The sequence below is a fragment of the Ictidomys tridecemlineatus genome, unplaced genomic scaffold (assembly GCF_052094955.1).
Source record: "Ictidomys tridecemlineatus isolate mIctTri1 unplaced genomic scaffold, mIctTri1.hap1 Scaffold_1016, whole genome shotgun sequence".
In the NCBI taxonomy this organism is placed as follows: domain Eukaryota; kingdom Metazoa; phylum Chordata; class Mammalia; order Rodentia; family Sciuridae; genus Ictidomys; species Ictidomys tridecemlineatus.
The window spans coordinates 13194-150902 of NW_027520981.1; the positions used below are offsets into that span (position 1 = coordinate 13194).

A 137709-nucleotide genomic window follows, 5' to 3' on the forward strand; every position below is an offset into this window, starting at 1 on the left:
CCAGATCCAGTTGTTGAGAAGACTATCATTTTCCCAGTTAAATTGTGTTGGCCTGCTTGTTAAAATCAATTGAGCATAAGAGCTTGCTTCTGGGCTCTAATTCTGTTCTGTTGGTCTATGTATCTACTTTGTGCCAGTACAGCACAAATGTGGTCATTTGGATCTGAATTGCCTCCCAAAGCTCACATGTCAATGGAGCATGTTCAGAGGTGGGCCTTAGGGAAGTGATTGGATCCTGAGGTTCAAACTTAATCAGTGGATTAACCCATTGATGGAGCCACAATTTAGTGGACTATTGGGAGGTAGGGGAAATTTAGGAGGTTGGCCTGGTTGGAGGGAGTGGTCCTTGGCAGCATGCCTTTAGGGCCTATATTTTGTAGGGACACCTTCCTTTCTCTCTTGCTTTTTCTGCTTCCCAGCCACCATGAGGAGAGAAGCTTTGCTCCACCACGTGTTCCACTCCAGAAGATTCTGACTCACTAAGGCCCAGAAACAATGGAGTCAAATAACCAGGGACTGAAACCTATGAAACAGGGAGTCATAATAAACCTTCCTGCCTCTAAAATTGTTCACCTCATGTATTTTGTCATAGTAATGGAAAGCTGAGCACCGCTGTAGCTCTTTGAAGTAAGATTTGAAATCAGGATATGAGTCCTCCAACTTTGTTCCTTCAAATTATTATTATTATTTTTTGCTACCCGTGAGTTTCTTACATTTCCATAGGAACCCAAGATTGTCTTACCAATTTTTGTTAAAAATAAAAGTAAAAAAGCAGCTGGTATTTTTTCAGAAATTACACTGAAGTTGTAGATTACTTTGGATAGTATTGCCGTCTTCATGGCATTGTCTTCTAATCCATAAAACATGGGATGTCTTTCACTGATGGAACTTCTTTCCGCCATGTTTTGTGGTTTTTAACTTAAAAGTCTTACATTTCTTTTGTTGAACTTATCTCTAAATATTTTATTGATTTGGATGCTATCCAACATGGAATGACATAAGCAGTTTTAAATGGAGTGATACTGCTAGGCATACATGGGAAACAGAATTAAAGTTTTAAAAGAAAACAAATAATTCCCTTAGGGTGAAAATCACTAAATCTTCCTCACGAACTTTTCCTGTGGGCTTTCCATCGCTTTGTCCTCCTTTCCCTTTCCTTTCTGTGCACAGCTTTGCCTGGACAGACTTACTTAAGCTTGTATGAACAAGCTCTATCAGCCTCTCCAAGGGGAAAAAAAGAAAAGGGAAGCTGAGTCAAGAAGCAAGGAGACCAACTGTTCTGTTTGTTGAAGGCTGGCTGGAAAGGCCTTTTCCCCTGGAGTTCGTGTATTTGAACCACCTAATATGTTATAACCCAAGCGTCTTCCTTGAAAAAGGAGGAAAAATGCTTAAATAGAAAAACCAACCAACAGAAAGGGTGTCCTGGGATTTGCCTTCATGCTAGATTATCCTGGTGCTTATTATGTCCAAGACTGACCTCAGGCATAAGCAGAAAAGGCTGCCAGCTATGCAGCCTGCTTTCATGGATTTATGGGAACCTCCCAGCTCAGTAATTACCTGAGAGAACTTGCTAACTACAGACCCCAACTTCTGGACTTAAAGGTTGATTCCTTTAGCTTGAGGAATAGCACTAAGAAGCACTTGCCTCTGGGATGGTCTGTGCAGGAAGGCTTGGAAGTCCTTTGTACCTGAGTGAATTTTCCTCTCTGATCAGGTCTCTAGAGCATTATTTCACGGAGAAAAAGACAGGAGGGTATCCGGCCAGGTGAGGGCACAAAGTGAGCCAGATAGAGCAAACTCCCCCATTGTACCCGAAGGCCCTGCTCATCAGATTGTAACTCCTGTGTCAGGAACAGGCTTGGGGAACAGAGCACAGGGTAAAGGATTGTTTTAAGGTATTAGACCCAACTTCCTCCTCCTCATATTCTCCTATGGATGAGTCACACTTCTAGCCTGAACTGACTTTCCACAATCCTGCCCTTCCTGGCCTCTGCATATGTTACATACAAAGAAACTACACACCAAACAAGAGAAAGAAGGGGAAAAAAGTTAGGAAAAAACTGTAACCTGGGCAACCTGTCTCCTGGTACATGAAGTCTAGCTGCTTGAAGAGTCAGGACTGTGTTGTATTGGAGTTTTCTCTTGGAATCCAAGTGTGTGGTGTTATCAACAGAGCCACTTCTTAATCATATGTTAAACTTTTCAGGATCACAAGCCCCTAACTAATTTGCAATTTGGCATTAGTATCTAGACTTAACCCAGGCTGTCCCAAAGTGTCCTTCTTCTATTACCAAAATTCCAATACCTCAAATCGAGCTCCAACCTGTAATAGAATTTTGGGGAAAGACCAAACACTTGTAAGTAAGGGAAATGCAAAAACTCCCTTAAAAATTACTGCAGGCTTGAATATTCAAGACTTCTTCTAGCATTGCACAGATGAGCTGTACATGAGACTAAGATGGCTGAGGCTGAACGCGATCTAGAATATTCCTGACACTCTCTTGGGACAAGCATATTTGAAGTTTTCATTATCACCAGGTTGGGCTATGTCTTCTTTGACAGACACATAAATAACATTTCTGTATGGCTGGTGGGAAAGCTATTTCTGTACTGCACTTTCTTTAACTGAACTATCCCAGTTGATCCTGATGCCATCAAAGAAGAACTTGGCTTTAAAATTAGATGCACAGAGGCTCATACTTGATCCAAGGAAATAACCTCTCATATGCCTCACAGCTTGTGATTCACAGCTCCAGATTCCCTCCCTGGGGCCTGGGGGTGGAGCAGACCCCAGAGTGAAAGGCTGCCCTCTAAGGGATTGGGGAATTCCAAACAGCTCTGGACATGTGGGGACTGAGATGAACTATGAGGTCTAGTTTTCCTCTTCAGATGTCCCCATTTTGACTGAAGCCATTAGGACAGACTGCTGGCTGTCCATCAGGGGCTGGGCCTTCTCCCTCTCTGCACTCAAGGTTAAAGCACATTTGCCAGCCTCCCTTGGAGCCTGGAGTGGCCATAAGATCAAATGCTCAGTGGAAGGAAGAAAACATGATAGTGCCCTTAGCAGTCCTGGGCTGTGAAGCCTCCTGGGAGCTCTTTTCTATGTCCTTGACCTCCTTCCTGACACCTAGGGTGGCCCCAAGTAGAGACTTTTGGGATGCCAGAGATGGGACACAGCCAACTGCCATGAGACTGGACCCCTGAGTGGGTGTGTGGAGCAGAGACCTGCTGACCTGGAACCCCCACATGGGACTGTTACACATAGGTGTCTGTCCAGAACTGTCACTTGTTAAGGTCTCCTTGTTATAGTGTTTGACTTGAGCACCTGTCCCTGGGTTTTTGTCCCATTAAGTTATTTATCCTCCTTGGTATTTCTTAACCTGCTCCCCTCTAACTCTCCATTGCCCCTGTTATTCAAGCCATTCACCATCTCAACAGCCCCCTAACTGGATGGCAGAGCCTGACCCCTTGGCATGGTGAGTAGGGCCACCCCCAGTACAACCTGCCCACCCCTACAGCCTTATCTTCCCATGCTCCCCCATCCTGGCTTTGTGTCACACTGAGAGACAGAGACCCACAGGCAATTCCCGGGCCCTCTCCGACTTTGTCACCTTCACAAAGCAATTCCTCTCTCCCCAAACCTTTTCCTTCTCTACACCTGCTAAACTCCTACTCAGCTTCATGGGAAGATGCACCTGATATCCTCAACTGGACCATGTGGCTGACTCTGTCCTGGGAGCCCTGCCCCTTCTGGTTTCCTCTCCAATGAAACAAGTTTCTTCTGTCAGCTTAAGTGCACAAACATGCAAGGGACAAAATGATAGATACACATTAGCAGCTTCAAATGTAGAGTTACGAAGTCACTCAAGTTCCCCTAGTCAGAGTGACCTTTACTTCCCCTGTCTCGTCTCAGTTCCTGTGGCCGGGCCAAAAGGTCAGTGGGTCCTCACAGAAGGTCTAAAACTCTGTCTCTGGCACAGGTGGTGCCTCCCACACTGAGCAGCATCAACCCTCAGGCGCAGCTCCCCACAGCAGGGCTGTGCTGAGCGGCCAGGTTGTGTGGCATAGGGACTCCGTCAGCTGAGGGACTTGCCAAGGTGACCCACAGGCTTGGGGTAAACAGAGAGTGAAACTGAGGCCTGACCTCCAGCTGTCCTCATCCCCACACATGAGGCCCTTTCATGCCATAAAAGGGAAGAGGCCATGCTGCCGCGTGACGTGGGGATTGGGATAGAACAGCCTCATTCTGTCTTATTGAATGGGGACATTCCTGGCCACTGGAGCTCTTCCAGCATGGGCTCATCTGGTAGAGGAGCTGTACGCAGTCCAAGCTGCCCAAATACAGAACTGAAGAGAAACAAGGAAATAGACGTGTCCTATGGCAATGACCTATACCTTGCAGCACCCCCTTCCCATGAGGAGGGCTTCTGTCTGAGTTCACACACCCTTTTTCCTATTTAACCATAACAAGATATTTTTCTGATTTTTGCCTCAGGTTCGGTGATTATATGGATGGAGAGTGGGTCATGACAAATAACCAGAAAGAAGTTCAACAAACAAAACTCACTGAGCATAAACCCTACCTTTATAGAAATACAACAAAATTTAAGCACTATATTTTAAAATTATTAGTGTTAACAAATAATTTAGAAATATTATCCACAACTTCAAGTCCTCATGTTCTATAGCACAGTAGGGTGACTGTAGTTTACAACTATTTATTACATGTTTTAAAAAGAGACACCCCAAACAAAGGAAGGATAAATGTTTAAGGAGATGAAAAGGATAATTATTCTGATTTAATCGATACATATTATATACATGTATCAAATTATCACACTGTACCCGAGAAGTATGTATGTTTATTAGGTGCTGATTAAAATTTATAAAAATAAAATTCAAAAAAATTTTTAAAGAAATATTATTCAGAATTTTAAAATGACTTCTAGTTTTCCCCAATGAGTCAACTTCCATCTATGCAGTGGGTGGCCAGGGCAATGCTTACCCTTGGACTGGAGATCAGGAAACAGGGGCTCCAGCTCAGCCCTATTGCTAATTTGGACTTGAAGGAGTTCACAACCTCACTCAGGTTATTTATGTGTATCTGGGGCCTTTTGCAATTCTGTAGCTTGTATTTCTCCCCCAAGGGAGGCTGGGGGCCTTCTCATAGAAGATGCTGGACACTATCCCAGTCCAGGCTAAATACACATAAGAGGATGCCTGACCCACAGTGATGTCGTCCAATGTCATAAAATATCAAAGACCAAAGAGGGAGATCAGTTAAATTCTTTGGGGGAAAAATAATGCTAGATCCCAGTCTTCTGTACACTTTCTGATTTATTCTGAATGTAATCCTTGATCTCTTTTCCCCATCTCCTGACCTTGAAATATTTCCATGGTTACTGGAGCTCTCCCTTCCTCCAGAATGTCTCTTGAAATTCTTAAAAGTTGAATTTCATGGTCAGTCTAAGGTTAAGTGTGGGATTATCTTACTGCCCTTCTTTCCCTACCTCCTCATTCCATTTCAGAGGAAAACTACACTTCCCTGCTTCCCCCACCATCCACAGCTCAGAGGACAAAAAGATACTTGCAGAATCATCAACTTTTAATGATTCTGCTGAAATTGGCCTCCTTGGAGGTCACTAATGGAGAATGTGTGTCTGCTTTGAGATTCATGGCCTGTCCCCAAGGCAGCTCAGGTTCTTACCTGGCCCCTTTATCAGATATGGTCATCAGATCCCATCATTGGATTGATTTCAACTGGGGCTCTTTGGCAGAGGAAACAATCAGAACCGGTTAGCTGAGGTTTCAGGGTGCTGAGCTCTGGAATCCGGGAGAGAGGCTGGTTCAAAATTGATAGCAACACTGGATGTTACAAGCAAATGTTTGAGTCCACAAAAGAAATGTCATTGGCTCCAAAATAAAGAAGAGAAAAAAATGGCAAAAAGCAAATCAAGTTAATACTTATTTCTAATGTCAAATTATAAATTTATTATTATTATTGGTACCAGAGATTGAACCCAGTGCTCAACCACTGAGCCATATCCCTAGCCCCTTTTATTTTTTATTTTGAGACAGGGTCTCACTAAGTTGCTTAGGGCCTCATTAAGTTGCTGAGGCTCGCCTTGAACTCATGATTCTCCTGCCTCAGCCTCAGCCTCCTGAACAGCTAGGATTATAGGCATACACCACTGTGCCCAGCAAAATCTTTTTAACTTTTTAAAAAAATTGTGAAAAGTGTTTTGTGAGGACCATCAGCTACTTGAGTGTGCCCCATGTGCTCTGGTAGAGAGGGCTCTGGACCAGGAAGAGGGGAGAACTCCAGATCCTACAGAGGTGCCCAGGCTACATTCAGCCTCTCGTGGAGGCCTCAGCAGGCTGGATTAAGATGTGGCTGGTGATACCCAGAACAGGTATGGCCCTTCCCTTGCTCAAATATGTAGTGCCTTTTGCCAGAGTGCACCCCGGGCATACCCATCTCCAATCTGGGTCCAGCTTTGAGCTCTATGACATACCCATGGGACCCCTTAATCCTCTCACTTTGCTTAATCCAGATTGAATTAGTTTTGTTACTTGTAAATAAAACTCTTAGGAAAGAATCCAGCACTCTTTATCACCTCCCTTCCTGTTTCTATTACTGGTCAATCAGTTAGTTGGCTGAAATAAGAAGTAAAATATTGAAAGCATTCAAATCAACCTCCATAGTTGTAGATTGGTTTGGGGTATCTGGATAGGTACTTCTTTTGGAATTATCCAAATAAATAATTTGTTGCTTATTATATGTTTGCTTTTATTATGTTTATCATCTAGGGTTTTCCTCTTTCTGCTAGGTATGAGTTCTCGGCAAGGTGGGGATGTTTGCTTTTTCACTGCTTTATCAAAGGCTTTATAAGGTAGGTGCTTTATAAATGTGACTTAGAAGAATGATAAGCAGTCTTGCCAGAAACACTCAAGCCTAATATTATTAATGTTATTACAGCAGTGCTCCATTAACTATAGTTTCACTTTCCATGGTTTTAGTTACCCAAGGTCCAAAAATATTCAATGGAAAACTCCAGAAGTAAATAACTCATTATTATTATTATTATTATTATTATTATTATTATTATTATTATTATTATTATGGTGCTGGGGATTGAACCCAGGGCCTTATCCATGCAAGGCAAGCACTCTACCAATGGAGCTATATCCCCAGCCCAACAACTCATAAATTTTTTAAAAATATATTTTGTAGTTGTTAATAGATCATTATTTTATTCATTTATTTATATGCAGAGCCGAGAATTGAACCTAGTGCCTCACACAAGCTAGGCAAGTGCTCTACCACTGAGCCACAACTTCAGCCCAACAACTCATAAATTTAAAGTAAATTTATTATAGTATGTTGTTATAATGATTTCATTTTCTTACTAATAATTGCAGTTAGTCTCTTTACTGTGGCTAATTCACAAACTTTATCATAGGTATGAATACAAATTAAACTTTATCATAGGTATGAATACATGTATACAAAAGGATAGTATGTATAGAACAGGTTGTTCTACCTGTAGTTTCAAGCATCATGGGGGTGTGTGGATTGTAATGTGTCCCCCAAGATAAGGGGGGGACTACTGTATTAGAAATAACCCTGTTAGGTTATTATCAAACTTTTTGTATCACTTTCAAAGAAATTGAGGAACAAAAGATTTTAAAAGAGGTAAATTTGATCTATTCCCTTTATTTATATATTTGATACTGCGGATTGAAGTCAGAGCCTTTACCACTGAATTACATCCCCGGTCCTTTTTATTTTTTATTTTGAGACAGGTTTTTGCTAAGTTGCTGAGGCTGACTTTGAACTTGTGATCCTCTTGCCTCAGCCTCCCCATTGCTGAGATTACAAGTATGTATCACCACACCTGGTTGGTCCCTTTATTTTATAGATGAAGAAAAACAGTCTCAAAGAAGGGAAATGACTTGTCCAGCATCTCCCAGCCCTGAAGTGACAGTTGAGGACTATAGCTTACCTCTCCCACTCACATATCTTCCTGTAATACCACACAATCTCTTATTCCTATTACTTATAGGAGAGTCATTGGGCAGGTTTTTTTTTTTTCCTTCTGCTACGAGGTGACAATACACACCACAACAAGCTTGTAATTACTAGATGGTAGAGGATTTGGCTTTCCTGTCACCAAAGCACCAACAAAGCAGGAACATCCACCTGCAGGCTGTGGCAATAATATACTTTCTACTCTGGCCAATAGACCGGTGTTATTTCACTGGCCTGAAATTGTTCTGTACCTACGAACAGCAGGGATCCCAGGCAATGTCCAAAATGATCACACCTTTTTCTTAGCCCTGACTTTCCAGATTCTTCCATGAAGCAACCCATCTCCCAATCACTTTGTCCCAGGCCAGGACCAATTTGGATCCCCTGCAGACAGGTAATAGAAGAAATTCCCATATATGGGCAATATTGTCCACTTTTGTATTCCTGAAACCCCCATGGTTCAGGATGGGGGATATAAGATGATTCCAGAAAATCCTGAGAGTTGAGCCCCTGAGCTTCCCCTAGATTACTAAGGTATCCAGGAATTGATAGAAATATCCAAATGATTGAATGATGTACTCCATTAGCAAGTAAGAGTGCATCTATCCAAAATGTCCCTGCTGAGAAAGTTCAATGTGCTGTTAAATTGCGATCATTGTAGAGGATTTTCATTTTATTTGCCATCTACGATTTGTTAGATCAAAGAATAGTAATGTGTATATAATGATCATGTCATAAAATGAAGTTAGAAATAAGATGTAGCAATAATGTGACAAATCTGATAATGTGGCATGAAACTAGTTCTATACATTAATTTCCCCCTCTTAATACATTTAGAAAAGAAACTAGACAAAGCTAGATACTCGGCATTTGGAGACCTCTGGGAATGGAAACCTGATCCTAGGCATTGGAATATGAACTATAACTCTAGAAATTAATTTATTCTTCATTTGGAGAGGTTTTGCCTGAAAAAAAATCCTGATTTGTCACCATAAGAGAGTAAATTTTCCAAGGCGAGGGTTGTGGTTCAGTGGCAGAGAGCTTGCCTCACACATGTGAGGTACTGGGTTCCATCCTCCGTACCACATAAAAATAAATAAACAAAATAAAGATATTATATCCATATATGACTAAAAAAATAATTTTAAAAGGAGGGTGAATTTTCCTTCAAAGGAGTCAGTTCCAGCTGGATGTGGTAGTGCACTCCTGTAATTCAGCAGCTTGGGAGGCCGAGGCAGGTGGATCATGAGTTCAGAGCCAGCCTCAGCAATTTAGTGGGACTCTGAGCAACAAAGAGAGACCCTGTCTCTAAATAAAATATAAAAAAGGGCTGGGGAATGTGGCTCAGTGGTTAAGCATCCCTAGGTTCAATCCCTGGTACCAAAAAAAAACAAAAAAACAACACCTCCACAGTCCTTGTCTGAGACAGCTGGTCAAGACAGCTCTAACTGTGGGCCCTGGTGGCTGGTGAATTATTTGGCACCCCTTCAAACTGACATTCTTTAAATATTTTTCAGCATTTTCTTAGTTGGGGTAGAAAGAACAGATTGTCTGCTAATAAAAACTGTATACCTCTTTCTGTACATTAAAAATAAAGGAGTTATTATATGCCTCTGAAATAAAAATGCACTGGAAATTAAGGAGCTGATTATTCAAAATGTTGCAAGAACATTCGTGGATGAGGAACTCCTCAAGGTAAAGGAGGAGGACCATTGTTTATTGAAGCAGGTAGACCAAGAGCCAACCATAAGGCCCGCAGCACTGGGAGAAAAATTGGGTAATAAGTCTCATCTAAGTCACTCAGGAAGGGGGAATATAATCAGTTAGCCTTTTTTCCAGGACACAAAAGTTGGGGCGATTTCAGAAGACAGCAGGATGGTGAACTTCTTCATTATTGCTCTTTTCCATGAGCATGTGGCTCCATTAGATATTGTCAGGACCTATTTGACAACATTCACAATTTTTTCAAAAAAAAATTTTGTGTGTGTGTGTGTGTGTGTGTGTTTTATCAGAGATTGAACCCAGGGGGGCTCTACACTGAACTTCATCTCCAGTCTTTTTTTCTTTTTTGTAACAGGGTTTTGCTAAGTTTTCAAGACTGGCCTTGAACTTGCTATCCTCTTGCCTCAGTCTCCCAAGTAGCTGGGATTAGAAGAGTGTGCCATCATGACTGGCCATTTGCATATTTTAAGGGAGGTTTTGAGTGTGTGTGTGTGAACCAGGTCCTTGTGAATGCTAAGCATGTGCTCTACCACTAAGCTACATCCCCCCCGACATTTAAATTTTTCTTTCATTTCACCATTTTTCTGCCATTTGTTGCTGAACAGCGTACATGGCATACACTTCCAAGGATATGCTCAAAATCTACATGTTCTTTCTTCTGCTTTGCATATGACAAATATTTCCCTACTTTTCTGAAGTTCTCGTTTTTCAGTTTTCTTCTGTTAGTTTCTGAATTTGGCAATTTCCTGTCAAAAATACTCAAGAGTTTACAGTTTACATAATAAAATAAATCACTCATCTCTATTATTAGTGCTAACCCAGGCAATGCTTTGTCTGACATTATCTTTGGGGGACTGTCAGCTGGTTGGTCTTAGACTCAGGGGTGTGTCCGAGGTTGCTCAGAACACTTGCTTGAATGCATAGAGGAAGTATTGTTGAGGAATTGTACATTTGTTGATTTTTTTCCCTTTGAGGACATTTTGCCAGTTGTGTGAAGATTCTTGTGTGGATGCTGGTGTTAGGGCACCCTACTTCCCATATATTCTAATGATTTTTTAAAAATTAGCATCATCAAGACATAATTCTTATATCATAGAAATCACCCTTTTAAAAATGTACAAGTCAATGTTTTTGGTACATTCATAAAGTTGTCAAAACAACATTTCCTTCTAATTCTGGAATCTGTGATGGTGGGGGGAGGTGGTGCTGGGGATTGAACCCAGAAGTTCTCTAAAACTGAGGTATACTTCTATCCCTTTTTATTTTTTGAGACAGGCTTCCCCTAAGTTGCCCAGGCTGACCTTGAACTTGTGATCCTTCTGAATCCTGCAGCTTCCTGAGTTGCTGGGATCTTAAGCATGAGCCAGCATGCTTGGCTCTATTTCCAGAACACTTTGATCTTCCCACCAAAGAATCCCTGAACCCATTAGCAGCCACTCCCCACTCACCCCTTCCTCAACTCCTGGAAACCGTTAATCTATTTCTGTTTCTATAAATTTGCTGATCCTGAAAATTTCATATATATGGAAACATAACCAATGTGGCTTTCTTTCATTTGTATCTGATTTCTTTCACTTGGCATGTTTCTAAGATTCATCCATGTTGCAGCACAATCAACACTTCATTCCTTTTTATTGCCAAGTAATGTTTCATTGTTTTGCTTTTTTCACATTTTATTCCCTCATCAGTTGATGGACTTTTGGGCTGTTTCCACCTTTTACTTATTCTGAATAATTATGTTGGGAATATTTCTATACAAGTTTTTGTGTAGACATGCTTTCATTATCTTGGTACCTAGGAATAGAATTGTTGAGTCTTAAGGTAATTCTATGTTTTGCTTTTTGAAGAACTGATAACTCTTTCCAAAGGAGCTACCTCAATTTGCATTTTACATAGTGATGTATGAGAGTTCCAATTTCTTCATATCTTGTTCACTTTGCCACTGTCCATCTTTTTTAATATAGAAATCCTCGTGGGTATAAAGTGTATCTCATAGTAGGTTTGATTTAAATTTTCCTAGTGACTAATGCCTTGAGAATATTTTCCGGTTCTTATTGTCACATGTATATCTTTGGAGGATGAAGATTTGGGGTCATATTTCTGAGTTGTAAAAGTACTCTTTATATTCTGGATACTAGTCTCTTATAAGAGGTACAATTAGCAAATATTTCCTCCCATGCCTGGTTTGTCTTTTCACTTTTTTGACAGTGTCCTTTGAATCATAAACATTTCAAATGCTGACAAAGTCCAGTTTTTCTATTTAATTCTATGACTGCTTGTGCTTCCAATGTTTTAGGGCCACATAGAGCTTACGGCCCAGTTAGCCAGTGGCCTGACCCTTTCCTTGGTCTGGTCCATGTGAGGCCCTTGAAAGCTTTGAAAATACTATTACACATGTGTTAAAAGAACAACTTTAGACAAAGTAAATTTATCAGAATTTATTTGAGCCAAGAATGATTCGTGAGCCAGGAAGCACTCAGAACAAGAGAGGCTAGAATGCTCTGCCTGGCAGTGTGAGCAGTGAGCTTCCATAGGCTGAGTGCACAGCAGACTGAGTAGGACATCACCTGATTGGCTAATGCCTGGGCATTTGCCACTTGAGGGGAATAATGTGATCAGTTAGCTGCCTCCATTGGATGAATCCTGGGTGTTTGTGATTGGCTAAAATTGTTATTTGTTGCAAAAAAAAAAAGAAGAAGAAGAAGAAGAAAGAAAGAAACAAGTAAGGGGGGCTGGGGATGTGGCTCAGGTGGTGGCGTGCTTGCCTGGCATGCGTGCGGCTCAGGTTCGATCCTCAGCACCACATACAAACAAAGATGTTGTGGCCGCCAAAAACTAGAAAATAAATATTAAAATTTTCTCTCTCTCTCTCTCTCTCTCTCTCTCTCTCTCTCTCTCTCTCTCTCTCTCTGTCTCTCTCTCTCTCTCTCTCTCTCTCTCTCTCTCTCTCTCTCTCCTCTCTCTCTCTCATTAAAAAAAAAAAAGAAAAGAAACAAGTAAGGTATCCAGGTCAAGTTAGGTTGGGGTCCATTAAGTAGGAACTCAAGTATGGACACAATCTCAGGCTAATGGCTTCCTACTTATTGCATTCAAGAACAGTTTACTGCTGTGACTACACTTTTTCTCCTTCAAGACAGCAATAATGGCAGTGTCCCTGAGCATTGTCTCAGAAATACCAATGATATACTATGGAGCAAAGTGCTGACACCTTTCCTATTCAGAAGAGTTTGAGCATTCTTCAAGCCTTTGATAAAACATTTCCCTCTCCTGCATTCCTTGGAATTTTCTTTCCATGAAAGAACAAAGGCCTTAGGTCAAATTTGAGTCTTCCACATTGCTCTAGAAGATTCACAAATAGATATTATTAATAAGTTCACTGAAAAGTTCTGTAATAAATAAACATGTTTAAACTAAAGTTGCACAAAATATTTCACCTTGAAACTATTCCAATAAGGACTTGATAGTTTTTCAACTAGTTCATGCTTGATTGACGAGAAAGGATGGATGTCTTAGGAAAATCTCAACCACCTGACACAATCACAATTTACTTGATATTCTCATCAGAGTCTATGAGAGATGAATGGGCCTCCCCTCTCTTATAGCCACTCCCTCTGGGATATGTGGATTCTGAGTAATCAGGGAAAGGAGAGAAACAATGGGTGGTCTCAGATGGAGAACTTAAGGACTAGACCTAGACATCACTCTCCATTACCCTCTGCTCATCCCATGCTCCTTTGGCCTGGACAGATGGTCCCCAGTTTTTGATGATCTAACTTGTGAAATTTTTACTGCTCCAGTAAAAAAAAAAAAAAAGTTAATTTTTGGATTTGGGTCTTTTCCTGGACTGGTGATGTGTGGTATGATCCTCTCTTGTTTTGCTGGGCAGCAGCAGCAGCAAGCCACAGCTTACAGTCAGCCCGTCAGTCATGAGGTGAAGCAACTAACACTCTACAGTGTGCTGCATTGCTAAGCTAGGAAGCTCAGTAGGCCAGTGGACTGAATGTATTTTGGACTTAGGATATTTCATACTTAGCGATGGAGGTACATGGATATAACTCCACTATAAGTTGAGGAGGAACAATTGTTATCTCTCTAGATGTAATGTGGTCTACCTGTGTGACTGGGGGAAAAGGGTTTTGACACCTAGTGTTGTATGGGCCACATACTTTTGGAAGCACTACTCATCTGGCTTATGTGCCTACAGAGTAAGTGCATTTATTGACTGATGTTATGGGAAGAAGCTTGGTGTCTTATGTGGCCTCCACTCCTGGATGCCTCTTGATGGTGATGCTCCCTCTGAAACCAGTGAGAACATTGCTTATTCTGACCTTGCACATATCTGTCAATAATGTATATTCTTACAATCAACAGAGAAACATTTGGGAAATTATATGTCAAACACTTTCACATTTTTATTTCATCAGGGGCAAAATTGGAAAGAACAATTGAGTGCAGTACTTTAATTACACCACCAAAAACCAGGTGGGTGTGATTGCTAATGTAAGGATATGTCTCTGTGGACATGAAGACCAGACAGAATTCTGAAAAATGGAAATAGTTGATGCGTTTACATGGCCAGACTTTATCTATTATTATTTAGTGTCTGGAGATGCAGTAAAAAAAGAAAAGAAAACAAATGACTAGTGCTAGTGGTAAATACTTGACATTTTCCCAGAAAGAAAAATAGATCTTTCTGTGGTTGGTACATTGGTAGATACCATATGCTGTGTTCTAGACATCCATAAATAGCCCTGAAAGACACGTTAATATTTTACACAAGAAAATCAATAACCCCCTACTGTATGCATATGATTGCTATTATGCCTCATTAAAGTGTATTTAAAGCCTTTTCCATATCAAGTGGGATTGGAAAAGTAATGAGAGTCCCTGAGCATGTGGTGTTGAAAAGGAAGAAGTGACACAAAGGCTTAGAAAAGGTCCTGTGAGTAGAAGTTGAGGGGCTTTGGAGTGTCCCCAGATCGGGCACAGACCAGAAGAAGCTGGTCCCTGCTGGCCAGCCTACCTGACATTCTCAAGGCTCTCCAGCATTCCTCTGCCTTCCAGTCTGGGCTACTGCTGAGACCAGCCTGTGCCCTTTCCTGCTGAAGGTGGCTGCCAAAGAGGACGCCCCAAGGTGATCTGTGCTCCAAGGTGCTCCAGGGACCAGTTCTCAGCATCTAGACAGAGGCAAATCTTGTTTTGGGTGCAGCCTGGAACAAAGGTAGAGTGCTGCTTCTGTTCAAGTCCCTGACCCTCCCTGCTTCCTCCACTGTTCCCAGGGGCTACCACTATGCCCCTCCCTCTTGGGACTACAGAGAGGCCTCCAAATACCAGTGAGCCCTGATGCCCCCGTAGTTTTCAGGATAGTAGCCATCCCTGTTGCTGTTTGCTGGTATTTCTTTTTTCCGTTTTAGCACCCACACCTGCTTTCTGTACCCCAGAGCTACACCCTAGCCTGCCTTACTGTGATTGCTCCCTTTTACATGTGCTCCCTCCACTGTAATGTTGTCCACCACAAGGACTTAACTACAGTCTAGCTCTTAAGTGTCCCCAAAAGTCATGTGTTAAGGGTTTGTTCCATGTCCTATGGTGCTACTGGGAAGTAGCACCAGACCAAACCAAACCAAACCAATATGAATTCACTCATGTTAAATGCCACATTATACATCTGCAACTTAAAGGAAAAAGATCTCAAACAGACCAGATTTTCCAAAAAAAAAAAAAAAAAAAAAACCAGGAAATTCCAGTTTACCCAAGTCAATCTAACAAGAAAGACTCTATGCTTTAACCATTAACAACAACAACAACAACAACAAAAAAGGTAACCTGAAATAATCTGACACTAACTGATCACCTTTTTTTCCCTCTACTATTTGATTTTCAAAACCCATAGTTTATAAAACCCACTGTTCTACCATTGCCTGGTAGGAGTGCTTATTCTATCCTATAAAATGAAGGCTGCCCATTTCATGAATTGCAAATAACAGCTTCATTATTAGTCCATTTCTCATTGCCATAACAAAATAAATATCTGAGGCTGGATACATTATAAGGAAAACAGGTTTATTTGGTTCACATTGCTGGAGGGTCAAATTCATGGCTGCTGGCATTGGTTTGGCTCTGGTGAAGGCTTATACAGTCAGCTTATGTTAGTCATATAACAAATACCTGCAATAGTCAACTTGTAAGGAGACAAGCTTTATTTTGGTTCATTTAGAAGTTTCAGTCCAAGATCAGAAAGTGCTCTTCTCACAGTCAGGAAGCCAAAAAGAGAGGCTGAGGAAGAGACTTGGGTCCCACAATCCCCTCTGAGGGCACATGCCCAGTGACTTGAAGGTCAAGCACTAGTCCCTACTTCTTAAAGGTTTTACCACCTCCTAGTAGCACCATGGGACATGGAACAAACCATTAACACATGACCTTTGGGGACACTTAAGAGCTAGACTGTAGTTAAGTCCTTGTGGTGGACAGCAACACAGTGGTGGGTGCACTGTAAAAGGGAGCAATCACAGTGAGGAAGGCTGGGGTGTAGCTCTGGGGTACAGCACCTGCCTAATGCAGGCAAGGCCCTGGGTTCCATCCGCAGTCCCACAAAACAAACCAAGCCCACACACTGAGGCATTGAGGCAGAGGCAGCAGGAGGTACTGGACTTGCTCCTTTGTAATAACTCTCTCGAGAACTAAATTAGGGTACCACAAGAACTACCTGAATCCCCTTCCAGGACGACCCCGGTGAGCTAAGTTTTTTAGGTTAGAGTAATATTTCCAGGCTGTATGACTAATTTTCAAGAAAGAAAGGAAGAGAGGCAGGGATGGGAGGGTAGGAGAAGGTCAGATAGATCCTGCTTCTGAGGTCTTTCCTGCTGTTCAAAGTACTCAGCATACTAAAGCAGGATATTTTGGAGATTCATTTTCTGAGCCCTAACACCCTAAATGAGAGACTCTATGGAAACTATTCATAACAGAAAAGAGAAGCGTCAAGAAGGCCCACCTCTTTCCCCACCCGGGGAGTCTCTGCTGCTTCCCCAAACTAACCTAACCACAGGCGTTGCTGGGTTTCCCCATTTAGTCTGTTACCATTGGATCCTACCCTTTTATCCAATCACATTCCAACACAGCTGCCCATGCTCACTGATCCTAAGGATAAAAATGTGTCTTTTGGATTTTTATCAGAAGATTTCTGTGTAATATAAGACTTTAAGTAAATGTATTATGTCTTCCTTTTGTTAACCTGTCTTTTGTTATTGAAGTGTCAGTCATGAACCTATAAACCATCAGGATAGATCACACTTTCCTGGCCCCGTAGAAAACATGTACTTGATTGCCCACTTACTAAAAGTTGAGAGGCCCTTCCAAAAAGTTAAAATAAACAGACACCATTTATAATAATAATAATAATAGCTTCTGAAGTATACTGAGTTTTAACTCTAGTTCTTCTGTTTTTAAGATTTGTGGCTTAATTTTTTAAATTATTGTTTTTTAGTTATAGGTGGACACAATATCTTTATTATATTTTTATGTGGTGCTGAGGATCAAACCTAGTGCCTCACCCATGCTAGGCGAGTGCTCTACCTCTGAGCCACAACCCCAGCCCCAAGATCTGTGACTTTAAACAAGCTATATTACCTCTCTAAATTTAAGTGTCTCATTCTGTAAAAGGAATAGAAAAATTTTTTCTAGTAATTAAACTAAATAAAATAATTAACTTAGAGCTCATAGCACAGTGCCTAGGAAATATTACATGTTAAATTTTTAATCAGATGTAGTGACACACACTTCTAGTCCCAGTAACTCAGAGGAGTCTGAGGATTGCAAGGTCCCAGCCAGCATGGGCAACTAGGTGAAACCCTGTACAAAATAAAAATAAAAATGTGTGGGTATATAATTAAGTAGTAGAGTTCCCATGGTTTCTATTCCTAGGACCACACACAAAAAAAGTCTTTTTTTCCCCATCAAAACCAAGATCTTTTTAGAAGACTTCACTAGTGTCAATAGTATCCATCCTTCCCTTTCTCTATTCTCAACTCCATTTTTGTTTCTTACCTAACCTCAGCTCCGTGGTTTGTCCTTCCAAAGGTACCTCAATTGGCAGGCAAATCAGAATCACTTTTGATAATTCATCTCAAACCCTAAAATTCAGGAGGGCTTAGAATGATGTGTCTCAACCCTGAAAGAAAATAGCTGTTGACCAATATTGCTATGTTCAGCAAAGCTATCCTTCAGATTTAAAGAAGAAATAACAACTTCCAAGATAAGCAGAAACTTAAAGAATTCATGAATGCTAAGTTGGCACTACAAAAATTACTTGAAGAAATAATATGCAAAAGAAATCAAAATATGCAAAAGAAATCAAAACCAAACTCCAGAGCTCACAAATGGACAAATCTCATTGAAGAGTTGCTACACAAATAAGATACAGGACCAAATTAAATATTATGAATAAATCAAAATGGCACAAATTAATAAACACCTCTTTTTAATAATACTGAATATTAATGCCCTCAACTCTCCAATTAAAAGACATAGGCTGCCAAAATGGATTAAAAAATAAGAGCCAACTCTATGTTGTTTGCAAGAAAATCACCTTAGAGGTAAAGACATCTAAAGGCTAAAAGTAAAAAATAAAAATTGATATACCAGTCAAATGGAGCCCCAAACAAGCAGAACTAGCTACTCAAGGAGCCCAGAAACAAGCAGGAATACAGATTCTCATATCCAAAAAAGAGAACTTCAAGCCAAAATTAATTAGAAGAGACAAAAAAAAGTCACATCATACTGATAAAGGGAACAAACCAACAAGAAGATATAACAATAGTAAATATTTATGCTTGAAATGTTGATGCACTTAAACACATAAAGCAGACACTAATCAACTTAAAGAAGGCTTAGACCTCACTACAATACTGGGTGATTTCAACACACCCTGCTTTAATAGATAGGTCGTTCAGAAAGAAAATCAGGAAAGACCCTTCAGACCTAAAAAATTAAATGAAATGGACTTAACAGATATCTACAGAATATTTCATCCAACAATAGCTGAATTCACTTTCTTCTCAGATGCTCATGGAAACGTCTACAAAATCAGGTTACAAAGGAACTCTAGTAAACACAAGAGAATTGATATAATTTCTTGCATCCCATCAGATCATAGTGGGATGAAATTAGAAATCAACACTCCCCCAAAACTACAGAAACTATAAAAACACAGAAGACTGAACAATACACTTTGAATAACAAATGGAAATATTTTTAGAAATTGTAGTATAAAACAGTAATACTGATGCACATTCCAGAGCCTCTAGGACACAGTAAAGGTAGTTCTAACAGTGAAGTTAATATCTATGAGTGACTACAGTAAAAAATCTGAAGATCAAGGCCTTAGAAAAATGATAACAAACCAATTTTAAAAAACAGTAGAAGTAATTAAAATCAGAGCCCCAAATCAATGAAATAGAAAATTTAATAAATTGTAAAAAATCAATGAAATAGTTCTTTTAACAGATGAGCAAGATAGATTAAAAATCTTTAGCCATATTAAGAGAGAGAGAGAGAGAGAGAGAGAGAGAGAGAGAGAGAGAGAGAGAGAAGAGAGAGAGAGAGAGAGAGAGAGAGAGAAATATCACAGTTATAAAAGTAGAGATGAAAAAGATGAAATCATGACCGATATCACAGGAATCCAGAGGATCATTAGGGGCTATTTTGAAGATTTATACTCCAATGAGTTGGAAACCAAGAAGTAAACATGTTTGTAGACATATGTGACCTGCCAAAAGTGAATCAAGAGGACATAGAAAACCTAACCAGACTAATATCTAGCAATGAGATGAAAATACTAATAAAAGCCTAACAAAGAAAAGCCCAGGTCCAGATGGATTTTCTGTTAAATTCTACCAGGACACATCAAGGAAAGAAAACTATAGGTCAATATCCTTGATGAAATTAAATGTGAAAATTCTTAATAAAATAGTAGCAAACCATATTCAATCACATATTAAGAAGACTGACCATCATGACCAAACTGATTTTATTCCAGGGATGTAAGGAAGGTTTATCATATGCAAATCAATAAATATATGACAGAAGATTATTATCCAGATACATAAAAAACTCAAAAAGTTACCATCAAAAATCTAAATAACCAAATCAGTAAATGGGCAAATGAGTTATACAGAATCCTCTCAAAAGAATAAATACAAATGGCCAACAAATATATATATAAAATGTTCAAAATGAGCAATTACATTTGATTTGCAGTTTGCAAACCAAGACTACATTGAGATTTCATCTTCATTTATTTAGAGTGGTAGTAATCACAATTACAAACAATAATAAATGCTGGAGAGGACGTTCAGAGAAAGGAACACTTTTACACTGTTGGTGCAATTGTTAATTAGTACAACTGCTATGGAAATCAGTATGGAAGTTACTCAAAAGACTAGGAATGAAACCACTACGTGACCATTGGTATTCATTCTAAAGAATTAAAATCAGCATACTGTATTATTACATGCATGCTATGTTTACAGCAACACAGTTCCTACTAGCCAAATTATGGAATCTGCCTATGTAGCTATCAATGATAAGTAGATAAAGAAAATGCGGTATATATACCCAGTGGAATTTTATTCAGCCATAAAGAAGAATGAAACAATGTCATTTGCTGGAAAATGAATAGAACTTGAAAGCATTGTTTAGCAAAGTAAGCCAGACTCAGAAAGTAAACAGTCATATGTTCTCTGTCATATATTTCTCGTATATAGAAGCTAGAGAGAATAAAAGGAGAGAAAACATACAGGGGCAGGGGAATCTCATGAAAAAGAAAGGGAGACCAGTGGAGCAGAGGACAGGGACCAGGGGGAGGAACAGGGGAGGGAAAAGGGAAATACTGGGGAACAAAATTGACCAAATTACATTGTTATATAATGTGCACACATGAATATGTAACAATGAACACCACTACTATATACATATCTACTTATACATTTATAACAATATAAGTATATATGAATAATTATATACATAATTGTATATATATGGGTATAATTATAATCCACCAATTAAAATATGGGAAACAAAACAAACAAATCCAAAGATGAAAACAACAGCAAAAAAACACCCAACATAAACAAAGTTGACTCAGTCACCATGCTGGAAACTCATTCCTTTACCATTCTATAGGCCCATTTTGGGAAACTGAAAAACTGCACAGTATCCTCCATGTCCCCTGGCCTTTCAGCTATTAAGACTTAAAAATTATGCTGTTGAGCCTAAGACTGTCTTCTATTTTCAGACAGAAAGTTTCTGCCTCTTTGCAGCCTTTTCATTTTTCATTCATTGACTCCCAAAACCATGATCAGTGGGGACTAGGAAGTCTGATGCAATCTGGTTGTCAAAAGTCAAGATGTGGACCTTTGTGGGATTCACTGGAAATTTCCCTAAGCAATTATATAAAGCTGGAATACAGGGAGAGTGCACCATCCTTTTCCTAAGAGGACCCACTCTTTCCATTGAGAATATGCCCATTTTCTCTTGTTCTATCCCTGCTAAAAAACTTTTTTCTTTTACTAAGTCTCCTGTGTTGCCTGGAATCATCAAGATTAAGCAAGAACCTAAGAATCTGGGACAGAAACATCCTTATCTGGCGTGCTCTGGCGCCAGCTGCTGGTCTCCTCTGCAACACCAATTGTGCATGCATGCAAACTGACTAGATTTTTGCTGCATGGGAATTTTGAAGAAGCCCCAGGATAGGAAGAAAGAAGTACAGCAACACAGGTATAGCAACATGTTATCAGGTTGTTCCTGTGAAGAGAGAGCCAAAGTCTGAGTGATACTGGGGGTTTCATGAGGGGCAGAGAAAATGTAAGGCAGAAGGGATTTGAGTGACATCTGTCAAAAATTGAGGGTTTGAGATTTTTATCCTATTTACAAGTTAAGCAAGCTTGTCATAATCTCATGGATACTGGTAGAAGAGATCAGACTCTGAGACAAAGAATTTTTTAATTCATAAACATAGAAGTAGTCAGGGTAACAGCATTTCCCTAACAGCCAATTCCATGAAAAATGTGAAACTTAATTTTTTTTTTTTTGTAACAGGGATTGAACTCAGGGGAACTTAACCACTGAATCACATCCCCAGCCCTTTTAATATTTTATTTAGAGACATGATCTCACTAAGTTGCTTAGAGTCTTGTCAAATTGCTAATACTGGTCTTTGAACCCTTGATCCTTCTGCCTCAGCCTCCCAAGGCATTAAAGGCATGCACCAGCATACCAGATGTGAAGCTTAATTACAGTTACCTCCTTTTATGAGAGGTAGAACCATAGAGACTCAGAAAAAAACCACCCCATAACAGTATATAGGAAGTACCGTATAAAATTACTAAAACGTGAGTATGTACCCTAACTCCCCTATTTTGCCCTGGCATGAGATTTTATTTCACTTACCTTTGATGCACCCAACACTAATCATAACTTTAATCCATGATGGTGACACTTTACACACACACACACACACACACACACACACACACACACACACCTACCTTCCCTGTTCAAACTTATTTAATCTCAGGCTACACAGAAACAAGAAAGCTAGATGACAGACTCTGGGAAGCCAAGGCCCAGGTCTGTGCTGTATCCCAGAATATTGAACAGTACCTGATACCTAGTAGGACCTCAACATCTCTCTGTTCAGTGTATTTATGACCAGAAATACCTGTCTGACTTCCCTGTAGAGCACTGTGTTCAGTAGGATGCACCATTTAAAAGTGACATTTCCTGGGGCTGGGGCTGGGGCTCAGCGGTAGAGCACTCGCCTAGCACGTAGGAGGCTCTGGGTTCCATCCTCAGCACCAGATAAAAATACATAAATAAAATAAAGCTATTGTGTCCAACTACAACTGAAAGAAGAAATAGTTATTTTAAAAAGTGAGATTTCCAATCCATGAAACTACAAAAGGCCTGAAGGCTGACAGCTCGGGGAAAACGTCCTATAAGAAAGGGTGAGGGACAAAGGTTTGCAGTTTCGCAGATGTGATGGTTTGTTGGTGTCCCTCAAAAGTTCCTGTGTGAGACAGTGCAAGTTAGGAGAGCCTTAACCTAATTAGTGCATTGAACCCCTGGGGGGGACTCACTGGGTGGTAATGTATGCAGTAGGGTGTGATTGGAGGAGGTAGGTCTCTAGGGACTGCCCCTGGGGTTTCTTATTCTGTCCTGGTGAGAGGAGCTCTCTCTCTGCTTCCAGGGTGTCCTGTCCTGAGCTGCTTCCTTACTCCACACTCTTCTGCAGTGATGTTCTCAACCCTGATGAGTTGTTCAAAAATCAACTCAAATAGGCTATTGGTGGCTTCCCTTATCTTTGGTGTGTGCATCTTGCTCAAGCAGTTGGTCACTAAATGCAGCTGTCCCCAAAAAGAGATCATCTCCTCTCAGCTGCATCCTGGGTAATGATCAGGAAGACCAGTTTGGCAGTTTCTTAATAAAATCAAACACATACCCATCACAGAACCCAGCAAATCTCACTCCTAGCTATTTCTCCTACAGAAATAAGAACTTAGGCTCACACAAAAGCCTGTACACGAATGTTTAGATGGCTGTCTTCATAATCACCCCAAACTGAAACGAATTCAAAAGTCCCTAAACTGTTGAATTGTAGGGAGCTACTCTGAATGATTCACACCTTCCATCCTGGAGCAGAAAGACTTTGACCGGTCACTACATCTTGTAGTGATCTGGACATTGCTCCGGTCCAGGAAGTTTGAGGGCGTGTCTTCAGACATAGGCATGTAGCCCCATGGATTGAGCTACATTCACCTATTCCTTTGTAATATTAACGCTTTGCCCTGTTTGGGACAGAATGTTCCATGGAAATGATTCTTTGTGTGTCCCCTTCTCTTGCTGGGCCTTTGGGTGTGGCCTTCCTAGATGTCAGTCAATCTCTGACAACAGACATCATGAAGCTAGACTCGACCTCCTGAAACCTGACCTCTTGCCTCATTTGAATGGCTTCTCCTTAATAAAAGGGTTCAGATCCTGCTCTCTCTCTCTCTCTCTCTCACACGACATTGAATGGATAAACAAATTGTGATGCAGTCATACAATGACTAGTAGGCAGCAATAAAAAAGAACAAATTACTGATAAATGTAACATCTTGGATGAATCAAAAGGCATTATACTGAGTGAAAGAACCCGGCTCAAAAGTTTACATGCTGTTTTCCTTTATAAGATGTCTGTTCAAAAGTATAATGAAGAATAAATCATGTTTTCCAGGGATTAGGCAGGGGACAGGAGTGTGGCTACCATGGCATAGGGTGGAGGAGTTTAGGCAATAACAACTTTCTCAATGTACATTGAAATTCAAAGAACTGTAAGCCAAAAGGAAAGTTCATCTCATGGTAGGTCAACTGAAAAACAAAGGTGAGGAGGACTATAGCTTTCAAAAATGTTAATTTTATAAAAGACCTAGGAAGGCTGTGGAGATGTCCAAATAAAGAAGCCTGAAGAGACATGACTAATGCAATACACAAAACCCACAGTGAAGGGGAAGAAATTACAGAATATCCTATGTATTAATACATAGAAAAATATCCCTGAAGTTTCAGTTCTAACCTTTCTCAAAACCTGATTGGTGCTCTTGATTTCTATTCTTATTATCTTTCATATATATATATATATATATATATATATATATATATATATATTTAGTTGTAGATGGACACATTTCTTTATTTAATTTTTATGTGGTGCTGAGGATCAAACCCAGGGCCTCGAAGGTGCTGAGTGAGCACTCTTCCGCTGAGCCACAAGCCCAGCCCCCTATTATCTTTTTCCACAGTAATTAATTGATTCAATTAAGTGTCCATGTATACATATAATATGTCCTGTTACATAAAAGGCAATGTATTTGTGGACATAAGACAGGAGAAATTCCTCTTTTCCTTTAAGACATTGAATATTGATGCCAAACCATTTATCCACTCTTCTTTAATACTGTTTACTGTCATAAACATATGATAAAATTTTGATATCTCTTAGGAGTTAGTTTTCTAAATAATTGTTTGAGATTATTTTTCTAGCCCCATAAATAAGTGACTTATTGGATGCACCACATAATAGCAAGCCTTATGAACAGTTTTTCAAACTGTCTCACTATTGAGAGATCATTGTTTTCCAACTTGGAAAACTCTTCTTCCCAAAACATTTTGTACATGGAAACAAATAACAGCAAATCCCAATGCTAACTGGCTTACTTACCAAAAGGAATTTATTGACTCACTGATCATAGATGGACCAGGACTGAACCTTCATGCCTCTGTGGTGGCTTGGGCCTACCTTATTTCTCTTAGCAATTTTGTCCTCAGACTGCATTCTACCATAGGGGTAAATGTCTGCCACTGCAATCAGAGCTGCTGTGTTTCTTCAATCATATCCCAAGGGTGGGGACATTATATCTAAATCAAAACATTAACCAAAGTCTTGAATCTCAGTGACTGTACACCTTAGAGCATGTATTATCCCCGAACCAACCACAGCCAAACACTAGGGGTGCTACACACTGAAGAGAAATAACACACAATATTAGGGAGGGCACCATCATATCTGCAGTGACAACTCTTTCACTTACTTGACACTTCCTTTACTTAATACAATCAGCTACCATCTATTTGATCCATACCTGTGCTGCCTCTTTGCATCCTTTTGGCCATTCCAAACAACAGGGAACTGAGTTCTCCTTCCTGGTTACCTTAGTTAACGGGAGTGCATGGGAACAGTAATGGAGGTCAGGGTGACAGCAAATGCTTCAGCAGTTGAGCAGGAAAGCGTCTAGGAGGAAGCACATCAGGGCACAGCCGCCCTGGGGACCCCAAGGCCCAAATCCTGGGCAGCCTGGGAAGCGAGGGTCCTGGGCTTTCTTTTGGTGTGGTTTCTCTCAGGTGCTTAGTCCCAACACCCTGGGAGAGTCTGTTTTCTACCACATGGCTGACTGCACGGAGCCACCACAGGGCAGGGCTATCCTGAGTGTCGTGCCTGCTTGAAGGAAGGTCCCACTTCCAGACCTGAGGCTGGGGCAGACTCACAACATTTGCCCAGGAAAGCCCTCGTCAGCAGCTGCCAGTCCAGGAGGCCCTTGGAGGCGGTCCCTCAAAGCAAGGGGAGTGGCAGGCTCCTTTTCAGGAGCCCTGTCCTCCTGGGCAGCAGTCCCATCCCCCTGGCTGAGGCCCATTTCGCACGGGAAAGCCCAGCATCCAGGGCCGCCTGCACTCGGTCCCACAGTTACGAGGGGCAGGCGCAGGCCTCACTCCTAAGAAGTTGGGGACAGGTGAGGACTCTAGTTAGTTGCTGTCCCACCCTAGCTCATCAGCTGAGGTGACAGCGCAGCTGGCGGGGCGCCAAAGGCCCCGCCCTCAGCACGCAGAGGTTGACGCAGAAGCGAAGTGGGGCCGTCGCCAGGGAGACGGGGGCGGGGCCTATGCCAGGGCGGGAACTTGGAGCCGCGGTCGCGCACAGCTCCGTGTGGGAGGAGCCCGGAAGTAGCGCCCTGGAGGCGGGGCTGCAGGTCCGCGTGTGGTGGGTCCAGCTCCCGGGATCCTGGAGCGGAGAAGGTGAGCTGGCCCGGAGCGGCCCTGGTCTAGACACCCACACGAGGGTGGGACCCCGGGAAGACTCTGCCGCCGCCCTGGAGCCTCGGTCCCGGGCTGCCTGTCCCCTGGAGCCGTCGGGGCGGTCCCCACAGCGCCCACCGCCGGACCCCGCTGTCCCGGTTCTCACCTGAGGGCTCTCCTCAGCGGAGCTGCTGGTCACAGCTGGTGGGTTTTGATTTGCAGGGTCCTGTTCAGGATGCGGTGGCCTCAGCAGTGTGGCCTGCGCTATGGACCTCAGAGGAGAACAGGTGGCCTGACCTGCAGGCCCCCTGGAGAGGGGAGGGCGACGGAGGAGCCCAGGTGACCTGGGGGCAGGAGGCGGTTTAAAAGACAGACCCGCCCAGGTATTTCAGGTCTCACTGACTCTGTGTCCTTTTGTTTTCCTGACGCACCTGTGGATTTTGTTTTAAGTCCTCGCTTTAAAAACCCTCTCCTGTTTCCTTCTGTGTACATGACCCATCAGTTTAAACCATGTTCCAAGGTCACTTTTTGGTGTATGTGTGGTTCTGGGGATTGAACCCAGGTCCTTGAGCCTGTTAGGCAAGTGACCTACCTGAGCTCCACCCTCAGAGACCCGTGTAATTTTCCCCCCTTGGCCACAAGGTCTAATTGCCAAGGCTGACCTCAAAGGTTCCTCTTCCTCAGCCTCCCTGGTGGCTGGCATGACAGGCATGCACCTGGGACTGTCACACTCTAGCCTGTGATGGGAACTCATGTGCATCTGTCCAGGGCTGAGGATGGTTCTGCAGAGCTGTGCTCCAGGCTCCCTGAAGGCCTGTGGAGGCTTCTGCTGCCCAGCAGCCCTGGTGCCATGGCCAGCGCTCCTCCCAGCCTGGGGCAGGCAGCTGCCCATTGCTGTAGGCTGACCGTATTTTCTTCTTATAGCACTCATACATTCACTGGAGTATGTTGGATGGTTTGTCCATTAGGAGTCTAACAGGTCCTCTAGAACCTTCAAATAATTAGTAAAATTCCTAAAGAGTAAGTGAGCATGCACAGAAATTGGGCTAATGGGAAGAATGATGTTGGATGATATTTTCATGACTTGAATATATTATCCAACATGAAGTTACATTTTATTACTTACAAAATAATAAAATAATGAAGCAATACCATGGGCTGAGCCAAAATATATCCTCAGGATCTTAGGCATTCTGTAATAAATGTGCATCATTTGAAGTAGAGAGTTGATCATCTCTGGGTAATGAAATGGAAGTAAAGGTATCAAAGCCAATGATCATCTGTTTCCAATTTTCTGTGATTTGCTTCAAGTGGTAAAGTGGTGATATTTATAAATAATGGATCAAGTAGGTTCATAATTGTTTTAGAGAACAATTAGATGCCTTTACACTTTAGGCTATATGGGCACATTTGAGAACGGTTCCAGCCATTCTCTCATCCTTTGCGTCATTCCACTCAGATGTCCTGTGAGACATTTTCTATGTGAGGCTTTAAGAAGAAGAAGAGAATATTCTGTAAAGAAAACCTTGTGATCTGTGCCTTATAAAATTGAATGGGTTCATTCAGAAATCAGAATTTCTATTGAAAGCTATTTGCATGAGCCAAATAAAACCTATTTCTAGGCGTCCTGGTGAAGACAAGGTTTTATCTTTATATGTCTCATTGTTTCTGCCTTGCGACCAGCTCAAGCTTCATGAAAGAAGGTTCAGTTCATAAGAAATTGTTAGTGAGTTTTAAATTAAAGAGACAAGACTCTCATTACCTTTCACATAGCTCCGAGACGGCTTCTCCTAGCTCCCACTTCTAGCCACCTAATGTGGTGGCAAGGTTTACACAAGAGACTAGGGAGAGAGGGAGAGCATGCAGGGAGTGAGCTTTTATTGGGGAATAAAAAATTCAAGGGAAAATCCCATCCAGTGAAGGTTAAGGGGGGCAGCATCCCAAGGTCAAGGACAACAATTGGGTCTTCAGGTCAGTGGCCAGGCATGCCTCTGCATGGACAATCCCTCGGACCTGGGAAAGGGTGGGGAATGGCTCTGACACAACTGTGTTTGAGCGCCTCTCACCCAGCCAGGGAGGTAAGTCAAATCATGTGCGAGGATGGCCTCCCACAATTGTCTAGTTTTTTTTTCTTGTTGTTGTTGTTGTTAAAATGAAATTCATAAGTTGGTAGACCATTTTTTCAGATGTGTAACTAGATACCATTTAAATTACCCACCTTTAAATGGTAGACATTTTGTACATGAACACTGCCTGTCTGCACCTTTTTTAATAACCAGTCTGGGCTCAGGAGCCCAAATACCACTGTTAGCTGGAACATGTTCTTCAGGTTGGCCTATTTGCCAGTATCCCCTGAGGTCATCTGTTCAATGAGCTTCGTTACTCCTGCTCCCTCACTGGCTTTCATTGAAACCACATACTGTCTATGAATCAGGGACACCAATCCCACAACATTGTGTTCTTTGAGTATCCAAAGTCCCACTTTTCACTTCACCATGCCTGACATAGGCAGTAATATTTATCAGCAAATGTGAGGTTTTCAAAGATCCAATTCTATGTGCTCCTTTCTCAGAGAGCATTAGGCAGGGCTATAGCATACATAAATATTAAGTAAAGGCCATAGTTTTAAAATGTCATCCATTGAATAGTTGACACATGTCTGAGATACTTTTTATTTTGGAGGAGGTATTTTTTAATAGGGAATTCCAACAGCTACGTAATTGTGAAATGAGAAATCTTGCATCCATTTTATTCTTTGTTTCTTATGATTTTTACCAGTAAGGATAAGATACTTCCTTGTTCCAATGCAGATGTTGCCCACTTCTGTAAATGGATGTGGGGTGTCACCTGCTACTTGCATGTCTGCATGTTGTGCTTGACACTAATATCGTACTTGGTAGGTGGCAGAAAGTCAATACTGAAGTTAAGCTCTTGTAGCAGCAGAGATGAAGATCCTTGTTGTGCCACCTTCTGCAATCCATGCTGCTCTGTTTGAGTCCTTTAATGACTTCCTGGTGATGAGCATCATGGTCTCCTGGTCTTTGAGAATAGCCAAGCATTGCTCTGTGAATGTGGAAGATGGGCATGTGGAAGGCTCCAGGCAGGATGGATCATTGAACATGTACTCTAATCCATATGCCTCTTTAATAACCTGTTTTTCTTCTTGGGTTTTAAGGGAGACAGTGCCCTCAGACACTTCTGTGCAGCTAGGAATGCAGGCTTCTGCTTCACCTTGAAGGAAGCATTAATAAATCATTTCCAGAAGACATGAGAAGAGAGAAGTGAGCCTCTGGTATCATGCAGGTTCCTTGCATTGCCCATGGGCTAGAAGAGAGAAGAGTTGCTTCATGAGATTTGATCCCCTTTTTCCTGAAGAGTTTCACACAGAGGTGAGTCCCCAGCATGTTTAGACACCATTTCAGACCCCTTTGTTGACGGAAATGAATTACACCCCCTGATGATGTGGAAGAGCTAAAGATGTGTTTGCTATGAATTTTCTATTTCATTCATCAGGGCCTGAGTCAAGCCAGCCATTGTGCTGTCAGCGCATGAGCTGCTGGTCAAATGTGAGGAAGTGGTCTTGCTTTATGAAAACACCACCCTGATTCAGTGAGCCAGAGGCAGCCTGCAGTCCCTGTTTTCCTGTAAAGGCAGATTGCTGTGGATGGCCTCTGGTCTCGTCATGCAGCCCTGCTCAGAGTAGGGGATTGAGGGTCCAGGCAGATCCCTAGTTCCTTTGGACCTTTATTGCCATTGGGCCACCCCAGGATCCTTGGACTCTACCTGGTCTTCTGCCTTGGGTCAGGGGATGTGAGGTTTGGAATCCCCCTCTGTGGCAGGATCCCAGCCCCCCCAGCCACTTGAAGGCAGGCACAGCCTTCCCTAATTGTGTTAGAGTTAGAGACTTCTCCCACCCATCCTCATCCATGCTCATCCCACATTTTGTAGCTTGACACCTGAGGACCTTTATTCATTGACTTAGTGGTTAGTGATGATGGTTACTAAGACTAAGTGACTCTTTCAAGTCACATCACGTGCATGGTAGGGCTAGAGCATGGATCTTCATAATTGATTTCATGGAACTCTCTCATGGAAACTGTGACTGCTTCCTAAACACACACTCTACATTTGGAGTGTCAAAATTCTTGGCACCGCCTCCTTGGCAAGTGTATCTTATCTTCTATGTGGGAATTTCACAAATATCTTCCTTTGGTGTGTGGAGGTCATGCAGAAGGGATTTCATTTGAAATAGCCCAAACAAGAAATACCAGTTGTCTTTTTCGCACTTGGATGAATGTAGTGAACATCCCTTTCTGTGTGCTTGCATGCGTTGCTCCTTTGAATTTGTTGAAGAATGGTTGGCTGGGGAGCAAGGTAACGAGAGATGTATATCAATGGTTGTCAAGTATTCTGAAGTGAAGAATGTATTGAGGATGTCAAGGCTTTCCTAGCCAGTTCCTATGGCTCAGTCAGGGATCAGTCAGAGGATTGTGTCTGGTAGACTCTTTGGAACAGATGTCAAAGTGGCCTTGTCTTACCCTGTCCAGGACTGAATGCTGAGCTTGAGTGGGAGCTTCTTGTCATTTCAAGCATTTCCATGAGTCTGTCCTCTGTTCTCTAGTATCCAAGTGGTTTCTAACAGGAAAGCAAAACAAAATTGAAAGTATGGTGATTGATTATTTATACCAATGTTATTTCTTTCTTTTTTTTTTAAATATTTATTTTTTTAGTTCTCGGTGGTCACAACATCTTTGTTGGTATGTGGTGCTGGGGATCGAACCCGAGCCGCACGCATGCAAGGCAAGCGCGCTACCGCTTGAGCCACATCCCCAGCCCTACCAATGTTATTTCAATCAATTTTGTATAATACGAAATTAACTTTCTGCTAGTAAGATTTCATATGTGAGGAAATAATGAAAATATTGGGGTTAGGGGATGAGAATATGCAAATCAAACATTTTTGAGCATCAAGACCCGTTTTTTGTTTTTGTTTTTGTTTTCTTAACTTAAATAATAAAGTGCCAGAGGACCACACCTGCCATTCAGCCTCAACAACCTCCAGGTCCAGCCTCCAGGTGGCCCATTTCACCAGGGTTGTGGGACCACACTGTCCTGGGATGAGAGAGCAGTACCCACGGATGTTGTCATCTCACAGAGTAGATATTGCCAGAGACAGTAGAGAGCTAGTGGCACATGAGGAAGGGAAGAGCTCTCAGGATGGGAAGAGGGGGCCGCTTCGAGACTCATTGGGCATGGCACGAGGCTGCTGGGTGTGGTGTTGGCCTGGGCCCACTGAGTGGGGCAGATCTGTGGTCTGTGTCCCTGTACCCTCCTCTGTAGCCTATGTTGGCAGCAGATCAGGGAATTGGGATCAGAAGTGCTCCCTGTAACACAGGCACCAGCCCCCAGAGTATGTGCCTAGCCGTTTCCCCACCTGGCCTGACTTGGTGCTTGTCTTGCCTCAGGGCTGAGACCCTACAGTCTCTGATGAGGGTGTCTGCAGTCCAGATCCAACCTGCATGGCCAACATGCTCAGACCTTCAGCTGGGTCCTAGGCTGCTGCAACCAAACCCTGTTAACTAGGTGGCTGACAACAGAGGAAGTGTCTTCCGTTGAGCTCCAGAGGCTCAACACAGTAGGTGTTGGGCTGTCCCAGTGCCATAACCCCTCCCAGGTTTCAAGGGGACTGTCCCCCCAACTCTTCCAGCCCTTCCCACTCTCCTACTGCTGCCCACGATCTGTGGTTCCTATATGGGCATCCCCTCCTGATTCCATCCTCACTTAGACTGTATCCCCAAGTCTCCCTGGTATCTGGGTCCAGACTCTCCTGTTCCTACAAGAATATCAGATATTGGATTTGGTCCCAGTTGAAGCTGTGTTCCATCATATGAGCTTTCAGCTTCATCCTGTGCAAAGACTCTTTTTCCACACAAGTTCGCACGACTTTTGGCTGGCTAAGAATTTTCAGGGGACACTTTTCTAATGAGTACACTTTCCTTCCTTCAGATCTCCCCCCAGTGAGCATTCCTCGCACCCTTGTCCTAGTTCCTTTATGGCAGATTCCCTCCTTATGGCTGAGAGGACCTAGTGACCCCTGGATTCACACATTCTCCTTAATCACCAACACACTGCAGAATTCTCCATGTGACTGCGGTGTTTTGCATTGGAACCCACCCCCTGACTTCTAAAAGTGGTCTAGACAATTGGGTTGGCTTCCTCCCTCCTGAACCTCTTTGATGTCCTTTAAAGTAAATTATTCTTTTGGATTCCTTCCACAGTAGGCAAGTCCTTGGATCCCCTGGTAGAAAGTCTTCCAGCCTGAAGGTCAGATGTGTCCAGATGTTGAATTGAAGGATATCAGCTCCTAGAAGCCCTCATCCTGGCTGCAGTGTTTCCTCCCCTCAATGCAAAGCAAGAAAGTGCAGTTGGCCCTGCACCCATTCTTCTGCATCCATGATCCCTACCAGCTGGAAATCCAAACTATTAGGAAAGCAGTTGTGTCTCTCTGGACAGATACTTCTCTCCTCATTGTTTCCTGGATCTTACAGTGTTACAGAGAATGACACTGCCCTTTCATTGTATTAGGTGTCAAAAGTCATCTAGAGATAATGGAAGTGCTACAGGAAGAAGATATGCAGCATTTAGATGCAAATACTCTTTTGTAAGAGACTTGAGCCTGTGTGGACTGGTTTTTTGGGCTGACTTTGAACAAATATCCCTTGGATTTCTTGTAACATTTCTGGTTTCTGGGCTTGGGAGTGTTCAGGACTTGTGTGTGAGTCAGCCTCATGGGGATGTGATGGGGGGCAGTCGGAGCTGTTGTGCAGAACCTCAGTGATGGCTTGTAAGGCCACCTGTAACACTGCAAGCAGCAGACGAGAAGGGAGCCTGCTCCCCATGTGTTCAGCTTAACTCTTGTCTTATCCAAAATCATGACTTGTGAAATGTTGCAGAAATGGACTCATGCCAAAAGTTGGGATGTTCTGGGGAGCATGGGCTGTCATTCTATTCTGTCTCTGCATTATGATGTGTTAGTGGGTGGGAACTTGAAGACGTGCTTAGGCCATGGATTCTCCTTCCCTGGGAAAGGGCTTCTCAAATCAGCCCTTGTCCCTCTTTCACCTGCTTCCCCAGGAGGACACAACAAGAACGTTCTTACAAGTTGGCCCCCGGTCTTGGTCTTCCAGCCTCCCAAATTTGAGAAATAAAATCTGTGCTATGAATTACCCAGTGTCTTGTATTCTGCCAATACAACACAAACTATGCTAAGATAAGTCAATCAGCAGTCTCCTAAGTGTTTACATTGTGGTAATTGACACCAAACATCCATTTTGTAATTAAACCATTTTGGAGTACACAGTTGAGTGGCATTAAGCATGTTCATGTTGGTGTATAGGCATCACCACCATGCATCTCCAGAACTCACGTGGACATACTCTTGCCATCAATGCTGAATTCTAGTGCCCTTGAGGCCTAGGAAAAGAACATGGTATTTACTTTTTATGAACCTGATAATTGAGAATCTGAGATAAGTGAAATCCTACAAAATTTGCCTTTCTCTGGACACGATCATTTTCAAGAAATGCAGATCACCCTCACTCGTGGGCATACCAGGTCCACTGCTAACTCTGTGGGTGTTTCAATTGCACTCTCAGTGACAGTGGTGACTGTGTGCACATGACCTGTGTGTCCAGCTCAGATCTCAGGATCTAGGGTCTTTGGTTCCACACAGCCTATAGGTTGCCTGCTCCTCCAGATCTCTGCAGGCCAGTGGCATGAAGGCCCTGGGCCTGGTGGTTTCTTTAGGTGAGTGCAATACGTGTCCACAGTGTCGTGGGACATGATGGACTATAAATAGAAGCAATGCCTGGATACTCCTGGGATCTCAGTAGGCTCAGCCTGTGTGCTGAGAATTGTTGTGACCTCCTAATTAATGGGCCCCCAGAATCCCAGAGAAAAGGGCAAATCCAGAGCCAGTTGAACTTCAGTGTCTCTGAGAGAACTTTTGGGGTGGGGGGCCTGGATACATTGATGTGATGACTCTGATGCAGAGTCACGTGCTTCGAATCCAGGTAGAGGTGCTCAGGAGCAGCCTGGGCTGGCACGTGGGTTCCCCACCTCCACACCTGTGGAACATCTTGGGGCTCTGAGAAGCACAGCAGCCTGACCACGTGAGGGCATCTGCTGTCTCTGCATACAGTGAGCTGGGTTTTCGTCACATCTCTCAACAATTCCACATAACACCAGCTCTGAACCCAGAGTCCTGGGCACTTAGTTGAGGCTCCATCAGCTCCCACCTCTCTACCTGACAGAGCCGTCCTGGCTCCCTCTGTACTCATTACATTGAAGATGAAAACCTGGAGGGTGGGACTTCCCATCATCCAGAAGTTCGCAAACACATTCCACTGTGGCATTTGTTCCTGGAACCCAAATGGTTGGGGGACCACAAGCACCCTGGCATCCATGTGTGGGAACCATGGTAGTATAATCAAGAAACAGGAAGGAGAGGGGTTGGACTGATCAGTACAGATGGCAGGGCATAGTACAGAGTGGAATGGAGAGTTCTCACCCGGGGTGATTGTTGTGATGTGCACAAATGCTCTGCTGGTGCTGGGGTGCCCGCATGGTTTCTGGGGTCTTGAAAGGCTACAGATGCCCACAGAGTGTTCTCAGATGCACAGTGGGAGGCCCGTTGCAATATGTACATGTGGAAGAAGTAGGAGACCCCCTTAGTGTGGAGGTGCCATCTAGAAGGCAGCCTCACTTCTCTGAAAAACTTGATTGGAAAAAAAGGGTCCCTACCTGTGCCCAAAGGGCCATATATGCTCCTGGAAGTTGGTGGTGGAAATAGTTCTCCATCCATTAATCACTCCCTCACTCACTAATGTCCTTGTGTCCTTGAGAAAGGCTCTCCCTTTCCTGGTTTTCCTGAATAGAAATCCTCTTGCCTCTTGGGTGAATAGGGTTATGGGTTGTGCAGAGGGTGTTGGTCCACTGAGCATCTTAGAGACTGTCCTTTATGGAGCCTAATGATCCCAACTGGGGAATGAGGCCAGGGTCCTAACTGTGGTTAGTGTGAGGACACCATGGGTTCAGAGAGGGAAAGAAGGACAAGGGAAACTCAGATGTCCCTTCATGGCCCCTGGAGTTAGAGGACTTACCCCTTTGCACCTGGGATCAGGAGACCTCATTTTTTCGAGGACACGCACACTCAGACATTAATCTTCAGTGTGGATTCCTTTCTGGGGTCTAGGGCTGTTGTTAGCCACCAGGAATGACAGTGCTCTCCATCCTGAGTGGAGGCATATTTGCCAGAAAAGAGCCCGTGGTCACGCCTTGTGCAAAGCATTCCACACCAGGGGCTCCCATCCCTATATTCCAGTCCTGAAAGGAAGCCGCTCAGAGGCAAGGTGGGTCCAACCACCTCCCATGTGTTCACTCAGCACTGTGTTAACAGTCCGGATGGGATTGGACGTGTCTCAGAATGTCACCCTCATGAGCTCTACCCTGCTACAGCTGCAGTTCTGCAGTGGGAGAAACTCAAAACCTCAAAACACATGCACATGAAAGAAAAGAGCAAGAGCCAGAGCCCAAACATGCCAGGTGTGGCAAAGACAGCTGGAGTGCCTAGGTTGGGACTCAGAATTATGTCAGTGGGGTGGCATTGCTGCTGGCACCAGCATGATAACAGAGAGCCAGGCCTGCTCATTTTGGGGAGCAGTGTGTTGGCGAAGGCAGCAGAAATTGAGAGGCAGGATTGAGTTTGGCGCTAGGAGGAGGTTGGGTAAAAGGCCAGTGTGAGTTGGAGGGCTTGGGCAGATAGAGAGGTCAGGGTACACCCCAAAGCCTGGAGACTGCACTTGATGTCCAGGGTTGTGAAACACCACCTCCCCTCTTACTCAAAACTGAGAGCAAGGGGCATTGATGAGTTCAGTCTTTGTGCAGCTGCATCCAAGGTGGCTTGGCTAGGCACCTCTGTTTCCTTGACTCAGGAGGCTGGGAGTCCAGGCTCCACTGAGGCTCAGCTGGGAGGATCGGACTCTGAGTTTATGCCTGTGTTCCTGGTAGGATCCATGTTGGCTGAGCCTCAGTGTTTTTGTAATGAGAGGATGGGTGACTGTCATGTCTTTATCACAGGACACACTTGCTAAATGGATTTGTTTGCTCTGAGGAGGAAAGAGAGAGAGGGGAGTGTTGCTGGAGACAGGGATGCAGACAGGGGTCATAGACTTGGCATAACTCAGTCTTGGAGGTGATATCCCATCACCTGTACCCACTTCAGTTCCCATGAATCCAGAGGCTGAGCCCCCTTGAGGTGAGGGGTGAACCGGTTCTGGGCAGCAGGATGCTGTGGTACCTCGGAGTCTCTGAGACCCCAACACTAGACACACTTGGCCCTTTTGAAATCTTAGGAGAAGCCTTGGGAAGTTGTATGGCAGAGGGGAGCAGCCTCTGCATCTCAATCTTCTCCAACTTGCCATGGTGTAGAGAGGGAACTGCAGCCACGATGGGACGGACATTGGCCACGTCCCTGTGTGGGACACAGGCCTGATTGAGTTGGGGTGCATTCTTTGTCTCTCCCCTTCTTGTGATTGTCCCATCTCTACATTTGTGCTTTAGCCACCTGTGAGTCCCATCTCTGGTTTCAGAGAGAATAGAGGGTGTTATGGGCCAATAGACATAATAAACCCTAGAGATTAGATGCTACCCTACTTTCAAGAAAAGACTGGGCACAGCATGAGTTGCACAATGATGGGACCAGGGTCCAAAAGCTGCTGAGAGGGAAGGACTAGTTGTGAATGCATTTTTGAAGGCTCCAAGCTGGAACTCTAGTGGCACCAAGCAGGGCAGATGCTGGTGGGGGTATTTACGTAGTTGTTGGTGAACACATGCGCACCTGAGATGGGTAGGCATGGAGGAGAAATCAGCAGCTCATAGGGCTTTTAAAAGTGGTCTTATGTGAAAAGAGGCTCAGGTATGGACACAGGAAATGACATCATTGCCTTGACAATGGATCAAACAGAACATGGAACCCTGGTATCCAGGCACCCACTTCACTGACCAAGCCATCCGAGCTCATTTGGTTGGAGAAACTGGAGTGAGAAGGATGTTCTCCTGTGGTTGCAAACAATGCCGAGCCTCAGGCTCCCAGGAATCTCAGGGGGGCCAACTAGCCCTTTTGTGGATACACTGGGTGAGGCTTCATCTTAGAAGCCAGAGCCTCTGGCAATTGTCACAGAGGAGCTCAAGAGTAACAGTGAGTAGCACAGGGCAGGTGAGCCCAGCAGGCCCTCGAGTCTGATCCCTGATGAATGGCCCAGGACTCCTATTCTGACTCTGTGTGTGTGTGTGTGTGTGTGTGTGTGTGTGTGTGTGTGTTTGTACTGATGGGAACTGTCCCATTGTGCTTTGACTCTAGTGTATTGGCACAAGTCATTTTTCTGTTTGTCACCATTTCCATTTTGAACCCACCATTCTTGGTCCCATCCCAGGGTGAAAATGATGAGAACACGGAGGAGCCCTACAGGGTACAGAGCCTTGAACCTTACAGGCAGGACCAGCTTAGGAATGAGCTCCTGCCTGTCACTTGTGGGAGAAACCTACATTTCAGCAGCAACATGGGGTTAATCTTCTTGGATTTCATCCCCACCCAGCAGGTGCTGGATCTCTTGTTCCCAAGGTAAGCACCAGACCACCAAGCCCAAGTGTGTAGCCCCCTCATGCCTGGGTCTTGGGGCTGCCATGTACCTCTCAGGGACCCAAAGGTTTGTGATACCTAATGAGATAGAGGACCACACTCATAGTGGAATGTCAGCCCCAAATGGGACGAGTCCTGGAGGTGCCTGCCACAGCCTTGCAAGGGGAGTGAACTTCCCTCTCAGGCAGAGAAACCATCCTGACTCCAGCTGATCCACAGAGGTCCGTGTAGCAGTCCCCACACACTGGGCACCACAGCTCAATGGTGTGCACTGAGCTCATTCCCAGGTGGACTCAGCAAGGCCAGGTGGTCTTTCTGGTGTGATGTTGGCTTTGTGAAGAACGTAGATCTGTGCCAGAGGCATCTCAAAACTCAGGCCTTGGGAAAAGCACTTTTGGGTTAATAAAGACATGTTAATTTCCATAGTGGGACAGAGCATCCTAGCTGGGACATAGCTGGACAGGGGCTTTGGACTTGGCAGCTCCCACACCCAGAGATATTTGGGAATCAGCAGTTTGGGCTCATTCACTGATGAACATGGAGAACGCACCCACTGTGTGAAGACACGTTTCCAGTCACATTTCATAATTCAGTGAAAAATGGGGTTCAAATGACTGCCATTGTGTCCCTTTTCATGGGGGTCAGCCTCAAACCGCAGGTGCCATGAGTACATATCCTACATGTGACTGCATCCCTGACTCCATGGGGCATAACGGCACGTTGTCCTCTTCAGTGACTATGGTGGACCCCTGGACCAACTTCAACATGGAATGGGCTTGGGGTCAAGAGGGTGGGCTTCTGTTTCCAGAATAGGGACCTGCAAGGTGATTTGACTTGGGAAGGCTGAGGAAAGACTGCTCTCCCCATTGTAGGGTCAGAGGTTTCCTCTGGAGGCTGTGGCGAAGGCAAGGCCAGGGTTTTGCAGGCTCCACACCTTCCTCCCCACAGTGCCTCACCTTCCTTCCTGGGGACCTGGGTGAACTTCTACTCCGAGGCTTCCCATCAGCCTCCAGGCTTTCTGAGTCTGCAGCAGCTGCTATCCCTGTGGCTCCTGCTGGGTGGCTTGTACCTGGAACACCAAGCACACCACCTCCTGGCCCCAATTGAAGATGGCAAATCAAGCCAGGCAAAACCTGAGAGCCAGGCGGACTGTGGTGAGTACCTAAGGGTATATGAGGAAAGGTCCGACTCTTGTCCCACTGCAGGGAGTCTGTATGCCTGGTGTTGGGTGGAAATTAGGATAAGCCTTTGTCCATTCAGGAAGTGACCCCAGTCTGCAAAGAGGTCCTGTGTGGGCTAAGGGCCTGAGTTATTCCTGGCAGCAGGGGTATTGTCTGTCTGTGCGAAGGTCAGGGCAAGGCAGTCATGTTGGCATCTTTTCTCCTCTAGCTACAAGCTCAGTTCCTATCACGGCTCCTAAGCCAACCCCAGAGCCAGAGCCTTCTCCCAGGGAAGGGGCAGAGCCGGAGTCCAGGACATCAGGGGTCTCCACTTGGTACTCCCCATGACCCCAATATAACAAGCGGATGAGAGGCAGGTGCCTCATTCACGTCTACCTGGAAAACGAAAGGACAAAACAGTATAGGAGCATCCTGGTGAGTCTTCGAGCAGGGGAGTTTCCTGGGAGCCCACAGTGGGGAAGACCGAGTCCACAGCAAACACTTTGGACTAGGCCTGTCTTTTTGAACTGGAGCTTCTGGAAGGTCAAGAAGGAGAGCAGAAAGTGAGGAAGAGAGAGGCGGGAGAGCAGCAGCATGCCAGGTCTGGGTGCGAGTGGGCCTGCGTGTTTGGGGATATGCAGGTCAGAAGTGCAGGAGTGAGTGCTGGGTTCAGAGGAGGTCAGAGAAATATCAAGGGTACAGGCCATCCTCTACTGACCTTGGTATTGAGGAGGAGTATATTGAACCGTGGAGGTTGAAGCAGAGGAGTTGGCAGTCATTTTCTTGTGTGTGGGAGGGGATATGTTGCTGGTTGAAGGGAAGGGAGCCATTGTAGAATGATTAGGGTGGGTAGGTGTGGGTCATAGACAACTGGGGGCCTTGGAGGGGCCCATTAGTGTCCTAGTTTGCATGTATGTGAATAGAGATTTAGCAGATCTCTCTGCAGAATTTTCCTGGGTGTGGAGTATCCATCATGAGACTCTGGTGTCCACCTCCAGGGGAGCCATGTTGAACCACTGCACCTGCTGGGTCCAAATCTCCTGACACCCTAGCAAGAACTGACACTCTCGAGCCCAGCAGCTTATATGCCTATCATTAAAGAGTCCTAGTGTGTGTTTTAGCCCTGACTGTCAGGACCAAAGCACCTAGGGTTTGTGCCTGGTGCACACAAAAATGCAGCTGCATCCCAGACAAGACCAGGGATATGGAAGTCCACTGGACCATTCCTCTCATCTTGATGGGAGTAGAGTGTGTCTGTACAAAGCCTTTTGGTCCTTATTCCCTTGTCCCTGTAGGGCATAGCAGGTTGAAGCAAACTCTTGTACCAAGATTGGACTAGAGGCTCATAGGAAGACCCCACATGATCACATGAAGGCCTCAGGTAGCAGGGTATCAAGATGGTGCCCTTGTGTTGAGAGCTCACTTGTCTCTGATTGTCCTTGAGCACTGTCCTCTGGGTAGCTACTCCCAAATTCCCTCTCTGATGAGCTTTCTCCAACTCTGCTCAGGTGACCTGCCAGGACAGGGCTCCAGTCATCATCCACAGGGCCTTAGATGCACACTTGCTCCAGCAGGAGGATCCAGAAAACTACGAGCTTCTGCATATTGTCTGGAACCATCAGAGTAAGTGGAACCATCAGAGGGTAGGGAACAGTGAGTCACAGTGGGCTCAAGATATCTGGGAGCCAAGACACAGTGTGCGTTGACCCAATGCCCAGGATGAGTATGGTAGGACTTGTGCATAAAACAAAGTTTAATGATGGGGCATAAATCTGCAGGTTCTTCATGTTCCCCAGGGGCTGTAAACCTTCCTAACATGTGTTCTTTCCTTTACCTGAGGAGGCATTGCAAAGCTATTATCCACAAGGGGCCAAGAAGAGAGGCTTCTTTGTCTTGTGTCAAAGAAGACAGACAACCAAAGGGTGCCTACTTTGACGGCCTTTCCTGACCTAGATGAGTACATGAGAAAATCAGTTCAATGAAGAATCATTTCTGGCTTCCAATCTTTCTATTCATTGAAAACTGAGTCCACTTAGGACCACAGGCCATTTCTAGAGAGAAGAGTGTGGTAGAATAGAACCATTCACAGCTTGTAAACTCTTCTTGAAGAGAGAGAGAGAGAGAGAGACAGAGAGAGAGAGAGAGAGAGAGAGAGAGAGAAGAAAAAGAAGAAGAAGAAGAAGAAGAAGAAGAAGAAGAAGAAGAAGAAGAAGAAGAAGAAGAAGAAGAAGAAGAAGAAAGAGGAAGAGGAGGAGGAGGACGAGGATGAGGATGAGAAGGACAAGGAGGAGGAGGACAAGGATGAGGAGGAGGAGGAGAAGGAGGACATGGAGGAGGAGAAAGAGGAGTAGAAAAATGAAAATAAGTTGAAGGAGGAGACCATGAATAAGAAGGTCAAGATGACTTAACGAAGAAGCATGAGGAGAAGATGAAGAAGAACAAGAACAAGAAGGAGAAACACAAGCCGAACAAGAAGTATAACAATAAATTGATTAAAAATGTGAATGAGAATTATACTCAGTAGGAGGAAATGCAGAAGTGGGGAACTCAAGAGAAATATATATCTCTGGATGGCACAGCCCTGCTGTGGACATCCTCCACCTACGCTCAACACACCTCCAAACCATACCCCTCAAATTAGTGTAGCCCTGTATGAGTGGATGAATCCACTGGCAAGGTGGAGGCACCCACCATCAAGTGCTTTTCCCCAAACCCACCTGTGATCATTGCTGCAGTGGGGAGAAAATCTTGAACACATGAGTCTTTGGGGACCAATCCAGATACAAAGTCTAACTGTTTCACTTTGGTGGGTCCAACGTGACCTGGGGTACAAGGGGCTATTTCCTTGAAAGGTGTTCCTGTAGTGGACCTCCTGTGCATAGAGGGTCCTCAGGGAGGAATCAGTGGGGAGTCTTTGGTGGAACAGTAGCTGGATTCGGGGGCTCTCAGGTCTGTGTGTGAGACCTGAGCTGGCAGAGGCTCTCAGTTGTGGGGGATGTTGGGTAGTGTATTCCTTGAGTGTCACCTACCACGCCTCTGCCCCTGCCTCTCCAGAGCTGAGGATCCCTGCTGATGGAAACGTATATTACGCCCTGGATGGCAGAGTGGATTATAACTTTCTTCTTCGGGAAACAGCTGCCAGCAAGTTGTTTGAAGTCAAGCCAAAGGAGGTAAACAGTCACCTTCTTCAGTCTTTACTCCTGGTGCCACTCCACATCCTCCAAGGGGACAAGAACCTCAGGTTCTGGATGGATGTTGTAGAATGCCCACAGAGCCAATGCCAGGCTGGGTGGGGTGCAGGTGCTGGGCTTTGCTGATGTTGTCATCCACCACAGTTCTTGGAGCATTCTGTGGCAGTGGCATCCAGGATCCCAGCAGCTGTGAGCAGCAGCTCTGCGGTGGTTGCAGGACCATTGCCCCAGGCCACCCAAAGCAATGAGTGGTGCATGAGAAAAGTCACCAGTAGCAGCTCCTCACTGCTTCACTCCAGCCAGCAGGTGGAAGACAGCCACTTTGTCCACGTCCTCCTAGAGGGACAGAGCCTGAGGGAGACAAAGCGCATCCTGGTAAGCCTGACAGCAGGGCTGCCTCCTGGGTGTCCACACAGTGGAAGGCAGGAGACATAGCCAACCCTGGGGCTGTGGTGGGAAATTAAGAAGAGAGAGGTCAGTCTTAAGGGCTTGACCTGAGGGGGGAGAGCCTCAGCATGCCCAGCTGCAGCGGTGAGTGGGCCTGTGTATTGTGGGTTTGGCAGGCCAGAAGTGCAGATGGACAGATGAAGGCATCTGCTGTGGACAGATGAAGGCAGAGATATGTCCAGGGTGCAGGCTGAAGTGCCTAGAACTTGGTATTCTCAATGAGTGAGGTTGGAGCAGAGAAGCTGGCAGTGACTTGTCACATGTGTAGGAGGGGGTGTGTTCCTGGTGGCAGGAAAGAGAACCTCCTTAGCATGACTAGGTGTGGAAATTTGGGGTTGGGATCACCTGGGGGGTCATGCCAAAGCTTTGGAATGTCAGTCTTTGCATGTATGTAAATACGGAGCTAAAGGGGTTCTTGGCAGAATTTCTATGGATGTGCAGTAGACATGCTAATGCTGCAGGTGTCCAGCTGCAGAGGAGACATGTTCAGTGACTGCCAGTGCTGAGTCAAGTACATCATTAGAACCAGACCCGCACCGAGCTTCCAAAGCCCAGGGCCTCTCCAGGCTATCATGAAGCACTCAAGTGCACACTCTTGTATCTGAGTCTGTTTTGTGTAGTGGCAGTCAGGACCAAAATTTTCAGTGCATCTGCCTCTTCCACCCACAAAGGCAGCCTGCATCCCAGAGCACACTTGGTGCGCAGATCCCTGGCCCATTGCTGTCATCTCAGTGAGATGAGAGTGTGTCTGTGCATAGGCATTTTGGTCCTTTGACGTGAGTGGAATGTGGCTCTCCAGGGGGAGGGGAGATGGCAGGTACAGGCAGATATTTGTACCAGGATTGTTCTAGTAGCACGTTGCAAGAACCCAGGGGGTATATGGAGGCCAAACTTAGGTAGCAGGATAACAAGATTGTGCCCTTGTATATGTAGCTAACATTTCTCCTGAATGTTTTACCACAGTCTTCTGGGTAGCTCCTCTAAAAGCAATTCTCTGATGACATTTGTCCCACCCTGATCTAGGTGACGTGTCAGGAGAGGGTGACAAGCCTCATCCGCAGAACCTTAGACCAATATTTTTTGCAGCATCAGGATGTGGAAAACTTTGAGCTGCTGAGAATGATGTCTCTGCATGAGAGTAAGTAGGACAATCAGACAGTGGGGAGACATGATCCACAGTGGGCTAAGGATAACTCACAGCCAAAAGAAAGTGGGCCTTGGCCCTAAAATAGCCAGAGTGTGGTGGGCCTGGTGCAGGAAACCAAGTGCAGTGATGGGCGTGTCCAATGTGGAGGTGTTCAATGCTGCCCCAGGGGGCTGCTGGACCTTTCTAAATGTGTTCTCCCCTGGAGCTGTTCTGGCAATGCAAAGCTAATATCGATGAGGGCAAGGCAGAGAGAGGCTCAATCCATCATCAGTTTGGTTTATGGCTCACTGATAAGGATGCCTTCAAATGAAGAGGAGCAGAGCATGGGTCCTGATTGGATCAGCATTGCTATGGACGGAAGCAGCACAGGTCCCAATCCATGGCCAGGATATGAGAAGTCCTGCCTACTCAAGAATGTCAGGATTGCAGCAACTGGGAACAGGACTCGGTGAAGAGGAAGTCAAGGCCAGGGGACAGCCTGTTTGGGTTCTTTTTGGAACAATTCAAGTCCTCTGTGCCTGGGTGCCCATCTCCTGAAGATATCAGAATGGCCAGGTTATTATTACTTCCAGCAACAAAGAAGGGCATCTGAAGAACAAAGGCCACAATGCTGAGCTGTCCACAATGCCAGTGCTCTTTCCTTTCTTGTGAGCCCGACACTCCTAGCCTCCACCATCCCAGCCTGTCCACAATAGAACCCACCATCTGTCGGGCACGTAAGTGAGTTTTTCCATTTTCACACACCGCCTCATTTGAGTTGGCTCTGTCTCACACATGAGGAAGACTGAGGTGCAAGGAGCTGGGCAAGGGGCAGTGTCTGCGAATCTCAGGGACTTGGGAGGCAGTGCAGGGAAATGGGGATTTCCAAACAGCCTCAGAAACTTCAGGAGACCCTGTACCCAAGTAAAAAGGCCTGGGAATGGTCTCAGTGCTTAAGTGCCTCTGGTTTTATCCCTAATAAAAAAATAAGACAGTCAAAAGGAATTACCAAACCGAGAATCTACAAAGGTGATTTCAGAAACAGACTTTCAACCCAAGCATCAGTTGAGAGCAGGCTCCAGACGAGGGGAGGTTTGTGTGTAACAGACGTCAAAAGGGAGGACTAGGGGGGGCCTGGAACCCACTAGGTGTGATGGCATCTATGCCTTATGGCAGGAGGGTGGCAGTGATGTGGCCCTCTCCTAGATTTTGGAAACCTTGTTTTCACGGGGGAAGCTTTATGGAGGTGGAATCTATTTTAGCAATCCTGGTCCAGATGAGGTGCTGACTACCACAGGTAGAAGCCTATCCAGAATGCAGTGTCTGTTATTCAGTCTTTCCTGACTGTGACAATGACAAAGGAAGGAAGTCACTTGTCTTTGGTCTTGGTTTCACTCCTGGCCATTGATTGAGAACTGATTTCATCTTGGACTACTGAACAGAGGCTGCATCTGGGCAAAAGAGTGTGATAGATTTGAACTCCTCAGGACGCCCCACCATTGCCAGAGAAAGAAGGAGAAGGAGGAGGAGGAGAAAGAGACACTCCTGAGTGGGAAGAGGATCACACAATGAAGAGCAGGAGGAAGAAGAAGAAAGAGAAGGAGGTGAACAGAAGGAAGGGTGGAGGGAGATACACAAGAAGAAGAACAAGAAGGAATGATGTAAGAACAAGAAAAAGACCCAGAAAGAACTACAAGAAGATGCAGGACAGAAAGAAGAGCCAGAAGTAGAAGAAGAACCAGAATAAAAGTACCAAGCAGACAGCTCATGATGAGAAACAAGGGGAAGGAGAGCGAACCTAGAAAACAATAGAGTTCTCCAGGGCACCACCCTGCTGAAGTCCTCCCATGTCCATGCCCAACACACCTCTGATGGATACCACCTCCCCTCCGCATATTCATCCATAAGTGGATTCATCCAGGGCAAGGGGATGAATTCGCCCACCATCCAACGCTTCCCTGAATGCCCATGTGTGAGCATGACTGCCCTGGGGAGAAAGGCCTAAGCACAGGAGCCTTTGCCAATCCTGATGCAAAGCCTAGCAGTGTCCCTTTGGCAGATCCAACCTGCACTGAGAAGTTCTGGGCCCGAGGTGCTGTTTCCATTGCCAGGTGCTCTTTTGGTTTAGAATCCTGTACATCATCTTCTCCAGGAAAGAATCATTAAGGGAGTCTTGGGTGGCACTGTAGCTGGATAGGAGGGCTCTCAATTCTGGTGCCGGCTCACCCTGGTGGAGACTCTCATGGGTTGTGGGTGTTTTGTGGTATAATCCTTGAGTGCCACCTAACAATTCTCTCCACTTTGCTCTGCAGAAATCAAGGTCCCTGACCACTCACTCCTGTATCTGTCCATGAATCCACAAATAAAATATTATTGCATTGTGAGGAAACGCCGCGAGGTCAAGGGAAAGGAGTTAAACACCTACCTTATTCAAGCTGTACTTGTGCTGCCATTCCACTCCCACCTGGGGAAATAAGAAGCTTGAGCAGCTGGATATATGTGCTAGAAGCCCATAGAGCCAACTGACAGGCTGGGGTGGCTTTCTGTTTATGGGTTTGGTGATGTTCCAATCCCCACAGTTCTCAGAATCAACCTGCAAGTCCTCCAGGCCGCTTTCCCACAAGCAGGTGGGAGACACCTGCTTAATTCGTGTCCACTTAGAAACACAAAGTCCAAAGATGGCCAAGACTGTTTTGGTAAGCCTGGGAGCAGGGGTGTCCCCTGGTGCTTACACCTGGGTGGGGAGCAGACACTGGTCCAATACCATGGACTACTCATGCCCTCTTGAATTTGGAGCTTCTGGATGATTAGGAGGATAGATGGGAATCAAGAAGAAAGAGGTCAGTGTGAAAGGCTGGAGCTGAGATGAGGGAGAGCAGCAGCTTGTCCACCGCCATGTCTGAGGGAGTCTGTCTGTCAGGTGGAAGCATGCAGTCCAGAAGGGCAGAGGCAGGTATGGGTGACAGATGAGAACAGGCCAGGACCTAGGTTGCAGGTTCCCCTGTGTGTGATGCTGGTGTCTATGGAGCAGGACATCAGTATGAGGTTCTGCATGTTCCTTGATCAAGGAGCTGAGAGGATCTCTCTGCAGAGTCAGTATGGATGTGGAGCAAGCACACTAAATGTCCAGGTAACCCAATGACTACCCTTGCTGGATGAGGTGCCCTCTTACACCCCAGCCAGCACTGAGCCTCTGGAGGCCAGGAGCTCTCGTGGCTATCTTTTGTCACTCCTGTGTGTGGTCATGTTTCTGGGTCTGATTTGGGCCCTGGCAATCCAGACCAAAGCCTGTAGGTTTTGTGCCTAGGCCATTCCCAATGCCGCCTGCATCCTCAGGCAGACCTGGAATCTTGGAGGCTATTGTCTCATTCCTCCTAACTTGTGGGATGAGATTGCATCTGTATGCAGGTAGTGGGGTCCTTTCACTTGGAGAGAAGTGCAGCTCCACAAAGAGCAATGGCAGGTCCAGGAAGTCCTATGTACATATTGGGCTAGTAGCCTATGGGAAAAGCCCACGCGATGAGCAGGAGGTCAGCCTCAGGTAGTAGGGTCATGGATGTTGCCCTTGTATTTAGAGTGGAGGTGCCTCCAGAATGCCCCTGCCCACTGTCCTTGAGTAGTCACTTTAAGGCCCATTTTTTGAAGGCCTGTCTTCCATGCTGCTCCAGGTGACCTGCCATGATCGGGCTCCTGTCATGATCCGCAGGGCCCTCGAGCTACACATGCTTACTCAGGAGAAGCCGGAGGAATATGAGCTGGGCCAAATCATCTCTCACCGTCAGAGTAAGTGGGACAATCAGATGACAGAGAGCAAGGGTCAGGATGTGGACTCAGGTCAACTTTTAGCACCAAAGAGTAGTCTCTGACCCCCAAGAACACTCCAACAGGGTGTGTTGGGCTCATGCACAAAGCAAACTGCACTTCTGCTGGTGTAAGCTCTCCAGGTGTTTTGGTATACCCCAGTGGCTAGTGCGGCTCCCCACCAGGTGCCCTGCCCAGGACATGAACAGGCATCCAAAGCTGACATCATTGAGGACTGAGGAGGAAAGCCTCTTTCCAGGAGCAGTATGGTTCTGTAGTCTGAGATAGGAGTGGTTTCAGAGGAACATGGGAATGCATGGGCTAAAGAGGGAACTGGCATTTTGTGGACTGAAGTAGTAGGATTGAAAGCCTTCTGTGTGACCAGAAAACCACTGTCTTGGCAGAGCATTGCCAGGATTCTAGCAAGCAGTAACAGGATGAAATTGGGAAGAAAACAGCCTGGGAGACAGCTTGAATCATCTGTCTTTGCATAAATTCCATGGTCTTCTGTACCTGAGTCTGCTTGCCAAGGAGTGATCACAATAGCCAGGTTATGATCCCTAACTGAAGTCAGATGAGGGCTTCCTGAGCACGTAGCCACAAAGCTCATCTGATAATAATGCCAGCGCTTTTTCGTTGGTTGGTTGGTTGGTTGGTTTTTGTGAGCCAAACACCACAGCAGCCATTATCCCAGCCTATGTATGCTGAAGACCACCATCCCTATGAGTTCTAGAATCACTTGTCTCCTATCTTAACCTACTGTTAGGTTAGTAGAATCAATGGAAGAGGAAGTCTGTCTGGTGCCTTGGTAGCCTTAGAAATTCATAGCAGACATCCCCACATCCAACCCAGAAGGGATGGAGAACAGGCTCTAGGTTAGAGGAGGGCGACAGGAAAGAGATGTTCAGAGGAAGGAGAAGCTGGCTTTTGTATTCCCCCACTCAAGGTCATGGCACCACTGGACCATACACCATGTTGGAGGGAAGCATTCCCTTTGCTGGTCTTTGGAACCATTGTTCTCAGTTGGGCAGCATTTGGAATGTGGCCTCCATTCTCAGAAGCCTGGTTCACATGGAGGCGGGCTCCACCAATGCAGAAGCATGGCTCTAATGTGGTATCCGTGCTGGTCAGCCTGTCCTCACTGTGGCCATACTTGAGGAATCCTAGGCCTTTTCTCTGGGTTTCACAACTTTCTCTTTGGTTGTGCACTGAGGCTGTCCATAAAGCTCTAGTGTGTTGTGGTGGAGAGCTACTCAGCCCTTGCCAAAGAGGCATAGACTGGGAGAGAGAGAACAAGGCTGGGAGAAAGGGAGAGAGAGAAAGATGGAGAGGAGAAGGAGGACCTCTACTTGGAGAATGAGGATTCAGTGGAGCCAACAGGGACAAGGTACTGTTGCCCAGGGCGCACCCCTGTTTAGGTCTTCCTCCAACCATGCTCAACCTTTCTTTCAGTCCCTCCCACCCCCCAGTAGTGTATTCATCTTGAATGAGAATTTCATGTTGACACCAGAGCACTCACCATCCATTGCTTCCCTCCAAACCCACCTGTGAAGATGGCTCATGTGTGGACGAAATCTTTGGCACATGAGCCTTTTGTGGGAGATTTCAGATGCAAACCCTAGTGGTGTGCTTTGGCAGATGCAAGAGGACCTGGAATGTTTTGAAGTCCAAAGCCTTTGGTAGGAACAGACATTAGGTCTGTTGAAGTGCTCTGCCTAGTTCTTCCTCAGGGAGGACTGTGGAGGCTGTCTTGTTGGTATTGGTGCTGAATTGGAGAGCTCTCAGGTGTGTGGCTCTGGCCTTTTCTGGCACAGGCTCTCAGATGTTGGGGTGTCCCAGAGAGCACCTCCTGAGCCACCTTATTTTGTAAACCCCTCTCTCCCCAGAGCTGAGGATTCCAGCGCAGGCCAATGTATTTTACGCAAAGAACCCTCACACAAAACCCAACTTCGTGCTGAGGAAAAGGAGCCTCTCCCAAAAGAATGGTTTGTGGATCCAGCCTCAACCTCCCTCTCATCCTGCAAAGAAGGCTGCAGCCCTCCTGAGGATGCTTGCAAAACCATTCTGCTGCTGTGTGCCTGGGCAGGGCTGAGGCAGCCCAGGAATATTTACATTGATAATTATTTTCTTCAAAGTTTGAATCTATAGTTTGCCATTGTCCTTTACCTTGTTTAGTAACACAGTTGTTACTCTATCCTGTATTTGTTGTTTCCATTAATATATTATTATTTTAAAATATATATGTTTTTGTTACCTGATCTACTGTGATGATTTGAGTATACTAAATGTAGCAGTGATTCCTAAAGGACACATCCAAACCAACAGGAAGGAATGTTTCCTTGTATCAGCAAGAAGTTTGGTTTTTAGGAGTTTGGCAGATGGCATTATCTGAGTCAGTTTTCCAATGGGGGCAATGAAGTATCGGCTATCATGGAACAAACACAAACAAAGACACACAAACACATACTAGAGCACACACACACAAACACACACTAGAGCACACACACACACACACACACGAGCACACACACTCACTGAGCGATAGATACACAGATGAAGTTGGTCTCTTCTGAAATACTTTGGAGATGTGGTTCTGATTTCTCCCATTTTGGAGTATTTTCCATTGCATAAGGTGTCTTGCAAATGAATCCCATGTCTGAAGAAGACATGCATGTGTACTTCACATGCCACTTTCCACATAACCAGAAGGTCATGTCATGTAATATTTTTCATGCAGCTGTGTTTTCACTGTGAACCATCCCATGAGGTCAGCTGTGGAATTTTCCACTGGTAGCATCACAATGGGGATCCACTCTTTGGATTTGGGAATATTTCTGATTTTTTTGATTCAAATTGGAATGATATCTATCTAGCTAGCTAGCCATATGATTTTTAATCAAAATTGTGCATTTGATGATAATGAATGACATGCATATAGGAATCTGTAGACTCTAGACAATGAATGAATGTCTACTGTTGCCTGGACTATTCTGCAAAGTCCTGTAGCATTTGAGCTTATGTGAGGGCTTCATAGGGTTTGCAAAATGTCCAGGTCAGATGGTCCTGCATGAGGCTGAGCTCCTAGTGGTCTCCTCCACAGCATAAGGGCCAAGAAGAAACCCACTTCCACACAGAAGATGAGATGCTACCTTATGAAGGTGATTGTAGGTGTGAGACCCTTTTGCTAGGATCCTTTTTCTATTGGGCCAGTACTGTGCTCTGAATGTGCTTGCTGAGAAGAGCTTGGAATTTCCTGACTGAAGCAGTTCATGCAAGCTGCTTCCACTTGCAGGAACAAAGTTTGTTCTCCTTGAGCACTTTGGGTTGTCCCTGGTTGAACTAGAGTGTGTCAGAAGCACTTGTAATGATTGACATTCAGGGTTTCACATTGAAGCCTCTGTGCCATCATTCAACCACTGATGGCTGCAGGTGAGGCCCCTGCCTTTCAATGAGTTTTATGAAAAAATAGGAGTTTTGGATTTCAATGAACCTTTGGAGAACTGATCTTCTCAGTATTCCCCTTGCCTCCCCAAGTTGGGTGATGTCAATTATACAGGATTTCTTGGGAGCACACATTTTATATTGGGCTGGAATTGGACTCTGGATGTGATTGCTGAAAATAGCTGGGGAGTGGGGGAATGGAAGCCATTTGCTGCAAGCAGTTTCAATTTGCTTTGTTGATTAACTTTTTTGTAAGTGGGCTCTTGCTGTTTTTTTCTGTGTGACCAAGAAGAAAGCAAAACTGCTTCTTACAGGTGACAGGAATGCTTTCACATTGAAGCCTCTGTGCCATTGATCAAAAACAGTTCACTCATGTAGGCACCTGCACTTCAAGTGAATGTTGTAAACAAGTGTGACAAATGGATGTCAGTGAGACTTCGGAGAACTGATCTTCTCAGCTGGTACTCTTTTCCCCTGAAAGTTGGTGATGCTAGATTCAAGAGATCTCTTTCTGGCACCCTTTGTGTTTCATGTCTGAACTGTGCTCTGAAAGGGCTTGAAGAGAACAGCTTAGAAGTGCAGAAGTGAAGCTGTTTGTGGAAGCAGCTTCAAGTGGCACAAGCTAACTTGTCCTCAGTGAGCACATGGGATTTTCCCTGGTTGAAGCAGTGTGAATGAGAACGGCTTCTCAGAGCTGGTAGGCATGTTTGCATTTGGCAAACTTTGCCATCTGTCACCCAGAGTTCCTTGCATGAAACCTGCATTTCCAGTGTTTTCAGAAAGCTCTGATGAGTGGGTTTTCATGGAATTTTGTGGAATTGTTCTTTTCAGCAGTCCTCATTGCCTTCTCAAAATTGGTGATCCTGGGTGCAAGGCCTCTCTTGTCAGCCAACATTGTATTTTGGGCCTAACCTCGGCTCTGAATGTGCTTGCTGAGAGTAGTTTGGGAGTGCAAAAGTAAAGCAGTCTCTCAGCAGCTTCAACATTCAGGAGCTCATTTTGTTCTCAGTGAGCACATTGGGGTTGTCACTACTTAAACTAGCATGAAGAACCACCGCTTCTCAGAGGTGGCAGTTTCCCTCTGAAGCGTCTGTACAATTGGTCAGTGCAAGTTCAATGCAGGCAGGCACTTGGATTTCAAGTGAATTCTGTGACAAGAAATTGAGCAATGGATTTCAATCCACCTTGGGGAATTGCTTTTCCCAGTGGGCCCACAGTTCTCCAAGTTGCTGAACCTAGGTCCAAGGGCTCTCTTGCTAGCACTCTTTGCATATGGGCTGAAACTGTGCTCTGAGTGTGCTTCCTGAGAATATTTTGGAAGTGCAGCACAGAAGAATTTTGTCAAGCAGCTTCCATATTAGGAAATGACATTTTTCTCATCGTGCCCATTGAGCTTTGTACCTGGTTGAAGTAGCCTTAAATCCAATGGCTTCTGAGAGCTAGCAGGCACAGTTTCTATTGGAAACAACTGTGCTCTTGGTCAATGGTAAGTTGCTTGCTGTCAGGCACTTGCAATTTCAATGAGTTTTTAGAAGAAGGAGACCAAGGGAATACAATGAAACCTATGCAATTCATTTCCTAATTAATGTTGGTGATGCTAGACCAGAATGGACTTTTGCAATGATACTTTGTCATGATTTTGCAGGAAATGTGTTCTGAATGTGCATTCTGAGATGCATTTGTAGGGGGAAAACAGAAAAATTTTGTGCACAAAGTAGCTTTGTTCTCAGTGAACACGTGGCGGTTTTTCCCTGGTTGAACATGCAGGAAGCAGAACCTCTTGTCAGAGCTGATGGCACCGTTTCACTTGGAACCATCTTTGCACTCAGTAAAGCACAGATCATTGCAGACAGGCTCATGCAATTTCAAGATAGTTTTCAGAATCTGCTTGAGGAATGGATTCCAAAGAATCTTTGAGGAATTGATCCACCCAGCAGTCCCATGGCTTCCTATCTGAGCAAGTGCTCCGAGGTACAAGGGCTCTCCTGCTAGCACACTTCGGATACTGAGCCTGCACTGCTCTCTGAATGTGCTCCATGAGAAGAGTGTGAAGTGCAGAAGAGAAGCAGGGTGTGCAACAGCTTCAATTGCAGGATGTAAATGTGTTTCTAGAGAGCATATTGGGATTTGGGCTTGGTTGAACTAGTAGGAATTGGAACCCCTTCTCAGAGCCAGCAGTCACGGGCTTTACTTAGAAGTTTCTGCGTCTTGTATAAAGCAGAGTTTGTTCCTCGTGGGCACCTTCATTTCCAGTGAGTTTTCAGAAAAAAATTGAGAAAAATATTTCAATGAAACTCTGGGCCATTTATCTTGTCAACCGTCCAATGTTCCATGTGAATATTGGTGATGTCCCAAGGGATCTCTGGGTAGCACAATTTGCACTTTGGGTGTAAATGTCGCCTGAACTTGCTGGCTGAGAAAAGCTTGGAAGTGCAGAACAGAAACATTTTGTGCGGGCAGCTTCCAACTGAAGGAACAGTCTTGTTCTTTGTAAGCACATTGAGGTTTGTTTCTGGTTGAAGCTGCATGAAGTGGAACCGCTTCTCAGAGCCGGCACTCTCAGTTTCTCTCTGAAGCATCTGTTCCATTGGAAATTCAGATTCCCATGAAGGCTCCTGTGTTTCTATTTTGTTTTCTGAGTAAGGGGAAACCATTGATTTCAGTGAAACATTGGCAAATGGATTTTCTTCAAAGAGCAGCTTTCCTTTTTAACGTTGGTGATCAGAGCTACAAGGGTTCTCTTATAGGTACACTTTCCCTATTGGGCCTGAAGTGGGTTCTGAATGTGCTTGCTCAGGACAGCTTAGAAGTTCAGAAGTGAAGTGGTTCATCCAAGCAGCTTCCACTTGTGGCAGTAAAGTGTGTTCCCAGTGGGGAATTTGTGGCTGTCCCTGTTTGAACTAGAGTGCCGCAGAATGACTTGTAATAACTGGCAGACACAGTTTCACTTTGAAGCCTTTGTGCCATCAGTAAACCTGTTTGTTAAATGCGGGTCCCTCCATGTCATTTACCACTAAACTCATTCAAGTTCCGCACGGTAGTGGTTCTTGGAATAAAAAAAAAAAAAGAATTGTAAAGTGTCTATTGAACACGAAGCTCACACATATTGGCAAGGAAGGCTGTGCTTGAAAACTCCTCAGGCCTGCACGGGTGTCTTCAGCTGAGAGTCTGTAGCATTTCCTCCTGGGGCCTCTTTTCCAGTGATGCTGCTGCCCTGCCCTCCATTTCCCATCTTTCCTCTCTCTGGTCCACTCCTCAGATCCTATCCTCCCTTCAATAGGGCCTCATCCAGGAAGCCTGCCCATGTGCCTCCTACTTGACTTAAACTTCTCCAGTGCACTTATTGTCAAAGCAGGGACTCCCAGGAGAGAGGGCTCTCCATTCTGCACACTGAAATTTCTCAGCAGGGAGGACTCCTCCATGCTTGGATGGCAGGGCTGCAAAAACCTGGAAGGTGGAAATAGGAGGCTTCCAGGGGGCTGGTGGTGTGCCTAGCCAGGGTGCTGGTCACTACAGTGCTTTTAATCTATGGCCCTCAAGGAGCCTTATGCTGCAGATTTGTGTACTTCTGCATCTGTATGCACACAGTTCTTCATGTGGGGAAAAAGCAGTGTTCTGAAAGTTTGCTTTATATTATACTCAACTGGTAATTTACAAACCCCAGTGTCCCATCTTAGCCCAGAGCCATTCCATCAGCCCAGGGCCAGTGGGTGGTCCAGCGGTCAGTACTATGCACAGCTCCCAGGTGGCTCCAGTGTGTAGCTGAATTTGAGAGCCAGTGTACTGTAGGATTTGCCCTTGAGGTTAGAATTCATTGACTTCCTCTTATGTCATTTCACTGGTTCAGGATATTCCTTGTCTCATGAACTATTCTGTGAAATCTTCAAGTTAGCAATCAGGTCATTTCTACCTTCTGATGCCACCTGGCTCAACAGCTTGTTGTTTGGAGGAGTCAGTCATGGGTAGTCCTGGGTCACAGAGAGGAACAGGAAGACCATAATGTGGAATGGTGGTGTAGAGAGTAAAGGATGGGGCCAAAGCCCACACTGTGGAATGGTGGTGTAGAGAGTAAAGGATGGGGCCAAAGCCCACACTGTGGTTAGGGTAGGGAAGGGATCTGAAGAGACTACCTTGAAACTGAGACCTGGCTGCAGATAACCAGGAATCAGGGCCTGGAAATGGAAGCCATGACAGGGCTTGTGACTAGAAAGGACACATCCTTCTGGGCTGAGGTGGAGGTCCAGCCAGACAGAGGAAAACATAAAGGATGCAGGAGAGGGGGATGGTCTAGATCACAGAGCAGCTCCGTCATCATATCTTAGAGAGTGAATTTTTTTCTTCCAGTGTTTTTGGTAAGTTCATTCACGTGCATCTGAAAACACCTTGTTTGTTGGAGAGGCCTGCTCAACCACCACAGGCGATGATATCTTGGTGGATGTGCATTGTAAAAGGAGGTGAGGTTGGTGCCAATAGAGTGTGTGGGCACTCAGGCATTGGCAAGCTTGCTTTGGAGAGAGAATCGTCTAAATGTTATTGGGCTGGCTTTTGCAAGCTCTTGTGGTTTGGCTAGATGTAGAATTCTTCCACACAATTAAGCATGATGTATATTTTAGGCAGCATGGTTGCTTGCGGGGCAGATTGGGGGCAAGTGCTGGGGGTCCATGTAGATCATGCTACTACTGGAGTTGGCTACCTATAATGGCAACAGCGTTTTGCTACTGCTGAGGAATATTGAACAAGTCTCTGGCCAAGTAATCCATTGCTGAACTACATCACCAACAAAAAGACATTGAGTGAGGGTGAGGACCAGAAGAGCCCGGGAACCACCTGACAGCAGCCTTGAAGTCCTAAACTCTGGTACATCATATGCCCCTACTTGGTAAGTTGTGTGAAAGAGACTTGTCCTGAATTCTTTTTACATGCCAAAATACATCTTGTCTTTTCTCCTAAACCTATCAGGGCAGTCAGAGCAGCCAAGGAGAACCAACAACAGGGGTAAAATGGCCAGATAGACTGGGATCACTGCAAACATTTCTAGAACCTTCTTTTGTGCTCTGGCTTCCCTGAGGTTAAAGTGTAGGGAATCTGCGATCCAGATTTGTTAGCAAGTAGTTTTCTTGGGAGGTGATGCTAGAAAACTCCAGGTGGGAACAGGAAGTGATTAGGAACTGGAAGACAGGGTGTACCAGCCAGTTGTTGTCACTGAGCTACTAAGCACAGTCCTGCTAAGGAGTGCTGGGGGTCCATGTAGATCATGCTATTAATAGAAGCCTTCCTACAGAGTGAGAGAGCTGGGGTTCTCCACCCACTCCTGCCAGCCATGACGGGAAGCTGCTGCTGGCCTTCACTGTAGGCAAATGGGCCATGGTGCTGGGGGCTGGAGGTCAGCTGGAGTGTGAAGAAATGGCATAGTGCTAGACAATATCATCCAGCTTTAAATCCCCAGACTGGGATCTTTAGCAGGGCAAGGTCAGAGACTGTACTCAATGCAGCATCTACTTCTCAGCATAGTGCCAGGCACACAGCAGACCTTCATCAATACCCGTGGAATGCGCTGGCTCGCTCCCGCCCTGCTCCAGGTCTCTCAGCTGCACTCTCTGCAAGTCCTGTCTGTGCTAGTGTATTCAGTTCTTGCTTCTACGTCTTGCAATTTCCTGAATCTTGTCCTCTCTCTTCACACTCCTGTGGTCACTCTGCCTTCATCCCAGGTGGCTGTCTGGTGGGGCTGGGGCAGAGAGATCTCATTACTACCAGAGATGGAGTTTTTAAACCAAATAAGACATGTGCTCTGCTGCTTAGGATTGTCTTCAGCATAACATGAGGTAGAAGGTTTGAAAGTAGAATTGTCCTCCCAATCTTAAGGCATATAATCCCTGTGTGCAGACCAGGAAGTGCCCTGGGAAGAAAGGCAGGTGTGGGTTTGGAATCAGAGACCAGCATGAGAAGAACACTTTCACTGCTTACTAGACAATGACCTTGGGCATGTCTGTAACCTCTTGGGGCCTCAGTATTTGCATATCTGAAATGGGGATAGTTGTATGACTGACTTCAGGAGGAGTGTAGAGAGACTCCTAGAAGTAGAGGAAGAAAACACACAGCATCTGTGAAGCACCCCGCCCCCATCATCAGCCTTTCCATGATTTTCTAAGTGTGTGTTGATTGACTGTTGGTTACAGCATGCCTGTAGATCTACCTGAGGTTCCGTCTAATCCACATGGATGGAAAAGCTCAGTTTTGCCCAGTTGCCACATTTGCAAGGCCACCTTCTAATAGAATCAGATCCAGGAAGCTGGGGTCCCTTTGCAGAACATAGAGGATCCATAGCAAAGTTCAAGTCCCTGAGACAGAGGGCTTCTGCTGGTGTCCTCATGTCCTTGGGGGCACTGCAAATTCAGCCGCGCAACCAGCACGCTAGCCTCATACTAGAGGTTCTAAGCATAGAAGTTAACTAGTGAGATCAAAATAAACACACATAAACTCAATTTACCTTTTTCTTTCAACAGGTCTGAGACGGCTCTCCCTCTGGCTCCTGCCTTGAGCCACCGGGTGGGCAGTGAGGTTACACAAGACTATCAGGAGAGACAGGGAGCACGCCAGAGGATGGCCTTTTATTGGGGAACAAGAAATTCAGGGGAAAATTCCATCCAATGAAGGTCGAGGGGGACAGCATTCCAAGGTCAGGGTCAGTGATTGGTCTCAGGGTCAATGGTCAGTCACACCCCCACACGGATGGGCTCTCTCACCTAGAAAGGGTGGGGATTAGTTCTGACACAGTTTAGCCGGAAGGCCTCACACCCAGTCAGGGAGCTGCCCAATCACGTGCGAGAACGACTTCCCACACTGCAATGCCTTTCTCCACTGATGTTCATTGAGAGCCTGATCTAGCCCAGGCCAGGGCTCCCGGCCGAGGATGTGGCAGAGAACGAAGCACCTGCCTGGCTGGCTTGTAAGGGACTTAACAATCCGGGTCAAGACAGGAAAGTGATGGTGAAGATGAGACCGGTAGGTGACGTGTCCGAAGCTCTTGGTACGGAGCACTCTTCTAAGCACCTTAACGTAAAAACTTCCTCATCATTCAATAGTTGCAGGAGGAACAGTGCTTTTGTTGTCCATAGGTGGCAACTGAGGCACTGACAGATCAGGTCACTTGGCCAAGGTCATGGAGATAGCACAGGGGGAAGTGTGGCTGCAAATCCTCCCATGTGGCTCCAGCTTTGGGCTCTTTATCCCCCACGGCCTGCAACCTCTTGGTCATGCTGTGGCCCCTGTGACTTGTCTGTCACCAAACAGTGATTCACTACAGGGCCTTTCCTGAGTCCTCATCTACCTCAGAGTTCCTGTGTCTTGCAGAGAGTTTAATCAGATTCCTGGTCCCTATTGGAGCTCCTGGTTTTGCCAGTCTGGGGTGGGGTCTGAGAATGTGTGTTTGTAACAAGGTCTCAGGTGACCCTGAAGGTCTCAACACAGGTGACTTTCCCCCTCCCCTCGGGTCATTTGACAATGCCTGGAGACCTTTTGAGTTATCACAAGTCAGGGGTGTTGGTGCACAACTCAGGTAGAGGCCATGGGTGCTGCTGAATGTCTACACTGCACGGGGAAGACCTCTACAGACTAAGAAGGATATGGCCTGATGGGCCAAGGGCGCCAAGGTGAGTAACCCAGTGTGGAGTACAAGCACATGAACTTGGGTGTGTGCAGATATAGCCTCGGGGATTCTTTCAAAGTGTCTTCTGTCAGTGCAAAACACCAGCACCTCTGAGTAGCAGTGTTTCTCACAGGCTCTGAGCAGGGATGCTGGTGCTGCTGACCAAGGGACCCCACTTTGAGTAGCAAAAGTGACATGGAGTTCTTAGGACACCATGAACTTCTCAGAAACACAAAGTGGACATCTACTGCATTAATTTAGAAGAAAAGAAACTCTGAGTTGGAATAATCCTCTTTGGACTCACCTAGTTGCAAGTTTGCCCTTAAAGCAGCGCTGAGACAGCGGGGCCAGGTGGGGGACAGAGCTCCACTCCTCTCCTAGCCGCAGTCAGAGGCCTTCTGAAAATGAGGAGGGTGCAGAGGTGGGTGAGAACTGCCTTGCTTCAGTCCCCAAGCATCCAGTCAAGTCTATTGTCACCTGGAGTGGTGGTTTCTTCTCCAGGGCCCATGCTAGCATTGGGGTTTGCATCTCTCTGACTTTCAGTTCTGCGAATGGAAGGTGGGAACTGGCTGCTTGAGACATGGTTGCTCTCTTGGAAGAGGGTATGGGAGAAATGACAAGACGCCCAGCCCTCCAGAGCCCGCACCCCTGCCCCTGTGATAAATGGCAGCTTTAACAAGGTTTGGTTGAGAGGGTCCCCCAGATTTGTGACTTCCCATGTCCGCCAGCAGATGTCACTATGGCTGGCAGAACAGAAGGCCTTTCAAGAGTGAGCTGGGGGGAGCAGAGAGGGGAAAATATTATCAAATAGAAGGCAGAAGCCAAAACTACCCTTGGCCTAGAGGGATATAGTCCATACTATCATTTTAGGAATGGGGGACATTCTCCAATAAACCCACTATCTGGTCATGTCATTGAGGTCCAGCTTCTGAGATTTAGGCAGAAATTCTCCAATGAAACACAAAGTTCCTGGCTTCTCTCAACTGAAAAAATCTCCAGGTTTTGGTTCTTGGCCTATATGTATCATGAAACATTTTCTTGAAGGAAATGAACACTTTGCACTGAATAAACATATATTTGATAGAGTTTACCCCGAGATATCATATTAATGTGTTTTAAAAATTGATTCATTTTATAAATTCAGCAGCTTATTCTGAAATTCCTTTGCTATACATTTAATTTTACCTATTTTTGAATATTATTTGATAGGATGTCATGGATGTTTTAAGTGTTAGAATTTTTTTTTCGTGTGTGTGTGTGTGGTTTGGAAAAAGGGCATAAATTTGGCATTCATCAAGGGCCATGTTAACACATGCTTAACAGTAATTATAAGTCACATTTCCTTCTTTTAATCTTTCCCTGAAGATGTGCCTTCCATGTGTAAAGACAAGTGTTTTCAAAGGTGACTCTCTGGACAAATCTTTGGACTCATGTGGTCAGTGTTCCAAACTGTGCCAGAAAACACCAAATCTGATTTCACAGACTGGGCTGTCCTTAGCTCTAGTCTCCAAAGTTATTCCCCTTCCTGGCTGTATAACCCATGAGACTTGACAGAAAGGAAAAGCCATGGAAGACTTTAAGGAGGACAGCCACAGGATCCTCTTTGCTCCTAGCCTCTTGAGAAAATAATAAAAACAACATCAAGCAAACACACAGTCTAGAACCTTCTTCTGTAAATAATTAGTATTTAACATATTGATGTGTGTGCCGTGGTCCAAATTGAGAGAGAGAGAGAGAGAGAGAGAGAGAGAGAGAGAGAGAGAGAGAGAGAGAGAGAATGTGTGTGTGTGTTTGATTCTGAAGAATCAAAGCCAGAGAACAGAGATAATTCTATTAGCTGCACCTGGATAGCACTTGGCCTCCTTTCCTGGCAGGGAAGGATCTGAAGTCAATGGCAGAGCTAGTTCATGGTATATCCAAGTGTCTCTGCAGCATTTTCAATGCTAGAGCATCTGTTCTGAGAATTTTAGTACAGCACCTAATTTTTTCATCTTTGCAGCAACTTGCAAATGTGGGTGTTGAATGAGGGGTATTTATCAGAGTAGAAAAGTCATTGTTTTGGAGAAGGGGAACAAGTTAGAACAAGTGGAATGAGGGTACTTAAGACTTCAAGGAGAGACAGCAAAAGCAGGGGCAGAGGTGGATATACAACAAACCTCAGAGATATTCCTTCCATCTCAGGAGGTAGCAGGACATTGGAGCAATGCCTGTGCATCCACTGCTCAGTTCCATCTTGGGGGCAGACCCAGCACTGCAAGCTGATGAGGAACAGGACATAGGAAAGCCATCTTTACTGCAGATGACACGATTGAGCATCTGGCTCATCCCAGAGAATGGGGGGAGGCAGCTGCAAGCCAGGCTTGGAGGAACCCATGGAGTACCATCAGGTGACCAATGGCCAGTTCAAAACCCCATCTTTTCTTAGAAAACTTGGAATGGAACCACCATTTGGCCCAGCTACCCCACTCCTGGATCAATAACCAAAGGACTTAATACCAGCATACTGTAGTAACGCAGCCACACCAATGTTTATAGCAACTCAATTCACAATAGCGAAACTGTGGAAGCAACCTAGATGTTCTGCTGTGGATACAAAAACATTGTCCTATATAAACACAATGGACTAATACTCAGCATTAAAAGAAAATATAATGATGGCATTTGCAGGTAAATGAATGGAGTTGAAGACTATCATGCTAAGTGAAGTAAGCCAATCCCATAAACCCAGAGGCTGAATGTTCTCTCTGAGAACTGGATGCTGATCCAAAATGGGGGGAATGTGAGAAATGGAGAAATTTTGACCAAAGAGGAAGGAAGAGAAGGGAGGGCGCATAGGGGCAGGATAGATGGTGGAATGAGATGGACATTATTCCCCCAGGTACATGGATGAGTAACATAGGGTGCAATGCTACATCGTGTCCAATTAGGTAAATGAAAAGTTGTGTTGCAATAGTGTACAATGAATCCAAATGCATTCTGCTTTCACATATACCGAATTAAAAAAAAAAAACCCTATGGTAAGAGAGCTTCCAGTCCTGGAGCCCAAAGAGTACCAGGGGCCTCTGAGATAAGAAACAGAGCAAGCACAGAATAACACATGCCCATGACCTTGCTCATGGGGAATGGAATACAGTCACATAATAGAGGTAGAAAAATGGTTGTGAGCGATATTTTTCTAATGACTATTAATACAGATGGCAATTTGTTCTTGGCGTCCTGACCCACAGCAGTCATTTTACAAGCAATGCCCATCCAGCGCTCTGTCTGGGCCTTGCTCTGGGGAACCCCTCTCCCTGCCTGGCCTATGTCACAGCATCCCCTTGCAGACAAGGAGAATGGCAGGCTCCTTTTCAGGGGCCCTGTCCGTTTGATTTTCATTTTCATTTTGTCTAAGAAATGTCATTGACTTCTGATTTCTTACCACTCTATTTTGGGATTTAAATGTTTAATTTTAAAAAACTAATTCTTGATATCTGAATATTCTTTCATATATCTTTTTAAAATATAGAACATGTTCTGTCTTTCTGAAGTAATAAGTTCATGTTTTCTAAAGTTGACTTTTACTTTTGCAGTCTCTGATTCCATCATAGTGAAATATTTGTAATTGAATCAGCTGTGAATGCAAAAGAAAGGCTAGGATGTAAAAAATGATATGCATCTTCCTCTGTGGTCTCCACCCCTTCTTATCCCACCCACTACTTTCCCACACCCAAGGTAACCATCATCCTAAATTCATGCTCATGATTTCTTTGCCTTGTGTGAAGTTTCGTTGCATCTGTAAGTATCATTGAAAATGTTTTTCCATGTTAGTTTTTAACTTCATGAATAGCATGTCATGTTGTTTTTGATGTATTAGGGCTTTTTTTGCATTTACTATTTCCCTAAAGCCCATCTGTATCATTGTACTTCACCATGATTGCTACACTGCTTACTGGCACTGGTATCATGCCAGAGTTCATGCAATTAGAGTACTTGGCCATGAACTTTATAATATGTGTCTTCTTTATGAATGTGCAAAGTATACTCACAGGAAAATGGGAGGAATTGCTGCATGAAAATTTATGACAATTCAGCTTTAGAAGATATTGCCAAATGGCAAAGTATTTGAAAGAAGTTTCACCTCAACTAGTAATGTACGGGGAACCTAAGGATCCACATCCACTCCAGCGATAGGTTTTCTCACTTCTCTCTAGGTTTTAATTGTTGACAACTTAATCAGTGTAAAAGGATATTGTCCAAAGAATGTTCTGCTCCTCTAAACTGCATTTCATGTTGAAGTTCTCCAGGTCTTGAGGAACTTTTGCTGCTTTCATGGGAGCAGCCTCGTCTGCAGCAATGGGATCTGGCTCCACATCATCTAGTGTCTGGACTCATCTGTTTTCTCCCTTTCTCTTTTCATGCAGTTCCTGGCTGAGTTTTTAAACCTTGAACTTGGGCTTGAAAAGTTGTGTTTTCTCATTTATGAATTGAGTTTTTGCATCCTCTGGAGTGCAGAGGATGCAGGTTGGTGGGCTTATATCTGGGCACACTGGGTGGTGGCTGTTTTCTGTGTGATGCACCTCTGTGAGCCTTTTTGTGGGGTATACTGCTGTTGTGTTTGTGCAGTGTTCTCCACTGGCTGCTTGGGGTTCTCCTCAGCCATTGCCTTCTGTGAGTTCATGTGTTTGAATGAGAATCAAGTTGACTAGCAATTCTGGGGCTTGTAAGCCATGGACCATCTTAGAGGTGCTGGATCATAGGAGCTACTTCCCTGGCTTCTGTGATTTTTCCTGCCACTTGGTGCTTGATAGTCAGCCCAGCGTCCTGAGTCTGCATACTTGGAGGGCGTCACATCTGATGGGCTCTCAACATGCTGGTGTTTCCCTTGGAGGCAAGAGTGCAGGGTGCAGGACTGTCCCTGGCTGCTGCGGAACATTGAGCACTGATTCCCTCTGCAGGGGCGACTTAGTAGCAGTAGCCTTGGTGTCTGACTGCAACTGTGGGCCCTGTGAATGCCGGCTCTCTGTGGGTGGTCGGTGGCATAATAGCCGCACCCTAGCTGATGAGGATCACCTGGGTATCAATATGTGACTAGGGTGGGGTGTCCGTTTACCTGCCCTCATCTGAGCTCCTGGGACTGGCAGCTTTGAACTTGTGCACCTATTTCCCTCCAGTGGGGCTTCTGTGTAGCAGTGCTAAGTGCTTGCTACCTGTGTACAAGTGCAGGACCTGTGGGTGCAGGCTGGCCAGGCATTCTGTGGTTTAGAAGCTTCTATGCTGGCTCCTGCAGATCACTGGTTTTTACCATTTACCCTGAAGGGGATAGGGTGTCAATTGGCTGGCCCTCACCTGAATCCTGTGGTGACTGTAGCACGAGGTGGGGTTAGCACTGCCTGGGAGCCATTTGCTTTGGGGTCAGCTCCACCCCACTAAGGGTGTTCCATAGCCTTCATCCAGCAAGGATCCCTCAATGAGTTCCTTTTAGAAAGATTACTGAGAAAACCCATTTCAGAGGCATTCCCTTGGGTTTTATTTGTAATTCCTTATACATAGGCAGAAGTTGGATTTATTTAATTGTTTCTGTGGAGGCTGACTAGCTGTAGATTCTATATAAAATGTCTTACCTTTCTCGCATGGTTTTCAGCTCACAGTTGGGGCAAAATTGTTTGATCTCCTTCACTGTCTTTGCTTCTGCTGTCCCATTTTATCTTGGTCTGATTTTCTTTCCAAGTAGTCTCCATGTTTCTAAATGCAGTTTTTTCCCCAGTAACATCAATTATTACCTTTCCATCCCTTAATATAGATTCTGTCCTTGGAAGACATAGAGGGAATGGTAAAATTCTGAATTTGGGTAATAATTTTCAAAGTGATTTAGCAATAGTCAACTTAATCATATTCACCAGGACATGATTTCAGCCTGATTTCTTATTTTTTAATAACACGAGGCTCATAATCAGAAGTGAAGCTTAATTATAGAAAAATTTGAAGATTTATATTTCTGTGTATCTTAGGTTTATAGTCTATGACATTCTCTACTGGAAAAAGAGCAGGAGATATTTGAATGTGAAATAACGTTAAGGTCTAAAAAGGGAGGAGGGTATTTTAGTGTGGGCAATGATGTCTGCAAAGAGGAAAGTGTTGAAAAACAAGAATTCATATTAAGGGTATAGAATCATAAAAAAGTATTGAATTTTAATGAGATCTTTAAACCACTGACCAGTCAAGAAGTGAAAAGGTTAACTTTCTCAACTTTGGGAGTGTAAACTGGTTCAATCTACTTTGCCTTTCTTCAATATCTGGTCATGCTGTATGTAAATATATAGCACTGTGACCCAGGAATTTCCTACTTGGTTTATACCCAGGAAAACTGGATATAAACTCCCAAGGCAACATGGTCGCAATAATCAGAGTGGCATTGAGGGTAGGGCAAAGTCTTGGAATCAGCCTAACCACCTAACAATAGGGGAATAGATATCTAAATAAATTATGATTTATGATAAAACCAAGAGAGAAGTGGGTTTATTCTACTCATTTCTGAAATGTTAAACTACAGTGAAAGAACCAGGACTCTGTTTGAACATGGATGAATATGCCAGACATAGTGTCCAACAGAAAAAGAAATTTGGGGAAGAATATATATCTATATTATGATGATTTAAATCTGTAAGCTTGATTATGATAAATATCAAAACTGCATGGGAATGAGAATCACAAATATCAGACAGAAGGAAAAGGAATGCTCTCTGAGATGGTATCCATTGGCTTCCCCTGTGCTGGTGATATCTTAAGCAGTGGGTATATGAGTGTTGCATTTTTTCTCTCTCTGTTTTGTATTATATGCAAAAATGTTCCTCTGACTAAGGATTCCTTATATCTGACATTGTGTCCGTGTGCATTTTTTCACTAATTTGAATAATCAAGATGTTTTCCCATTTTGATGTAAACATGACCTGGACAGCTTTATTGACTCATCAATTAGTCATTGTTTAGTATTCCATAAGCTCAAATGTCTGGGGACTTAGTACATGTGTCCAGAAATCTTTGCTTTCCAGATAGTGCTGGAAAATGTGCACTCTGGATTTGTCTTTTCCAAATGAGGCTAACTTAAAAGCCTGAGAATTAGCATGACTCTATAGAAAGAAGCAAGCATCCACTGCATAACACTCCAGGGACAGGAAATGTCTATGGGATTTTTTTTTTCTTAATCCTCTGCAAATGGACTTTGCTTTTCCAGATTTAATCCCTATAGGTGACTCCAAGTGGTTGGGAGGATCTGGTGATTCAGAATTATTGCATCCTTTGTGTCCAGCAGGGGGACCCATAATCTAGCAAACCTATGTAAAATCTTGGTACTTGCCTTCATTCTATTGGATTTTTTGTTGTTGTTGTAGTCATTTGCTGTTCCCCACTGTCACCTAAGCAGCCAATAAGAACAACTGATAGAGATAAAGTTTATTGGGGGTCACATGGTTTCAGAGGACTCAGTCCCTACTTAGATGGCTGACTCGATCTCTCTGGAGTGGGGCAGCTCATCATGGAGGAGAGCCCAGCAGAGAATAGCTGCTCAGCGCCTAGTAGGATCAGGAAGCAAAGAGAGGTGGGAAGGGGACATGTGTTCAATACATCCTGCCAGGGCACAGCCCCAGTAACCCTGCTCCTCTAGTAGTATCCCACCTGCCTAGAGTTACTACCCTGTCATTCCGACTAGGATGAACTCTTTAGGTCAGAGCTCTCACAATCCAATCACTTCACTTCTGAAAATTTGTGGTGTTAACATAGAAGCTTTGTGTGTGTGGGGGGGTGGGCACTTCATACCCGAATTGTAACAGATGGACATCAGAAAAATGTTTATTAAGCCACATGCTCACATGGGACATAATATGTATTAGAATGTGCAATGAACACGCAAACTGACCAGCCTTTTGTCTTTTTCCTAACTCTCCTCTAGTGCAGTACATATACAAGTTAAGCATTGATTAAACCCTGAAACTTACAGGTCTCCTGGTCCTCTCAGTTTCACTTATCTTTAGTTACTCATGTCCCTTCAATATTTTCTCTCCCTGACCTAGGAGGTGTATTTTTCTCTCATGCTAATGAGGCCTCTTCCCTCTGCCTGCCCTGCTCTCAGTTCCCTCACCCCTTTTCCCGAAGACCTGAGTTAGCATAGGCATAAATAGCAGATCATCAGGCTTGGCTTATGAGTCACAGTTGCTTGACAGTCCTCGTCTGATCATTGCCTGCCATCTGAGTCTGGCTTCTGATGCATGCACTGTCTCTACAAGCTATGATTTTTGCCTAATAATTTTTTCTTGAAATCTGGACATGATGTACTTGTTAAAAGAATTCAGATACATAGGCCTTGAGTAATGTGTGGGTAAGATGTCGAAGAAAGGGAATTTTCTGTGGTCCTGGGATTATAACTTAGTGTTTTGGTGAGCATGTGTGCAGGATTCTGATCATCCTCAGTGAAATTCACTTCCTCCTCCACCCTTCCCTTAGGTTGTAGAGGACAGTTAGAGGGGATTCATGTTTAGAATTTCTTTTCCTCCACATGGAAGGTTAGAGGGGTTCATAATCTCCCTTCCCCCCATGCCAGCCTGTACAGCCTGAAGTTGCAGTTTTTCTCTTCTCCAGGTCATTTGGGCCCTGAGAATGAGTTTTTATTTCTCTTTCATGAGATTTAAGTTCCAATTATTATGACATATACTTCTTTTTTATTTTTATTTATTTTTTATTTTTAAAATATTTAATTGATTTTATTTTTTAAACAATGAGAGAGTGGAATGCATTACAATTCTTATTACACACATAGAGCACAATTTTTGATATCTCTGTTTGTATATAAAGTATGTTCACACCGATTCATGTCTTCATACATGTCCTTTGGATAATGATGTCTATCACATTCCACCATCATTGCTGTCCCCATCATTCCACATCACCCTGTGCCTCTCTTCCCCTCTCACCCATCTGCCCTGTCCAGAGTTGGCCTATTCTTTTCATTGTGTTCACCAATAGCCAGGAGGCAGGTGGCCTTGTGATTCCATTCATTCAAACCCAAATCAATGGGAGACTGGTTTGTGACTCAGGGAGAGGCTACTGCCTGGCTGGCCAAGGGTATTGGGCATTGAGACCACTGTGTCAAGAATAAGTGGTCAGAGGCCTCTGTTGTCTTTTTCTGGTTCCCTGTTGCATATCATCTGACCAAGCCTAGGAAGTCAAAGGTATAATTTTGAAGAAGAATAAAAGAGATTCCTTCAATTCTTTTATTGCAACCCCTAGTACCTTTCCCTGTGTCATATTAAAACATCCAGCTAACATATATTATTCATGTTCATTTTTCTCATCAGTACAATGTAATTTTCACAAGAAAAGAGTTTGATTGTGTTCATTGCCTTAAACTGTACCTTGAAGATTGCCAAGTACACAACGACCCCTCAATAAGTATCTTTGAATGAATGAATCCTTCTGATATATAAAGCCTTCTGTGAAGTGTCTTTACCACCTCTGGCTAAATTTTGTGTATTTTTACCTTATCAGCCAGAACTCTGGAGGGAAACTGGGGACAGGTGATTTGTGGTTTTAGACCACAAACTTCCCTTTCCTGTAGTGGCTGATGAAACACTTTTGTTACATTTATTGTTTTTTAAATAGTTCTTTTCACTGACTTGTTCATCACATATGTTATCTTTCTGACCCAGAGAAAACTCTCCAAATCTTCTGAAAGATTCAGCAATTTTTTTAAAAAAAATTATTTTGACCAAAAGAAAATATGAAAACCTTTTCCCATGATAGAGGCATAAATTATATCATGATTTCAGCAGGACATGATGAATATTTTGGCATGGATTCTGCTTTTTAACATCAAATGTGGTATAATGGATAGCTTTATCTGGAACTTTGTCATCTGATTTCTTTCCAATAAGTTCTGCTGGATTCTGAGTTTCATGTTCTATATTCTACAATCAGAGTCAAGAGAAAAGTGAAGACTTGATACAAAAGAGGGTAGAAAGGATATTGAAATGGATTAATGACAATAACCAGTAAGATATCATGAGTTAGTAAAAAAGAACACTTATCTCACAAATGGTCAACCTTCCAGAAACAACTCATTTTTCTTTTTTAATTTTCACACTAAGGATGGAACACAGGGGTACTTTACCACTGAGCACATCTCCAGCCCCTTTCATTTTTTATTAGGGTGACACTAAGTTGCATGGGGACTTGCTAAGTTTATGAGGTTGGCCTTGAACTTTGAATCATTTTTAACATGGCAATTGATAACTATTTTGTTTTTATTGGGAATAATGAAGCATTTTTTATTCTTAGTAAGTTTTAAACATCAACTAGTTCAGTTCATTGAAATGTTTACCAGACAATGACATAAGGTACCTGGTCAATGTCTCAGTATGGAATTGTGTCCAGAGCTCTATCCAGAACTCCTGCTCTGGCCAGGGCATCTAAGTCAGCTAGACATCTAACAGGGAGTGCCGCAGTCCGGCTGCAGCAGAATAACCGGGGGGTGACGAATAACTTGTGTACGTTGATGCAGCAGGAATGGAAGCCGTTTATTGTAGGACAACAGAGCTATTTATACATTTTGCACAGCTTATCTTAATTAGCATAAAATAGATACATCAGTCAACCAATAAGGAATCTCCACACTTAATGGCTCGCTTTTGGTACTTCTCAAACCACTCCCTCTGACATTTTGCCAGGCACCATCCAGACTTGTTTACGAACTCTAACATTTCTCTGGGAAAATACCACATGTTATTTTGACTTGTCTACAGACCTTAACAGGGGAGATCCCATAGATCTGACCCAAAGGAATTGTAATGTATTTCTAACTTTGATAGAAATGTCCCCAGACCATGGCAGTAGCCAAATCATGTGGTGGCAGGAGGCAGGGGGAGATATTTTATGTTTCTGACAAGGTACCCAAGACTAGTGACTCTTGGGCCCAGCTTGATCTGGTGTTGAGGTCAGTTCCAGCATGGCCACTGATTGTTCATCAGAAGGACACACAACCCTGTGACACCACTGTGGTTTTGGGAATCCCCTGAGGAGAGGGAAAGTAGAAGGGCCTAGGCTGACCACTGTGTCTGTGGTGGGCTAATGCTCTAAACTGTGAATAGCAATTGTGCTTAATTTCCCTGGAATCACAGAATAAGACTCACAATGAATACTGAAAACTGTGAGCTGTGTGTGAACTATGGTCAAGGGGTGTTCTACAATGTGATCACAGAAATGTTTTAGAAGATTTTAGGGAGTCAGTGTTAAATTGCCTATTGTAATAAAGGTTTTTTCTTGACACTCATAGTGAGTTTTATGCATTCCTAATCACATATCCTCTGACACTGCTTCGATGCATAGGGTAGGTGGACATTAATTGGAAATAGTTTTCTTATTCTAATTTTAATATGCACAATTTCTTCACTGACATCTTGGTCTGTCACATCTACTCACAGAAGAAGAAATTCTGTTAGTAACATGCGAGTCACCATCAGAATGTTCCTTGCTGGAAATTTTGGCTGCGATGTTTACTCAACTCCCCTGGGAATTTATAAAACTACAGATTCTGCTTTACCAGGGCTGGATTGGTGCCAAGTACCCATGCAGCTAGTGAAGCTCTTGTTGACTATCAAGGCTATTGGTGATAAATTCATTTATGGCAACTGTAATACTTCATAGGTCTTTGTGTTTGGTGAGTCATAGAAAGTATCTGAGTAGATTATGACTTACAGAAATGTTCACAACAATCTGACTTAACAGATCTTGGATGTTATATTTTATTATTTATAAAATAATTAAACAATAACATGGGCAGAGCTAAAATATAAGATCTTAGACATTCTGTAATAAAACTGTATCACTTGAAGTATTGAATTCATCATCACTGGGTAACGAAATGGAAGTAAAGGTATCAAAGCAAATGGTTGTCAGTTTAAAATTGTATTTTCTGGGGTAAGTGGTAATGTGGTATTGTATTAATTAGTGGATTAAATACGTTGATGGTGGTTTCAGTCAGCTCTATCACTGCTGTGACCAATGGATTTGACCAGAACAATTATAGAGGAGGAAAAGTTTATTTGAGGTTTCAGAGGTCTTAGTCCATAGAAGCCTGGCTCCATTTGTTGGGGTTTGAGATGAGGCTGAACATCATGGCAGAGGGAAACAGCTCACATCATGGTGATCAAGAAGCAGGGAGAGTAAGACTCCACTCTCTAGAAACAAATATATAACCTAAAGCCACTCCCCAATTCCCACATCCTCCAGCCACCCGTTACCACTTCAGTTACTACTCAGTTAATTCCTATTGGGATTAAATCACTGATTGGGTTAAGATACTTACAACCCAATCATTTCTCCTCTGAACCTTCTTGCATTGTCTTACTTTTGGGGGACACCTCACATCCAAACCATAACAGTAATTGTTTTAGGAAACATTTAGGTGCCGTCAAACTGAGGCTGTTGGCTTTGCGTCATATTTCTGAGGAAAGCTAGGCATGTTTAGTGACTTGGTGCCATCACTATCAGGATAGCCATACTGATACACCTGTAGCCTCAGTGCAGTATTGAATACACAATGTGTCTGGCCACTTTTCCTAATCTTCAGGCTACATGTGCACATTTGAGAATGGGTTTTAGCCATTTTCTCATCCTTTGGCTTATTCCCTTCATATGTTCTCTGAGATATTTTATATGTGAGGCTTTAAGAATAAAAGAATACTCTATAAAGAAAACCTTGTTATTTGTGTAGTATAATATTTAATAGGTTCATTCAGAAATCAGAAATCTATTTAAAGTTATTTGCATCTGAGCTAAATGAAACATATCTGTAAGCATCCTGGACAAGACAAAGGTTTTCTCTCTTTACAAACATCTGTTTTTCTCTTTGAGCTAAATTCACAAATTGGCAGCTCATTTTATCAGTTGTGTATTTTGATGGCATTTTATTTAATTACCCACTTTTAACTCTTAGATATTTTTGCATCAACACTGTATTCTTTTCTTTCGAAACAGAAGATCTAGGCTCACAAGCCCACATACCAATGGTTGGCTTGAACATATTCTTCAGTTTGGCATATCCCTCAGTATCTCCTTTTGTTATCTGTTCAGTCAGCTTCGCTACTCCTTCTGCTTTCATGGCTTTCATAGTTGCCACATACTGTTTATGAATCAGGAACCCCAGTTCTACAGCATTGCATTCTCTGAATATCACAAGTCCCACTTTTCACTTAGCTGTGCCTGACATAGCCAGTAATATTTACAAGCAAATGCTAGTTTTTTAAAAGTCAGTGTGTCACTGGAGGTTTAGCTCAGTTGGTAGATTGCTTGCCTTGCATGCCCAAGGCCATGAGTTCAGTCCCCAGTACCACACACACACAAAAATTCAATGTAAACTTTTCCAAAAGAGCATTAGGTAGGTATATAGCATACATAAAAATTAAGTTAAGAACACTGTTTTTAAAATGTATTATTTATAGGGAATTCCAGCAGATATATAATAGTGAAATGAGAAGTCTTCCACCCATTTTTATTCTTTGTTTCCTGATTATTTTTATGAATAAGAATAAGATACTTCCTTGTTCCAATGCAGATAGTTCCCACTTCTGTGAATGGATGTGGGGTGTCACCTGCTACTTGCATGTCTGCATTTTGTGCTTGACACTAACATCGTACTTGGTAGGTGGCAGAAAGTCAATTCTGAAGTTAAGCTCTTGTGTTCTAGCAGCTGTGCTGCAGATCCTTGGTGTGCCACCTTCTGCAATCCGTGCTGCTCTGTTCATGTTCCTTATTGACTTCCTGGTTATTAGCGTCATGGTCTCCTGGTCTTTGAGTGTGGAAGATAGTCATGTAGCAGGTTTCAGGGAGGACAGATCATTGATAATGTACTCTAATCTATGTGCCCCACCAATGAACTGTTGTTTCTTCTTTGGTTTTAAGGAAGACAGGGTGTCTTCAAACACTGCTGTGCACCTGGGAAACCAGGCATCTGCTTTACTTTGACGAAGTGGTAGTGATTCATTTCAAGAAGACACGAGAAGAAAGAACTGAACTTCTGGTATGATGCAGGCTCCTTGCATTGCAAATAGGTTAGAAGAGAGAAGAGTTGCTTTATGAGATTTTATAACATTTTTCCTGAAAAGTTCTACACAGAGGTGAGTCTCCAACATGTTAGAAACCATTTAAGATATCTTTTTTACTGAACTGAATCAGAGCCCACCCATATTGCCCCCGCACTTCTGGCCTACACACTGCCACCTGACACACAGACTTCCTCAGACACGGGGGTGGACATGCTGGTGCTCTCTCTCATCTCAGGTCAAGCCCTTAACACTGACCTCTCTCTTCCTTATTTCCATCTATCCTTCCTGACCATCCAGAAGCTCCAATTCAAAAGGGCATGAGTAGTCCATGGTATTGGATGAGTGTTTCCTGCCTAGGGGTAAACACAAAGGAACACACCTGCTCCCAGGCTTACCAGAACAGTCTTGGCATTCTTTTGGCTTTGTTTTTCTAACCGGATGCAAATCAAGCAAGTGTCTCCCACCTGCTTGTTTAAAAGCAGCCTTGACAACTTGGAAGTTGATTCTAAGAACTGTGGGGGATGGACATCAGCAAAGCCCAGAAACTGAACGCCACCCCAACTTGCCAGTTTGCTCTACGGGCATTCTAGAACATATGTCCATATGAGGCTTCATATCACTTGTGTGGATGTGGAATGGCACCAGGAGTCAGCACGAATAAGGTGGATGCTTACCTCCTTTCCCTTGACCTGGGTCCTCTTCATGGTGGGATGTTTTCTTACAAGGAAATGATACTTCATTTGAGGATGCATGGAGAAATAGATGATTGCATGGTCAACTTCTGCAGAGAGAGGTGGAGAGGATTGGTAGCTGACACTCAAGGACTCTACCACAAGACACCCCCAACCCCTGAGAGTCTCTGCCAGGGCAGGCCTGCGCCACAGACTTGAGAACCCTCTGATCCAGCTACAGTTCCACCAAAGACTTCCTCAGTGATTCTTCCCTGAAGGAAGATTATGCACAGGATCTAAACCACAGACTCCCCCAGATGTGGGGTGGACATGCTGGTGCTCTACCTCATCTCAGGTCAAGCCCTTCACATTGACCTCTCTCTTTTTTCTGTCTGTCCTTCCTGACCATCCAGAAGCTTCAATTCTAAATGGCCTTTGATATGTGTTAGTTTCCTGCCCTGGGCCAACCAGGAGACACCCCTGCTGCCAGGCTTACCAGGACATTCTTGTACTTTTTTCTGCTCTGCTCCTCTGAGCTGAAATGAACCAAACAGCTGTCTCCCACCTGCTTATTGTAGAAGGTCCTTGAGGATCTGCAAATAATGACTCCAGTGACACTGGACTTCTTGGTGGCCATGAACCTAGGTTTTATTTCAGAGGACTCCAAAGTTGATTTGAAGAACTGTGGGATATGGCAACATCAGCAAAGCCCAGAAACTGTAACCCACCCCAGCCTGTTCTATGGGGCTCCTAGAACATATATCCAGGAGCTGAGGGTTTTTACCTCCTTGTGTGGATGTGCAGTGGCACCAGGAGGAAAGAGTGAATAAGGAGGGTGTTTATCTTCCTTCCCTTTACCTTGTCTCACTTGCTGGTGGGTTGTTTCTCTGAAGTCATATTTGACTTGAGTATTCATGGAATAAAAGACATTTCCTTTGTCAGGGATCTTCAGCTCTGAAGAGAGAGGGCCAGTGGGTGGTAAGTGACTCTCAAGGGGTACACCACAGGACACTTGCAACACTTGAGAGTCTCTGCCAGGGTCAGGCCTGAGCCATAGACCTGAGAGCCCTCTGATCCAGCTACAGTTCTACCAAAGACTTTCTCAATGATTCTTTCCTGAGGAAAGACTGTGCATAGGAACTAAACCAAACTACCACCTTTCAATGAAAAAGCACCTTGGACTCCAGAATGTCTCAGTTCAGGTTGGACCTGCTAAAGAGACACTGCTGGAGTTTACATCAGGATTTGCCCCAGTGGCTCATGTGCTGAAGCTCTTCTCCCAGTGAAGCAATGTTCACACATGGGTTTTCGGGGAAGCATTTGATGGTGAGTGCTTTGACCTTCTTAGTGGATTAATCCATTTATAAATGAATACAGTCCTGGGAGGTGGTATAAATTGGAAGTCTTTTGTGCATGGATGAAGGATGACTTAAGGAACTATATATTTTTTTAGATGAGCTCCACTTCCTCTTCCTTCTCATCATTATCCTTCTGATTTGTAATCTTATTCTGGTTATTTTATATCTTCATGTGCTTTTTATATTCCTCCTCCTCCTCCTCTTTCTCCTCCCCTTCACATCTTGCTTCCCCTTATCCTTCTTTTTTCTCTCTATGACCTATTGACCTGCTCTGAGTAGCTTGCCTCTCCCACAAACTTCTGCCTATGTATGGCCTCTGTTAAGGACCCAAAAATGGAGTGAGTTCACAAAGAATGGAAAGTAGTGAACCCAGAAGCCAAAAGAAATGTTTCTTCATTTAAGTATTTTTTTCAGGTACTTGTCACAGTCATGAAAGAAAGGATGCCTAACCAGGCACCCCACTGTGACCATGCTTCCTTTTTTGGTGGTAACCACCTCCAACTGGACCAGGCTTTCTAAAGCAGAGGCCATATCTCCAGAGTTTCCCTAATGCAAACAAGCATTCCAACAACCAGGAGAACCAGGAGAGGTCTGGCATCACTGCAACCCTCCTGCCATAATTCATATGTCATAACACAAAGTGGGTTTCATGCATCCAGCTTGTCCTTTCTTTGGACATCTGTTACCCACAATCCTCACTGGCCCAGAGCTTGCTCTCAATCAATGATGGTTTGGATGTTTCTACTTTTGATTCCACTTTCTTAGCCTATTCTTTTTTGTTGTTTTTTTGTTTTTTTTTTTTTTTTTTTTTTTTGGTACAGGGGTTGAACCCAGAGGCCCTTAACGACTGGTCCATATTCCCAGCTTTTTTCATTTTAGACAGGGTCTTGCTAAGTTGCTGAGGCTGGCGTGAAACTTGTGATCATCCTGCCTCACCCTCCCAAGAGGCTGGGATTACAGGCATGAGACACCATGCCTGCAACTTAGCCAATCTTGGCCTTGCATGTAAGACACTCCAACCTCAGACTTGGTTATTTATGAAAATGTTAGAGAACTGGTCATAGGAGCCATAGGGATGGTATGTTTCACTGTGGACAGACTTGGATCGTGGCTGCTATGAGTTCCTGGCTCACAGGAAAGAAAACAGCAATGAAATTATTTACAGATCAGCTTTTTGGCCTCTGTGTTTAGGACCCCTTAGCTGACAAAGGAAGGGATAATAACCTGGCTGTTCTGATCTCATTTGGAGATGGGCACACAGGCACAAAGGACTTGGAATTTTCAAAACACAGCCCAAACAGGCTGTCTCCTGGCCTTTATGTGTTATTGTGTCCTGTTCCCAGTTGCTACAATACTGACATTTCTCCCCATAGGCAGGGCTTCTCAGGTCCTACCCCTGGTTTTTAACATGTGCTGTTTCAGTCCACATCAGTGCTGATTCCACTTGTAGCCCATTTTTTCCCATGTTACTGTTAAATCATCCCTATCAGTGACCCATGGTGTATACTGCTGCTTGAAGGAGCTTTTCTTTTCTGCCCCTCATGGATGTTAGCTTTTCAATGGCTGATCAGGTGCAGGGGAGGATACATGTTAGGGAGGTCCAACAGGCCCTGGGGCAGCACAGAGAATCTACTACAGATTTTAAGCCCACTTCAGTGCAGTTTCCTTGGTGCACAAGGCCCACTACACATTATGCCTGTTTTTCTAGGCTAAGGCACTCTTCTATTGGGTTGTGAGTTGTCCTGAGCCTGCTTGTTGATCATTACTCCCCACCATCTGATTGTCCCACTTACTCTAATGCTTGGAGACGATTTGCAGCAGCTCAAATTTATTCAGACCCTCCTCCTTAAGCAAGTGTTGGTCCAAAGCCCTCTACCCTGGCAGGTCACCTGGATCAGGGTGGGAGACAGGTCATCAGGGTATGTGCCCCGGAGGCGATACCCATTGGATAGTGGCCTGGGACATTCAGGAGACACCTTAGCTATGAATACAAGGGCACCTTCTTGTTATCCTGCTACTAGCATCTGGCCTCCATGTAATTATATGGGGTCTTCTGATGGGCTACTAGCCTAATCTTCATACAAAAGACTGCCTGTACCTGCCATTGTCCTATGTGGAGCCATATTTCACTCGAGTAGAAGTTCCATTCTACTTTCCACTTCCACTGAGATCAGAGGAATGGGCCAGTGGCACCCTCTATGCCAGATTTGCTCTGGGATGCAGGATGAATCTGTGCTTATCACAGGTAGAAACTCTAAAGGCTTTGGGCCTGACAGCTAAGACACCAAACAAGTGAGTCAGCAGGGGGAGGATTGAACATGGCTCCTCTGCAGCTGGACACCTGGAATATTGGGAATATACTGCACATCCATAAAAATTCTACAAAGAGACCCTCTGATTCCCCGTTCAAGGGATATGCAGACTCTGACACTCCTGAGGACAGGGCTCGTCCATGGTGTTTGCTATGTTTTCTGCCTTTTCCAGTGTGGGCACCCAGGTGACATCCCTGCTGTCAGCCACACTAGGATGCTCTTGCGCTCCATGCTCTGCTCCTCTAGCTGGATATGTGGCAGTGAGGAACTGCTAGTGGATACCCCTGAGATACTGGACTCAATGTTGCTTTTGATGGCCATGGGAAAGGTCCTGGGTGACACTGAAGAGGTGTTGCTCAAAGATGCAGTGATGCTGGACATCATTGCTGAGAACTCTGAATTTGACTCCAAGAAACATGGGGATGGCAACATCAGTAGAATTTCAGAAACTGCAGGATACATAGGTTCACAATTCTGTTTGGGGAGTTCTGGAAATTATACCCATGCACTGAGCCATCTTGGCTCATTGGGTTAGACAAAGATTGAGGATGCAGTCAGAGACAGCATTGTCCTCACAGTCTGCCACCAAACAGGGAAGCTGAACTTTGCACAGGGTCTGCTTCTAAAGGTTCTTTATCCCCCAAAATGCTGCTTGTACTTTTGGTTACCTTGCCTCTCTCTGCATGCTGCTCCTTCTGGAAGGTACAAAGGCACACCTACCCCACTGACATTGGGAGGACTGTCACTTTACTGCCATTGATGCTGTCCTGATTCACCTGCCCTGCTCAGAGTTCATGGACATATCATTTCCTTTGGAACCTCATCACCTCCCAGGAGTGAGCACCCCTGGCTGCAATGGCAACCTGGGGTTGGGGCAGGAACACAGGATCTGGAGCAGGGAACAGCAGGTCTAGGCAGCAGAGACCAGAAAGAAGCTCAACCGCCCTGCTCAGCCATGCCAAGACACCTCATCCATCAGCACAAAGCTCTCTGCCCCCAGGTCTGGAGGGAATGTTAACACATGAGGCTTTTCTTCCCTTAGCGCTTTCTCTGTGGCCACAGGATAAGACTGGCAAGCCTCTACTGATAGAACTGGCACTAGGGTGGACTCCAGATCTAGAGTTGGGGACAGACTTGGATCCAGCAGTGGAGCAAGAGCTGAAGCTACCTGGAGCTCTGGAGCTGACACTAAATCTAACACTAGAACCGCCTCTTGCTTCCAAAGAGATGCTGGAGCTGACTTGAGCTCTGGATCTGACGTTAGTGCTGCCATTTGACTGGGCAGCAGTGCAGTTCCTGGAGAAGGCTCTCTCTCTGCAGGTGATTTTAGAGTTTGCACTGGACCTGAGGCTGCAGCTATAGGAGAAAAGATTCCAGCATGACTGCCTTGCCTTCAGCTTTGCAAAAACAGATAATACCTCTATCTGTCAGGAAGACCTTAGCCCCAGAGCCCACTCAGGACCTTTTCCCAGATTGGGGCCATTGCCTGAGTGGTCAAAGCCTTATAATTGTTCCCAGTCCAACACCAGACTTAAGAGATTCCATCCAGTGGGGCTAAAATATAACTGTTTCTTCATTTACCCTTCTGTACCTACCCTAAGCCTCCTTGCCTTCAGGCTCTGCCTCGTAGCCTACGCTTCATGTCCTCAAGCTGGGCCTGCAGGTAGTGGGCACAGTGCTCCAGGTTCAAGCCACCCATGTTGAGCTGCATGAAAGGCAACAGCAGCTGAAGGCACAGAAGGCCTGGAGGCTGATGGAAATCCTCTCTATCCCAGTGCTCAGAATGAAAGGCATGGCACTGTGGGCAGGCAGGTGTGTAGTCAGCAGAAGCCTGGCCTTTCCTTCCCACAGCCTTCTATAGCACCCCTATGGACCTTGACTTCTGTAACTCCCCTGTCTCTCCACAGGTCAGTCCACACCAGCCAAGACACAGTGGCTATACAGGCAGTGACAGGACAGGTCTCTCTCCTTCCAAAAAAACAAAAAACAAAAAACCCAAACTCTGGATCCATGGTGTGACCAGCTCTCCCCTACCGTGGGAGAGCCCTGACATTATTCTTTTTGTTTGCATTCTGGCAATCTCCAGGAGGGTCTGTCCTCCTGTCCATCATTGTCAGGGCTCGATTGAACATCATACCGGGGTTTTTGCTGCCATGCTACCTCACTCTCTGTGATCTGTGTATCTTGCTCCCAAGTGACACTATTCTTCTAGGGGGTACTCTCTGAAGAATAGTGTCATGGGGAGCAAGACACTAGCTCTCATTTCCAAACAGTGAGGCCTGGGATGAGAGCTACTACTCTCCAAGTTTCTGTGGCCCTAGGGGAGAGGACGGGGGTGGTGCATTCAGAATGGGATGGGCGTTGGGGGGTTGATTTGCACATGAGCTGGCTCTGAGGCCACAGTCTCCTTAGTTCCCCAATGACCAAAATTCCACCTACATCTCCTACCTTCTTCTACAATTGAGGCTTCAGACCTTATACTGTAAGCAGGACTCAAAATTGTGGGAACCAGAGCTGGAGTTGCCGCTCAGAGGTAGAGTGCTCGCCTAGCATGTGTGAGGCACTGGGTTCCACCCTCAGCACCACATAAAAATAAAATGAGGGTATTGTGTCCACGTACAACTCAAAAATAATAATAAAAATGTTAAAAAAAATTGTGAGAACCAATGTTTTCGCAGTCTTCCCAAGCCATAAAACCTTATATATCCCCACACTGGAGATAGGAGCCCTCCATCTTGACCCCAAGTCCACTCCATTTTTAGTTGATCCAGTGATCCATCATCTTCACTGGAGTAGGACAATTTGCAGCCATGTCTCCTAGAGGACAGGTTGATGTGATCATTAGAATATGACACCCGAGGTTTCTGTCTAACTGATAAAATTATATGCCAATTTTATCTTGCTTGGCCTCCCCAAGCAAGAGAGTTGGGACAGCTTTCTGAAGAAAGATGGCACGGATTTCCCCCATTTTTCACTAAATTATGTGATGTGCTGAGAAACGTCTTCACACAATAGGTGCTTCTTATATATGCTCCTCAAAGAATGACCCCAACCAGCTGCTTACCACATATCTCACCGGGCATGGGAGCTGCCAGCCCCCCGGCCCTTCTCTGGCTATAACTAGGATGGGAATTTCTCTCTATGGAATCTGGAACATCCTTCATGAATGCAAAATTGCTTTGCCCAAGTTAAGTGAGGCCCCTGGCAGATACCTTCTTCTTGCAGATGGGAATGAGACACTAGAGAAACCCACAGCCCTCACTGAGTCCACTTGAAAATGAGCTGGGAACACAATATCAAGGAGTGAGGCCCAGTGTGAGTAGGCTGCTCCACATACTTCTGTGGCCCAGCTGGAGACAGGGTGGTTTAGTCTGGCTGAGAAGGTGAATCCACTTTCTGATGCAAGGCTGTGGCAGACACTTCTAGGACTCATCCCATTGGTCCTGACAATACCCTATGAGGATGGTCTTCTAAAATCCTCAGTTTTCACACAGCAAATTGGGACTTAGAAAGTTACAGGCCATTCTCAAGTTCAGCTAGGTGGTGGTATCTTTGGGTTAGAAGGTTGGGAGCTTAGCTTGGGAGCTTCGCAGGTGCAGCACCTGCTGAGTCATGATGAACCTTGAGTAGTTGCACACAAAGGTGGTACCTAAGTCTGGGTTCCTGCATACAAGACAGGCATGGACTGCTTCATGAGCTCTTCCTCCCTATTTGACTCAATGGTCTCTATAGATGCCATCCGTGTTCTGAGTGGGCTAATTTTCACACTGGGGTGGGACCAAGAATGGTGGGTTTAAAGATGGAAATAGCAGAAAACAGAAACATGACTCCAATAAAGTGAAGCAAAACCACTGCGGAACAGTTGTCCTCAGTGTGTACACACACACACACACACACACACACACACACACACACACAGGGTGGGGAAAAAGAGAAAGTTGGAATTCTGGGCCATGAATGAGTGGTCAGACATGAAGGCCTGCCTCAGCTAACCTTCCCTTTGCTGCTCAGTGTTAGTCTTGGGCTTCTCTGGAAAAATCGCCAGAGGCTCTGGCAACTAGGGCAAAGGCCCAACCAGTGTTCCTATACTTGGGCGATGGGGAACCCCCGAGATTTCCTGAGGCCTGAGCCTCAGCATGCTGTGGAACAGAACATCCCTCTTACTCCAGCCTCCCCAAGCAAGAGAGCTGGGACAGCTTTCTGAGGAAAGCAGGTACCTTTTTTATTTTTAACCAGGGTTTCATGTTCTGTTTGAACCATCAACCAATGAAAGCACTTCCTGTGGTCCCAGTACCTGATCCTTTTATTCACATGAGACCACTCCAGAGTCCCATGGACTGCTGACTGTCCCCCACACCACATCAAGTACACAACTGAACAGATTTTCATTAACAACCCCCATCATCCCTTGCCAGCTTGGCTTCAGCTAGAGCTCCTGCTTTGAGGATTCAAAAACTGGATTCATAACCAGTCCCCCTCCTCACCAGCTTTGTGATGCTAGACCTACCTTTGTGCCTCTCATGGGTGCTCCAGTGTCCCCAACTCTTCCCTGGGAATTACTGTCACACCACTTCTTAGGATGGAATTGGGCATATGTGCCCATAAATGCCTGTATTGTCTGTGAAACCCATAGACAGGATTCACAATTACAAGAAGGAGAGAAAGAATAAAATCTAACTCATTAAAGAACCTGGGCAATGCCACTTTCCCTCCTGTTTGCAGTTCCCACTCTGATCTATAGCAAGTTTGAAGCAATTGGGATTCAGAGACTGTCACCCTCTAGCATAGAACTTCCCAAGACTTCTTGTGAGATTTCACATTGGCCCAAGCGCCTCTTCTCAGTCTAGGAGATAGGTAACCCACAGAGACTCTAAGATACCATAGCTTCCTGGTTCCCAAAGGCAGTACACCCCTCACTTGGAGGTGGATCATACTCTTCCCTCTTGTGTCTAAGGAATAGAATTGGGCAAAAGTGATGGGATGTCACCTCCAAGATTGAGTTATGGGAAGCCTGACTTCTGTCTGGCTCCCTCTCCAGCATTTTCCCCCACTCTGTCTCCCTTCCAATCTTGATCCAAGGAATGAAGTGATATGCTGTCTTTGTATACAACTTTGTGATAAAGACCAGTCCTCCCATCAGAAAAGTGTTGAGTCTCAGCCAAACTGGTTTTTTACCAGGATCACAGGCAAGAGTTCAGGGTCAGATTCTCCCAGCTAAGCCTCAGTGGGGTATGCAGTCAAAGCCTCCAGGGACATGGAGACAGAGGCATCCAGCTGAGCCACCTTGGACCCAGTTGCACAGAAACTTGACCTTATAAATGCCCATGGCTTTCAGTTGTGAGTTAGGGGGTGGAGATCCACAACTCTGGATATTGAGTGCAGTCTCTGGGCTGTGTGGTGTGCCCTAACCTATCCCTATCTGCCCAGGCCCTCCAGCCATATTGGTCTTTTATCCATCCTCCTCTTGTGGCTACACTGAATCAGGACTTCCAATTTCTATGTGGCCATGCCTTCCTCAACACACTATTCCCAAAATGAACAGAACTGGCTTCCTTATGTCATTCTAGTTCCTGCAGCAATGCCACATCACTGAGATGGTTCTCAGTCTCCACCTAGTGACTCCAGCTTTCCTTCACACCGGACCCTATTTTGGCTCTGGCTCTTGTTCTTTTCTTTCACTTGCATCTGCTTTGTGATTTTATGCACCTCCAGATGCAGATGTGCAGCTACCAGAGGGTAGGGCTCATGGTGGTGACTTTCAGAGCCTGCGCAGGCCCAACATGACCCCTTTAGGTAGAGTGAGTGCTGGAACACAGTGATGAGTGAAGAAATGAATTCAGAAACCCCCTGCCTCTTAGTTGCTCCTCCTATGCACAGGAATGCTAATGATGGGAGGTCCCATGGCATGGGACACTTTGGACATACCATGACCAGGGCCCTCTGAGCATGGACAATACTGCAGCCCCTAGTGGCCAGCATCAGCACTATGCCCCAGGGAGGAAACCCCAAATCAAAACCTTGACCTGAGTGTGGGTATTCCCAAGGCAATGAGGTCTCAGGGTCCCTAGCACAAAGCAGTAAATCTTCTAAATTCCAGAGGAAATGAAGGGAAATCAGAGTCTCCCTTGTTTCTTTTTTCCCTCTGCAGGACCCAGAGTGTTGTCCTCACTTCAGCCAGGGCTATGACCCTGGCCCCATACCCAAATGCGGATCATTAGATTTCTAAAGGACAGTCCTTTCACTGGACCCAGTGTTATGGGCCAGGCTATATGGGCAATGACCAAACAGATGCCATTTTACAGTGAGACTCCATATCATGTAACAAATGCTTCTTCCATGGGAAAGCCCTGCCTCTGTACCTATTAATATTACCTAGCACAACATACTTGGCAAACAAAATAGCAATTCTTATACAATGTAAAATTGGCTTTTTTTTTTCTTTGTTTGTATTTTTCTTGGGCAATGTACCTTCTCAGAGATCGATTGTCTAGACGTTAGTAACCATTTTCTAACTTGTCTGAACTAGGGTCATTTTGACCCACTTCCCTTCTGCTTGCTTGCTGCTATGCCAACCTGGAAAGTCCCATGGGAAATACCAACGTGCCCATTGCATTGTCTTGCTCACTGCCTAATTCAGTTTCTGTACCTGCTTGCTTGCAGCTACATCACCCCAGGTGGTTTTTTGCCTTTAAATATCCTAAAATGTTCAGGCTCGGGGCTGTTCCTTGCAGAGACAGTTATGGGAGTGTGGGGAGAGTCACTGGCTGTCTGGCTAAATAAAGACTCTTCAATTGGGACAAAACTGGGACGTGGTGTGTTTTCTGAGTGACCTGCCCCACAGTACCAGGAAGAGTATTGTAACAATACCCTTTGCATAATCCAGGTCCCTCTTTCCCCAAACCCCAAGCTTCTTGCTCTTGAGAAAACCAGGAAAGGAAGAGAATTTTCCAAGGATCATGATAGGCGAGTGATTCATGGATGGTGAACTGTCACCACCAGAAACTACTGGGAGCATATATGGACCTTGCATCCCTGGCTCGTGCACCTGGATTTTTTTTTCCACATTGAATTTTTAAAGGAAGTGAGGCTTTCTCATGTGGCACCCCAACACTAAGGCGTCTTCCATGGGAACAAGTGGTGGGCAATGGACCTCATACCATGTCTTTCAAGAGCATGCAGAGAGCATCCCCAGCCCATCCTGACCCGAGGGAACCTGGGGGACATCCCACAAACACCATAGCATTTCTCCACTTCACATGCAAAGATCCCAGGTGAGAGCCCTACATTCCACTCTGGACTCTGCCCCTGTCATGTGCCTTGAACAGTCCTACCTCTTTCCTGCCACAGTTCCTTGATTGTCCTTCTATGGTTAGTTCATGGAACCCAGGGGGCTTGTGGCCCACCCTACCCGGCTGGGGTCAACTGTTGAGATCTATAGAGAAAGTGGTGACACTGTGGAACATGTCTGGGAACCTTTGTATGATGGAAAGTCCCACCCTCCAGGTTTTCATCTTCAAGGTAATGTGTAGAAAGGGAGCCAGAAAGGTTCTGCCAGATAGAGACAGGTGTGAGAACTGACTGAGCCTCAAAAAGATGCCCAGGTCTCTGGGTGCAGAGTTAGTTTTATGTGGAATTGCTGGGGACCCTGAAGGAAACCTATTTACCTTTATGCAGAGAGACTGGACTCCTTCAGTCTAGTCATGCTGCTCTGCTTCTCAGATCCCTGGGACATCCCAGGTGTGTGGAGGTGGGGAGTCCACATAACAACCCAGTCTGCACCTGGGCACCTCTATCTGGATTTGAAGCATGTGTATATGCCTCAGGGATCATCAGAACAGTGTAACCCCCTCTGAAAGTGGGCTTAAAGACACTCAGGTCTGAATTAGCCCTGCCCTCTGGACTCCCTAGTCCCTGTTCTTTAGGAGACAATACCAATTCTTAGCCCACAGACTGGGCCCACTCAGATCCCAAGAGAATCCAGGTAGTGTTTCTACCTCTAGCCTTCATGACCCACAAGACAGTGTGTGGATGGACAAAATCAGATTCCTCTGCACCATAGGGATGGCCCCAGCCCACTTCTTAGCATGCTCATGTCTGTATATCGGCCTGTAGACACCTGGAGGAGGAAGGAACCCACAGGCTGATCCCATGATCAGAGCTGCTCCCTGACATGAACAAACAGGTCATAGCACATAGTCACCACTACCTGTCACTGAGAATTCAATTGAGACACCTGCAGAATTGAAATTGATCTGGCATTTCCAGGAGTAGGGGTAAACTGCATCCAATTTCAATGATGGTTTCCACAAAAACATAATTATTTTTAGAATTTCACTTATCTCACATTCCCAGTAATCAGGTTCATAAAAACATAAAGTAGAATTTTCTTTTCTTGGGCCTGGGGAGGGCACTAGAATTCAGTATTGACAGCAAGATGAGAGTCCTGGGGATGTATGGTGGTGATGGCTGTGCAGCAACATGAATGTACTTAATGCCATTGAACTGTGCACGTAAAAAAGGCTAAAATTACAAAATGGATGTTTTGTGTATTTTACACAATTACAAAATTAGAGAAATTGTTGATTTACTCTCTTGGGATTGTTTGTGTTGTGATGGCAAAAACCGTGTAATTTATAGAAAAGATTTTATTTCTCAAAGTTCTGGGGGTTGGAAATCCAATATCAGGTACCACGTTCTGAGAACATTCTTGCTGTGACCTCCTGTGTCAGAAGGTAAAACAGGGAGGGACAAGGGCTGCTTTGAGAAGCCTCCTTTGTAAAGACCTTAATGCCATTCTCATGGAAGGAGTCTCCATGGCCTAATGACCTCTTAATGTCCCCACCTGTTAACACAACATATTCAGGAGACACACATTGAAAGTATAAAACCACTAAGCAGAGACAAACACAATGATATAGATGGTCCTGCTGTGCCTTCCCAGGGCCCTGTCCTCCTGTGCAGCAGTCCTATCACCCTGTGTAAGGAGCTCTTTCAGACCAGAAAGCCCAGCATCCGCGCGAGTCACACGGCCCCACGGCCACGAGGGGGCAGCCGCAGGCCTCACACCAGGGAGTGTGTATCCAGGTGAGGATCTTGTGGCAACCTAGGTCCCCAGCTGAAGGGACAGGCCAGCAGGCGGAGCGCGCGGAGGGCACCGCCCCCAGCAGGCCAACCCTAAAGGGGAAGCGGAGCCGTCGCCAGGGAGACGGGGGCGGGGCCTATGCAGGGCGGGAACTTTGAGCCGTGGTCGCGGGGAGCTCCGAGGGGGAGAAGCCCGGAAGTAGCGCCCGTGGGACTGGAGGTCCCGGATGGAGGGTCCGGCTCGCGGGGTCGGTGACAGGAGAAGGTGCGCTGCCAGGAGACGCCCCGGTCTAGGCGCCCACACGAGGGGGGACCCGGAGGACTCTGCCGCCGCCCTGGAGCCTCGGTCCCGGCTGTCTGTCCCCTGGAGCCGCTGGGGCGGTCCCCTCAGCGCCCACCGCGGACCCCGCGGTCCCGGTTCTCACCTGAGGGCCCTCCTCCGCAGAGCTGCTGGTCACAGCGGGTGAGTTTGATCTGCAGGGTCCTGTTCAGGATGCGGTGGCCTCAGCAGTGTGGCCTGCGCCGTGGACCTCAGAGGAGAAGAGGTGGCCTGACCCGCAGGCCCCTGGAGAGGGGAGGGCGACGGGGGAGCCCAGGTGACCTGGGGGCAGGAGGTGGTTTAGAAGGGAGACCCGCCCAGGGGTGTCAGGTGTCTCTGACTCTGTGTCCTTTTGTTTTCCTGTGGCACCTGTGTGTTTTGTTTTAAGTCCTCCCTTTAAAAACCCTTTCGTGTTTACTTCCTGCTCCTGGTGAACACTGGGAAGAGATCCTAAGGTCTTTTAAGGATTCTACAAAGCAGTGTAGTTCCTGGAAGTGCCATGGAAAGAGCAGCGACTTTGGGTAGGAATCAAGGGAGTGAGTCCTGCGGGCTCCAGTTTCTGCACTGTGTGTGAGAGAGTTGCCTGAGGACAGTTTTTGCAATATGTGCCATGGGATGATTCCCAGTGATGGCGGTTGATTGCTAAAATGTGTTGTTTGCATGCTTGGTTTCAGACACTAGCCTAAGCACTGATTCCTTTAGGAAACTCCATGGAAACCACGAGATGGATAGTCCTATTTCCTGATGCATGTTGTTGGAGGAGATATGCTTCCTTTCTCCTGTGACCAGGGGTTTGTATTCAGCTTGGCAGAGAATGGATTGGACACCATAAGGAATGTGAAGTAGCACGTGTTCTGACTGCTCAATGGACAGTTAAATCAGAACCTAGGACATGTGAGTCTATAAAAGAGTACAGTGTAAGAGGTTAGGGTTGCATTTTGCGTAATACAAGTTATTGAGTTGAAGTTGCATTTGTTAATTTTAAAATATGGAAGGAAGTATGGAGGTTGGTCCACTTGAGGATTTATTCAATGGAATATCAGACTTTGTTTCTTTTTACTGGCACTGTGGAAATATGAATGATAACAAGTTGGTGACATCTTTCAGGTGGAAACATTGCCAGAGGAGGAGGTCATCAAGTTGGCAAAGAAGCCATTTTGTGAAGCACCTGTTGACTCAAGGCTTTTGATGATGAATTCACGTATGGAGACTTTAATTCTTCCTAGATATTTGCATTTGGTGAGTCACAGAAAGTATCTGAGTAGATAATTATTTGTAAGCATGTCCACAATAATCTCATGTAGTATGCATAAGAGAGTAACAGATCTCGGATGGGGAAAAATTGCCATTTCCTTGTTGCATTGAAGAAAAGTAATCATGACACAATATTTTCTTTAAAATTTTTTTTTTTTTTGTCTTGAGGTATGCCACTGTGTTGACCAAGCATGATTGTTGGTAGGTAGGATAGCAAGAACTTGAATTCAGGGATTTGACTGTCATGTGTCCATCTGTTTTTCATTGATTTCTTTGAATAGATCCAGATTGGCAGCTGTCACAGTTTAGCTTTTGACTTTCCCAGCTGTGGGCATCCTGATGGCCCTCAACTCCCTGTCAACACAGACAAGTCTATAAGGAACATGAGGATAAATATCCCTATGCATGTCCCCTTGCTTAAGCAATATGTAGGTAAAGTACGACAGGTGGAATTTCTGGGTAAAAGAATGTCTGTTTACGTCTTTGACTAAGCAGTGCCAGGTGGCTCTTCTGAAGAGCTCAACCTGTCCATACATGGCCAGCATTCTCTTCTCTAGGTTTCTGACTTGTGCATGTTGAGTAGCTAGCATACTGTTTTTGTTGGTATATTTCTTAGTTTCTATTCTGATGCTTTTCATTGGGGGAATTCTCTCCCATGAAAATGAGCTTCCTCTGGATCCCCCTGCCCATTCCTCCGCTTGACCTTGTTTTCTTCTTATCGCACGTGTAAGTTCTCTGGGGATGTTGGATTGTTTGTCCATTATGAGACCAACACAGGCCCTCTAGAACTTTCAAACAATTAGTAAAATTCCTAAAGAGAAAGTGAACCCATTGTGCTAGCATTTTGGGAAGAAAAGTATTGGATGATATATTCAAAGCATGAAATTCTATTTTATTCTTTCCAAAATATCTCTGGGCAATGAAATGGAAGTCAGGGTATCTGAGGAAATGATCATCTGTTTCCAGTTTTCTGGGATTTGGTTTAAGTGGTCAAGTTGTGATATGTATTAATTCATGATCCAATAGGGTGATAATTCTTTTAGGTTACCTTAGGTGCCTTCAAACTGAGGTTGTTGGCTGTCCTCAGGTTTCTGAGGAGAGCTAGGCATAGTTAGTGACATGGAGTCATGACAGTTGTTGGTAACCTGCAACCCTAGTGCAGTCTTGAAGAGGCAATGTGTCTGTCCCATTTCCAAACCTTCAGGCTCAATGTGCACATTTGAGAATGGTTCCAGCCATTTTCTCATCCCTTGGATCATTCCCCTCATATGTCCTGTGAGACATTTTCTATGTGAGGCTTGAAGAAGAAGAGACTATTCTGTAAAGAAAACATTGTGATCTGTGCAGTATAATATTGAATAAAGTCATTGAGAACTCAGAAATTCTGTTTAAAGATATTTGCATCTTAGCCAAATAAAATCTATTTCTAGGCATCCTGGTGAAGACAAGGATTTATCTTTATATCTACCATCATCTGTTTTTTTCGCTTGCATGAAGTTCATCAATTTACAGGCCGTTTTATCAGATGTGCATCTAGATCCCATTTAAATGACACACTTTTAAATGGTAGACCTTTTTACATGAGTGCTTTATCAAACACAGGTTTGGGCTCACGAGCCCATATATCAGTAGTTAGCTGGAACATGTTCTTCAGTTTGGCCTATCCCTCAGTATCCCCCGATGTCGTCTGTTCAATCAGCTTCATTCTTCCTGCTCCATCACTGGCTTTCATAGAAACCACATGCTGTTTATAAATCAGGGATTCCAGTCCTACAACATTGCATTCTTTGAGTATTTAAAGTAATCCAATTTTCACTTCACCATGCCTGACATCAGCAGTAACATTTATCAGCAAATGTTAGCTTTTCCAAGATGCAATTCTATGTGCTCCTCTCCCAAAGAGTCTTACTAGGCATATCGAATACATAATTATTAAGTAAAGGCTGTAATTTTTAAAATGTCATCCATTGTGCAGTTGACACATGTCTGAGATACTTTTTATTTTGGAGGAGGTATTATTTAATAGGGAATTTCAACAGCTACGTAATCGTGAAATGAGAAGTCTTGCATCCATTTTATTCCTTGTGTATGACGATTTTTATGAGTAAGGATAAGATACTTCCTTGTTCCAATGCAGATGATGCCCACTTCTGTGAATGTATGCAGAGAGTCACCTGCTACTTGGATGCTGGATATTGTGCTTGACACTAACATTGTACTTGGTAGGTGTCAGAAAGTCAATACTGAAGTTAAGCTCTTATGTTCTAGTAGCTGTGCTGAAGATCCTTGGTGTGCCACCTTCTGCAATCCATGCTGCTCTGTTCATGTTCCTTACTGACTTCCTGGTGATGAGCATCATGGTCTCCTGGTCTTTGAGAATGGCCAAACATTGCACTGTGAATGGGGAAGATGGGCATGTGGAAGGCTCCAGGGAGGAGGGATCATTGATCATGTACTCTAATCCATGTGACTGTTTAATGACCTGTTTTTTCTTCTTGGGTTTTAAGGGAGACAGTGCCCTCAAACACTTCTGTGCAGCTGGGAATGCAGGCTTCTGCTTCACCTTGAAGGACGCATTAATGATTTATTTCCAGAAGACACGAGAAGAGAGAAGTGAGCCTCTGGTATCATGCAGGTTCCTTGCATTGCCCATGGGTTAGAAGAGAGAAGAGTTGCTTCATGAGATTTGATCCCCTTTTTCCTGAAAAGTTCCACACACGGGTGAGTCCCCAGCATGTTTAGAAATCATTTCAGATACCTTTCTGGACGGAATTGAACCAGAGCCCCTGATGATGTGGAAGAGCTAAAGATGGGTTTGCTATGAATTTTCTATTTCATTCATCAGGGCCTGAGTCAAGCCAGTCATTGTGCTGTCAGCACATGAGCTGCTGGTCAAATGTGAGGAAGTGGTCTTGCTTTATGAAAACACCACCCTGATTCAGTGAGCCAGAGGCAGCCTGCAGTCCCTGTTTTCCTGTAAAGGCAGATTGCTGTGGATGGCCTCTGGCCTCGTCATGCAGCCCTGCTCAGAGTAGGGGATTGAGGGTCCAGGCAGATCCCTAGTTCCTTTTAACCTTTATTGCCATTGGGCCACCCCAGGATTCTTGGACTCTACCTGGTCTTCTGGCCTGGGTCAGGGGATGTGAGGTTTGGAATCCCCCTCTGTGGCAGGATCCCAGGCCCCCCAGCCACTTGAGGACAGGCACAGCCTTCCCTAATTGTGTTAGAGGGGGAGACTTCTCCCACCCATCCTGATCCATGCTCATCCCACATTTTGTAGCTTGACACCTGAGGACCTTTATTCATTGACTTAGTGGTTAGTGATGATGGTTACTGAGACTAAGTGACTCTTTCAAGTCACATCACTTGCATGGTAGGGCTAGAGCATGGATCTTTCTAATTGATTTCATGGGACTCTCTCATGGAAACTGTGACTGCCTCCTAAACACACACTCTACATTTGGAGTGTCAAAATTCTTGGCACTGCCTCCTTGGCAAGTGTATCTTGTCTTCTACATGGGAATTTCACAATTTTTTTTTTGTTTGTGGAGGTCATGCAGAAGTGATTTCATTTGAAATAGCCCAAAACAAAAAATACCAGTTGTCTTTTTCGCACATGGATGTGTGTAGTGAACATCTTTTTCTGTGTGCTTGCATGCGTTGCTCCTTTGAATTTGTTGAAGAATGGTTGGCTGGGGAGCAAGGTAATGAGAGATGGATATCAATGCTTGTCCAGTATTCTGAAGTGAAGAATGTATTGAGGATGTGAAGGCTTTTCTAGCCAGTTCCTATGGCTCAGTCAGGGATCAGTCAGAGGATTCTGTCTGGTAGACTCTTTGGAGTAGATGTCAAAATGGACCAGTCTTACTCTGTCCAGGACTGAATGCTGAGCTTGAGTGGCAGCTTCTTATCAGTTCAAGCACTTCCATGAGTCTGTCCTCTGTTCTCTTTGTTTGTTTGTTTTATTTTTTCAGTTTTCAGTGGACACATCTTTATTTTATTTTATGTGGTGCTGAGGATCGAACCCACTGACTTGCGCATGCCAGTCAAACATGTTACCACTTGAGCCACATCCCCAGCCCCCTCTGTTCTCTTTTTTCCGAGCAGTTTCTAACAGGAAAGGAGAACAAACATTGAAAGTACGGAGATTGATTATGTATATCAATGTTATTTGAATCAACTTTGTATAATTCAAAATTAACTTTTTGCTAGTAAAATTTCATATGTTGAGGAAATAATGAAAATATTGGGGTTGGGGGATGAGGATGGGCAAATAAAATATTTTTGAGCACCAAGACCTGTTTTTTTTTTTTAACTTAAATCATAAACTGCCTGAGGACCACAGCAAGTAGATATTTCCAGAGACAGTGGAAAGGTAGTAGCACATGAGGAAGGGTAGAGCTCTCAGATTGGGAAGAGGGGGCCGCTTCAGGACTCACCGGGCAAGGCACGAGGCTGCTGGCCATGGTACATGCCTGGGCCCACTGAGTGGGGACGATCCATGCTCTGTGTCCCTCTACCCTCCTCTGTAGCTTGTGTTGGCAGCAGATCAGGGAATTGGGGTCAGAAGTGCTCCTAGTAATATAGGCACCAGCCCCCAGAGTGTGTTCCTAGCCCTTCCCCACCTGGCCTGACTTGGTGCTTGTGTTGATGCAGGGCTGAGACCCTACAGTCATCAGAGTGTGTCTGAGGTCCAGATCCACCCTGCATGGCCAACATGCTCAGACCTTCATCTGGGTCCTAGGCCTGCTACAACCAAACTCTGTCAACTGGGTGGCCAACAACAGAGGAAGGGCCTTCTCTCAAGCTCCAGGAGCTCAACACACAAGGTGTTGGGCGGTCCCACTGCCAAAACACCTCACAGGTTCCTAGGGGACTATACCCCAACTTTCCCAGCCCTTGCCCACTGTCCTATTGCTGCCCACGATCTGTGGTTCCCATATGGGCATCCCGTCCTGGCTCCAACCTCACATAGCCGGTATCCCCCAGTCTCCCTGGTATCTGGTCCAGACTCTCCTCTTCCTACAAGAATATCAGATATTGGATTTGGTCCCAGTTGATGCTGTGTTCCATCATGTGAGCTCCTAGCTTCATCACTGTGCAAAGACTCTTTTCCCACACAAGTTTGCACGACTTTTGGCTGGCTAAGAATTTTCAGGCTACACTTTTCTAATGAGTAAACTTTCCTTCCTTCCGATCTCCCACCAGTGAGCATTCCTCGCACCCTTGTCCTAGTTCCTTTATGGCAGTTTCCCTCCTTATGGCTGAGAGGACCTAGTGACCCCTGGATTCACACATTCTCCTTAATCACCAACACACGGCAGAATTCTCCAAAGGGCCATATATGCTCCTGGAAGTTGGTGGTGGAAATAGTTATCCATCCATTAATCACTCCCTCACTCACTAATGTCCTTGTGTCCTTGAGAAAGGCTCTCCCTTTCCTGGTTTTCCTGAATAGAAATCCTCTTGCCTCTTGGGTGAATAGGGTTATGGGTTGTGCAGAGGGTGTTGGTCCACTGAGCATCTTAGAGACTGTCCTTTATGGAGCCTAATGATCTTCATTGGGGAATGAGGCCAGGGTCCTAACTGTGGTTAGTGTGAGGACACACTGGGTTCAGAGAGGGAAAGAAGGACAAGGGAAACTCAGATGTCCCTTCATGGCCCCTGGAGTTAGAGGACTTACCCCTTTGCACCTGGGATCAGGAGACCTCATTTCCTCAAGGACACGCACACTCGGACGTTAATCTTGAGTGTGGGTTCCTTTCTGGGGTCCAGGGCTGTTGTTAGCCACCAGGAATGACAATGCTCTCCATGCTGATTGGAGCCATTTTTGCCAGGAAAGAGAGCCCGTGGTCACGCCTTGTGCAAAGCATCCCACGCCAGGGGCTCCCATCCCTACATTCCTGTCCTGAAAGGAAGCCACTCAGAGGCAAGGTGGGTCCAACCACCTCCCATGTGTTCACTCATCTCTGTGTTCCAGCAGTCACCCCAGTTAACAGGCCTGATAGAACAGGATGTGGCTCAGAATGTCACCCTCATGAGCTCTACCCTGCTACAGCTGCAGTTCTGCAGTGGGAGAAACTCAAAACCTCAAAACACATGCACATGAAAGAAAAGAGCAAGAGCCAGAGCCCAAACAGGCCAGGTGTGGCAAAGACAGCTGGAGTGCCTAGGTTGGGACTCAGAATTATGTCAGTGGGGTGGCATTGCTGCTGACACCAGCATGATAACAGAGAGCCAGCCATTCTCCATTTGGGGAAGGCAGCAGAAGTTGAGAGGCAGGATTGAGTTTGGCCCTAGGAGGAGGTTGGGTAAGAGGCCAGTGTGGGTTGGAGGGCCTGGGCAGATAGAGAGAGGCCAGGGCACACCCCAAAGCCTGGAGACTGCACTTGATGTCCAGGGTTGTGAAACACCACCTCCCCTCTTATTCACAACTGAGAGCAAGGGGCATTGATGAGTTCAGTTTGTGTGCGGCTGCATCCAAGGTGGCTTGGCTAGGCACCTCTGTTTCCTCTTCTCAGGAGGCTGGGAGTCCAGGCTTCACTGAGGCTCGGCTGGGAGGATCGGACTCTGAGTTTATGCCTGTGTTCCTGGTAGGATCCTTGTTGGCTGAGCCTCAGTGTTTTTGTAATGAGAGGATGGGTGACTGTCATGTCTTTATCACAGGACACACTTGCTAAATGGATTTGTTTGCTCTGAGGAGGAAAGAGAGAGAGGGGAGTGTTGCTGGAGACAGGGATGCAGACAGGGGTCATGGACTTGGCATAACTCAGTCTTGGAGGTGATATCCCATCACAAGTACCCACTTCAATTCTTATCAATCCAGAGGCTGAGCCCCCTTGAGGTGAGGGGTGAACCGGTTCTGGGCAGCAGGATGCTGTGGTACCTCGGAGTCTCTGTGAGACCCCAACACTAGACACACTTGGCCCTTTTGAAATCTTAGGAGAAGCCTTGGGAAGTTGTATGGCAGAGGGGAGCAGCCTCTGCATCTCAGTCCCCTCCAACTTGCCATGGTGTAGAGAGGGAACTGCAGCCACCATGGGACGGACATTAGCCACGTCCCTGTGTGGGACACAGGCCTGATTGAGTTGGGGTGCATTCCTTGTCTCTGCCCTTCTTGTGATTGTCCCATCTCTACATTTGTGCTTTAGCCACCTGTGAGTCCCATCTCTGGTTTCAGGAGAATAGAGGGTGTTATGGGCCAATAGACACAATAAACCCTAGAGATTAGATGCTACCCTACTTTCCAGAAAAGACTGGGCACAGCATGAGTTGCACATTAATGGGACCAGGGTCCAAAAGCTTCTGAGAGGGAAGGACTGGTTGTGAATGCATTTTTGAAGGCTCCAAGCTGGAACTCTAGTGGCACCAAGCAGGGCAGATTTTGGTGGGGATGTTTGGGTAGTTGTTGGTGAACACCTGCGCACCTGAGATGGGTAGGCATGGAGGAGAAATCAGCAGCTCATAGGGCTTTTGAAAGTGGTCTTATGTGAAAAGAGGCTCAGGTATGGGCACAGGAAATGACATCATTGCCTTGACAATGGATCAAACAGAACATGGAACCCTGGTATCCAGGCACCCACTTCACTGACCAAGCCATCCAAGCTCATTTGGTTGGAGAAACTGGAGTGAGAAGGATGTTCTCCTGTGGTTGCAAACAATGCCGAGCCTCAGGCTCCCAGGAATCTCAGGGGGGCCAACTAGCCCTTTTGTGGATGCACTGGGTGAGGCTTCATCTTAGACGCCAGAGCCTCTGGAAATTGTCGCAGAGGAGCTCAAGAGTAACAGTAAGTAGCACAGGGCAGGTGAGCCCAGCAGGCCCTCTAGTCTAATCCCTGATGAATGGCCCAGGACTCCTATTCTGACTCTTTATGTGTGTGTGTGTGTGTGTGTTTGTACTGATGGAAACTGTCCCATTGTGCTTTGACTCTAGTGTATTGGCACAAATCATTTTTCTGTTTGTCACCATTTCCATTTTGAACCCACCATTCTTGGTCCCAACCCAGGGTGAAAATGATCAGAACACGGAGGAGCCCTTCAGGGTACAGAGCCTTGAACCTTACAGGCAGGACCAGCTTAGGAATGAGCTCCTGCCTGTCATTTGTGGGAGAAACCTACATTTCAGCAGCAACATGGGGTTAATCTCCTGGGATTTCATCCCCACCCAGCAGGTGCTGGATCTCTTGTTCCCAAGGTAAGCACCAGACCACCAAGCCCAAGTGTGTAGCCCCCTCATGCCTGTCTTGCGGTTGCCATGTGCCTCTCAGGGACCCAAAGGTTTGTGATACCTAGTGAGATAGAGGACCACACTCATAGTGGAATGTCAGCCCCGAATGGGACAAGTCCTGGAGGTGCCTGCCACAGCCTTGCAAGGGGAGTGAACTTCCCCTCTCAGGCAGAGAAACCATTCTGACTCCAGCTGATCCACAGAGGTCCATGGAGCAGTCCCCACACACTGGGCACCACAGCTCAATGGTGTGCACTGAGCTCATTCCCAGGTGGACTCAGCAAGGCCAGGTGGTCTTTCTGGTGTGATGTTGGCTTTGTGAAGAACGTAGATCTGTGCCAGAGGCGTCTCAAAACTCGGGCCTTGGAAAAGCACTTTTCGGTTAATAAAGACATGTTAGTTTCCATAGTGGGACAGAGCGTCCTAGCTGGGACATAGCTGGACAGGGGCTTTGGACATGGCAGCTCCCACACCCAGAGATATGTGGGAATCAGCAGTTTGGGCTCATTCACTGATGAACATGGAGAAAGCACCCACTGTGTGAAGACACGTTTCCAGTCACGTTTCATAATTCAGTGAAAAATGGGGTGCAAATGACTGCCATTGTGTCCCTTTTCATGGGGGTCAGCCTCAAACCACAGGTGCCATGAGTACATATCCTACATGTGACTGTATCCCTGACTCCATGGGGCATAACTGCACGTTGTCCTCTTCAGTGACTATGGTGGACCCTTATACCAACTTCAACATGGAATGGGCTTGGGGTCAAGAGGGTGGGCTCCTGTTTCTAGAGTAGGGACCTGCAAGGTGATTTGACTTGGGAAGGCTGAGGAAAGACTGCTCTCCCCAATTCAGTTTTCTGCCTTCAGTGTAAGGTTTGGGGCTTCAACAGTAGGAGGGGTAAGGCAGGGAGTTGTAGGTAGTCATGGTCCTCTGTGGAAGGCCCTGGGATAATGGATCCCCTACTCTACACCTCCCTGTCCTCCCTCAGGGCCACAGAGATGTGGTCTGCACTCATGGGAAAAGAGAGGTCCACTGCTACTAAGGGGGACTCAGTGAGAGCTCACAGAGAATGAGGTAACATTGCAGCCCTCGCCAGGGGAGGAGGTGTCTCTTGAGCCCTGAGAAGAGTGGGCAGGAGGACAGACACTCCTGGAAGGTGCATTCCAGCTTGGAGAGCAGGTAGCCAAGAGGAAGAAGAGTGTCGGGCCTGCCCAGAGGAGGGGAGAGCTGGTCATACCATGAATCTAACGCTCCTTCGTTGAAGGTTCTTTGCCTAGCGACCTGTCCTGTCCCTGCCTGTACAGCCACTGTGTCTTGCCTGAGGTGGACTGGTGTGTTCAGAACCAGGGACGGTTCAGGAGGGTAGGGTCAGAGGTTTGCTCTGGAGGCCATGGCGAAGGCAAGGCCAGGGTTTTGCTGACTCCACACCTGCCTCCCCACAGTGCCTCATCTTCTTTTCTGGGAACCTGGGTGAACTTCCACACCGAGGCTTCCCATCAGCCTCCAGGCTCTCTGAGTCTGCAGCAGCTGCTGCCATACGTGTGGCTCCTCCTGAGTAGCTTTAACCTGGAGCACCAAGCACACCACCTGCTGGCCCCAACTGAAGATGGCATATCAAGCCAGGCAGAGCCTGAGAGCCAGGTGGACTGTGGTGAGTACCTAAGGGTATATGAGGAAAGGTCTGACTGTTGTTCCACTGCAGGGAGTCTGTATGCCTGGTGTTGGGTTGAAAATTAGGATAAGCCTTTGTCCATTCAGGAAGTGACCCTAGTTTGCAAAGAGGTCCTGTGTGGGCTAAGGGCCTGAGTTCTTCCTGGCAGCAGGGGTATTGTCTGTCTGTGCGAAGGTCAGGGCAAGGCAGTCATGTTGACATCTTTTCTCCTCTAGCTACAAGCTCAGTTCCTGTCACGGCTCCTAAGCCAACCCCAGAGCCAGAGCCTTCTCCCAGGGAAGGGGCAGAGCCGGAGTCCAGGACATCAGGGGTCTCCACTCAGTACTCCCCACGGCCCAAATATACCAATCCGATGAGAGGCAGGTGCGTCATTTGCATCTACCTGGAAAACGAAAGGACAACACAGTATAGGAGCATCCTGGTGAGTCTTCGAGCAGGGGAGTCTCCTGGGAGCCCACAGTGGGGAAGACCGAGTCCACAGCAAACACTTTGGACTAGGCCTGTCTTCTTGAACTGGAGCTTCTGGAAGGTCAGGAAGGAGAGCAGAAAGTGAGGAAGAGAGAGGCGAGAGAGCAGCAGCATGCCAGGTCTGGGTGCGAGTGGGCCTGCGTGTTTGGGGGTGTGCAGGTCAGAAGTGCAGGAGTGAGTGCTGGGTTCAGAGGAGGTCAGAGAAATATCAAGGGTACAGGCCATCCTCTACTGACCTTGGTATTGAGGAGAAGTGTATTGAACCGTGGAGGTTGAAGCAGAGGAGTTGGCAGTCATTTTCTTGTGTGTGGGAGCGGATATGTTGCTGGTTGAAGGGAAGGGAGCCATTGTAGAATGATTAGGGTGGGTAGGTGTGGGTCACAGACAACTGGGGGCCTTGGAGGGGCCCATTAGTGTCCTAGTTTGCATGTATGTGAATAGAGATTTAGCAGGTCTCTCTGCAGGATCTTCCTGGGTGTGGAGTATCCATCATGAGACTCTGGTGACCACCTCCAGGGGAGCCATGTTGAACCACTGCACCTGCTGGGTCCAAAATTCCTGACACCTCAGCAAGCACTGATACTCTTGAGCCCAGCAGCTTTCATGCCTAGCATTAAAGAGTCCTAGTGTGTGTTGTACCTGGGTGTCAAGACCAAAGCACCTAGGGTTTGTGCCTTGTCCACACAAAAATGCAGCTGCATCCCAGACCAGAGCAGGGATATGGAAGTCCACTGGACCATTCCTCCCATCTTGTTGGGACTAGAGTGTGTCTGTACAAAGCCTTTTGGTCCTTATTTTCTTGTCCCTGTAGGGCATAGCAGGTTGAAGCAAACTCTTGTACCAAGATTGGACTAGAGGCTCATAGGAAGACCCCACATGATCACATGAAGGCCTGAGGTAGCAGGGTATCAAGATGGTGCCCTTGTGTTGAGAGCTCTCTTGTCTCTGATTGTCCTCAAGCACTGTCCTCTGGGTAGCTACTCCCAAATTCCCTCTCTGATGAGCTTTCTCCAACCCTGCTCAGGTGACCTCCCAGGACAGGACTCCAGTCGTCATCCGCAAGGCCTTAGATGTACACTTGCTCCAGCAGAAGGATCCAAAAAACTATGAGCTTCTGCATATTGTCTGGAACGATCAGAGTAAGTGGAACCATCAGAGGGTAGGGAGCAGTGAGTCACAGTGGGCTCACGATAACTGGGAGACAAAACACAGTGTGTGTTGGCCCAATGCCCAGGAAGAGTATGGTGGGACTTGTGCACAAAACAAAGTGTAATGATGGGGCATAAATCTGCAGGTTATTCATGTTCCCCAGGGGCTGTGGACCTGCCTATCGTGTTCTTTCCTTGGCCTGAGGAGGCATTGCAAAGCTATTATCCACAAAGGGCCAAGAAGAGAGGCTTCTTTGTCTTGTGTCAAAGAAGACAGACAACCACAGGGTGCCTACTTTGGCAGCCTTTCCTGACCTAGATGAGTACATGAGAAAAGCAGTTCAATGAAGAATCATTTCTGGCTTCCAATCTTTTTATTCATTGCAAAATGAGTCCACTTAGGACTCAGTTTAGAACCCTTCACAGCTTGTAGACTGTTCTTGGAGAGAGAGAGGGAGGGAAGGAGGGAGAGAGAGAGAGAGAGAGAGAGAGAGAGAGAGAGAGAGAGAGAGAGAGACAGACAGACAGAGACAGAGAGAGACAGAGAGAGAGAGAGAGAGAGAGAGAGAGAGAAAGAAGAAGAAGGAGGAGGAGGAGGAGGAGGAGGAGAAGGAGGAGTAGAAAAATGAAAATAAGTTGAAGGAGAAGACCATGAATAAGAAGTTCAAGATGACTATAAGAAGAAGCATGAGGAGAAGATGAAGAAGAACAAGAACAAGAAGGAGAAACACAAGGTGAACAAGAAGTATAACAATACATTGATTAAAAATGTGAATGAGAATTATACTCATGAGCAGGAAATGCAGTAGTGGGGAACTCAAGAGAAATATATTGCTCTGGATGGCACAGCCCTGCTGTGGACATCCTCCACCCATGCTCAACACACCTCCAAACCATACCCCTCCAATTAGTGTAGCCCTGTATGAGTGTATGAATCCACTGGCAAGGTGGAGGCACCCACCATCAAATGCTTTTCCCCAAACCCACCTGTGATCATTGCTGCAGTGGGGAGAAAACCTTCAACACATGAGTCTTTGGTGACCAATCCAGATACAAAGTCTAGCTGTTTCTCTTTGTTGGGTCCAACGTGAACTAAGAGGGTCTGGGGTACAAGGGGCTATTTCCTTGAAAGGTGTTCCTGTACTGGACCTCCTGTGCATAGAGGGTCCTCAGGGAGTAATCAGTGGGGAGTCTTTGGTGGAACAGTAGCTGGATTCGGGGGCTCTCAGGTCTGTGTGTGAGACCTGAGCTGGCAGAGGCTCTCAGTTGTGGGGGATGTTGGGTAGTGTATTTTTTGAGTGTCACCTACCACGCCTCTACCCCTGCCTCTCCAGAGCTGAGGGTCCCTGCTGATGCAAAAGTATATTACGGCCTGATTGGAGGAGTGCATTATAACTTTCTTCGGGAAACAGATGCCAGCAAGTCGTTGAAGGTCAAGCCAAAGGAGGTAAACAGTCACCTTCTTCACTCTTTACTCCTGGTGCCACTCCACATCCTCCAAGGGGACAAGAACCTCAGGTTCTGGATGGATGTTGTAGAATGCCCACAGAGCCAACTGCCAGGCTGGGTGGGGTGCAGGTGCTGGGCTTTGCTGATGTTGTCATCCCCCACAATTCTTGGAGCCTTCTGTGGCAGTGGCATCCAGGACCCCAGCAGCTGTGAGCAGCAGCTCTGCAGTGGCTGCAGGATCATTGCCCCAGGCCACCCAAAGCAATGAGTGGTGCATGAGAAAAGTCACCAGTAGCAGCTCCTCACTGCTTCACTCCAGCAAGCAGGTGGAAGACAACCGCTTTGTTTATGTCCTCCTAGAGGGACAGAGCCTGAGAGAGTCAAAGCGCATCCTGGTAAGCCTGACAGTAGGGCTGCCTCCTGGGTGTCCACACAGTGGAAGGCAGGAGACACAGCCAACCCCAGGGCTGTGGTGGGAAATAAAGAAGAGAGAGGTCCATCTTAAGGGCTTGACCTGAGGAGGGAGAGCCTCAGCATGCTCAGCTCCAGTGGTGAGTGGGTGTGTGTAGTGTGGGTTTTGCAGGCCAGAAGTGCAGATGGAAGTTCTGTGGACAGATGAAGTCAGAGATATGTCCAGGGTGCAGGCTGCAGTGCCTAGAACTTGGTATTCTCAATGAGTGAGATTGGAGCAGAGGAGGTGGCAGTGACTTGTCACATGTATAGGAGGGGATGTGTTCCTTGTAGCAGGGAAGAGAACCTCCTTAGCATGACTAGGTGTGGGAATTTGGGGTCGGGATCACCTGGGGGGTCATGCCAAAGCTTCGGAATGTTAGCCTTTGCATGTATGTAAATGCGGAGCTAAAGGGGTTCTTGGCAGAATTTCTATGGATGTGCAGTAGACACGCTAATGCTGCAGGTGTCCAGCTGCAGAGAAGACACATTCAGTGAATGCCAGTGCTGAGTCAAGTACATCATTACAACCAGACCTGCATTGAGCTTCCAGAGGCCAGGGCCTCTCAAGGCTATCATGAAGCACTCAAGTACACACTCTTGTATCTGAGTCTGTTTTGTGTAGTGGCAGTCAGGACCAAAATTTTCAGTGTGTCTGCCTCTTCCACCCACAAAGGCAGCCTGCACACCAGAGCACACTTGGTGCGCAGATCCCTGGCCCATTGCTCTCATCTCAGTGAGATGAGAGTGTCTGTGCATAGGCAGTTTGGTCCTTTGACCTGAGTGGAATGTGACTCCCCAGGGGGAGGGGAGATGGCAGGTACAGGAAGATATTTGTACCAAGATTGTTCTAGTAGCACGTTGCAAGAACCCAGGGGGTATATGGAGGCTACACTCAGGTAGCAGGATAACAAGATTGTGCCCTTGTATATGTAGCTGAGATTTCTCCTGAATGTTTGACCACAGTCTTCTGGGTAGCTCCTCTAAAAGCCATTCTCTGATGACATTTATCCCACCCTGATCCAGGTGACCTGTGTGGATACGGTGAAGAGCCTCATCCGAAGGGCCTTAGACCAAAATTTGTTGCAGCATGAGGATGTGGACAACTTTGAGCTGCTGAGAATGATGTCTCTGCATGAGAGTAAGTAGGACAATCAGACAGTGGGGAGACATGATCCACAGAGGGCTCAGGATAACTCACAGCCAAGAGAAAGTGGGCCTTGGCCACAAAATACCAAAGTGTGGTGGGCCTGGTGCAGGAGACCAAGTGCAGTGATGGGCGTGTCCAATGTGGAGGTGCTCAATGAGGCCCAAGGGGGCTGCTGAACCTCCCTAAATGTATTCTCCCCTGAACCTGGTCTGGCAATGAGAAGCTAATATCCATGAGGGCAAGGCAGAGAGAGGCTCAATCCATCATCAGTTTGGTTTATGGCTCACTGATAAGGATGCCTTCAAATGAAGAGGAGGAGAACATGGGTCCTGATTGGATCAGCATTGCTATGGACAGAAGCAGCACAGGTCCCAATCCATGGCCAGGATATGAGAAGTCCTGCCTACTCACAGGAATGTCAGGATTGCAGCAACTGGGAACAGGACTCAGTGAAGAGGAAGTCAAGGCTAGGGGACAGCCTGTTTGGGTTCTTTTGGGAAGAATTCCAAGTCCTCTGTGCCTGGGTGCCCATCTCCTGAAGATATCAGAATGGCCAGGTTATTATTCCTTCCAGCAACAAAGAAGGGCTCTGAAGAACAGAGGCCACAATGCTGAGCTGTCCACAATTCCAGTGCTCTTTTCTTTCTTGTGAGCCAGACACTCCTAGCCTTCACCATCCCAGCCTGTCCACAATAGAACCCACCATCTGTCGGGCACGTAAGTGAGTTTTCCAATTTTCCCACACGACCTCATTTGGGTTGGCTCTGTCTCACACATGAGGAAGACTGAGGTGCAAGGAGCTGGGCAAGGGGCAGTGTCTGCGAATCTCAGGGACTTGGGAGGCAGTGCAGGAGGATGGGGATTTCCAAACAGCCTCAGAAACTTAGGGAGACCCTGTACCCAAGTAAAAAGGCCTGGGAATGGTCTCAGTGCTTAATTACCTCTGGTTTTATTCCTGGTACAAAAATAAGCCAGTCAATAAGGAATTACCAAACTGAGAATCTACGAAGATGATTTCAGAAACAGACTTTCAACCCAAGCATCAGTTGAGAGCAGGCTCCAACCAGGGGAGGTTTGTGTGTAACAGACGTCAAAAGGGAGGACTACGGGGGGCCTGGAACCCACTAGGTGTGATGGCATCTATGCCTTATGGCAGGAGGGTGGCAGTGATGCTGGCCCTCTCCTAGATTTTGGAAACCTTGTTTTCATTGGGGAAACTTTATGGAGGTGGAATCTATTTTAGCAATCCTGGTCTAGATGAGGTGCGGACTTCCATAGGTAGAAGCCTATCCAGAATGCGGTGTCTGTTATTCAGTCTTTCCTGATTGTGACAATGACAAAGAAAGGAAGTCACTTGTCTTTGGTCTTGGTTTCACTCCTGGCCATTGATTGAGAACTGATTTCATCTTGGACTACTGAACAGAGGCTGCATCTGGGCAGAAGAGTGTGATAGATTTGAACTCCTCAGGACGCCCCACCATTGCCAGAGATATAACGAGAAGGAGGAGGAGAAAGAGGACACAACTGAGTGGGGAGAGGATCACACAATGAAAAGCAGGAGGAAGAAGAAGAAAAAGAAGGAAGTGAACAGAAGGAAGGGTGGAGGGAGATACACAAGAAGAAGAACAAGAAGAAACCATGTAAGAACAAGAAAAAGACCCAGAAAGAACTACAAGAAGATGCAGGACAGAAAGAAGAGCCAGAAGTAGAACAAAAACCAGAATAAAAGTACCAAGCTGACAGCTCATGATGAGAAACAAGGGGAAGGAGAGCGAACCTAGAAAACAATAGAGTTCTCCAGGGCACCACCCTGCTGAAGTCCTCCCATGTCCATGCCCAACACACCTCTGATGGATACCACCTCCCCTCTGCGTAGTCATCCATGAGTGGATTCATCCAGGGCAAGGGGATGAATTCGCCCACCATCCAACGCTTCCCTGAATGCCCATGTGTGAGCATGGCTGCCCTGGGGAGAAAGGCCTAAGCACAGGAGCCTTTGCCAATCCTGATGCAGAGCCTAGCAGTGTCCCTTTGGCAGATCCAACCTGCACTGAGAAGTTCTGGGCCCGAGGTGCTGTTTCCATTGCCAGGTGCTCTTTTGGTTTAGAATCCTGTACATCATCTTCTCCAGGGAAGAATCACTGAGGGAGTCTTTGGTGGCACTGTAGCTGGATAGGAGGGCTCTCAATTCTGGTGCAGGCTCGCCCTGGCGGAGACTCTCAGGGGTTGTGTGTGTTTTCTGGTAAAATCCTTGAGTGCCATCTAACAATTCTCTCCACTTTGCTCTGCAGAAATCAAGGCCCCTGACCACTCACTCATGTATCAGTCTATGAATCCGCGGATAAAATATTTCATCGTGAGGAAACGCCCTGAGTTCAAGAGAAAGGGGGTAAACACCTACCTTATTCAAGCTGTACTTGTGCTGCCATTCCACTCCCACCTGGGGAAATAAGAAGCCTCAGCACCTGGACATATGTGCTAGAAGACCATAGAGCCAACTGACAGGCTGGGGTGGCTTTCTGTTTCTGGGTTTGCTGATGTTCCATCCCCCACAGTTCTCAGAATCAACCTGCAAGTGCTCCAGGCCGCTTTTCCAGGTGGGAGACACCTGCTTAATTCGTGTCCACTTAGAAACACAAAGTCCAAAGATGGCCAAGAAGGTCCTGGTAAGCCTGGGAGCAGGGGTGTCCCCTGGTGCTTACACCTGGGTGGGGAGCAGACACTGGTCTAATACCATGGACTACTCATGCCCTCTTAAATTTGGAGCTTCTGGATGAAAGGTCAGTGTGAAGGGCTGGAGCTGATATGAGGGAGAGCAGCAGCTTGTCCACCACCATGTCTGAGGGAGTCTGTATGTCAGGTGGCAGCATGCAGTCCAGAAGGGCAGAGGCAGGTATAGGTGACAGATGAGAACAGGCCAGGACCTAGATTGCAGGTTCCACTCTATGGGATGCTAAGGTCTATGGAGGAGGACAGCAGTGTGAGGTTCTGCATGTTGTTTGAACAAGGAGCTGAGAGGGTCTCTCTGCAGAGTCAGTATGGATGTGGAGCAAGCACACTAAATGTCCAGGTAACCCAATGACCACCCTTGCTGGATGAGGTGCCCTCCTACACCCCAGCCAGCACTGAGCCTCTGGAGGCCAGGAGCTCTCGTGGCTATCTTTCAGCACTCCTGTGTGTGGTCATGTTCCTGGGTCTGATTTGGGCCCTGGCAATCCAGACCAAAGCCTGTAGGTTTTGTGCCTAGGCCATTCCCAATGCCGCATGCATCCTCGGGCGGACCTGGGATCTTGGAGGCTATTGTCCAATTCCTCTCAACTTGTGGGTTGAGATTGCATCTGTATGCAGGTAGTGGGGTCCTTTCACTTCTAGAGGAGTGCAGCTCCACAAAGAGCAATGGCAGGTCCAGGAAGTCCTATGTACAAGGATTGGGCTAGTAGCCTATGGGAAGAGCCCATGCGATGAGCAGGAGGTCAGCCTCAGGTAGTAGGGTCATTGATGTTGCCCTTGTATTTAGAGTGGAGGTGCCTCCAGAATGCCCCTGCCCACTGTCCTTGAGTAGTCACTTCAAGGCCCATTTCCTGAAGGCCTGTCTTCCATGCTGCTCCAGGTGACCTGCCACGATCGGGCTCCTGTCGTCATCCGCAGGGCCCTCGAGCTGCACTTGCTTACTCAGGAGAAGCCGGAGGATTATGAGCTGGGCCAAATCATCTCTCACCGTCACAGTAAGTGGGACAATCAGATGGCAGAGAGCAAGGGTCAGGATGTGGACTCAGGTCAACTCTTAGCACCAAAGTGTAGTCTCTGACCCCCAAGAACACTCCAATAGGTGTGTTGGGTTCGTGCACAAAGCCAACTGCACTTCTGCTGGTGGAGGGTCTCGAGGTCCAATGGTATACCCCAGTGGATATTGTGGCTCCCCACCAGGTGCCTCCCCTGTACATGAAAAGGCATCCAAAGCTGACATCTTTGAGGAGTGAGGAGGAAAGCCCCTTTCCAGGAGCAGTATGCTTTTATGGTCTGGGATAGGAGTGGTTTCAGAGGAACATGGAATGCATGGGCTAAAGAGGGAACTGGCATTTTGTGGACTGAAGTAGTAGGATTGAAAGCCTTCTGTGTGACCAGAAAACCTCTGCCTTGGCAGGGCATTGCCAGGATTCTAGCAAGTAGTAACAGGATGAAATTGGGAAGAAAACACAGCCTGGGAGACAGCTTGAATCATCTGTCTTTGCATAAATTCCATGGTCTTCTGTACCTGAGTTCACTTGCCAAGGAGTGATCACAATAGTCAGGTTATGATCCCTAACTAAAGTCAGATGAGGGCTTCCTGAGCACGTAGCCACAAAGCTCATCTGATAATAATGCCAGCACTTTTTCTTGGTTGGTTGGTTGGTTTTTGTGAGCCAAACACCACAGCAGCCATTATCCCAGCCTATGTATGCTGAATACCACCATCTCTACGAGTTCTAGAATCACTTGTCTCCTATCTTAACCTACTGTTAGGTTAGTAGAATCAATGGAAGAGGAAGTCTGTCTTGGGCCTTGGTAGCCTTAGCAATTCATAGCAGAGATCTTCACATCCAACCCAGAAGGGATGGAGAACAGGCTCTAGGTTAGAGGAGGGTGACAGGAAACACGTGTTCAGAGGAAGGAGAAGCGGGCTGTTGTATTCCCCCACTTGGGGTCATGGCACCACTGGACCATACACCATGTTGGAGGGAAGCATTCCCTTTGCTGGCCTTTGGAACCATTGTTCTCAGGAGGGCAGCATTTGGAATGTGGCCTCCATTCTCAGAAGCCTGGTTCACATGGAGGTGGGCTCCACCAATGCAGAAGCATGGCTCTAATGTGGTATTTGTGCTGGTCAGCCTGTCCTCACTGTGGCCATACTTGAGGAATCCTCAGCCTTTTCTCTGGGTTTCACAACTTTCTCTTTGGTTGTGTACTGAGGCTGTCCATAAAGCTCTAGTGTGTGGCAGTGGAGAGCTTCTCAGCCCTTGCCAAACAGGCATAGACTGGGAGAGAGAGAACAAGGCTGGGAGAGAGGGAGAGAGAGAAAGATGGAGAAGGAGGACCTCTACTTGGAGAATGAGGATTCAGTGGAGCCTACAGGAACAAGGCTTATTGCCCAGGGCGCACCCCTGTTTAGGTCTTCCTCCAACCATGCTCAACCTTTCTTCCAGTCCCTCCCACCTCCCAGTAGTGTATTCATCTTGAATGAGAATTTTATGTTGACACCAGAGCACTCACCATCCAATGCTTCCCTCCAAACCCACTCATGAAGATGGCTCATGTGTCGACTGAATCTTTGGCACAGGAGCCTTTTGTGGGAGATTTCAGATGCAAACCCTAGTGGTGTACTTTGGCAGATGCAAGAGGACCTGGGATGTTCTGGAGTCCAAAGCCTTTGGTAGGAACCGACATTAGGTCTGTGGAAGTGCTCTGCCTAGTTTTTCCTCAGGGAGGACTGTGGAGGCTGTCTTGTTGGTATTGGTGCTGAATTGGAGAGCTCTCAGGTGTGTGGCTCTGGCCTTTTCTGGCACAGGCTCTCAGATGTTGGGGTGTCCCAGAGAGCACCTACTGAGCCACCTTATTTTGTATACCCCTCTCTTTCCAGAGCTGAGGATTCCAGCGCAGGCCAACGTATTTTACGCAAAGAACCCTCACATAAAACCCAACTTTGTGCTGAGGAAAAGGAGCCTCTCCCAAAAGAATGATGAGTGGATCCAGCCTCAACCTCCCTCTCGTCCTACAAAGAAGGCTGCAGCCCTCCTGAGGATGCTTGCAAAACCATTCTGCTGCTGTGTGCCTGGGCAGGGCTGAGGCAGCCCAGGAATATTTACATTGATAATTATTTTCTTCAAAGTTTGTATCTATAGTTTGCCATTGTCCTTGACCTTGTTTAGTAACATAGTTGTTACTCTATCCTGTATTTGTTGTTTCCATTAATATATTATTATTTTAAAATATATATGTTTTTGTTTCCTGATCTACTGTGATGATTTGAGTATACTAAATGTAGCAGTGATTCCTAAAGGACACATCCAAACAAACAGGAAGGAATGTTTCCTTGTATTAGCAAGAAGTTTGGTTTTTAGGAGTTTGGCAGATGGCATTATCTGAGTCAGTTTTCCAATGGGGGCAATGAAGTATCGGCTATCTTGGTACAAATACAAACAAAGACACACTAGAACGCATACACACACACACACACACACACACTAGAGCACACACACTGACTGAGCGATAGATACACAGATGGAGTTGGTCTCTTCTGAAATTCTTTGGAGATGTGGTTCTGATTTCTCCCATTTTGGAGTATTTTCCATTGATAAGGTGTCTTGCAAATGAATTCCATGTCTGAAGAAGACATGCATGTGTACTTCACATGCCACTTTCTACATAACCAGAAGGTCATGTCATGTAATATTTTTCATGCAGCTGTGTTTTCACTGTGAACCATCCCATGAGGTCAGCTGTGGAATTCCACTGGTAGCATCACAAAGGAGATCCACTCTTTGGATTTGGGGATATTTCTGATTTTCTTGATTCAGATTGGAAATATATATATATATATATATATATATATATATATATACATACATACATACATATATATATGGTTTTTGATGAAAATTCTGCATTTGATGATAATGAATGCCATGCATCTAGGATTCTGTAGACTGCAGACAATGAATGGATGCCTACTGTTGTCTGGACTGGTCTGCAAAGTCCTGTAGCATCTGAGCATGTGTGAGGGCTGTACAGGTCTTGCCAAAAGTCCAGGTCTGATGATCCTGCACAAAGCTTAGCTAGTGGTCTCCAAAACAGCATAAGGGCCAAGGAGAAACACAGTTCCACACAGAAGTTGGGAAGCTACCTTATGAAGGTAATCATATGTATGGCATCCTCTTGTTAGGTCCCTTTTTCCATTGGGCCAGAACTGTTTTCTGAATGTGCTTGCTGAGAAGAGCTTGGAATTTTCTATCTGAAGCAGTTTATGCAAGCTGCTTCCACTTGCAGGAACAAAGTGTGTTCTCATTGACCACTTTGGGCTTTCCCTGGTTCAACTAGAGTGTGTCAGAAGCACTTGTAATGATTGGCATTCACGGTTTCACATTGAAGCCTCTGTGCCATCTGTCAACCACTGATGGCTGCAAGTGGGGAATGGAAGCCATTTGCTGCAAGCAGTTTCAACTTGCAAGACTAACTTTGTTGTAAGTAGGCACATGGTGTATTTTTCTGTGTGAGCTAGAAGAAAGAAAAATTGCTCCTTACAGGTGACAGGCATGCTTTCACATTGAAACCTCTGTGCCATTGATCAAAAACAGTTCACTCATTTGGGTACCTGCACTTCAAGTGTATATTGTAAACAAATGTGACAAGTGGATATCAGTGAGACTTTGGAGAACTGATCTTCTCAGCTGGTCCTCTTTCCTCCTGCAAGTTGGTGATCTCTTTCTGGTGCACTTTGTGTTTCATGCCTGAACTGTGCTCTGAATGTGCTTGATGAGAACAGCTTAGAAGTGCAGAAGTAAAACTGTTTGTGGAAGCAGCTTCAAGTAGCACAAGCTAACTTGTTCTCAGTGAGCACATGGGGATTTTTCCCAGGTTGAAGAAGTGTGAATGAGAATGGCTTCTCAGAGCTGGTAGGCATGTTTGCATTTGGCAAACTTTGCCATCTGTCACACACAGTTCCTTGCATGTAGAAACCTGCATTTCAAGTGTTCTCAGAAAGGTCCGATGAGTGGGTTTCCATGGAATTTTGTGGAGTTCATCTTTTCAGCAGTCCTCATTGCCTTCTCAAAATTGGTGATCCTGGGTGCAAGGCCTCTCTTGTCAGCCAACATTGTATTTTGGGCCTGACCTCGGTTCTGAATGTGCTTGCTGAGAGTAGTTTGGGAGTGCAAAAGTAAAGCAGTCTCTCAGCAGCTTCAACATTCAGGAGCTCATTTTATTCTCAGTGAGCACATTAGGGTTTGTCACTACTTAAACTAGCATGAAGAACCACCGCTTCTCAGAGGTGGCAGTTTCCCTTTGAAGTATTTGTACAATTGGTCAGTGTGAGTTCAATGCAGGCAGGCACTTGGATTTCAAGTGAATTCTGTGACAAACAATTGAGCAATGGATTTCAATCCACCTTGGGGAATTGCTCTTCCCAGTGGGCCCACAGTTCTCCAAGTTGCTGACCTAGGTCCAAGGGCACTCTTGCTAGCACTCTTTGCATATGGGCTGAAACTGTGCTCTGAGTGTGCTTCCTGAAAATATTTTGAAAGTGCAGCACAGAAGAATTTTGGCAAGCAGCTTCCACATTAGGAAATGACATTTTTCTCATCGTGCCCATTGAGCTTTGATCCTGGCTGAAGTATCCTTAAATCCAATGGCTTCTGAGAGCTAACAGGCACAGTTTTCATTGGAAACAACTGTGCTCTTGGTCAATGGTAAGTTGGTTGCTGTCAGGCACCTGCAGTTTCAATGAGTTTTTAGTAAAAGGAGACCAAGGGAATACAATGAAACCTGTGCAATTCATTTTCTAATCAATGTTGGTGATGCTAGACCAGAGTGGACTTTTGCAAGGATAATTTCTCATGTTTTTTGCAGGAAATGTGTTCTGAATTTGCATCCTTAGATGCATATGTAGGGGGAAAACAGAAAAATTTTGTGCACAAGTAGCTTTGTTCTCAGTGAACACATGGCGATTTTTCCCTGGTTGAACATGCAGGAAGCAGAACCTCTTGTCAGAGATGATGGTACCATTTCACTTGGAACCATCTATGCACTCAATAAAGCCGAGGTCATTGTAGTCAGGCTCATGCAATTTCAAGATAGTTTTTAGAATCCGTTTGAGGAATGGATTCCAAAGAATCATGGAGGAATTGAACCACCCATCAGACCTATCTGAGCAACTGCTCCAAGGTACAAGGGCTCTCCAGCTAGTGCACTTTGGATATTGAGCCTGCACTGCTCTCTGAATGTGCTCATTGAGAAGAGTGTGAAGTGCAGAAGAGAACCAGGGTGTGCAAACAGCTCTAGAGTGTGAAGTGCAGAAGAGAAGCAGGGTATGCAAACAGCTTCAATTGCAAGATGTAAAAGTGTTCCTAGAGAGCACATTGGGATTTGGGCTTGGTTGAACTAGTAGGATTTGGAACCCCTTCTTAGAGCCAGCAGTTCCGGGCTTTACTTAGAAGTTTCTGTGTCTTGTATATAGCAGAGTTTGTTGCTTGTGGGCCTTTCATTTCCAGTTAGTTTTCAAAAAAAATTGAGAAAAAGATTTCAATGAAACTCTGGGCCATTGATCTTGTCAACCGTCCAACTTTCCATGTGAATACTGGTGATGATGTTAGGTCCAAGGGCTCTCTGGGTAGCACAATTTGCACTTTGGGTGTAAAGTGTTGACTGAACTGCTGGCTGAGAAAAGCTTGGAAGTGCAGAATGGAAGCATTTTGTGTAGGCAGCTTCCAATTGAAGGAACGGTCTTGTTCTCTGTAAGCACATTGGGTTTTGTTTCTGGTTGAAGCTGCATGAAGCAGAACTGCTTCTCAGGGCCGGCACTCTCACTTTCTCTCTGAAGTATCTGTTCCATTAGAAATGCAGGTTCCCCTCATGAAGGCTCCTGCGTTTCTATTTTGTTTTCTGAGTAAGGGGGAACCATTGATTTCAGTGAAACATTGGCAAATGGATTTTCTTCAGAGGGCAGCTTTCCTCTTTAAAGTTGGTGATCAGAGCTACAAGGGCTCTCTTCTAGGTACACTTTTCCTATTGGGCCTGAAGTGGGTTCTGAATGTGCTTGCTCAGGAGAACTTTAGAAGTTCAGAAGTGAAGTGGTTCATGCAAGAGTGTCCACTTGCGGCAGCAAAGAGGGTTCCCAGTGAGCAATTTGTGGCTGTCCCTGTTTGAACTAGAGTGCCACAGAATGATGTGTAATAACTGGCAGACACAGTTTCACTTTGAAGCCCTTGTGCCATCAGTAAATGTGTTTGTTGCATGTGGGTCCCTGCATGTCATTTATCACTAAACTCATCCAAGTCCAGCAGAACACGAAGCTCACATATTGGCAAGGAAGGCTGTGCTTGAAAACATCTCAAGCCCTCACGGGTGTCTTCAGCTGAGAGTCTGTAGCATTTCCTCCTGGGGCCTCTTTTCCAGTGATGCTGCCACCCTGCCCTCACCAGCTTCCCTCCCTTTCCCATCTTTCTTCTCTCTGGTCCACTCCTCAGATCCCATCCTCCCTTCAATAGGGCCTCATCCAGGAAGCCTGCCCATGTGCCTCCCACTTGATTCAAACTTCTCCAGTGCACTTGTTGTCAAAGCAGGGAGTCTGAGGAGAGAGGGGCTCTCCTTTCTCCACATTGAAGTCTCTCAACAGGGAGGACTCTGCTCTGGAGAATGAATCTTCTAAATGTTATTGGGCTGGCTTTTGAAATCTCGTGTGGTTTGGCTAGATATAGAATTCTTCCATAAAATAAAGCATGATGTACACTTAGAGAGCATTTTCGCTTCCTTCAAGGTGAAGCAGAAGCCTGCATTCCCAGCTGCACAGAAGTGTCTGAGGGCCTTGTCTCCCTTAAAACCAAAGAAGAAAAACAGGTCATTAAACAGGCACATGGATTAGAGTACATGATCATTGATCCCTCCTCCCTGGAGCCTTCCACATGCCCATCTTCCACATTCACAGAGCAATGCTTGGCCATTCTCAAGACAGGGAGACCATGATGCTCACCACCAGGAAGTCAATAGGAACATGAACAGAGCAGCATGGATTGCAGAAGGTGGCACACCAAGGATCTGCAGCACAGCTGGTAGAACACAAGAGCTTAACTTCAGTATTGACTTTCTGCCACCTGCCAAGTATGATATTAGTGTCAAGCACAACATGCAGACATGCAAGTAGCAGGTGACACCCCACATCCATTCACAGAAGTGGGCAACATCTTCATTGGAACAAGGAAGTATCTTATCCTTACTCATAAAATTCATCAGGCACAAAGAATAAAATGGATGCATTTTATTCTTTGTGTCTCATTTCACTATTATGTAACTGTTGAAATTCCCTATTAAATAATACCTCCTCCAAAATAAAAAATATCTCAGACATGTATCAACTATTCAATGGATGACATTTTAAAAACTACAGCCTTTTAATATTTATGTATGCTATATCCTTGCCTAATGCTCCTTGAGAAAGGAGCACACAGAATTGGATCTTTGAAAATCTCACATTTGCTGATAAATATTACTGCCTATGTCAGGCATGGTGAAGTGAAAAGTGGGACTTTGGATACTCAAAGAACACAATGATGTGGGATTGGTGTCCCTGATTCATAGACAGTATGTGGTTTCTATGAAAGCCAGTGAGGGAGCAGGAGTAACGAAGCTCATTGAACAGATGACCTCAGGGGATACTGACGGATAGGCCAAATAAAGAACATGTTCCAGCTAACCATTGTTATTTGGGCTCCTGAGCCCAGACTGGCTGTTCAAAAAGGTGCAGACAGTCAGTGCTCACGTACAAAATGTCTACCATTTAAGAGTGGGTAATTTAAATGGCATCTAGTTACACATCTGAAAAAAAATGGAATGCCAACTTATGAATTTCATTCTAACAACAACAACAAAAAAAAGAAAAAACACTGACAATTGTGAGAGGCCATCCTCCTACGTGATTTGACTTACCTCCCTGGCAGGGTGAGAGACGCTCAAACACAGTTGTGTCAGAGCCATTCCCCACCCTTTCCAAGGTCCCAGGGCTTGTCCCTGCAGATGCCTCCTGGCCACTGACCTGAAGACCCAAACATTGTCCTTGACCTTGGGATTCTTCTCCCCCTTAACCTTCACTGGATGGGATTTTCCCTTGAATTGTTTATTCACCAATAAAAGCTCACTCCCTGGCGTGCTCTCCCTCTCTCCCTAGTTTTTTTTTTTATTGATTGTTCAAAACCTTACAAAGCTCTTGACATATCATATTTCATACATTAGATTCAAGTGGGTTATGAACTCCCATTTTTACCCCATATACAGATTGCAGAATCACATCGGTTACACATCCACATTTTTACATAATGCCCTATTAGTAACTGTTGTATTCTGCTACCTTTCCTATCCTCCACTATCCCCCTCCCCTCCCCTTCCATCTTCTCCCTCTACCCCATTTACTGTAATTCATTTCTCTCCTTGTTTATTTTCCCATTCCCCTCACAACCTCTTATATATAATTTTGTATAACAATGAGGGTCTCCCTCCATTTCCATGCAATTTCCCTTTTCTCTCCCTTTCCCTCCCACCTCATGTCTCTGTTTAATGTTAATCTTTTCTTCCTGCTCTTCCTCCCTGCTCTGTTCTTAGTTGCTCTTATTATATCAAAGAAGACATTTGGTATTTGTTTCTTAGAGATTGTCTAGCTTCACTAAGCATAATCTGCTCTAGTGCCATCCGTTTCCCTGCAAATTCCATGATTTTGTCATTTTTTAGTGCTGAGTAATACTCCATGGTGTATAAATGCCACATTTTTTAAATCCATTCATCTATTGAAGGGCATCTAAGTTGGTTCCACAGTCTAGCTATTGTGAATTGTGCTGCTATGAACATCTATGTGGCAGTATCCCTGTAGTACACTCTTTTAAGGTCTTCAGGGCATAGTCTGAGAAGGGCATTAGCTGGGTCAAATGGTGGTTTTATTCCTAGCTTTCCCAGGAATCTCTGTACTGCTTTCCAAATTGGCTGCACCAATTTGCAGTCCCACCAGCAATGTACAAGAGTAAATTTTTCCCCACATCCTCGCCAGCACTTGTTGTTGTTTGACTTCATAATGGCTGCCAATCTTACTCGAGTGAGATGGTATCTTAGGGTGGTTTTGATTTGCATTTCTCTGACTGGTAGCGATGGTGAGCATTTTTTCATGTACTTGTTGATTGATTGTATGTCCTCCTCTGAGAAGTGTCTATTCAGGTCCTTGGCCCATTTGTTGATTGGGTTATTTGTTTTCTTATTGCTTAACTTTTTGAGTTCTTTGTATACTCTGGATATTATGGCTCTATCTGAAGTGTGAGGAAGAAAGATTTGTTCCCAGGATGTAGGCTCCCTATTTACCTCTCTTATTGTTTCTCTTGCTGAGAAAAAACTTTTTAGTTTGAGTAAGTCCCATTTGTTGATTCTTGTTATTAACTCTTGTGCTACGGGGGTCCTATTAAGGAATTTGGAGCCCGACCCCACAATATGTAGATTGGAGCCAACTTTTTCTTCTATCAGACGCAGAGTCTCTGATTTGATATCAAGCTCCTTGATCCATTTTGAGTTAACTTTTGTGCATGGCGAGAGTAGGGGATTCAGTTTCATTTTGTTGCATATGGATTTCCAGTTTTCCCAATACCAGTTATTGAAGATGCTATCCTTCCTCCATTGCATGCTTTTAGCCCTTTTATCAAATATAAGATAGCTGTAACTTTGTGGATTAGTCTCTGTGTCCTCTATTCTGTACCATTGGTCCACCTGCCTGTTTTGGTACCAGTACCATGCTGTTTTTGTTACTATTGCTCTGTAGTACAGTTTGAAATCTGGTATCGCTATACCACCTGATTCACACTTCCTGCTTAGAATTGCTTTTGCTATTCTGGGTCTTTTATTTTTCTATATGAATTTCTTGATTGCTTTATCTATTTCTACAAGAAATGCCATTGGGATTTTGATTGGCATTGCATTAAACCTATAGAGAACTTTTGGTAATATCGCCATTTTGATGATGTTAGTTCTCCTATCCATGAACAGGGTATATTTTTCCATCTTCTAAGATCTTCTTCTACTTCTCTCTTTAGGGTTCTGTAGTTTTCATTGTATAAATCTTTCACCTCTTTTGTTAGGTTGATTCCCAAGTATTTTATTTTCTTTGAGGATATTTTGAATGGAGTGTTTTTCCTCATTTCTGTTTCAGAAGTTTTTTCGCTGATATACAGAAATGCCTTTGATTTATGCGTGTTGATTTTATATCCTGCCACTTTGCTGAATTCATTTATTAGTTCTAGTAGTTTTTTTGTAGACCCTTTTGGGTCTTCTAGGTATAGAATCATGTCATCTGCAAATAGTGATAATTTAAGTTCTTCTTTTCCTATTTTTATGCCTTTAATTTCTTCCATCTGTCTAATTGCTCTGGCCAGTGTTTCGAGAACTATATTGAATAGAAGTGGTGATAGAGGGCATCTCTGTCTTGTTCCAGATTTTAGAGGGAATGCCTTCAATTTTTCTCCATTCAGAATGATGCTAGCCTGAGGTTTAGCATAGATAGCTTTTACAATATCGAGGTAAGTTTCTGTTATCCCTAGTTTTTGTAATGTTTTGAACAAAAATGGATGCTGTACTTTGTTGAATGCTTTTTCTGCATCTATTGAGATAATCATATGGTTCTTATCTTTAAGTCTATTGATGTGGTGAATAACATTTATTGATTTCCGTATATTGAACCATCCTTGCATCCCAGGGATGAATCCTACTTGATCATGGTGCACAATTTTTTTGATGTGCCTTTGTATCTGATTCGCCAGAATTTTATTGATGATTTTTGTATCTAGGTTCATCAGAGATATTGGTCTGTAGTTTTTTTCTTTGAGGTGTCTTTGTCTGGTTTCGGAATCAGGGTGATGTTGGCCTCATAGAATGAATTTGGAAGAGCTCCCTCTTTTTCTATTTCCTGAAATAACTTGAAAAGTTTTGGTATTAATTCTTCTTTAAAGGTTTTGTAAAACTCCACTGTATACCCATCCGGTCCTGAGATTTTCTTGGTTGGTAGTCTTTTGATTGCTTCTTCTATTTCATCGATTGATATTGGTCTGTTCAAATTGTGTGTATCCTCCTGACTCAGTCTGGGCAAATCATATGACTTAAGAAATTTATTGACGTCTTCACTATCTTCTATTTTATTGGAATATAGGTTTTCAAAATAATTTCTAATTGTCTTCTGTATTTCTGAAGCATCTGTTGTGATATTGCCTTTTTCATTCTGTATGTTAGTAATTTGAGTTCTCTCTCTTCTTGTCTTTGTTAGCATGGCTAAGGGTCTGTTGATCTTATTCATTTTTTCGAAGAACCAACTTTTAGTTTTGTTAATTTTTTCAATAGTTTCATTGTTTCAATTTCGTTGATTTCCACTCTGATTTTAATTATTTCTTGCCTTCTGCTACATTTGCTGTTGTTTTGCTCTTCCATTTCTAGGGCTTTGAGATGAAGTGTGAGCTCATTTATTTGTTGGTTTTTCCTTTTTTTGAGGAATGACCTCCAGGCGATGAATTTCCCTCTTAAAACTGCTTTCATTGTGTCCCATAGATTCCGATATGTTGTGTCTGTATTTTCATTTATCTCTAAGAATTTTTTGATTTCCTCCTTTATGTCTTCTGTAACCCATTGATCATTCAGTAACATATTGTTCATTTTCCATGTAATGTAGGATTTTTCCTTCCTTCTTTTATCATTGATTTCCAGTTTCATTCCATTATGATCAGATAAAATGTATGATATTATCTCCACCCCTTTATATTTACTGAGGGTTGCCTTATGACATAATATATGGTCTATTTTTGAGAAGGATCCATGTGCTGCTGAGAAAAAAGTATATCCACTTGATGATGGTTGATATATTCTATATATGTCAATTAAGTCTAGGTTATTGATTGTGATATTGAGTTCTATACTTTCTTTATTCAACTTTTGTTTGGAGGATCTGTCCAATGGTGAGAGAGGTGTGTGAAGTCACCCATAATTATTGTGTTGTGGTTTATTTAATTCTTGAACTTGAGGAGAATTTGTTTTATGACCGTCAAAGCACCATTATTTGTTGCATAAATATTGATAATTGTTATGTCTTGTTGGTGAATGGTTCCTTTTAACAGTATAAAATGTCCTTCCTTATCCCTTTTGATTAACTTAGTCTTGAAGTCGATTTTATTCGATATGAGGATGGCCACCCCTGCTTGCTTACAAGGACCGTGTGCTTTGTATATTTTTTTCCCAACCTTTCACCTTCACCCTGTGTGTGTCTTTTCCAATCAGATGTCTCTCCTGGAGGCAGCATATTGTTGGATTTCTTTTTTTAATCCATGTTACCAGCCTATGTCACTTTATTGGAGAGTTTAAGCCATTAACGTTTATAGTTACTATTGATATATGGTTTGTACTTGCAGCCATGTTTGATTATTTATCTTTTTTTAAATTTTAGTTTGTTTCTCCATGATTAGCTTTCCCCCCGCCCTCTGTCTTTACAGAGGGACTTCCCACTGATGGTTTTGGTTATTGTTTTTCATTTCTTCCTCGTGTAGTGTTTTGCTCAAGACGCTTTGCAATGCTGGTTTTCTGGCTGCAAATTCTTTTAGCTTTTGTTTATCATGAAAGATTTTTATTTCGTTGTCATACCTGAAGCTTAATTTTGCTGGATATAGAATTCTTCATTGGCATCCATTGTCTTTCCGTGTTTGAAATACGTTGTTCCAGGATCTTCTCGCTTTCAGCGTCTATGATGAAAAATCCGTTGTTAACCCTATTGGTTTACCCCTGAATGTAATCTGCCTCCTTTCTCTTGTAGCTTTTAATATTTTCTCTTTGTTCTGTATATTGGATATCTTCATAACAATGTGTCTTGGTGTTGGTCTACTGTGATTTTGTATGCTCGGTGTCCTGTATGCATCTACAATTTGTATATCCATTTTCTTTTTTATTTCTGGAAAGTTTTCTGTAATTATTTCATTCAGCAGGTTACTCATTCCCTTGGTTTGAATCTCTATACCTTCCTCTATCCCGATGACTCTTAAATTTGTTTTTTTTTTTATGTTATCCCATATCTCTTGGATGTTTTACTCGTGATTTTTTTACCAGCCTTTCTGAGTTGGCTAGACTCTTTTCAAGATGATATATTTTGTCTTCATTATCTGACGTTCTGGCTTCTACTTGCTCCAATCTGTTGTTGATACTCTCATTTGAGTTTTTAATTTGGTTTATAATTTCCTTCATTTCTAGAATTAATGTTTGATTTTTTTATAATCTCTATCGCCTGATAAAGATGCTTAACTTCTTCTTTTATCTGTTTATGTAATTCATTTTCAATGTGTTCTTTCACTGTTTGAATTTGCTGTCTCGTATCCTCTTTAAGGTTCCATTCCATCTGTCTAAGGTATTCCTTGAGTTCTTTATATGACCATTTTTCAGATGACTCTAGGTCCTCCTGAATATTTAGGCTGTCCTGCATTGTTTGTACTACTTTTCTTCCTTGCTTTTTCATGCTGCACATGTTACTTCTTGTTCTGTTTGACTGCTGAGTTACTGTTTACTCCTATAAATTTATTTGATGCTTGGGAGGAAAGGTATTAGAAGGGAAGGGAAGAAGTCACTAAAGAGAATGAGAGTAAGCAGGTAGAATTCAAGGAAGGGGGAATAAGAAAATTGAAAAGAAATGAAAAGACAAAAGAAAAAAATAGAAAAGAAAAAAGAAAAAATTTTAAATAATAATAGTAATAAAAAATGAAAATTAAAATTTAAAAAATTAAATTAAATTAAAAATTTTTTTTAAAAATTTTTAAAAAAATTAATAAATGCAGTCTTAGAGTTTAATTAACTTCTCTTCCAGTAGGTGGAGCTGTGCCCACTGGGTCAAGCTTCTCCTCTCAATAGGTGGGAACCAATCACTGTGCAGCAGCTCTTCCTCCTAGACTGGGCGGGTCTCCAATCCTGAGTGTCTAGGGCCTTCTCTTGTGTGTAGTCACTTCCCCACTTTTTCTCAAGCCAGGACCCACTCACAGGTGACGCTCACCACAATACTGGCTACACGCCAGGTCTGCTGCTCCTTGGAGCCCTGTTTTCATGAACGCCTGGGCACACTCTCCCTGTTTGCCATTCCCTCAGACCATAAGTTTGTGGAGTTTGGGGTGGAGAATCCCCAGCGAATTTGCTTGCCCTCCGGTAGCCACACCCCCGGTAGCTGGTGCAGGAGACCTCAGTTGTCAGCACTGGTGGGAGCAGTAGCCGGGAGTTCCACGCCTCGAGTCTGGCTATTGCGTTCATGGGAGAGTTGGAAGGGGCCCTTAAGGTTTCCCTGCTGCGTGGAGATGGCTAGGGGATTACACACCTGTAGCCACAGGTTTCAATGAAGTTTCTCCTCTACCACGTTCTGGTGAAGTCAGTTCTCTGCCATGGTGGTATCCCATGCAAATGGTGACATTTCATTTTCTCTGCCTGGTGACCACTGCCACAGGTGGGTCCTGACTGTCTCTCCCAAGCCCCAATTCAATCCTGTGGCCACTGCCTATGAAGGCTCAGTTGGCATTTACCTCCGTAAGTTCATGAGGGCCCACCAGTTGTTTCCGTGGGATTGTTAGTGCTGAGTCACAGCAGTTTGTCTGAGAGAAGCAGGCAAATGGGAGGGAGCTTGAATTCAGCCGATCCGGGCTCGATGTGTGTTCTGAGAGGCCCAGACTGCTCGTCCCAGTTCCACGTCAGCTCAGCATTGCCTAGTGATCCTGAGCAAACACCATTTAGACAGATTATGACTCCCTATGCCCACACAGCTGAAGAGGTCAGAGACTTGATCTCTCCGCGCCCGCCGCCATGTTGCCGTTTCTTCTCTCCCTAGTTTCTTGTGTAAACCTCACCACCACATTAGGTGGCCAGAAGCGGAAGCTAGGAGAAGCCGTTTTAGAGCTGTGTGAAAGGTAATTAGAGTCTTTTCTCTTTAATTTAAAACTCACTAGCAATTTCTTATGAACCTAACCTTCTTTCATGAAGTTCGCACTGGTCGTGAGGCAGAGACAATGAGACATATAAAGATAAAATCTTGTCTTCACCAGGACGCCCAGAAATTGGTTTTATTTGGCTAATGCAAATATCTTTCAATAGAACTTTTGATTTCTGAATGAACCCATTCAATTTTATAATGTACAGATCATAAGGTTTTCTTTACAGAATATTCTCTTCTTAAAGCCTCACATAGAAAATGTCTCACAGGACATAGGAGGGGAATGACACAAAGGATGAGAGAATGGCTGGAACCGATCTCAAATGTGCCCATGTAGCCTAAAGTTTGAAGGTGTCTAATTGTAGTCTAAAAGAATTATGAATCTATTTGATCCATTATTAATAAATATCACCACTTTACCACTTGAACCAAATCACAGAAAACTGGAAACAGGTGATCATTTGCTTTGATACCTTTACTTCCATTTCATTACCCAGAGATGATCAACTCTATACTTCAAGTGATGCAGATTTATTATAGAATGCCTAAGATCCTGAGGATTTATTTTGCCTCAGCCCATGGTATTGCTTCATTATTTTATTATTTTGTAAGTAATAAAATGTAACTTCATGTTGGATGATATATTTAAGCCAGGAAAATATCATCCAACATTGTTCTTCCCAAAACATTAGCCCAAATTCTGCGCATGCTCACTTACTGTTTAGGAATTTTACTAATTTTTTTTAGTAAAGGACCTGTTAGACTCCTAATGGACAAACAATCCAACATACTCCAGAGAACGTATGAGTGCCATAAGAAGAAAATAAGGTCAGCCTACAGCAATGGGCAGCTGCCTGCCCTCGGCTGGGAGGAGCCCTGGCCATGGCACCAGGGCTGCTGGGCAGCAGAAGCCTCCGCAGCCCTGCAGGGAGCCTGGAGCACAGCTCTGCAGAACCATGCTCAGCCCTGGAAAGAGGCACATGCGTTCCCATCACAGGCTCGTGACAGTCCCATGTGCACGCCTGTCATGCCAGCCACCAGGGAGGCTGAGGCAAGAGGAACCTTCGAGGTCAGCCTTGGCAACTTGACCCCGTGGCAGAGGGGAAGAAGTTTACAGGGGTCTCTGAGGGTGGAGCTCAGGTAGGTCGCTTGCCTCACAGGCTCAGGGCCCTGGTTTCAATCCCCAGAATCCACATACACCAAAAAGTGACCTTGGAACATGGTTTAAAATGATGGGTTAGGTACACAGAAGGAAACAGGAGAGGGTTTTTAAAGCAAGGACTTAAACCCCAGAATCCACAGGTGCCACAGGAAAACAAAAGGACACAGAGTCAGTGACACCTGACACTTGGGCGGGTCTCCCTTCTAAACCGCCTCCTTCCCCCAGGTCACCTGGGCTCCCCTCCCCTCTCCAGGGGCCTGCGGGTCAGGCTACCTCTTCTCCTCTGAGGTCCGCGGCGCAGGCCACACGGCTGAGGCCACCGCGTCCTGAACAGGACCCTGCAGATCAAACTCCACCCGCTGTGACCAGCAGCTCTGCTGAGGAGGGCCCTCAGGTGAGAACCGGGAGCGCGGGGTCTGCGGTGGGCACTGTGGGGACCGCCCCGGCGGCTCCAGAGGACAGGCAGCCGGGGACCGAGGCTCCAGGGCGGCGGCAGAGTCCTCCCAGGTCCCCCCTCGTGTGGGCGCCTAGACCCGGGCCACTCCTGGCAGCTCACCTTCTCCTGTCATGGACCCCGGGAGTCGGACCCTCCATCCGGGACCCACCACCCTGGAACCACAGCCCAGCAGCGGGCGCTACTTCCAGGCTCCTCCACTTTCCAGAACTTTCCCACCTCTGCAGTCCTTTCAGCCATTTTGGTCCTTTGTCCCCAAGCCCAGGGCTGTCCGTTGCCCTGTCCTGTCTGCACTTCTGGGACTGTGCCTTCACTGGTGCCAAATGGTGGGGAACAGAAGAGGATGAGGTGCAGTGGGGTTGCTGCTGGAATCTCATATCCACTAACTGGAGAAGTTTCATCCCTCAGGGCTTCAGTTCTTGTGGTTCCTGTTGTGGTTTCTGCCCCAAATGCCACAGGATTGCCTGGGGGCTGGGGTCGGAGATAACAAAAGAGCAAGGATGTGGGGGTCTGCAGCGTCAGGAGACACCTTCCCAGCCCTTGAGCTGGAATTTGAGGGCCCTCTCTGTGTGAGCTGAGTCCCATTTTGGGTTTGAAGCTGCCCTGCGCTCAGGCCAAGCCACACAGGCGGAAACTTGCACTCTCACTGCTGGTTGGTGAGACCCCGAAGTCTGGTTTTCTTTCCTACTCTGTCTGCTGCAATTAATTTCCAGAGTCCCCCAGTACCCAGTCCACACATATGCCCAGGTCTTGTAGTTGTATCCCAAGGAGGAAACCAGATGGGGCATCATTACGCCATCTTATCTGAAGATTGAATCATTGCCTTTATTTTTAAGGACATTTCAACGTATGAAATTCTAGTTGATAGTTTTCAACTAATTACTGTGGAATTGTTGACCCAGTGTCTTCTCGCTCACATTGTTTCAGTAAGAAATCTGCTGTCGTTTTAAACTAGGTTTCTCTGTAGGTGATAGTGTTCCTCCGGCTACTTTGGAGGTAACTCTCTTTTGCGATTTGATTATGATGTGCCTTTATGTTTTTTTGTGCTTGTGGTACATTGAGCCTCTGGAATAGTAAATATGTGGTTTTCATCATGCCTGGGGTGTTTTTAGCCATTATTTCTTCAAATAGATTTTCTATCCTCCTTTTCTCTTTCTGAGATTCTAATTACATTGACATCAGACAGCTTGGAGTTATTCCCAAGCTCACTAATCCTACATAAATTTTCTATACTCATTTTTTGGATTTGTTCTTTTTAGACATACATGACAGTGGAGTGTATTTTGACATATTATACATACATGGAGTGTAATTAGGATCCCGTTCTTGTGGTTGTATGTGATGTGCAGTTTCATTGGTCATGTCTTCATATATGAACACAGGAAAGTGATGTCTGGTTCATTCTCCTCTCTTTTCTCATTCTCCCTCCCTTCCCTTCATTTCCCTTTGTCTCATCCAATGAACTTCTATTCTCCTCTCCCCCCTTATTGTGTGTTAACATTCACATATCAGAGAGAACGTTTGGGCTTTCGTTTTTAGGAATTGGCTTATTTCACTTGGCACCATTGTCTCTAGGTCCATCCATTTACTGGCAAATGCCATAATCTCATTGTTCTTTATGTCTGAGTAATATTCCATTGTGTATGTATACCATGTTTTCTCCATCCATTCATTTGGTGAAAGGCACCTAAGTTGTTTTGATAGCTTAGCTATTATAAATTGAGCTTCTGTAAGCACTGATGTGGTTGCATCACTGTAGTATGCTGATTTTAAGTCCTTTGGGTATATACTAAGGAGTGGGATAACTGGGTCAAATTTTGGTTCCATTCTAAGTTTTCAGATGAATTTCCATACTGCTTTCCAGAGTGGTTGCACCAATTCCCAGTCCTATTTGCCATGTATGATTTATTGTTACTTGTATTCTTGATAATTGCCATTCTGACTGGAGAGATGAAATCACAATGTAATTTTTTTAGCTTTATATCATTTACTTATTTTCATATGGTGCTGAGGATCAAACCCAGTGCCTCACACGTGCTAAGCAAGTGCACTACCACTGAGACACAACCACAGCCGTCAGTGTAGTTTAAATTTGAATTTCTCTAATTGCTAGAGATGTTGAACATTTTTTTCATATATTTGTTGACTGTTTGTATTTCTTCTTCTGTGAAGGGTCTGTTCAGTTCCTTTGCCCATTTATTTATTGAGTTATTTGCTTATTTGGTGTTAAGTTTTTTGAATTCTTTATATATCCTGGAAATTAATGCTCTCTCTGAGGTGAAGGTGGCAAAGATTTTCTCCCATTCCATAGGCTCTCTTTTCACATTCTTGATGGTTTTATCTTCTCTTTTTAGTTTGATACTATCTCATTTATTGATTCTTGAGTTCACTTCTTTGCTTTAGGAGTCTGGTTGAGGAATTTGGTTCCTAAGCCAACATGATGTAAATTTGGGCCTACCTTTTCTTCTAGTAGGTGCAGGGTCTGTGGTCTAGAGCCTAGGTCCTTGATCCATTTTGAGTTGAGTTTTGTGCAAAGTGAGAGATAGGGGTTATATTTCATTTTGCTACAAATGGATTTCCAGTTTTCTCAGCATCATTTATTGAAGAGGCTATCTTTTCTCCAATGTATGTTTATGGCGCCTTTGACTAGAATAAGAAAACTGGATTTATGTGGATGTGTCTCTGTGTCTTCTGTTCTCTTCCATGGGTCTTCATGTCTGTTTTGGCGCCAATGCCATTCCACTTTTGTTACTATAGCTCTGTAGTATAATTAAGGCCTGGTATTGTGATGCCTCTTCCTTCACTCTTCTTGCCAAGGATTGCTTTGGCTATTCTGGGTCTATTATTTTTCCAAATAATTTTTTTTACTGCTTTTTCTATTTATGAAGAATGTTGTTGAGATTTTAATAGGAATTGCACTAAATCTGTATGTGCCTTTGGTAGTCTGGCCATATTGTCAATATTAATTCTGCCCATCTTAGAACATGGGAGATCTTTTCATTTTCTAAGGTTTTCTTCAATTTCTTTCCTTAGTGTTCTATAGTTATCTTTATAGAGGTCTTTAATCTCTTTTGTTAGATTGATTACCAAGCATTTTATTTTATTTTTTTGAAGCTATTGTGAGTGAGAGAGTTTTCCTAATTTCTCTTCCAGTTGATTCATCATTGGCTACATCAATTTTTAAAAATTATTTTTCTCTTTGAGTTTTGTTTTGGAGACTTTCATTACTATTCTTTAAGTTTGTTGATCTTTCCTTCTTCAGTATCTAATCTGCTATTAAATGATATTCAGTGTATTTTTCATGCCTAGAAATTTGATTTGGGCCTTTTTATATTTTTCATGCTTCTAACTAAGCATGTGGAATATACTTATAATAGTTTCTTGAATGTTTTTGCCTGCTAATTCTAATGTTCATGCCACTTATGAGATTACGATGAGTTATAATGGTGATAATAGTGATGCTTCTTTGCCTGCCTAAAGTTTTTGATCAGGTGTCAGACACTGAAGTTTTACATTTTTGGTGCTGAATTTGTTTTTGTCTTTCCAAACTCTTTTTGAGCTTACCCGAGATGCAGTTGACTTATGTGGGAACACGTTGATCCTTGCAGATATTATGTTTAAGACTTGATAGATGAGATAGATCAGTGTATGATCCACGGTTAATTATTCCTGGGACTGAGGCACTTCCTTCTGATCTCTACCCAGAGCTGCCCTGGAGCTGAGCTTTTTCAGTCTGACTGGTAGGAACAGTGACAGTCCGTCCCTCCCCATGATCAAGGGGCACCATTTCCTCTAATCCTTTGGCTGCTCCTTTCCCAGCCCTGGGTGGTTTCCTCACCTTCACGCACTATCTGTGGCTCTGCTTGACCCTTGAAGGGGACCCTCTGCACACCTCCAGAAGTCAGTTGCCTCCTCTCTGACCTGTCCTCCAGACTCTAGCTGGCCTGGTCTCCCTGGACTCTCAGCTCCGACCCATCCACTCTGGGGTCTACTGGGCTCTGGTTCTCCATCCCTGTGCTGAACCTGGGAACGTGACCACCTGGGAGAAGGGTTTGCCAGGCCTCCTGCTCCCAACCCTCCTCTCTGGGCTCCTCTTTCAAAGCTGAGCGACTGGGTCTCCTCAAACCCCCAAACCCCTCAGGATGTGTGGCCCAGCACTTTCCACGTTCTGGAAAGCATGGGCTCCTTCCCTCTGTCCCTCTGCTAGGTGCTGCTGTGCGGGTGAAGGGTGCTGAGGCCCTCTCCTCACCTCCTGTCCCCATCCCGCCCGCCTTCCCTCCTGAGCCCACCCAGCAGCTGCATCGGCTGCTCTGCCTGGAGAATCCGTCACCCCTTGCAAGCCGGGAAAATGCAAATAAAAGCAAGATTATGATATTTTTCGTAAATAAGCAATGCAGCAGCTCAAATCTGGTTCGGGCCGTCAGCTGAAGCCACCAGAGACACATCGGTGTTGAAATATTTGTGTATGTTCTCATGGAACATTTACTGTGGCGCGCGCGGGGCTCCAATAAAGCTTTTATATAAATTATTCATTATGGAATTCAGACAGAACGCCAAAGCCCTCCCACCCAGGGACGCCTTTTTTACTTCCGTTTTTTTTTATTACCTCTGAAGAGCTCATCTTGTTAGCATCCAGTGCCATCAGCCAGGCAGGCCGCATAATTAGCCGGGGAAGCGGTTGTCTGGGGAGACTGCGCTGACCTTATGGTCACGTCTTCTCAAGGAAACTTGGCCTTTCTTAAAGGGTTTTCTCTGCTGGTGGACATGCTAGTGTCCCCTCCCATCCTTGAGACTTAGTGTCCAGAGGGTTGCAGGGAGATCGGAGCCCTGTCTGTCTTGCTCCCTGTCCCTGGAGAGGAAAGGGTGACCCTAGGCACGGCCCTTTAAAGCTCACAGTGCTGCCCGTGCCCCACCTAGGAGGTCTGCCTGGGGACCGTGTGGCCAAAGCCATCATGCCGACTTTCCGGGTGAGGCTCAGGGATGGTTCTGGGCTGAATTGTGACCCTGGTGACTCAGCCCCAGGTCTGAGGTTCTCACCTGTGGTACCTGACCTGTGACCTCGTGTGGAGACGGATCTTCCAAAGATGATTAAAGTAAAATGAGGTCATTACAATGGCCCTAATCCAACCTGACGGATGTCCTTATAGGGAGGGGACATTGAGACACAGACACACAGATTGGGCACATGATGTGAGGTCCCAGGAGAAGACGGCAGCTACCAGCCAAGCAGAGGGGCCCCAGGAGGCACTGACCGGGGACCCCTGATCCTGGGCTTCAGCCTTCGGAACTGTGGGGACGCGCACCCTGTTGTGGAAGCCGCCAGCCACAGGGCTGCTCCGTCAGCCCCAAGGAGCCGACCAAGGCTCTTCTCCAGGTTCAACCACAGCGGGGGGGGGGGCTCTGACCTCCTGGCCTCAGCGTCCAGCCTCAGTGTCCGGCTGGAGGAGCAAGGAGCAGGTTTTGTAAGTGGCCTGAAACCTCCCATGGAGCCAGCGTGTGGCGGGAGGCGGGCGAGGGAGGGAGCTCCGCCAGCAACTTCATTTCCCCTTCAAAGAACTCTGCAAAGCTCTCTGTAAATATTTGCGGGATTAATTTCCCAATTCACGAAAGAATAAACAAACGACTGAGCACATCGGCCGGTCTCACTTGCTCGGGACAGTGTCTCAAACAAGACGCTATCCCAGCGGCAGCCTGCGTGTTTGGTGACCACAATGGTCCAAGTCCCTGGGCCTTGTGACCTCCTCAAGGGCCCTGACATGGCACAGGTTCCCGGGGCAGCACCATGGGACCATTCTGCCAGAGCCTCCTGGCCCAGCCTCCGGGAATGATGGGGCCTGCGGGCCCAGACGGCCTGGGGCATGAGGGCAGAGCCTGGTGCAGAGTCGGGCACACACCACCCAGAGCCGTGGTGGCCAGGCAGCCGGGCCTCACCTTCCCTGCCCAGCGTCTTCCCTGAGAAGGGCAGCGCCAGCCAGATTCGTGCGGAAGCGTGGCCTGGCGCGCCCTGGCACACCCTGGCTCTTCTTGTGCCCTTCAGAAGGTCTTTTTGGGATTTTACAATGTCTCTCTTCAAAAGTGATGCTAAGGCATTATTCATTACCTTTTACCCCTTAGGGAGAAGCAGGGGGTGCATTAAAAACGAACACCCCAAACCCGTGCAATCTGCTGGATTGGTGCTGACCGTGTCCACCCTCCACAGAGGCTGCTGCATCCTGGGGTCCTTCCAGGTCCTCAGGGCTTCCCTTCTCTCCACCTCGCAGTGGCTGAGGGGCTGGGTCAGGAGGCCCGTCCCCTCCCTCTCTCCCCTTTCTTCTGTCCAGCGGGCACCAGACCCTTTGCACCACTGTGTGTCTGTTGCATCTCCCTGACGTTTTCTGTTACCTTTCTGGAAGATTCTAGCTGGCTGACCCTTCAGCCTGGCCGCACTGCAGCTGCCCCTCTCAGCCTCCCAGCAGGGAGTTCTGATCGCAGGGAACATGCTCTTTCCACTCCCTATCCCCTGACCAGCCTGACCCAGGCTTTGGGATCCTGTGGGGCTGTGTCCTTGTCCTCACTCACCTGGCCACCCCAGGCCCCTAAGCTGGACCTGCATTGTGGCATTGGGCTGGCATCAGGCTCCCAAAGTTTCCTCTCCTCGGAGCCTGGACCCTGACGGGTGGCCTCCCTCCACCTGTCCAGGACTCTCTCTGCAGGAGCCACTCTCGCTGCATGTGGCGGGCCTCGGGCAGCTGCATAGTGAGGGGGCTCTGGGAGGGACAGCCCAGTCCTGCTAACCACCCATTCGCAGCGATGCCGGCTGCAGAGAGGCAGCACTGGGAGCAAGGGTGGCCCTGCGCCCAGGACGCGCACCCCTTCTCCTTGCCTGAGGCCCAGGGGCTGTGGGCTCCTCCCCTTCCCTTCCATGTCCCCCCTCCAAGTGGGGCTCTTGTGTGACACACATGGGCCTGAGCTCTGGCACGCAGCCTGGACCGTCTGTCCTCCTTGTCCTTCACTTAAAAGCCACAGAGAGAGTCGGTCTGGTTTGTCCCCACCTGTTCTGCCAACAGCTGTGGCACATGAGTTTGGGGTCTGCGCCTGTGGGCTCCAGGCCCTGGGGCTCTGCGGTTCTGGCCCCCTCTGCAGTGAGAGTGGAGGGGGATGGTGGGCTTCTGAGGCAGGTGGGCAGGGAGCCCCACGTCCTCTCAAGTTGGAGTGACAGGCAGTGGGCCTCACTGGCCCCACCTCTCTTCTGTTCCGCCATGTGTTGAAATGCGTTCCTGGAACACTCCTCGCCATCTGTCTCCGGAGCGAGATCATCGAGATCATCGCTGGCTCTGGTGAGGAGCTCCAATTTGCAATTGTAAATTGTCTCCCCCCCCTTTCACTCCACGTGCAGCGGCTCTGACGGCTTGAAGAGGCTGTCGGTTCGCAGTGAGCATGGCTCCTTTTCCATATGGCACAAGACACACAGCGGCTCTGGAGTCCTGGAGGGCCGGCCACTTCCTGGGCCAGCTGCTGGGCAGAGGAAGCCAGGTGGGCGGGAGGAGTCCCCTGCTTGGAGCCTTTCTCCAGCTTGACCTTGGACTGGTTCCAGGCCTGACCCTGGACCATCCTGGACTCCACCAGGGGACCCGTTTCCGAGCGCACCCTGACAGGTAATGTGTTAAGAGTGGCCTCACAATAGCACCTGTCCTGGGGCCTCTGTGCCCCAGGCCCCTTCACAGCACAGGGGGGTCCTGGCACCTGTCTCCGCATCATGTCCTCCAGCTCCTATCTCAGCTAAGGGCCCTGATGAGGCCGCTGCCTGGGACCTCAGCCCACCTCTGCCCCAGTTATGACCTCCTGATGGTTCTTCCTGGACATGTCCCCCATGCCCCTCGCAGCCTTTGTCCTTCACTGTGGACTAAAGGAACTAACGTCAGATCTTCAAAATTCTCCCGGGCAGGAGAGGAGGGGAAAGTGCTTCCCCACTCACTCCAAGTGCAGCTTCTCCAGGTACCAGGTCAGGGGACCAAAGACCAGAGCAGCAGGCCTGTGGCTCCTCCAGGGCTTGCTCCCCTAGCGCCTCCTGCCTCCTGCAGGGGCCTCAGTCCAAACACCCTCTGGTGATCCTACCTGGCTGCCGGCCTCCCCCAGCCTCCCCTGCCTAGCCCTTCCCTCAGCCTGCAACCACCAGTGCTTGGCCTCTTGCTGATTGCTGTCTGTCGCCCTCCCTAGGTGCACACTCCGCCTCTCTCTCCTTCAGGCACCTTGATGTTGGCCCAGCCTGGAGCTGTACCTGGCTGGCGGTGGGCACCTCTCTTGCCTGGTGTCGAGCAATGCCTGTGGCTCTCCAGGACCACGGCCTCAGCAGCTGGACTTAAGCTGTCCGTGCTCGCTGTTTTTTGTTAGAGCTGCGTGACTTTGCACACCTTGGCTCTGTGTGGCAGGTGGCAGGTGACTGCCATGTTTTTGGTTTGTCATTTAAAATGCCATCCCTGTTTGCTCCTCCTGCTCCCCCTTCCCCTCCTTCCCCCCTTCCCCCCTTCCCCTCCTATCTCTACAGTAATTTCTGAGGGTTTCTCTCCACGGCCACTGTCACTCCCTGGTCCATACCTCCACCTGCACTTGATTGTTGCAACAGACAGGGTTCCTCCTCCAACCTGGGTGGTGCTTGGGCTAGTGGAGCCCTTTGACTCCCCACCTGGTGCGCAAGGCCTCCCTGGCTCCCTGGCACCTGCCTCCTGTCGCCCTCCCTTGCACTTGTGCCTGTTCACACCCAGCACCCTCCTTCCGCCCTGCTGCTCTGCCCAGAAGGATCTCTCAGATCTCCGCTGTGCTGTTGTGACATGCTCTCTCCCCAGGGAGACTGTGGCCACTGGGTGCTGAGTGGTGGGGGGGAGGATCACCGCCAGACCAGGGGCCATCACAGAGGGGATCAATGCTGTAGCCATAGCTTTGTGAGCTTCTCAAGAATTAGGCAAAGCCAGGTTTCCTTTTGCAGGGTGGCGTGGACCAGGCCAGGGTGGTGTGGACAAGGCCAGGGTGGCATGGACCAGGCCAGGGTGGCCTCTCCGTTCCCATCCTGAAGGCTGGCCCAGGGTGGCTCTCACTGAGTGTCCGTGGGCAGTGGAGCTCTGGGTGTGTGGTGGGCAGGACAGGCTGGGTGAGCGCAGGCTAGTGCAGACGTGGCGGGGGGCTCTCAGGGCAGACCCCCACACCAGGCTGTGTGCCCGGGCTCCATGCTGGCCTGCAGAGAGCTCCTGAGAACGCCCTGCACGGGTCTCAGCAGGCAAAGGAAGCGCTTCCTGTTCCGGGTCAGCCAGGCGTGGTGCGCCAGGGACCCCCTTTCCCCTGGACAGCTTGAAGAACTCAAAAGCAGAGGGGCTCAGGATGTGACCTTGAACTTGAGCTCTGCCCTGGTCTCTGCTCACCTGGGAGCCATGGTTTTGCATTGGAGAGTGGTTCGCTCTGTTCCACGACAATGAGCAGGGGCCCCAGGGGGCTGGGCCCCGGCACGCACGCTGACTTGACTCTGGCTCCATCCTGGTGGCCCGGGTGTCCTCACTCTGATCACAACTTGGCTGACGTCTCCCCTTGGCCTCTCATCCCCGGAGCTCAGGGCTGGGCGGAGAGCGGGCCTTCCCCAGCTGCCCAGGTCAGGGCTGTGTGTTCGTGAGTGCTGATTCCGCTTGATCAACACGTGGGTTCTGCCTCAGGCCAGAAGGAGCTGCCTGGGGAGGAGTCCGTAGGCCCCTGTGAAGTGGGGGCCCAGGAGGACACAGGTGCTTTGGAGCTGTTGGTCCTTGGTGCACACAGGGCCCTCTCGTTGCAGGTACAGTGTCCTCGAGAGCTCTCAGCCGTGGTGTCTCCTCATTTCCTCCCTGGTCACATGACCTGGGTGGCGCCAGGGAAGGTCTCCCTTCACAGAGTCAGGAGAGAGGACACCTGCCCTGGTGACAGTCCCTGCTGCTCTATTGTCCCTGAGCTCCTCCCCTTCTTAGTCCTTTGGCCACAACTCAACACTTAGACACATAACAAACATCCCTTCTTCTTGGGTGGGACACAGGGCCACCCTGACAGTGCCGGGTGGCAGAGGGCGTACAGTCCCTGCAGTGGAGGGCAGTGGAGGGGTGCAGGAGAAGGTAAGGGCCACTGGGTCAGTGTCCTGCCTGCCAATGGTGCTGAGCTTTAACTGGTTCAGCTGTGTGGACCCAGCTGCACCCCAGACTGGACCAGCCATATCGCTCTCACCTCACAGAAGGGGGTCAGAGGCCCAAAGTCCCTGGCAGGTACACACCAGCAGCAGGATTGGCGTGAGCCGGTGAGTGTGTGCATTAACATGTATGATGGCCGGAGTGGGTGTGCACGTGTGTGTATGCAGTTAAGTGTTTAAATCACACTACCCTCTATCCCTGGCTGAGCCATGGACCTGTGTGCACCAATAAGGACAAGATGCTCCGAGTCACGAGTCCCGAGGCCGTGGGAGGACTGTGCGGGGAGGACTGTGTGGGGAGTCCTTCCAGGAGGACGACTGTGGCAGAGAGCTGAGCCCCGGAGTTTTGAGTTCCTTTTCTCCCCATGGCCTGGTATGCGTAAGGTCCTGTCCCCGGCCCTTTGGTGGCTGGAACTGCTACAGGGTCTCTGACCTGGTCTCATTCGCTCCCCCCAGAAGGCAGGTGGTGTCCTTAGGCTGGCTGCTCTGCTGGCACCAACCCAGGCACAGTCTGAGGTCCTCTGTGCTGGCCAGCTGAGCCGCCTCCCCATGAGGCTGCTTGTTGTCTGTGTCTGTTGGCTGCATAGGGGGCTGGTTCTTCCTGCTGGCCTTAGGGGACAGAGGTTGTGGGTCACCCACTCCAAGGTTCAAGGAGCTGCTCAGGTGGAAACCCAGGGGGGAATCCCTCCTCCCAAGCCCATTGCTGACCTGACTTCCCTGCTGCATTATCTGCAGGGACACAGCTGTCCCCTGCCCTGTGGCTTGAGCCCCAGCTCAGGTCCTGGGTGGGGCCTGGCACTCCTTTGCCCACCTGTCCAAGACGTGGGTTTCCTAAACTTGGGGAGAAAGCCCGCCTTTTTGCTGGTACATGGCTGCTGTCCGCCCAGCCAAACATTTTAAATTATCCTCATTTAATTTGGCTAATTTAGAAGGAACGACTGCGATGATTTGCTCAAGTCACAGAGTCTCATGGAGAGATATTAATATTCTGATTCCAAGAGGGATCTGTGTGAATTCCTCAGTTATAGATAACACAATTATATTCCTAAATTCTTCCCCTAAATTAGTACAGATGATTAAAATTACTCTTGCCTTTTAATTAATCCTCTGAACAATAGGATTATGAATACAAATGGATCATTATCCCCTCGCACAGACCTGGTGGGTGGGAGGGCAGGAGACGCGGGCACATCCCACTGTGGTCCTGTCCCCAGATCCTGGTGTCAGTGGGGAGGCGGGGCTGGGTGTCCACCAGGTTATGGTGGCAGCCCAGGGGAAGGGACAGGGTCTCCCAGCCATCCGGTCACTTCCTGCTGGTTGTGAGGGTGTGTGGGGAGGAATTTCCCTACCCTCTGACATCTCTGGCTGAGGCTAAGAATTACATCGACACGGGACAGGTTAACAGGAGAAGGACACACATTTATATTAGAATCGTCCACGTGCACAGGAGTCTTCCCAAGAAAACCAAGACCCACAGAGGAGCCGGAGCAGAAGGCTCACGCCCCCGTTAGACAGGACGTTTGTACAGAAAGGACGAGGCAAAGGTTCTGGCCAGAGGCAGAAACTCAGGGGAAGAGGGCCGATGACAAAGAGTGAATGTCAGGGCTGGGGGGTTGCGGCTAAACTGACCATCACAGTTGATTTTCTGTTGCTAAAACTGAATACTCCACACCACATAATACACAAAGAACAGAGGCTTATTGGCTCCTGGTTCTGGAGGGTGGGAAGGTCAAGGGCGTGGCACAGGTATCTGGTGAGGGCCTTCCTGCTGGGTTGTCACATGCTGAGACACAGTGAGCATGTTGCTCCTCTTACAAGGCCACCAGTGCCAAGGTGGGACCCCCCATGACATCATCTGACCCTGATGTCTTACTCAGAGTCCATTGCTGTGACAAAATGCCCAAGACAAACAACTTAAAAGGAAGAAAGGCTTATTTTGCTCATGGTTTCAGTGTCTGGTTTCTGTGGCCTGTGGCAAGGTGATACGTCATGGAAGAAGCATGGAGCCACAGAGCTGCTCACCTCATGGTGGCTGGAAGGCAAGGAGAGAGACAAGGGCCCCAGGCCCCCAGCACTACCTTGGAGGGCACTCCTCCAGGGACCGGACCTCCTCCCACTGGGCCTCACATCTACAGGTTTCCATATCTCCCAGTAGTGCCTCAGGACCATGACCAAGCCCTAAACACACAGTCTTTGGAGGAAACTGAAGATCCAAACCATGACATTTTGGTCCTGCCTGCCCCCATGTCCATCTCATATGCAAAATGCAGAGCATCAATCTCTGGGGCTCCCTAAAGTCTAAACAGTGCCAGAATTTGCCAAAAGCCGAGTCTCAAGTCTCTGAGACTCAAGGCAACTCCCAGCTATGAAAATCAAAAGAACAAGTTATATGATTCCAAGATACAGGGGCGCAGGGTAGGCATTCCTACTCCGAAAGGGAGGTGTAAGGGAGTAGAGAAGAAAGATTGAACAAAGGAAAGATCAAATCCAGCTGGGAAACATGAAATCCTGTAGCTCCACGTGTGGCACCCGGAGCACACAGTGGCAGAATGTGACCTCCAAAGTGTCTGGGCAGCGTCCCCCTGTGGCCTGGCTGCAGCCCATGGCCTCTTTCTTGGGCTGGCCCTCCACAGTACCTGCGGCTGCTCTCAGCAAGCTCCGGGGTGCTGGCATCTCTGACTTCCTGGGGTCCACACTGCTGGGTTCCTTTCTCTTTCAGTTTTGTGCACACCCCCCCCCGGCAGGGGTTGCTTGCAGGGATCCTGACCCTGCCACACCCTGCATGGCCTCCCTGGATTTCCTTGGAAATCCCAGAAGCCTGCAGGACCCCTGGCATTCTGCACATCTGCACACCAGGTCTGCCACTGGCCTGAACGTCAGCCAGCCTGCATGGACCACCACTGCAGCAGCTCCGAAGGGCTTGGATAGCCGAACACAGGGAAAAGATCCTGGGAAAATCATCCCTGGACAGCTCTGTGTGAGTATACTGCCCTCCCTGGGTCTCTCTTCTCAGGCAAATCTCTGGACCTGCAAAGATGGGGTCTTGCTGATTCAAGAGATGCCCTCACAGTTTTCTTCCGGTTACCCAGTCCACAGTGCTCGGCTTGATTTTAATAGTGTTAATTTCTTTAGCAACCACAACCTCCTTGGATACAACTTTTAGTACTCCTTTTCTGGATATACAGCAAGTTTTTCAAATCTTTCGGCTTTGTATCTTGCTCCCAATTTTCACTGTAAATATGGATAAAAGCAACAACACCCATCCCACTGTCCGAATACTGTGCTGCCTTGAAATTTCCTACATAAATTAGTTCATCACCTTTAAATTTGGCCTCACACAAAGTCTCAGGGCATGGACAAAACACAGGCAAGTTCTTTTCCAGAATGGAACATGAATGACCTCTAGTCCAAATCCCAATGGAGTCCTCATTCTTTCGGAAACCTCATCAACCTGACCTTTACTGTCTGCATACCTGTCAGCATTCTGGTCTTCTGGGCCCCCACGAGAATTGCACATCAAGATCTGCTGATAGCAATCTGGGCTTTCTGTAATCTTTTCCTCCAGACTTTCCCAAATTCTCACTGTAAGGCAGTTCCAAATGTCTCTGAATCACATCCTCAGATACAGTCACAGAAACAACCCTGCTTCCTGGTCCCGATTTTCTGTGTTAGTCAGCTTTCCATTACTGTGATAGACAAAGGCCTGAGATAGATAAGGGGGACATCCTAAGGAGAACATGGTTATTTGGGTTCATGGTTTCAGACATTTCAGTCCATGGTCACTTCACCTTGTTGCTTTGGGTCTGTGGCCAGGCAGACCCCTCTGCTGAGCTGGAGGGTGGTTTTCAAACAGCAGAAGAAGCCCAGAGCCTCCCAGGGCCAAGCTCCACACAGGCCCCAGACGGGCCCTGAGTTAACCTGGCAAATGTGGAAGGGGAGCAAGGAGAGGCTCCAGAAGCTTTCGGAGTGTGCAGGAGTCCGGGGCAGGAGGCCAGCGTGCCCGAGGCATGGCTGCACCATTTCCTCCAGGGTGCGCCTGTGCCTGTAGGGGACGCCTGCCCCTCCTTCCACTGGCAGGTGGACTGGGTCTGGTGTTTAACTTCTCGGCCTGTTTCCTCATCTGGAAGGCAGCAGGCAGTAGTCCCTAGTGTGAAGACTGGTAGGGGGACTCAGGGGCCAGTTCCTCTAAGCCAACCTTGCATGCTGGGCACACATGGGGCTGGGGCTCTCCCTCCAAGAAATGGCCATGCCTTGTGTTCAGCCAGCCTAGTCTGAGGGCGGGAAGCCTACTGCCCTGCAGGGCATGTGTGATAGCTGTCCTTCTCCTCCTGTGCAGGCAAGAGGGGGAGTGAGGGGTGAGGGTGAGGGTGAGGGTGAGGATGAGAATGAGGAGTGAGGATGAGGGTGAGGGTGAGAGTTGAGGGTGAGGGTAAGGGGTGAGGGGTGAGAGGTGAGGGTGAGGGTGAGGGTGAGGGTGAGGGGTGAGGGTGAGGGTGAGGGTGATCGTGAGAGGTGAGGGTGAGGGTGAGGGTGAGGGGTGAGGGTGAGGGTGAGGGTGAGAGGTGAGGGTGAGGGTGAGGGTGAGGATGAGGGTGAGGGTGAGAGGTGAGGGTGAGGATGAAGGTGAGGGTGAGAGGTGAGGATGAGGGTGAGGGTGGGGGTGAGGGTGAGGGTGAGGGTGAGGGGTGAAGGGTGGAAGGTGACGGGTGGGGGTGAG

The 137709-nt window shown here is 46.0% G+C and overlaps 2 protein-coding genes and 3 long non-coding RNA genes across 9 annotated transcripts; all 5 read left to right on the forward strand.

Moving 5' to 3' along the window:
* Positions 1-26206: 26206 nt before the first annotated feature.
* On the forward strand, positions 26207-33582 carry LOC144372404 (uncharacterized). Of its 2 annotated transcripts, none has more exons than XR_013432427.1 (3): positions 26207-26356; positions 29532-29745; positions 32635-33582. It is a non-coding gene; the product is annotated as an uncharacterized LOC144372404 (long non-coding RNA). The 2 variants fall into 2 exon arrangements; XR_013432428.1 differs by lacking the exon at positions 26207-26356 and adding an exon at positions 26373-26739.
* Positions 33583-36321: 2739 nt separating this feature from the next.
* LOC144372408 (uncharacterized) lies at positions 36322-41366 on the forward strand. Its single transcript, XR_013432431.1, has 4 exons — positions 36322-38036; positions 39003-39208; positions 39444-39649; positions 40723-41366. It is a non-coding gene; the product is annotated as an uncharacterized LOC144372408 (long non-coding RNA).
* Positions 41367-42643: 1277 nt separating this feature from the next.
* On the forward strand, positions 42644-108488 carry LOC144372406 (uncharacterized). Of its 3 annotated transcripts, none has more exons than XM_078035796.1 (6): positions 42644-42780; positions 43876-43990; positions 46291-46389; positions 46556-46674; positions 47647-47761; positions 108117-108488. In XM_078035796.1, exons 1-6 carry the CDS (start codon positions 42661-42663, stop codon positions 108320-108322), a joined length of 774 nt encoding a protein of 257 aa, XP_077891922.1. In that variant the 5' UTR covers positions 42644-42660; the 3' UTR covers positions 108323-108488. The 3 variants fall into 3 exon arrangements, with proteins under 3 accessions (XP_077891922.1, XP_077891921.1, XP_077891920.1); XM_078035795.1 differs by lacking the exon at positions 108117-108488 and adding an exon at positions 49666-50133 and having other exon boundaries at positions 42645-42780; XM_078035794.1 differs by lacking the exon at positions 47647-47761 and adding an exon at positions 106110-106224 and having other exon boundaries at positions 42646-42780.
* Positions 74289-92227, forward strand: LOC144372405 (uncharacterized). 2 transcript variants are annotated; one of them, XR_013432430.1, is made up of 4 exons: positions 74289-74934; positions 87786-87917; positions 90070-90154; positions 90440-92227. It is a non-coding gene; the product is annotated as an uncharacterized LOC144372405 (long non-coding RNA). The 2 variants fall into 2 exon arrangements; XR_013432429.1 differs by lacking the exon at positions 74289-74934 and adding an exon at positions 87091-87572.
* LOC144372407 (uncharacterized) lies at positions 96940-105665 on the forward strand. The gene is made up of 6 exons (XM_078035797.1): positions 96940-97813; positions 99327-99441; positions 100785-100897; positions 102376-102490; positions 104791-104888; positions 105055-105665. The coding sequence occupies exons 1-6, from the start codon at positions 97769-97771 to the stop codon at positions 105274-105276; spliced, it is 708 nt and encodes a 235-aa protein (XP_077891923.1). The 5' UTR covers positions 96940-97768; the 3' UTR covers positions 105277-105665.
* Positions 108489-137709: the final 29221 nt, after the last annotated feature.

Bases quoted from the DNA above. Each gene is read 5' to 3' on its own strand.
- LOC144372406 (XM_078035796.1), top strand. From the start codon at position 42,661: ATGAGAAAAGTCACCAGTAGCAGCTCCTCACTGCTTCACTCCAGCCAG. The intron at 46,390-46,555 runs AGTTAAACACCT...TCCAATCCCCAC, and splicing joins CCGCGAGGTCAAGGGAAAGG to AGTTCTCAGAATCAACCTGC. The intron at 46,675-47,646 runs GTAAGCCTGGGA...ATGCTGCTCCAG, and splicing joins AGATGGCCAAGACTGTTTTG to GTGACCTGCCATGATCGGGC.
- LOC144372407 (XM_078035797.1), top strand. From the start codon at position 97,769: ATGGCATATCAAGCCAGGCAGAGCCTGAGAGCCAGGTGGACTGTG. The intron at 102,491-104,790 runs GTAAGTAGGACA...TTTGCTCTGCAG, and splicing joins AATGATGTCTCTGCATGAGA to AAATCAAGGCCCCTGACCAC. The intron at 104,889-105,054 runs GTAAACACCTAC...CATCCCCCACAG, and splicing joins CTGAGTTCAAGAGAAAGGGG to TTCTCAGAATCAACCTGCAA.